The sequence below is a fragment of the Tiliqua scincoides genome, chromosome 2, assembly GCF_035046505.1.
Source record: "Tiliqua scincoides isolate rTilSci1 chromosome 2, rTilSci1.hap2, whole genome shotgun sequence".
Lineage (NCBI taxonomy): Eukaryota > Metazoa > Chordata > Lepidosauria > Squamata > Scincidae > Tiliqua > Tiliqua scincoides.
In genome coordinates this window covers 106,790,936-106,916,161 of record NC_089822.1, presented here as the reverse complement: position 1 = coordinate 106,916,161, position 125,226 = coordinate 106,790,936, and the positions used below count along the sequence as shown (strand labels likewise).

General features: G+C 44.1%; 2 protein-coding genes and 1 long non-coding RNA gene across 5 annotated transcripts; 2 read left to right on the top strand and 1 right to left on the bottom strand.

Moving 5' to 3' along the window:
- Positions 1-9,975: 9,975 nt before the first annotated feature.
- VANGL1 (VANGL planar cell polarity protein 1) lies at positions 9,976-53,605 on the top strand. 2 transcript variants are annotated; one of them, XM_066616959.1, is made up of 8 exons: positions 9,988-10,058; positions 13,720-13,843; positions 18,534-19,141; positions 34,541-34,674; positions 35,561-35,566; positions 37,882-38,014; positions 43,440-43,674; positions 45,523-53,605. In XM_066616959.1, the coding sequence occupies exons 1-8, from the start codon at positions 9,988-9,990 to the stop codon at positions 45,781-45,783; spliced, it is 1,572 nt and encodes a 523-aa protein (XP_066473056.1). In that variant the 3' UTR covers positions 45,784-53,605. The 2 variants fall into 2 exon arrangements, with proteins under 2 accessions (XP_066473055.1, XP_066473056.1); XM_066616958.1 differs by lacking the exon at positions 35,561-35,566 and having other exon boundaries at positions 9,976-10,058; positions 13,717-13,843.
- A 3,510-nt stretch (positions 53,606-57,115) lies between these two features.
- LOC136642113 (calsequestrin-2) lies at positions 57,116-95,846 on the bottom strand. The gene is made up of 11 exons (XM_066618346.1): positions 95,390-95,846; positions 81,549-81,633; positions 76,816-76,916; positions 73,439-73,550; positions 71,848-71,921; positions 70,391-70,521; positions 69,412-69,457; positions 64,349-64,403; positions 61,702-61,802; positions 59,420-59,494; positions 57,116-57,513 (listed from the first exon to the last, which is right to left on the bottom strand). The coding sequence occupies exons 1-11, from the start codon at positions 95,633-95,635 to the stop codon at positions 57,358-57,360; spliced, it is 1,182 nt and encodes a 393-aa protein (XP_066474443.1). The 5' UTR covers positions 95,636-95,846; the 3' UTR covers positions 57,116-57,357.
- A 143-nt stretch (positions 95,847-95,989) lies between these two features.
- LOC136642114 (uncharacterized) lies at positions 95,990-104,941 on the top strand. Of its 2 annotated transcripts, XR_010793963.1 has the most exons (4): positions 95,997-96,077; positions 96,167-96,338; positions 97,934-98,068; positions 104,372-104,941. It is a non-coding gene; the product is annotated as an uncharacterized lncRNA (long non-coding RNA). The 2 variants fall into 2 exon arrangements; XR_010793962.1 differs by having other exon boundaries at positions 95,990-96,338.
- The last annotated feature ends 20,285 nt before the right edge of the window (positions 104,942-125,226 follow it).

The following is a 125,226-nucleotide window of genomic DNA, read 5'->3' as shown; positions in this document are numbered from 1 at the left end:
AAAAGTACAGCATAAGACTCTGTAAGAGCATAAGCTCTGTGGCCTCGTGTTGTCAGCACTTACAGCACACACATGAGAACTTTGGTGATGGGAACTATGGAGAAAAGGAGCTTGATGCACAAATGGAGCACTCTGCAGAGACAACTGGTTGTTCCTCACAACAGGTATGAAAAATTACTGTGTTAACACTTGTCTTCTCTGAAATTTTATTGCAGGGATTCCGCCCCAAGTGGCTCCACACGCAAACTTCTTGGGGATTCTTTCTGCCCCGGGAACCTCCACCTCACCACCCCAACACGAGAAGAAAGCACAACGAACCCCTTGCAGGTAAGCAAAGGGAGAGGGAATCCAGTGCCATAATGTTGTGGTGCTGCATATCTGTCTCATGCCCCCCCCATATGAGTGCAGCGCTTGGCTTTGAACTTACAATACTTCGGTTATTAGAGTGAGCTGTCAATCAACAGGGGGGAGTGAGTGAGAAACCCTTTTATACATCACTAATGACTCTGGTGTAGGTGTTTGTTACAGGTGCAAAGGCATTCCACACATTGCTCACAAATGTGATGGGGGGGTGATGGTGGATTTTGTTTCCCCAGTGTCCAAATACAGCAGTTTGAGTAATAGGCAAATGAGGAGATGTGGCACAGAAACACAGCCTTCAGGGATATCTTCTTGATCTCATGTAACTAATATGCAATTACTGCACTAAAATAAACATTTGGGACAAGACCTGAGTTGTACCACTTCTTATCTATAGGGATTTGCTGCAAGATCTGAACAAACCTTTGCCATTTTTGCTATTTGAGATCCTTCAACAGGAGATACCACCCACATGGACTTGGCATTGTATACATGTGCTCCACTATACAACTATTTATATACACCTCCCTCATGTTCTAAGGGTGAACATTCCGAATGCTGAAAAGAAGGTTTAAGACTGAGGCCTGGATCAAAGGAAGCCTTAGTAGTGTGAGGAGAACAGCAGAATAGAGCCTAAAGCAGCTGTTTTGTGCATGTTTTTGGTAAAAAAAAAAAAAGAGGAACATAGCAAGAGGAAGATTAGGGTTCAAAATAACTTACTGAGCAGTTGCAGCCTTGCCTAGGTATAACACATAATCTATAATGTGTAAAACCAGAATTGCTGCTTAGCAATATTGTCAGCAAAAAAACCCATACATGAACACACGATTTTAAAAGGAAAAAAAAAACTCTAGGTCCTCTGTGGCAAATTGTGAGTTGGGGGTTAACAGTTACAGGTGGTGGTGCTCTGAATTGTTTTTACTAGATCAGTGGTTCCCAAAATGTGGGTTGGGATTCACTGGTGGGTTGCAACCTGATTTTTGGTGGGTCACAAAACTGATAGCTGACAGGAAAATGTTTTGAGCCCTATGGAAACATTTAAGAAAGTGGGTCTTGGTGTTTGGGGACCACTGAACTAGATAGATCCATGGCTTTGGAGGGGGCGTGGAAGCAGCATCCTACTGTTCTGAGATGAGGATGGGTTTCAGGAGAGTTGTTGCTTTCAAGGCTCCCAACTTAGCAGGTTTGCTGCTTGGAAGGACAGCTAATGTACGGGATTTGCTCCCCATGCTCAAGCTATTGGAGACCAGGTGAGATCGGTCCACCACCTAGCAAATAGCTCAAGGAGTACTTAAGCTAGAAAGCCAAGCTGGGAAAGGATCAAATACACCTTTGTAAATAATTGAGGGGTAGAATTCCAGGTGCCTGAACATTCCTCTATAATCAGGTATGTCCTAATAATGTAGTAACACAGAGTCTTTTTTTTAAAAGAAGGGTTTTCCCTCTGAACAGCTAAAATAGATCAGCAGAAGTGATGGTAGTATTTGCTGTTGATTTACCAAACTGGGTGTTTTGATCTGTTGCGTGGGTTGTTTTGGGAGCTATGTGGATCCTATTATAGAGATTGGCTTACTCCCAGGAAAGCGGGGATAAGATTGCAGCATGAGAGTCCACTCTTATGCATGCTTACTCAGAAGTAAATCCCATTTTAGTCAATGGGGCTTACTCCCAGGAAAGTGTGGATAGGAAAGCCCAAGCATATGCATGCCTACTCGGAAGTAAGTCCCATTAGAGTCAATGGGACTTAAGTGTAGATAGGATTGCTGCCTGAGCCATAAGAACAGCCCTACTGGATCAGGCCATAGGCCCATCTAGTCCAGCTTCCTGTATCTCACAGGCCCACCAAATGCCCCAGGGAGCACACAAGACAGCAAGAGACCTGCATTCTGGTGTCCTCCCTTGCATCCAGCATTCTGACGTAGCCCATTTTTAAAATCAGGAGGTTGCACATACACATCATGGCTTGTACCCCATAATGGATTTTTCCTCCAGAAATTTGTCCAATCCCCTTTTAAAGGCATCCAGGCCAGACACCACCACCACCACATCCTGTGGCAAGGAGTCCCACAGATTAACCACACGCTGAGTGAAGAAATAAACCCAATCTTATGCACGCCTACTCAGAAGTAAGTCCCATGATAGTCAATGGGGCTTAATCCCAGGAAAGTGTGGATGGGATTGCAATTTCACTCCAGGGTTACTACGCATGGTCAGGACTGGCTGTACCGTTCTCGCCCACCTCGCAGCGCCCCAACCCTTAAAGTTCCCAGCAAGTCCTCTGCTGGACGTTTTCCTGGGACTGGGAGGAAAACCATCGCGGCAGGCCGAGGCGAGGCGGGGCGGGGCGGGGCGGCGCCGTCCTCCTCCTCCTGGGCGCAGGAAGCGGAAAGCGCTGCGGCAGCTGGAGTTGTAGCTGGAGCTGCCAGCGCTGAGCTGAAGCTGCGGGGACTCGCCTGCTGCGTGGCTGGGCTCCGTCCAGCGGGAGCTGCACGATGGGGCGATCGCGGCGGAGAGGTCAGTCGCCTGCTGCTTCCCGGGGCCGCCTTCCCCTCGCTCCCCTGCGGGCTCCCTTCTCGGAGCCCACTCGGGCGCGGCTTCCACCGCCTCCAGCCAGCCCTGCTCCCCTCTTTCGGCAGCACCGGGCTCCGTCCCGCCTCGCCTTGCAGCGGTGCTCCACGCTCTGCAGGCTGCCTGGCTGGCTCGGCTCGGCTCCGCTGCCGGGCTGCCTTCTCTTCCTCTCCGCACAGCTGAGCGGGCGGCTTGGAGGACGCAGCCCGCTGGTGGTCGAGCGAGGGAGGGGGGGCGCTTGGGCTGCAAAGGGAGGCCTGCTGGAGCTGCAGAGGTGGCTGCCCACCTGCCTGCATGGTCTACTCCTGGGGGCTTGAGGCTAGTGGTAGTGCAATGCGAAAGGGGGCGGCTGTGGGAGAAGGCAAAGGTATACCCCCCCCCCCATGCACAGTCTTCCATGTCTTGGGTTTAACAAGTTATCTTGAGTTCTACTGAAGCCCTTTGGCTACCTGGGCCCTGAGGTGTCCGTCTTTTCTCCTGCTTCCAGCTCCCACCACCAACACCACCTTCTCTTCTACCACCCTGCCCCCCCCCCAGTCTTCTATGTCTTCAGTTTAACAAGTTATCCTGCCTTATACTGAAGCCCTTGGGCCACCTGGGCCCTGAGGTGTGCTTCCAGCTGCCACCACTACCCACCAGCACCAACTCTTCTACAGGTCGGCCCCCCCCCCCTGAACATACAGTCTTCTATGTCTATATCTTGTGTTATACTTAAACTCTTTGGCTGCTTGGCCCTGAGATGCCCACCCTTTCTGCTGCTCCCAGCTGCTACCACCACCACCACCACCTCTTCCTCTACAAGTTGGCCTGCTCCTGCCTCTTGAAAATGGTGGGAGGGCAAGGAAGACTGGTCACTTTTTTGTTGCTTGCACCCTTGCCTTTCCAGGGTGCTGGCTCAAAGGCAGTAGTAGATGTAGTAGTAGTAGTAGTAGTAGATGAAGTGCTGCTGAACAGGGTGGGGATTGAAGAAGTCACCCCCCCCCCCAACTTGCCATCTGGCTTTTAGATGCTCCTGAGTCCCCTTGGCAGGGCAGCCATGCCTGTGCTGAATAGTTTTGGCCATGTGGCCTTGTGCCTCTGCTGCTTAAAATTTCTTTACTGCTTTTCTACCAGTGTGCTATGGATCCTTCTGACCCCATTGTGCCTTGGGGTTGCTTTTACTCCAGACCCAGCCCGGCAGCAAGGCATGGTGAAGCAGACTGCCTTAGGCAGTGGGTAGGTGCAGGTGGTACCATGTGCCTGTTAACCACTGTGGCCATCTCACATAGCCTCTTGCCCCCCTACCCGCTTCTCACTTGTGCTGTGCCACTCTTATTTCAGAAATAGAGTGGTAAGAGGTAAGATGAGCTAGAGGCCAGTGCCATTGCTGAAGTTTGTGGCAGTGCTGGGAAGGGAGAAGAAGATAGTAGTGGGCACAGCAGCCTTCTTCCCTGGTTAGAAAAATGTTTCTGTTGCCTCTGCCTCCTCTGTTTCTAAACGGAGGTGTAGTGGCTGTCTCTTCAGGAAGAGGACTGCTGCTAAAGAGATCGCCTGCGGAGGGGGGAGGAGGATGTAAGGGGGAAGAGGTCTTCCAAACCTGTGGCTACCAAGTGGTCAAGGAGGCCAACTTGGGATGAGAGGGAGGAGGGAGGAGGAGGTAGCAGTGATGGCCCTCTGGTAAGGAAGTTTCCACTGCTGTGACACTGCCACTGTGGCTGCCTCTGCTTCTAAACTGAAGAGAAAGTGGGTTGAGGGAGGAGAAAAAAGGTGATAGTGATGGTGGTGGGTGGGCCTGAGCATGTGTTGCAGCAGCAATAGGGGAGTGGCGTAATGTCCATAGCCCCTTAGACACCATTTTCTCCTGAGTCAAGCCTGTTTTTACACAAGATATGGCATCCCACAGGTCTGTTCTGGCCATGGGTGTAGTCACACTGTGCCTGGATCACCATCATCAGTATACCCTTCGTAACCGAAGAGGTATAGTAGGTATAATCCTGTGCTTCTTCACAAGTTGCCTTGTTTGCAGGGCACGCACAGTATTACTCCTAAAGTAATATTTTGGGACAGGGGGAGAAAATTAATCGGAACAGGCTTGTTACTTTTACCTGGAACTAGTCCAGCCTGGAGGCTGCTTGCAAACTGGGACAGAAATTCAGTATTGGCTATGCAGCATAGGCCGCCAGATTTAAAGTCACTGTTTAGCTTGTTGGGGGAGCCTCATATGGGAAATATGAGTCAACCTCGAGGCAAAATCAGAAGCCGGAATCCCTGAGGCAGTTCATGGCTGAACACAGTCACTTTCTGGCAACTCCTGCGACGCCGCTGGAACCAACCGTATTGGCCTCTGCCTTTCCATTGGATCATTTCAGCAACGAGGAGAGGGGGGATTTGCTGCATGGGTAACAGCCTATCCTCCATACCTACTTTACCCAGGCTTCGCGTACTGGAGAGGACACTGTCCCAGAGCCACCATTCAGAGCGCGATACCATAGTCTTCCGAGACTAAAGGATGCCATATGGGAAATACTTATTTTTATTTTTTACATTTTTATACCGCCCTTCCTCCAAAGAGCTCAGGGTGGTGTACACAGCTACTCCCCTCCTTCTTGTCCTCACAACAACCCTGTGAGGTAGGTGAGGCTGAGAGAAAGTGACTGACCCAAGGTCACCCAGGAAGCTTTGTGGCTGAGGGGGGGATTTGAATCTGGATTGTCCGGGTCTAAGTCCACCTCCCAAACCACTACACCACCCTGGCTCTCAAGCATAAATAATAATAATAGCATGAAAAGTACATGTGTGTGTAGCATTCCAGTGTGGCTGTACTTGAGAACTCTGTGGGCTCTGTACTGGTGGGCCTCAGAATTTAATGGTTTCTGAGTGCACTTGCATATGATCAGATTGCACGTAATAAGCCATTCTATTTATCTTTCCCTGTTCCTGGGAAAAGAGCCTGTTAGTTAATGGCAACCAGTAGTCCCATAAAGCATGAGAGTTCAGTGAAAATATATGTTAAAAAGTTGAGACAAGTTGAAAACACCTGCAACTATCATTCTGGTGCTATGTGCAAGTTATATTATTTACTCTTGGAAAATTTAGAATTTTAAGCTTTGAGATTCTAAGGGCAAACCAGTCACACTCCATTCTTTAGGAGAGCATATAATGCTTTAAAGACCTCTTATTAACTTGTGCTGATGGGATGCCTTTAAATGGGAGTGTGTTGTTTAAATGTGGGTTCCGTCTGCCCAAGAAAAATTGTTACACATCTGTTGTTTTGATCACTTAACCAATAGACCCAGCACAGCATTGCTGTGCTTATAAACTGGTCACATATATGCTATCAGTTGAGAGAGATTCAGGTTGTGATCTTATACATACCTACCTGAGAGTAGCCCCCTTGAAATTGGTCGGCCTTCCTCCTGAGTAGACAAACATAGGGTTGTGCTGCCAGATTGTTTTCTTCTCAATCCTTGAGCAGAATAAGCTCCTGAGTTGCTTTGTTAGAGCAGACACTCACGCAAAATGAGTCCCGTTAAAGAGTTGTGTATGTGACACAAACTGCCCCAAACTAGGGCAGTCTGGTTTTTGAGCAAGTCCTATTGTTTCTCAGTAGATGGCAGCAGTTGCACCTTAGCCAATCATTACACAGTCAAGTTGTTAGGGAATATTGTTAATAACTGGCATGGTGGATGTTGGTTTGGTTAGAATGCCTTGGTGTGTAGCAAAGAGGCAGGAATAAGGTTTATAGAAGCATGAGTGAACAAATGCTAGAATCTTACTGACATCTGCTAGAATCTTACAATGATGAAGTTTGTCATAATCCATGAGAGCTGTTGCTACAGTAAATCTGTTACTTAACTAGGCGCCACAAGACTCATGGGTTTAATAATAATTGCACAGAACGTGTCCTGACTGACACACCACTACCCCTTATATAGCAGATTTGTTAAGCTTCCAGTTCTGCCCTTCTTTATTCTTTAGAACTTGAACCAAGGTGGTGACAGCTGTTTGCCACTGTGTACCTGCCCCCCCCCCCATGGAAACCAACTTTATATGCCTTCACTGATGTTCTGGGCTTGCTGCCAATAGGTAGCATGCTTTTTCAAGTTGTGTCTGCTGCCACTTCGGTCTTGTCCTTCTTCTTCAGGTCTTTCTTGCCTTCCGTCTTCTTCATCAGGCTGTCAGCTGCCTTCCCGATCAGCCTTCCAGCATCTTTCCCCCCTGCTTTCAAGTCTCCCCTCCAATGCTCTGGTTAGAGTGGTGATTTCATAACGCCATCCCCTTGAGCGTGGCAGTGTGCCAGCGTTCTTCCTTCATACTTTAATTATGAGTGTTCATGGGCAACAAGACACAGTTGATTCAAAAGAGGTTGGCTTGTTTAGTTTATTCATCAACGCTGCCGCCTCCTCTGTTTCTGAATAAGGATGAGTTGGGGGAGATGATCAGCATACCTTCATTGTTGCCTAGTCCCATGATAGGTTAGAAAAAATGTGTCTACAGAAGCAAATCTTGAGAACAGGGAATGGTTTGGCGAGAAGTACTGTATATTCCTAGCCTGTGAAGGGTTGTCAATGCAGGCCAATGGGAGTAGGAAGAGAAGACCAAGGGCCCAATCCTATCCAACTTTCCAGCACCAATGCAGCCTCAAAAGTAAAGGAACAAGGTAAAGGTTCCTTTACCTTGAGGAGGCCTCAGTCACTGTCCCTGCACTTCAGAATGCAGTGCACATCCTGTGGGCATGGCTGCATCAGTGCTGGAAAGTTGGATAGGAATGGGGCCTAAGAGGGTTTGTGACAGTGACTTTATGCTGAGTAGAAGGAATGAAAAAGGGTTCTAGAAGGGCACGAGGGAGAGAATTCTTGGCATAATGGGATTCTAGTAACGGGAACTTAGCACACATGATCTGTGTTTGGTTAACGAAGGAAGACCCAGACAGAAGGGAAAGCCAGTGAGGAATGTGTTAAAATAGATCACCAGGCTGAGAAAGAGGCAAGGATGTTTTAATAGTAGGTACCAAAAGGAAGGGTGTTGCAGAATCAGTTGAAATGGGTAACACCTTGGATGTAGGAAGGAGACAAAGGTAGATCCCCAGGCTGTGAAATTGAGGGGAAGGTGTGAGGGGGCAGTGAGGGGGAAGGTGTGAGGGGGCAGTCAATAGAAAGCAGAGGAGCTCTGCGTTTCCCATATTTGCTTGTGAGGACATATTGGCTAAGTAATTAACTGATGGAGAATGATTCAGAAGGTGAGAGGGCAAGGATAGAAATCTGAGATCCCTTCTTTGCCAGGAAAAGAGAAAGTGAAATTCATTCCACTCCTTTGCAGATATAATCTTCCTGTGGGTTTTGTACTAATTTTTCTGCTTTCCAAGCAGGAAATATGTGGCATTCCTAGCAGACTAATGGGCAGCTTGGTTTACAGGCTGTTTTCTGGCTGCCCTTGGACATGGCAACGAGAGTGTCCTACCATATTGTGTACAGGAGGAGAAGCGCAGGTGTGAAGAGGATCACAGGTTTCTTAACAGAGAGCTTGAGGCAAGCCTGTACTGTACTTCACAGTCAAAGGAAAAAAGTATCTTTGAAAAGAGCGATGTGTTTGCTGGTGTGTGCGATCTTCATATTGGGATGCTCCCAATACTATATATAGAAACATAGAGGTGCTAGCAACCACAGCCTCTGGCCTGGAGGCTCTCTCCCCAGTGGCTTAGTAACGGGGTTTGGAGGTATGGTCTGCCCCAGGTACCAAACATAAGAGGGTGCCAGGAGGGTGCAAAGGTCATTCCTGTCCAAGCTGCACCAACCTCACACATGCTGCAGTGGGCAGAAGAGCTAGTGGCGTTTGCCAATGTGAACCTTCCCTCCAGAAGCGAAAGCTTAGCAACCTGTGTGCACCCTCCCTCTCAGCACCGAAAGCGTCTCCTCCCTCCTGCAACCCAGAAGTGCCGTGATGATGTCATCACATCATCGCCAAACACCCAGGCTGCCAAGCTCTGCACTAGGTGACACCACCCCAGCGACCTCGCTGCCTCTCCCTTAATCTTAAAAGAGAGATCATTGTCATTCAGTGGTGAAAAAGGACATTCTGTTCATGCTCCAAGTTGTTCTTTTGTGTATTTCTTTGTTAGTTTCAGGGCTGAAACTTGGCAATGAAAGCATATTTCAGAGCCAGGCTCTGTCGTAAACTAAGCCCCATTTCACTTGCAGGGGCTTCAGTGCCTGTTTCTGTGTTGTGCTTGGTCCTGACCAATGTGCTAATAACAAGTCCTTCACCCTGTTGTTCTCGGGACGCTAAATGTGCCCTGTCCCAACTTGCATGCAGCTTTGTCGCCCACAGCATTGCTGTTTCCCTTTGTGCCTCTTTTTTACAGAGCTGAGTCTCCATAAAGTTGCTCCAGTCACCTTTTAAACTCTGGAATTCCATGCATGTTAAGTGTGCCCTGTTTTGTAGCCTTTACTGCTTTATTTACTAAACTTGGATCCTGGCCTTCTGACATTCAAGATGGTATACAAAATCAAAATGGTGAATCCAGAATTTAAAAAGCCAAAACACACACACAAAATAGAAATGTAAAAGCTTTGGTGTGGTATAATCATACATTAATTTAAGTGCAGCAGGACTAGGTGTGCTTTTTAACGTTTGGATGGGTCAATTCCAAATGCTAAAGGCCAAGCTGGAAACCGTGGCAGGTACAGCTTTTCTAAACTTTGAATGTAAGCTGCACCTGCTAAAGTTCCTTCATTTGCAAAATGATACATCTGCTGCCTTCCTTTGGGCACCCTAAGTACAGAGTGTGTTTGAATAGTAGTTACAAATGCAGGCTGAGAGTTGCCCCAGGGAATATGCCAATTGTTTGTGTTTAATAGAACAAGTCTCATTATGAGTTTCTCTTTGCCTAGGTTTATGTTGAAGATTAAGGGAGCTGCCCTTGCCTCCTTAGGACTGGAGGCCAAAATAACTATTCTCTTGGATTTGTGGATGGTCGATAATCTGAGCATACCCACCAGAGCTCTTCCTCTGAGGACTTAGTGGCTCTCTAGGGCGCAAGACGCGTGCCTCTCCCTGCTGTGGCCTGGCTTCTCTTCTGCCATGGATACTGAGTCAACCTACTCTGGATATTCCCACTACTCAGGTCACTCCAAAAAAGCCCCAAGACAAGGGTATGGACACTCTCGTTCACAGCTTTGTTCTAGAAGCTGACCTCTTCAAAAAACCCCTGCTTCCTTCAGTTATGCGGTTAATCTTCTGTGCTGCTTTAGACTGGGCTTGGTGAATACAGTGGAACTGGAAAGGGAGCTATGGGAGAGGGCATCAAAAACTTTCTTTGGGGTGAATCAGTGGGATGTTGTCATTTCACTACAGATATGTTTTGCTTAACGACAGAGTTACTTTCTCCGAACCCTGTTGTTAAGCGATTCCATTGTTATGCAAAAAATGCATAAAAATCTACCTTTGTGGTGGTGGTGTTGTCATTAGGCAGGCCCATAGTCCTCTTCTGGGTCATGGGCCTCAGAATGGCCCACAGAAGCCACTGGAAGCTAATCACTTTTCCAAAGCAAACCAGAAGTAGCTTTCTGAAAACTGGAAGTAGCTTCCAGAGGCTTCTGAGGCCCAGTGCAACCTGAAAGAGCCCTCTGGGCCCTTCTAATGACAACCCCATCAACACAAAGGTAACTTTGTATGCATTTTAAGTTACTGTACTGTAAGTTACCATATAGTAAACCAAAGATGGACTGTTGTATAGGCAGTCTGTCATTGGAAGTCACTAAGCAACTCTCCTGTACTCTGCAGTGCTCTGAACCCTTATAGCCAGAACCTTGTCACGTCCCCTGCCTTCTTCCATTATAATTTTCTGCAGTGGCCAGAAACTTATCAGGCATATCTGCATTTAAAGTAACAAAGATTAACCAATTGCGATTTCTTTTGACACGTCAAAGCATTCCCACTGGACAAACATTATTGTCTCGGTTGAATAGGCTAGTCTCCAGGATGCAACATCCTCTGGCCCGTGGAGTGGTGGCCAGAATTGTGGTTCATCATTTCAGACATCACACCAAACTGTAGGTAGTACAAACTCACTTCAAACCACAGTTTGCGATGATGGTTTACTGACTTTGCAAAATGGTTCATCAACTCAAAAACCACGCTGAACCATAGTTGAGCTTTTTTGCCTGTGGTTTGTTGCAGTAGTAATTATTGCAATACACTTGTTTCGACTCCCCTGATTTTTAATACTAAGTTTCATTGGTTTTAAAAGTGGGTCATGTATGTAAACAGACATGGTAGTAACTCCTTAAAATGTCCCTCTCTTTGTAGTGTGACTCTTCCCTTTCAATCTGTCATCTTTTGTAGTGTAATTTAACATGTTTGTCATGTTTTGCTGATTTGCAAAGATAAAATTCAGATTGAAAAAAGAGGGCGATCGTTTGTAGCTGTCAAAAATATGCAGGGCTAACATGGGATGCTTGTGTCCTCTTGCTTGGAATCTTCCCATTCAGTGGTCTTGTTGAAGTTATGCAATTTCCTTTCCCAAAACTTCCACATAATTGGAACCAGGTTAATTAGACTCATCCAGGCAACCTGGCATGCAAACAGCATAAACTACTTTCCTCTACAAAATTTGGCCTGATTTGGGATTTTTCTTCTGGCAGGAAATGGAAGTGCCCACCTGCCTTTTTAGTCGCTCTCCCCCCCCTGCTTACCCTACCATCCCACACCTAAGAACAACTTTCTTAACTTATGCCTGCAGTCTTGTATTGAGGAGAAAGGGGAAGTAAGAGTTCTGTCCCGTCCTCCCCCCCATCTATACAGCAACCCCACAGCCTGACTGAGGACTTGTTCTTCTCATGGAAGAGAGAGCTCCACTCTTTCTAACCCCCCAGGATCAAGCTGCAGTTTCTTCTGCAGGATGAAGAGAAGACAACGTTTTAGATTATAATGTATTGTGCTGCCTAAAATATGCTGAAAAATGAAGCCATGTTGGGTGTGTGTACCACTCTATGACCCCTCAGAAAGGGAAGACCTAGTACAACATTAATTCCCCCCCCCCCCAGCCTAGACAGGGAATGGCATTATCCAGGTGGAAGTAGAAAACATGCACTGTGTTTCCCTGGCTACCCTGCACTACAGTTCACTGGTTTGGGGGAATTCTAAAAGCATCATTATTGCCAGGCAGGTGGGCCAAAGGGAGGGCATGTTGCTGGACATTGGTATGAATGGAGCTGTCATGCAATTGCAAGGAGGATGTTTGCTTTTAACAATTAGACATTTTTGGACATTTTGAATTAGGAATGCAGGAGATGACATTTTTAGAAGGCTTTGCCTTTTTTCTTAGCCATTGTGTACGTACATACTTGGATGTAGGTGTGGCCAGACCTCTGGAATCTGTTTTCCTTAGTGCAGAACAATTACCTGCTTTTTCCAAGGCATGTGGTTTTCGAGACCTTTTTTTAAATGGTTGAATGCTACTGAGCAACCTGCAGCTTGTATCCTGGGCCAACCACAGGGCTATCTTCTCATCATGGGATCCCTTCAGGAGTGTCCCCATAAGTGAGAATATATTTAACTCCTTGTACAGTAGCTCTAGGTAACACTGTCTAGCCAGAAACACTGACTTAACCAAGTGAAAGTGAAACTGTCAGGTAGCAGTTTTTTCTCCAGGCAGTTCTAACAAATTAAACACACAACTTATCCTGCTTAATTGTGATCTGTTGCCACAACATACTTAATAATTAGAGGTGGAAGAAAATGGTGATAACAAAATAAAACATACTGCCACTTTCTGTACTTTTCATGTTTGTAAAAAAGCAAACAAAAAACCCAAATTATGGAAAAAAAACTGTTTTATTTAGTTTTTATTTACTATTTAATGGGGAGTGCATGGGTAATGACTGTGGCTGCATCTGCTGACACTATGCAACCTATATTATCTACCTAGTACACTTTTAAAGCAGTTATAATTTAGAATTATAATTCTAAATTTTGAATAAAAACACCACTTTCTGCACTTCTAACTCTTGGAAAACACCAAAATCTGCAAAAAAAACACAAACCAAAACGTTTTCTCCCCTCTTTATTAATAATGTCAAGCCAGGAGCTATAACCTATGCTGAGACAAACACATTGAGAACTTTGTCTGAAGTGGCTTATTCTTTTAGTATTGCTTTTTTCAGTGTAGTATTACTTCCTAACTGTACCGATATGTGAAATGTTTTGAGCCTTGAACAGGAGAGCCAGACTCTGCTCGAGGGTTTAGGGCTTGGCAGCAAGTAGCATAAGGCCAGTGGCAGTCAGACCTGGGTAGACACAAGGTCCTAGATATGCTGCTGAGACCAGAGAACTCCAAATTGACAATCGGAATTGACAAGCTGCTTCTTCTGTTCTTGGTCCGTATGCTCCTTCCCACAGCACTCCTAAGCTAGTCATCTGTTAATCAGATTCCAAAATATTTGGAGCACGTGTCATATGGGGTCCAAGGCAGTAGTAGTTGGAAGTGATGAGATATGCCGGGGTAGTATTGGGTGATGAATGAAACAGGATCTCCTCTGAGAAGGTTCATCAGAACTGAGGAACGTGTCACATCCTCAGTAATCCTCTTAAACATCCGCCTGAGGAATTGGATTACTTTGTGGCCTCTTCCCCTCTCTCACCGTATTTGAGATGGCTTTGCATGCCAGGCCTGACTTAGGTTTGGCCTGGGCTGAAAAGATTTGCCAACTCTTCCTGTGTCATTTGCTACTCAGGCTTGTTAGGGGTGACTTTTGTTGAAGAGCAGAACTATAAGCTTATGAAACGTCTCCCCCTTCTTTTGTGGAATAGGAGCCGGGATAGACACAAATCTCCAAGGAGCAAAGATGGTGGTCGGTCAGAGAAATCTGTCACTATTCAAACGCCACCTGCAGAGCCGTTATTGGGGAACGATTCTTCTCGGACAGAGGAAGCTCAGGTAAGGAGTGAGGAAGGTGAGCAGATCAGACTGCAAGTGCAGAGTTTTGCTTTGGTGAATGAGGGTTTTGGCACACTACAATGGTGTCTGTTGCTTAAAATAAGTTTTTTGTGGTGATCATGTTTCACATGTGGCAACCTGATGCTGTAATTTCAGTGTCAGGTGTAGTGAGGTGCTTTACTGATATGCCTCCTGACATGCTTCTAATCTGACTCTCTTTATGGCAATGGTAGTTGCAGTATTTTGTTGAAGGCATTAGAAGCTTACCAGCTGTTTGCTCCTACCTCAGTAAAGGTCATAGGCTTGAAATATTTAAATATGCTCAAATGGTTCACACGGACATCCTGGTGTCCGGTTGTAACTGGAGTGGTGTTTGACACAGAATGCCACACTATAAATGGCAGGTATGTCAAAAATACCTTTGACTGGACTGACGACTTCTTGCTGTAATGAAAGCTGAAGCTCACTAACTGCATGCCAAGATAATACAATTTGAGCCATCACACTAGAGACCTCAGAGCAGATTCACACATGCATACTTTTCCCCTACCTTGCTACTTCCAGGTCTGCCTGGTGTGTCTTGTTATTTGAATCAAACAGATGACTGACTTCTCTACCATTTCTGGTAAACATGGTTGTAAAATACCACAACTACCTACCAGGCACATTGTCCAAGTATCCACATATTGGGACCCAAGAGGCAGCACAAGTTAGTGACTAAAGAGTTGGATTTGCATTTGAGATGCTGTCGTTTATGTCTTGTTTCTACCATGAACTCATTTTTGTAGCCTTTGGCAAGCTGTTCTTTCTCAGCCTCAGTTTACAGTCTATAAGGTCAGACAAATAGTGTGTGTCTGCAAGATAAAGGGCTATGAAAATGTTTAGTAGTATGCAAAATTCATGTGACGCCTGCCTGATGCCAATGTGATGCCTAGCTAGAGATGGTCGCAAAACCCCTCTAATCTGAAACTGTATTTGAAGAGGCTGGAGAAGGAAAGGAAGCAATGGCGGTGCTATTGAAATGGAAAATCGTTGGCTTCTGACTTAGATGAGAATGGACAAATCTACCAGTTCCTTGAAACCTTAATGTAGGTTAACTAATAATCAGCAATCTCATTTGCAAAATGGCATTTTCAAGTCAATTCCATATTTTAAAAAACTGACCATTTAAATAACTATTTTCAAATATGTCAACACAACCAAAGCAAAAAGGCTTATACTCTCATAACCATAGCAAAATTTGCCACATTACATTTTCACTTACCACTATGATTCCAGTATTGAATAAAGTATTCAGTTATTTGCAGATATGTCTGTGATGTCTACCCATTTTCCTATAAATGCCTATACATAATTAATTGGTTCATCAGCATTGTTGTCCTGTGTTTTGCCCCATTCACTCTATTGCTGTTGGGGTTTGTATGGCCCTTTGAGGACGAAATTTGTGCTGCACTCTCCATATTCAGGTCAGTTCCATACTTGCCAAATTAACTATCTGGTCACAGAAATTAGTTTTGCTCAAGTACAGCACAACCTACTCGTATCTCTGGTAGGCTCTCTTTTTGAGGCACTGCAGACATGACTGTACAGAAAATATTTTCTGGCATGTTTGTGTAACAATTGCTCATGTGTGTCTGCTGGGAAGTGGTGATTTAGCAGTGGTATTCAAAGGCATATACTATGCACAGTAGTCATAGGTGATAATCTACACATGGGATTGTCTAGAAGTGTTTTATTACATCCCTTGATTTCAGCACAAATAGAGTAATTGAATTCCATTTGAGAAGCTTTGGGCTGAATCCAAGATGAGGCAGTAATTTTTAACCAGATTTGCCACTGGTCTGATAAAATCTTACAAATTAACTTGGACACCTATCAGTGTCCACAGAACTATTGTTTTTATGGGACTGTTTGCCAATTGTGTGTGAATGTAAAGTCTTCACTCATCACACTATTGATGACTAATATAGAACTCTTAGTGGACACTATTCTTTTCAATCTTATCTTGTTTGTTCCATCAAGATGTGTGAGATAAGTGACTCACGGATAGGGCACAGATAGTGAATGATCCCTGTTCTACCCAGTGAATTCCTTATTGCAGATTTACCAACTGAACTGAATTGATTTTAAAATAGTCATATTTCTTTGCTGATTTTCAGTTGTTGTAGTTGTAAACTGTTCATAATTTGTATGCCTTTGCCATTGGGCTAAATGTGTTTTTACCTGACCAGTTTCTTCTCTATGTTCCCCCCCCCCCCCATAGCTTTTTTCCCTAGTTTGTCAGTGGCCAGTCAGGTTAATTACTGGTAATCTGCAAGTATAGAAGCTTGAATTGTTCATTAAATAGCAGTCCCAACCTTTCTCAAGGTAAATCAGCAGGGCTGTTACCTGCCTACCAGATAACTCCTGTCTACAAGTTTGTTGATAACAAATAAATCTTAAGGCTAATGAGGCATCATATACTCCTTGAAAGCTTTTGACCCATTTTCCCTAGTGGTCATGTGATAGGATAAGATAGTGTTTATATGCATTGTGTCTCAGGGCCTAATCTAAGGCCCAATAGTCTAAGGCAGCAATTTTTAGTCTTTTATGTCTCATGGCACAATGACAAGGCGCTAAAATTTTCAGGGCATGCCATCAGTTTTTTTGATAATTGACAAGGCACACCATTCTAGTGCTCACATCACCTACTGATGGATTACCCTCCTCCAAATTTCCATGCACACCTGTGCCCATTCGCTGCACACTGGTTGAAAATTGCTGGGCCTTGCTCATGCCAGGTCTGGGAGCTCATGTAAACTGCACGGAATTAAATGGTGGGGGAAAGGCAGAATATGTACGTAAAAGGTAACAGTGGCACATGAATAAAAAGAGAACAGGAATAAACTATGATTTCACAGTGGTGGATAGTAAAACAGCAGTTGCTAACAAGATCTGTATTCGTAAGGGTAAAATACATGCTAGTTAACATATTTATTAAAAATATGGAATATTTTTGGAATAAAAATTTATGGAATAGTTGAGCAGTGAAGGAGCCAAGATTGCAGATGACACTATTCTGAATAGTGAAATGCCAAATGGATAGTGAAATGCTCTCAAAGAATCTCTACTGCAGCCACTTTCAAGCACTGTGCCATGCACACAGATGTGCCATGATTGGTCCTCAGGTGTGCCATGGGAGTTTAGGGGAGGGTCATTTATTAGTAGAGCCATTGGGGGATGTGAGCCCCTCACCAACAACATGGTGTGCCTTGTCAATGGTCAAAAAACTGATGGTGCCTCGACAATTTAAGCACCTTGAGATGCCATGAGATGGAAAAGGTTGAAAATCACTGCTCTACTGGGTGAAGAGACAAAAGAAAGTTGGGCAAGAATCAATGTAAGTGCAATGTAAATCTCAACCCAGTACATATTCAAGTGGTGTCCAGGTTTGTTGACATTATGTTGTGCTTTAAGGTGCAAGGTAGGGACTAGGTCCCAGGACAATTGAGTAATGGTCCCAGAAGTGAACCTTGTACCCAGAAATATAAAATGTGTTCTTCACAGGATAATGCGGAGAATAAACCTCTCCAGCTTCCTGAGCTCCCAGCAGGGGTGCTTTAGAGTTTAGCTAAGAAAGCTGGGAAGTTCCATGTTTAGCTGAGAATTCTGGGATACTAAGGAAAGGCAGGTGTCCTTTGCCTCAGGCCATCCTACTCAGTGTGGGGAGCCCTCTTTGTTAGCTGCACGGTTGGCTGTGGTCCCTGTCAGTCATATGGACTCAAGTATCCACAGGATGGGGGGACTGAAACAAATAAGTGCTCTAACCCAGTGATCCTCAGACTGTGGGTCCAGGGCCCAGCAATGGATCGGGACCCTGTTTTTGGTGGTTTGCAGAATTGACAGGGCATCAAGGCTTGGACAAGTGAACCAGGCAACATCTAAACCAGGCAACATCTAAACCAGGCAACATCTTCTAGGGCAGGGGTGTAAAACCCATTTCATACAGTGGTCTGAATAGCATTCATGGCCTTGGCTGAGGGTCAGAAGTGATGTCATTAAGCAGGTGATGATGAGAAATAAGCATGTTTTTCTCACTTAAGAACTCATTAGCTGCAAATAACAGCAGAGAAAATACACAAATCTTGATCATATTTTCAAGATATGGGAGAGTCCAATTGTCACATGGGTCGCCCTTTCAGCAGCAGCACCTCTGCTGCAGCAGCACTTTGCAGCTCAGTAGCTGGGAGCTGCTCTGCCACCTTGCAGAAGTGGTGCTGCTGAAAGGGTGACCTGGGCTCTCGCAGTGCCTTGGCAGCTTCTCCATTGTGTCTGCCTCCATATCATTCCTCACCTTCTGAGACCTCCTTCTATCTCTCCTTCTCAGCAGAAGTGGCACCTCTAAAGGGATGGTGCATCCCTTTCAGCAGTGACGCCTCAGCACCAATCTTTCAGCAGTGCCACTTCTGCCTGTGCATCACGTTGTAGCTCAGCAGCTGATGGTGATGCTGGGAGACTCCATTATCATTGGGGCCAAATGAAGAGCTGCTGGGGGCCGTATCCAGCCCACATGCCTTGTGTTTGACAACCCTACTGTAGGGCCTCTAAAAAGTTTGAGAACCACTGATCTGACCTACAAAATAGGGGCCATTCAAAGATGCCTGGACTATCAAGAGCCAGTACAACTGAGTGTTCTTTTTCTCCCTTCCAGGATGATAACTGGGGTGAGACCACAACTGCCATCACGGGTACCTCCGAACATAGTGTATCCCAGGAGGACATTGTCAGGATCAGCAAGGACCTGGATGACAGTGTTGGCACGAACTGCAAACGCTACTTTGTCTTCACAGTGGCAACTGTCCTGGGACTCCTCATCTTCCTTACTCCAATTGCCTTTATTTTGCTCCCTCAAATCCTCTGGAGAAGTGAGTTGGCGCCATGCGGCACAGTCTGCGAAGGACTCTTCATCTCTGTGGCTTTCAAACTCCTGATCCTCTTGATTGGGACTTGGGCGCTCTTCTTCCGCCAGCCCAAGGCTGACCTTCCAAGAGTGTTTGTGTTCCGCACCCTTATTTTGGTCCTGGTGCTTCTGCTGGTGTTTTCCTACTGGCTCTTTTATGGTGTTCGCATTTTGGAGTCCAAAGACCTCAATTACCAGGGGATTGTACAGTTTGCAGTGTCGTTGGTGGATGCACTACTCTTTGTTCACTATCTGGCTATTGTAGTGCTGGAGCTGAGGCAGCTGCAACCGATGTTTACGGTCAAGGTGGTTCGATCAACAGATGGAGAATCGCGCTATTATAGCTTGGGACACTTGAGGTAGGCCAAAGGCTCAAAGTGCTTAGGGAAACTGGTGGGGGGGCATGTGCAGCAACATCCTCATGATCTACTTTTTTTCCCTGCATTTAAAGAAGCATTAAAGCTAACTTCAGGCTAAGCCCACCTTCTTCTCCCCTGCCCCTGAAAAGGCAAACACAAGCCTGTGTTCCTTGCAGTCTTCTATTCTTCTAGCACAATCCTCATGGAAAGCAATATCTTTAGAATTTGCAGCTTCCTGGAGCAAATGTTCTGATACAAGCTTTTCCTCTCTCGTATTCACATTTTGGTGCCTGTATCCTGCCAGCTGCTGAGCATTTGCAAAAAGGGGGACTGAAGCAGGAGAGTGCCTTCAGTCCCATAAAGCAGGAGTCCATGCAGAGGGAGACATGGAAGGCATGTTCCCTACCACCATCTATGATGCATTTAAGAATACATGCATGCTTACTGAAACCTATTGCCAGTTTAACCTACCCTACCTTCCTACACAGTTGCTAAACATACTGGCCAATGTGTCAAGTGCTGATTCAGTGGTTTGGTTTTTCTCCTATCTTCCATTCAGTCTGGTTCTCCACTTTTTTTTTTTTTGCAAAGAACAGCAAGAATTAAAAGGTACAGTGAGACTCAAACACATGCTGCGCTATAGCATATGAGCAAATGCTGCTGTTGGAAATGGAGGATAAAAAAATCAGAAAGGTAATCCACGTAGTTTGAGTTAGAGGCAGAGTATTATGGAATGGAATTCCATGGACTTGATCTTTAGAGCATTAAGTTCTTCATTTTAACACCTGAACATAAATATGTGTAACATAGCTTCTTTGAGGCATAAATGAAAGGAAGGGTATACTTTTCTAAAAGAAATCATTAATAAAATAGTAAAGGTACACTCAAAAGTGAATTGGGAGAGACTGTAACTCCCTGTTTGATGACAAATTCTTGTTTCTCTTCATAGTTGGATTGTTGTGCCTTGCTACTATCCTTCTTGAAACTTCAGAAAGGTGGTCTTTGACAAACCCACACCAATTATGCATGGAAAAAAAACCTGTATTTTTCTCTTCTGCATGCTCTTCCCCACCCTGCAACCCTGCTAGTCTAGACATCTTGAGAAAATGATGGGTTTGAGAGATGCATAGTAATTATTGTTCTATAAACATGGGTGAAACAGAGTCTCGGGTATCTTCTTGATCTTGAAATACCTTGATTTGAGAGAATCTTGGGTGGTGTCACCATCTGTCAGATTACTCCTTAGGGGCACAAGATTGCTGAGAATGTGAAGCCAAGCTGGCTTCAGGTCTGGTTGTCCACTCTGTCTTAAAGTGGTCAGATTTGGGTTGGGCATTTGTCTGGTCAAATTGTGTCAAACAACGTTAAGTATTTTTAGTATTGGGCCAGTCTGACTGACCCTTTTAAATACATGGGGGAAGGGAAGAGCATGGGGGGGGGCACATCTCGTCACCACCTTAAAGTGTGCTGCCATACCATTACCTAATTGCACATCAGGGTGATTCATCCAACCCCCTCTCCAGCCCAAGCACACAGCTGAAATAGTATTTTAAAATACAGTAAGACTTCTCAACAGCGTTTCGTCATAATGTCAATGAGAAAAAAAAATTGATTCCAAGCCTGGGACACTGTCAATGTGGAGTTTGCATGTTCTCCCCGTGTCTGCATGGGTTTTCTCTGGTTTCCTCCCACATCTCGAAGATTGGGTTAATTAGTGTGTCTAAATTGGGCAAATACTGTAATTATCTTACTTGTTTTCATTATGCGTAATCTTTGTTAAATGTACGTATATACTGTATAGCTGTCATCTACTTCGATGTTAGAAGTGTTTGGGGTCTTGATTTAGAAGTTTGATGTTTTTGGGCCTAGAAATATGCCATAGGAACTTCTCTCTTGTTAACATATATCAATTAGCCTATGATAAAATTAGTTTCGTTATATGTTTCGCTTAAAGTCGCAGTTTCCAAGGACCTATTAACGATATTAAATGAGGACTTGCTATAATATTTGAACTACATGCTGAGGAACAGTTTGGACAGATCTCTCGTTCCTCTTGTAATTGTTTCTTCTGGTTTGGAGTATCATCTGAACCAAACTTCCTATGTATTTAAGATATGTCTGTCCTACCTTTCCACCATTTCCTTGAATGTGTTGATTTATTACAACAACAAAGATCCTTCAATCAACACGTTTGGTATTTGTGCTAGCAGCCAAAACAAATTAGTTAACTTTTATTGTGAAATGAATTTCTAAATGTCATAACAATGTTGGGCAAGCCTTCTGTAAATGCAAATGATCCACTGAAGAGTTTTCATTCTAGAATACCAGGGTCGGCCCACATAATCTTATCAATCTTTCCAGAACTGATGTAGCCACAGTGCAGCCCCAAGGTAAAGGAACATTTGTTCCCTTATCTTGAGGAGGCCTTTGTGACTGCCCCCCACCGCAGAATACCGAGCATGCCCTGTTGGCACAGCTGCATTGCTTCTAGAAAGTTGGATAAGATTGGGTCCCAACACATTTTTTTAAACATAATTGCCACTGATGACTACTTGTGTTCCTTTCTACTTGGGGAAGCCTGCTGCTGTTGCAAGTGGCACTATGACAAGCTTTACTGTGTTACTTATTTGCCTCTGAGGGCCACAGGGTTCCAGGGACAAGGGTGAGGCTGCTTGCCCTGCAAACAAATGACACCATGATGATATAAAAGAAATCTGCCACCTACACAACAGAATTCTTGACTTTGTGAAATATTTGGCATTTGACTGTGGTCAAACAACTGGTGGTCTTTTGACAATATTTGACCTGTCAGTCGACTAGTGCGCCAGCCCTACTTCCGATATATTAAACTGTTTTTATTTGGGAACATTTGAAAACCTATAAGTAGTATTCATTCTGTAACCTGCCCTGTCATAAAGGCTCGGAGTAGGTAACAGTAATCCACGTAGTGAAACACAGACCAAAGGGGACAAATGGCTCCATCTCCCAGCAACTTACAATCAAAAGCATATAGGGAGACAGAGGAGGAGGAATAGTGGGAAGCGGGCACAAATAAGTGCGTTTGTATATGTTTTCAGTTTGTTTTTCACCATGTTGGGGGGCATATGGTGTAACTATTGCAGATTGTCTTATTACTGAGGTTTGTGATACTGTCATTCCGAATTGAAGCAGCCATTAACAATGCACCTAGAAATGAGACTATCACAAACATCAGTAAAGGATTTTAAAATTATTTAAAAGAAATACAGGCGTGTGCTGCTTTAACAACTGTTCACTTAGCAATGGCCTGCCTATATAGCAATGGTCAAAGCACAATAAAGATGCTCTTATTGAGGCAATCACATCTCCCATAGCCTGCAGCAGAGAGGCTCTTAATGGAAAGAAGAGGCAGTCTGTCTCCAGTGGCCTGTGCAGCCAGCTAGTGTCTGTTTACACAACAAAGGCACTAGTTTGAACTGAACGTTCACTTAATGACCTAATCGCATAACAGTGGGGATCCCCGCTGTGAAGTGGCGCACACCTGTAGTCTTGATTATAAGCTTGAGTTCAACTGGACATTGACATGGTCTAATTTTTTTTTACTAAAATAAGAAATTTTTGAAACTAAGAAATGAAAGGTCGTGGAGGTTAAGGGATAATACAAACAAACCCTCACTAGCTCATTGTGCTTTTCTGTAAATTTGCTTGTATCTGTTGACAGCCATCTTTATTATGGTCTCAAGACCAGCATAATAGTAATCAGTACAGACCGTCATGCACATCCTATACATCTTAAAAGTCTAAACATGTTGTTGCATCTGTTGGATTACAGGTTGTGTGCAGGATGCTCCTTCAGCATTTACAATTGCTTGGATCAGTTCCAGCTGTTGTTGTACCGCAAAAGGACAGTTTGGAGCGCTCCAGAAATGTTCGGTTACTTATAAGCATATCAAAAGAGGTTGCCGCTAAGCAACCATTTTTCCATTCTGCACATGCAGCATTTAATCTTTCCTTGTTGAAAATCCATATTGGATATTTAAATGTCTCCTTAATTGTGGTAAGTCAGCTATTGAACAGACGTAGTTTTTGGCTGAAAGTAATGCAGTTATAACAGCATTTTGTCATTCCTCTCCCCTGCCCCCATTTCATACAGAAGCAACTGTGTATGCATGCAGGCATTTAGATTTGTTTACAGAAGTCAGAAGCCTTCACTGTGCTTCTGGCTGTATCTCTTCTCACTTCTTGTCTGTCTCCTTCCCTTTCTACACTCTGCGGACCACTTAAAGGTCTAATCCAGTGGTATTCAAACTGGAGCGTCACGATGCCCCAGCCTGTGGGTCCTGGCCTCTGCTCCCTTAAGGGGCGGGGCAGCCAGGAGACAGGGGGAAGGCAGCGGTGTGATCCGCAGGATCGCACTGCTCGGGGGCTGTGGGGGCTTGGATGCACTTGCCCAAGCCTCCTGCAGCCTCCTGGGGGTGTGGGGAACCCTGCGCAACCTTTGGCAGGGCTCCCCAGGTCAGGAAAAGTGAAAGCGGAGCGATTGCACCCTGCTCCGCAAAACCGGAAGCGGAGCATGATTTCTCTGCTTTCCCTTCTGATGGGGCTGCAGGGACTAGGGTGCACCCACCAGTCCCTGCAGCAGTCGTCCCTGTGTGCAGGGAGGCCTGCGCGAGCGCCTGCAGGGCTCCCCAGGTCAGGGAAAGGGAGAGTGGGGCGATTGCGCTCCGCTTTTACTTTTACGGAGGCAGAGCAGAGTGCCCCGCGCACAGGGATGGCTGCTGCAGGGACTGGTGAGTGCATCCCAGTCCCTGCAGCCCCCTTAGCGATGCGATCCTGGGGATCGCGTTGCTGCCTGCCCCTGCTGCTCCCCCTGCCCCCGCAAAGACTTACTGCGGGTTTCAAACTCCCAGAGAGTTTGAAAACCGCAGGTCTAATCCTATCCAACTTTCCAACTCTGTTGTAGCCACAATGTAGCTCCATGATAAGGGAACATATATTGCCATACCTTGAGAAGTCCCCAGTGGCTGCCCCTCCACCACAGAATGCAGCGCGCACCCCATTGGCACAACTGTACCAGCACTGGAAAATTGGATAGGTTTGGGCCCTGAGTCCCCTTTCTCTCCTTTTCCCACTCTCATCACTATGCCTTCTGTCATGCTTCTCCTTATGCCGGAAATGGGCTCTACCTCTTTTTTTTTTTCAGTCCAAGTCGTGCTTCAAGACTAGAAGCTAGTTTCAGCCTACTCCCACACAACGTTCTGCTTCTCTGCACTCTCCTAACTGACCTGTTGCATTTCTTCTTCCCAGTCTTTACTGGGTCCACAGTAAACCCCTCGGGCAAGACCTGTGCCATGACTGTGGATTGTGTAATGCCCTGTTGTCACTGAATAAATGTAGAGTAGCAAGGGGTGTGATCTTAAAGCCCTGCCTCTTAATACAGAGTCTGGTCACTGCAATAGTGCTGAGGGTTGCTTTCTACATCTGCCACTGGGAGACAAGAACACTTCCCAAATACCCTCGTAACCAAAATCACTATGCAGTTGCTGATGGAGATGTCAGAAGGGAGACCTGCTTGCACTCCTGCAGTGGAAGTGCAACCTTGTTCAAAATATTCCACCCATGGAGGATGACAATCCAAGGAGCAGGTTCTGCCAGGCTGGGGCGGGTGGAGATTCATTCTGCTGCTCTCTTCTTCCAGATGAGAGCTATTGCAAGGCCCTCTGCCGCTGCTTAGGACTTGGGAGCTGTTGGGTGCTGTCCAGTCCAGCAGCAGGCCAGGCTGGGAGACATGCTTGATGCATGGCAGTTGTGGACCATTTCCTATCAGAATTCTACAAGGGCTGCCAAAATTGAATTTTGCAAATGTTTTTGCAATTGCAGGTTGCAAAGCTATGGTTTCAAGAGTTTGTGAGATGTAACAATGGTTGTGCAGGTTTGACTTTGTATTGCAAATGTGGCTTGGGAATTGTGGCGCCTTCCCAGTTTTTTGCATTCATGGTTTTCTCATTGAGATGATGGCATCTATTTGTTGTCAACTGGTGTGGGAGATGTGATCATGGAAACAACATTCTTGGAATCTTTGGGTGTATGAGTGTGTGTGTCAGAGAGAGAGAGAAACTTCCCTTCAACCTCTGGAGCAAAGGCTGACTACTTTTTTTCCCTTTTGTTTGAGAGAGTTGTAAGTATTTATTGGCCTTCCTTTCAGGGCACTCCTCCCACTTGGGTCAACAGTTAATCATGATGATCTTTTGTTCTTCTGCGGAGGTAAATTCTATGGGTTGTCTTCAAAATGCAATACAAAGAAAGCAGTACTTTTTACTTTCTGGATTTTTTTTTCTTAAGTCGTGATGGTAAAGCTAAAGGAAAGCTCACAGCTTAGTAACAAAATGTTTGGTATGTGGCAAGACATGAATTTGACTCCTAGTGATCTGGCCCAATTTGGGGTCTAATATGGCTGTGGGGGCCACTGTGAACTGACTCTCACAGTTCGTATGTTTTATAGTCCTGCATAGACTTCCAAGGACTGAATACCATACACCTCTCATTGGGTATAAAATTCTGTACATCTGCATTGCAAACTTATCCTCGGTATAAAGGATTCAGGACCCATTTTGAAGTACTGTGTGTATTTGAAAGAGAGAACATGCTGTTGCATGCACATACCCTTAAGTCTTGATAAGAGGAACTTCTCTTATTTACTTTGACTTGCTTAAGAAAGTGCAGCATGAGTGTCTTTTCTTCTGGGATAAAGGTGTTCAGGAGGACTGTGGTGGGAACAGAGTTTAAATAAAAACAAAAAACTTCCTCTCATGCTGTGGTCCTCAGCTAGATATCTCCCCTCCTTCCCTTCCACATCACTGCTATTTAGAGGGGGAAATGAGCATGGAAAGGTCAACCTTTTAGTTTGTCATAAGATGTAGTTTGGCCATCTTGAAGAGAGAACACCAGTGATATATGTTCATATAGAAAAGCAATAAGGGAAAATTTTACTTTCTAAGAAATGGTCACAAATCTGAGTATAAGCTGGCTCAGTGGGGGTAACAATCCCAACTGCTATAAGTGCCAAATAATGTATACCAAGTTCTCAAACTGCCAAAAAGCTATTTATGGAGGACCACCCAGGCTCCCTTGCAGAATAGGCGCAATTGTGGTCTGTTGTCCCGAAGACACTTGTGTTCTGGCTTCAACAGTCTTTGCAAGGATTGTCTCTGAGTTGCAACTCTTAGACTTTCGGGTGTTCCTGTGATTTGGCACCAGTTCATTACAGTTGGTGTCCTGGAGTTCAAGTCATGTCTGATTTCATTCAAATATAATTTTATCTCTCTACTATAAAAACTATTTATTTGAGGAATTAAGTTTGTCACTGGTGCTTGCAAAGCCATATTTAACCATCCCACAAAGTGCCCAATGTTTTAATACATTGTGAAAAGAGAGCTTTTATTGCTGGGATGAGTTTATTCAACCGTGTTCAGGATCTAAAAATATCAGAATGTGACTTTTCATTCTCTTAGAAAGATAAGTAGTTGGTAAGCTTTTGAGGATTTTCATCCTCCCCCCTCCCCCCAAGTAGGTGTGTTCTTGTTCTTTTCTAGTGCATCAATAGAACTGTAACTATTTTGACTTTTATGTTGTAGTTTTCCTTAGATTTCGCCTTTGTGTTAAAGACTGAGTGTAATGCCTAAACATATATTACTTGGAAAACTAATACATGTAATGAGTAAGAACCCGAGCTGCAAATCAGAAAGTCCCTGGTTTGAATTTTGCCTCTGCTATGAACGTAGTAGGTGGTCTCAAGTAAGCCACTTAACTCTCAACCTGCTGCCTCTCCCATGTGCAAGATGATAAAACTAACCTACCTTCTAGGGTAGTTCTAGGCTTTCAGACAGGGCTGCAAAAATTACAGGGTCCTAGGAATTCTGAAAGATTCTTCTTTGAGCATGTGCAAACCATATGCTTGATGCTGTTTAAGTTTTGAAATATTTTTGTGTTACTGCTGACAGAATCATTTGAGATCTGTCAGCCAGTGATCAAGAGATCAAATGGTACCACCTACACAGAATTAGAACAGGAACCAGCACAAAACTATGCCTCCTTGTTCAACCCTACAAGGTGGTTCAGAAGGATACTATGATCAATGGCATTAAAACCCATTGACAAATTCAGCACATGGGACACACGTTCCCCCTGTCCAGCTCCTGGTGTAGGTCATCAACCAAGGAATATATCTAAAAGCCACACTAAAGTGGGTCAAGATCATCCATGGGTTGAGATCAGGGGTTCCCCAAACTTACCAGCAATGCAGTGCCTTCCCTTGGCTGGTGCCGGTCACGGAACCTCAAAGTAAGTGCTGATGTCATTGGCAATTCTGGTTTCTGCTACTTCAGATGACACTAAAATCCGCATTAAACAGGTTGGGTTGAGGAGGGAGGGAACCCAGCAATGCAACGCGCAGCCCAAATAGTTTAGCTGGCATGCATCCCACAACACCCCTGGGGACTTATCACATTGCCCCAGAGTGACATGATGCACAATTTGAGAACCTCTGATCACAATCATCCAAGACAATTGGAATTTGGCTGCCACCGCTTTCTCAAGTACCTTGTCCATGAAGGGAAACTCAAAAAAGGCCACTAGAGCAGTAGTTCTCACTCCTTTAGCACCAGGACCCACTTTCTAGAATGAAAATCTCTCAGGACTCGCCAAAAGTGATGACATGACCGGAAGTGACATCATCAAGCAGGAAAATTTTTAACAATCCTAGGCTGCAATCCTACCCACGCTTACTCAGGAGTAAGCTTAGGAGTAAGTAAGTAAGGAGTAAGCTTACTAAGGAGTAGGCACATTGACTATCATTGTTAAAAGCTTCTTCATAGCAGCCTGTTAAGCATACAGATCTGTGACATTTCCCCAAATGCAGTCACTTATTAGGGTAACATCAAGTCTAATACATTAAAAATAAAATATTGAAATTAATGGGAACCCACCTGAAATTGGCTCACAACTCACCTAATGGGTCCCGACCCACAGTTTGAGAAACACTGCACTAGAGGAATCAGGGGAAGGCTTTTTTCAAAACTGGTCTTACTGTAGTTGTTTTTAGTACTATTCTCTCCAAATAGAGAGATTCACTATTTTCTCCTTCAATGTGTAAGGAATACATCTTGTTGGCATCCTTCAGTCTCGGAAGACCATGGTGTCACGCTCTGAATGGTGTTTCTGGAACAGAGTGTCCTCTCCAGTGCGCGAAGCCTGGGTAAAGTAGGTATGGAGGATAGGCTGTTACCCATGCAGCAAATCCCCCCTCTCCACGTCGCTGAAATGGTCCAATGGAAAGGCAGAGGCCTATACGGTTGGTTCCAGCAACGTCGCAGGAGTTGCCAGAATGTGACTGTGTTCAGCCATGAACTGCCTCAGGGACTCCGGCTCCTGATTTTGCCTCGAGGTTGACTCCTGAAGCCTTTTCCATAACTGGATGTAGCCACAAGGCAGTGGAGTTTTGGGATCAGAGTTTTCCTTCTCTCAGATGAGCTGCCTTCCCAGGCTGACGAGTCCCATCTACCCGGTGGCTGTTTAGTCGCCTCTTAGGACAAGTACAGCCAAACCGAGGGCCTATTCTTATCCCCAGCCCCCAGGGGAAATACATAAGGAAACATATTCATGACTATTGTTTATGGCTCTCCTCAATGATACAGTAATCTTACTACAGAGTTTCATATGGAGCTGAAAGGAACTCCCTTATGCAACATCCTTAGAATGTCATATGTACTACAAATGGAGGTGGGAAGGATACTGCTGGTTCAATTTAACAATTTCTCTTCAAGTTCTTGTAATTTGCAGCATATGTTAGCTACAGAATCTGCTTTTTGGTTAAACATTTAATTTGAATTGGCTGTTAACTTTTCACCTTAGTGCTGCTTCTGTTTGTTCTTCCTTGAGCTGGAAACTAAATAAAGACGGCTTTTGTTTTCCACACTGGCAGTTGGTGGTTTGAATCAGGCGTTTGAAATAATGACCAACTTTGTACAAAGATAGGAAGACCACTGGCTGCACTAACAGTGCACTTTCTGTAGTAACTTGGTGTGCTGGCCTTACAAACAGCCCAAGGTCAGAGCAGGTTCTGTAACCAAACACTTTCCTAAGATCAGGGAATTGGGGCTGGGCTTGTAATTATGCTGAAATGGATAATAAGACTTAACTGTGAAATTTTTGATTCCAAAAGAAAATTTGAGCAACAGAAGCTTCCAGAGGGGCCATCAGTTTAGTCTGTGATCCAGCACCACAAAAAGGTCTTGTAGGTCACCTTAAAAGGCTGGCAAAATTAATGAACAGTTGTTTCTTGCTTCTGAACGGATGTTCTCAAAAGGATTACAGTATTAGCACCTGTTTTGTTGTTCTCTTTGTTGTAAACATTACAGTTTCAACACGCCTTTACAGCAGTCATGAGCTTGATTTAGAGGCAAGCTGCCTCTGATTGCCAGATGCAGGGGAGGTCACCAGGACGCAGGTTGTGCCTGTTGTCTTGTGTGCTCGCTGGGACATTTGGTGGACCACTGTGAGATACATGAAGCTGGACTAGATGAGCCTTTGGCCTGATCCAGCAGGGCTCTTCTTATGTTCTTGTGTTCATACTTCCCTTGAAAAATGCAACCTGTTTTTTCCCTTGTGATTTCCTTTGACTTTTAAGCCCCTCAGAATGAATACATATGCGTTTTCTTGATTTAGTGTGACTTGGTGACCAGCACTGCTGATACTCTGGCATGGATTGCTGTCTGTCTTGAAGTTTTAAATAAAGATTTAAGCAAACAAAGCAGTGGCTGCTAAGCTTTTCTCTCCCTGCCATGATGTTGCTTCCAAATAGCCACTGCCTCTACTGTCCAAAGATTTGATTCTCTCAATCTCAGTGCTTTCTGAATTCACTGTGAATGTATTACAGGTGGTGCCTTGGTATCCAAGGGGGATCCATTCCCGGATGCCTCTGGATACCAAAATCCAGATAACCAAATATGTGGACTGCGTTACCTAGATCCTCTGATTGCGACCGGAGCTACGCTCCAATTTTTGGCCTTTCAGAGGCCTTAGAAGTGCCTCTGAACGTGATTGGAGGACAGCAGGTGGGGAGATCTGTGGGTTCGGGACCCACAGTGAGGTAAAACCGTAGGTCTCAAATCCACGGATAAAGAGGCCCCACCTGTACTTTGTATAAATGACACTTGGTTATGCTCACCTCCTGTGTTTTTATGGCAACAGAAGAAAAGTAAGGGGAGTGGCGGTTAATGAAATGAAGAACAAATTACGTATCTTACTGAGGGTTGTTTTGAAACTTTGCATCACTCTAGGCACCCGATTGTCTTGGTATAGCTGCAAGTGCTGCAGCTGCCGCCTAGTCTGCCCCTTCATGCTCTGACATGACCTTTTTGCTGATTTCACCACAGAAGAAGCCAGAGTTTCATCCATAGTAGGAAAACGCTGATGCATAGCGTAAACACAAAAGAAGCAAGTTGTTGCAATGTCGGCAGGAGAGTTTGTGACTGCTGCTAACTTGTCCTTTAAAATAATCAAGATCTTGGCTTTTTTTTTTACACATGGTGCTATAATTTAGCCAGCTTGGCCTCCTGTGAATGGGGTTACATGACAAGTGGCCTTATACTTTAAGAGCTTTGATTGTTCCTTAATGGTGGGGGGAGCCTTTTTGAAGGAAGGCTTGGAATCTCTCTCCAGCCCTCAGAAAGCAAGAGGTAGCTAGAGGGAGGAACTAAGAAATGGTTTAGAGCAGTGTTTCTCAAACTGTGGGTCACAAACCATTTTCATGTGGGTCCCCATTCATTTTAATATTTTATTTTTAATGCATTAAACTTAATGCTACCGTGGTATGTGACTGCATCTGGGGAAATGTTACAGTTCTGTACTTTTAACAGGCCACTATGTGTATGCTTTTAACAATGGTAGTCAATGGGACTTACTCCTGTGTAAGTCCCAGTAGGATTAGGATTGCAGCCTAGGATTGTTAAAAATTGTCCTGCTTGATGATGCCACTTTTGGTCATGACATCACTTCCAGTGGGCCCTGACAGATTCTCATTCTAAAAAGTGGGTCCTGGTGCTGAACGCTTGAGAACCACTGGTTTAGAGTCATTGTAGAGCCACTCTAAGTCTTCAAGACTCTTTGTTCCAAAGAAAACTAAACCTTTAGCTTAACTAAACCCTGTAACCAAACCCAGAGAAATGAAACTCTCAGACACTGGGGAGCATGTAAGAGATGGCTGGAGTCCCTATATTGCTGTTCCTTGGTTTTTACTAGAGCTTTAAAGACATTCGGTCTATCTAACCATGGTCAATTACCTTGAGCGAACTAGAAAAATGTTTAATTGCGCTCAATTTCTTGCCCTCCACCACAATTTGGTGTGTCCCCTTCTCCTCTCACTTTCCTCTCACCCCCACCCTGCAAAAATGTTGGTGAGCATCATACATGTTAATAATTAACTCTTGGCTTTTTAGTGGCACTGGAAATTTGTCAGCTTGAAATGCCTGCCTTGCTCTGACTCATAGTAGGGTGAACTAAGGAAAAATAAACTGGAGTTCTGGGTGCTTTTTAAAATTCGGTAAGAAATATTAAGCGAGGCTCATTGCCATGTGCTCTTTGCAGTAGAAATCAGTCTGCTAACTAAGAGAGGAACATGTGTTGTCAATTCTCTGGGACCAATAGCACAGGAATGACACACAAAATATCTGGTTGCCTGCCAAATAACTCTGAGGGACGCGTTGTGCCCAGTTTTCCAGCGACTTCATTTACTGTCAATCTTCAAAAGGGGTTTAGCTATTTCATTGTCTCATTGTCATTTCCATTCTTTGTTCCAACTTGGTAAAGTTTGCTTGAATAGATGATGGCCTCTGTGGGAAAGGCAGGGCGTGTTCACGCGCTGGTGTTGGGCTGATGGTGGTTCCCATTACTTTATGACTTGTAACATGCAGCTGGCATGGCTGAGCTACAAAGGGTGGTGTTTCTTCTTGATGTGGGCAGGAACGTTTAGCAATGTAGCCTCAGGGATCTGAAGCATGTGCTCATTCTGCAAGTTATGGTGACCTTTTTGGGTTTGTGTGTATGTGTATGGATGGCATCTATGTGATTAAGACCTGCTCTTCCTTGCATGGAAAGCTGTCTCTTCTTTTAGTGTGCAGAGAAACTAAGTCCAGAAAAGGGCTGGATAAGACAAGCTGGCAGGAGACCTGTGGTTTTGTGCCTGTTAGCATAAAAGCAGCCACAGGAGAGGGCCCCTCCCGGAATGGAGGTACTGGGAGAGAGGAAGCCATCTCTTTTCCTGACCAAAATTGTCTCTTTCCCTGGAGCTGCTGGGAGAGCTGAGCATACATGATACTTGTATGTTTTCTCCAAAAGGTCAAATAGAAGCTTTACTTTGGGGGTAATGCAAGGGCACGGCCACTCCAGAACCTCCTACATATGTACCAACTGCTGCCTCCCTTCTCCCAAACCTGGTAGTGCAACAAGCTCTGCTTTGCTTACTCCTTGGTTTAAACAAGTAATGGGAGGGAAGCAGAAGAGAATGTATGGAACAAAGGAGTCTGTGACTCTCCTGACCTCTATGCTTTGTTTTCTTTTCTGCCCCTCTCTTCTTTTTCCAGTCCAGGTGAGGGGGGAGAACGGTAGCAGTGCACACAAGTGGGTGGACAGAGGTGCATGCCCTCCCCCCGAATTGTCCCAAGACATCCTGATGCCAATGGCAGCATGCCAAATACCACCGCTTTACGCAGTGATGTGCTGACCTCTGCTCCTCCTACTCTCCAGTGCTCTAGCTCAGCACTCTCCTTCCTTCCACCTTTCTTCTTCCTTTCTGTCCCCCTCTTCCTTTTCCTATCCAATGAGTGAAAGGAGGAAGAAGAGGAGCATTGGAGGCAAGTAACAAAACAGAAATGAGTGCCTCCCTGTGCCAATTTGCTGCTTTAGGCAACAGCTTCAGGGGCCCTGATGCTCCTCCTAGTCTCTTGCTCAGTTGACCCCATGAATGGGCTGGCTCCAAGCAGTGTGGAAGTTTGTTTTTAAAGGCACTACAGTCCTGACTGAATTCTTCCTACCACACCCATAGAGCTGGATTTATAAAAGGGGAGGGGAAGAGGGGGGAAAGAGGAAGAAGATTGTGGGATCTCCCACCATTATTTTTTCTAGGTTGATCTTTCTATCCTGGATTAAGCATTCAACCAATCTTCCCTGAATGTCATATTACTAGGGGGTATGTGATGATAAACAATAGCAGAAATGGGCTAGACACTGAGTAGAGTGTGCTTGTGTCTGTGTTTTTAAAGCAGCATCCTCTGATTTCAGCCTATTCAAGCAAAGGTTCAGAGTATGAACACTGTATAAACATAAGGCAGAAGCGGCCACAATTTTTGATGCCAATTGAACTAGAAGGGACAAAAGCAAGCTAAACATAACCACATTTAAACTTGACCATTTTTGCTGCTTGAATCAACATTCTGGAATAAACTTGAGCTACGGAACATCCTCTCTGGCAGTGATGATATCTTTATTTGAAATGTATGGCTAGAGGGGGAGAAAATTGTTTTATTTTTTTGCAGATTTTTGTGTTTTCCAAGTGGAGGTCTGTGTTTTTTATTCAAAATTTACATTAAAGCTATTACTTATAATTAAAATTGCTATAATTTTATTATAAATTATCATCGCTATCACCTAGGTAGGTGGTAAGGTGGTATAATGTCAGTAGATGCAACCACAGTCATTACCCATGCACCCTCTCCCCATTAAATAATAAATAAATACCAAATAAAATGCTTTTTTCATTTTATTTGTTTTTTTTTTCATTGTTTTGTTTTTGTTTTACAAAAATGAAAAGTACAGATAGTGGTTTTATGTGGTTTTCATTTTATCACTGTTTTCGCCCACCTCTTCATAAAGCCCTTTTCCCTAATTGCAAGAAGCTGCATGTTTGGTAACTGGGTGAAAAGTGGTTGAAATCTTTGAGGAGGTTTAGGAGGCTTATGAAAAGCCGGGCAGGTGTGTTCCCTTCCTCAAACGGTTACTCAGTGCCTAACAGCAGTGGAATTCCAAGACAAAGAGTTTGACACTTGTCAGGAGTCCGCTCAATGCGTCTCTGAATCCATGAATGTTTGGTGAGAAATGGCAGGGACCCAATATCATTTCTTCAGGCAGAATAAAGACATTCAGAGCTGTGTGTGTGTGTGTGTGTGTTCTGGCATTGCAGTGCATGCGCCTTTCAAGATCTATAGCTCCAGTGTCACAAGAGAGAATGGGTTTGAGGTCAAACATGGTATACAGTCCTTGCCAGAGAACAAAGACTCTAAAAACTATTCCCAAATACTGGGTTGTCTTACTTTGTTTTCATTAAGTGTATCTTTAAATCAACAACATTTTTCCCATTTCTTTTTTCAGTATCCAGCGAGCTGCACTAGTTGTCTTGGAGAATTATTATAGAGACTTTACTGTCTACAACCCAACGTTGCTGTCGGCTTCTAAGGCACGTGCAGCAAAGCACATGGCGGGCCTCAAAGTCTACAATGTGGATGGTAGGTCAAGGGAGGGGACATTGATGGGGTTGTTTGCAAGATTTTTGGAATCTTACTTATTCCCCTACTCTACTTTTTTTTTTTTGCGAACAGCAAAATCAGGCCTCAGCCTCTTTCCTTTCCTGGAGGGTCTTTCTGTGAGGAGCTTGCAGTCAGAGCTAAATTGTCAACCCCTTTCTTGTCTAAGGAGCTTACAATAGATGTTACATGTCTGGGAGAGATTCAGCAAGTATCATTTTTCTTATTACTGTAACTTAGGGCCAAATCCTATCCAACTTTCCAGTGCAAATGCAGCCATGCCTTGTGTGTGCTGCGTTCTACTGTGGGGGTACAGTCACAGAGGTCTCCTCAAGGTAAGCGATTGTTTGTTCCCTTACCTATAGGCTGCATTGTGGCTGGACCAGTGCTGGAAAATTGGATAGGACTGGGCTCTTAATGACAGGTAAATATCAACTGTTAAAATACTGTGTGACAGAGAAATTTTTGTCACCAAAATAGACTAACTCTACTTCTGATCTTTATTTATTATTACAGTGTTTATATATTGCCTTTCTCATATACTCAAGGCAGTTTACTTAGGTAAGCTGATCCTAAACCCCATTTTTCAAATAGCAAGTGTTATTCTAGAGAGAACCCTCCAATTCTCCAGATGTTTCCCTTCATAGTGCAGTCACTGTACCATCTGCAGCTCCAGCCTTCCAAGCTTCAACAGGCAGTTGCAAATGAAGCTTCATACTGGCTTTCATGATTTCTTGTCCTCTGACTCCCATTTCATGTCCTCTGACTCATGTTTCCCATTTCTTGTCCTCTGACTCCTCCGCACTTCTCCACATTCGTCTGAACGTCAACTTTGTCAGCTGCATTTCAGACTCCCATCCAAGGCCAGAACAGAGTTGATCCTGCTTAGCTTCTTCAGGAAAGGCAGCAGCTCAGCCTACAGACCAGATCACTCCACCTGCCCATATTTTTCCCTTCCTCCCTCACATCCCCACTAGGAGCTTGCACATCTCCCCTTTCCCATAGTTCTACTAAAAGATCTCATGACAGGATAGTCATGTTTGGTGTTCATCTATTTGCCCTACTCTCCCATAAAGCTGGTTGGATCTAATTTTAACATCAAAAGGGGGCACACAGTTGAGGGGGACAGCAGTGTCTTCTAGCTGACCTCCCCATACTCAGTTGCTTCAGGCAATTTTTTTCTTCTCTTTCTGGTGTGAATTTTTGTGTGTGTACAAAATTAGTGCAGATTATTCATTCTGGAGAAACACTTTTCTACATGTGCCCCTTTGTGAAGAAAATATGGCCATGAATGTAGAATATACCTAAAACCTGTTGGGCTCAGATCAGATTTCAAGATTTTCACATGTGTAAAGATCCAGTGTGGTTTCTTTTAAACACACCATGGCAGACTGTAACTATGTCTGAATCGGAAAGCTTTCTTAAAAGAATCAAAGGACTAGTTCAGACATGATGATTTTTCTTCATAAAAGACGACCCACAAAACAAGTGTTACATTGGAACGTGGCATTTGTGTGGTTTTTGCATTCTGCATCTATATGTCCACCATTGGGGAAAAAGATTGCTGCGCTGATCTCAGCTCCTGGGGGACCATAGCTCATTGGAGGAGCACATGCTTTCCATGGTTCTGGGTTCTGGGTTCTATTCCTGTATTTCAGGTAGCAGAGCCACCACCAGGTGGCAGGGAACCGCACTAGACCAAGGCAGCTTCATTTGTGGTGTTCCTCTAGTAGGAACCGTCTTGCATTAAGTGCTTATTTCTGTCTAAAAATGATCTTGTTCCGATTTACAAGTTTGTTTTGTTGTTTGCCAGTGCTTTATTTTTGTCTGTCGTCTCATGTCTCTTGATGTTCTTATTTTCTGTCTTGTCTTTTTTTTCCTTTGAATCTCCCTCCCTGTTTCCCCCCCCATCTCCTTTCACGCTCCCTCTTTGTCTCGTTGCTGACTTGCTATGTGTTCCAGCTGCCCTTGTGGCCAAACTGAAAATGTATTTAGCCGATGGTAAGTAATGTCTTTGGCCGTGTGCATGTATGTGTGTCCTCTGTGTGTGCTTGCTTAGCATTGTTTTGTGTCATTATTTATAATTCTGTAGAATTATTTAAGTGTGCTTTAGTCATTTCGGGTTTGCATCCAGGCTTCATCCCTGTCATGAATATGTACAGTTCAGGCCTAGTAGCATTGCAAGGCCTGAACCAAGCTAAAACAGTAACACAGAAGTGGCTTGCATTTCCTAACTGCTAGGATTTACAACTAAATGGAGGGTGATTATGTAGCACCTAGGCAGCCAGAAAGATGCTCATCAAGGATGGAATGCAGCTGCAGATCTCCAGGGGGGAGGGAAGAGCTGAGAGGGCGAGCTTCCAGCCCCACTTCTGGAGGACAGGGGCTTTTGTTCCTTGTCTCTGGGTGAGAGAGCTGGTGGGTGCACATCCTGCCCGCAGGACCATGTGGCCATAGGTAACTGGCCTGAGGATCTACAAAAGAAGCTGATCCAGGTGAGGGTTAGAGAATAATAGAGTTAGCAAGTTAGCTTTGTTGTCTTATGCTGATATGTTCCTAGAAGTTTCTATACCTCTAGCATTTGCTGCCTTTGTAACCTTTTTGTAACCCTGTGTATTTAATAAAGTAGAAAATCTTTTTACCATGTTGATTCATTGTCTGTTGGGGACAAAGGTTCAGAATCCTGCCTAGCCGTTCAGCAAGCTACCAAAAATCCTCATTGTGGACTAGAAACTTGAGGACTGAGACTTTAAGTAAAGAAAGTGCTCAGTGCCTACAAGGGATATAGTTAAGCCTAGAGGGTCTCGGTTTCCCTGGACTGAGGCACTGGCTCTTACAGGGTGGTGGCAGTACTACCAAACAGGGATCTTTGAGGGCTCTAGGGTTCAGAACCAACAACTCTGAGCACCCAAAACCCTGGGAGTGAGACCCAAGTGTACGACAATCCCCTGTGCTGCTTTGAGCTGACCAGGAAAACTGGCCCTTCACCTCACAACCACATTCCAAGGGAGTTTGTGTGGAGGAAGGGGGCTATGCTCCTTTTTGGAATTGGGGGTGTACAGAACATAGATCTAGGGCACTGTGCCTTTTTGGCAAGTTTGCTGGCACCTATGAATTCAGCTCTGTTTAAAAATAGTAAAAGCATATTTTTTCTTCTCCCTGAATCTGGTGTTCCGCTTCTCCTTGAAGGGCCAGATAACAATGCTGCTGGGCAGTCCAGGGCCATGATCGCTGCTGCAGCTCATCGCAGAGATTCCAGTCACAACGAACTCTATTATGAAGAAGCAGACCATGAGCGGAAGGTTAGAAAACGACGAGCAAGGTACATCCTTTTTGTGGGCCAGCTGCAACAAGGGACAATACATAGTTACATAGTTGGCAACCTTCAGTCTCAAAAGACTATGATATCGTGCTCTGAATGGTGGGACAATATTCTTCCTGAAAGAATATTCCTGGGAATATTCAGGGAAAGAATCCCTGAAACAAGGGACAATATTCTTCCTGAAACCCTCATGTGCTACCCATCCCCCGCCCCAGTCCAGATTTTCCTCTGTAATCAATTTCTCTCTGTACTTCCATAGCAGAGGTGGCCAAAACCCAGCTCATGAGCCACATACACCTCTTTGGCATAAAACGTGTGACTTGCGGAAATATGTTGGCTGAGCTACTTTTTGCATTACAGTTAATATAAAAGGTAAATTTAAAAAGCTTTGTAATTATTTACTGGTACAAATTGAGAGTCCAGTTTATCCCCACATACCCAGTTTATACCCATTTACCAGGTTTATCCAGTTTATACTGGATTAAAATGTAAGTTTAATGTCCATGATGAACAAATATGTTTAAGAATTTAAATATTGCGGATCTCGAACATCTGAAGTTTTTGTACGTAGCTCTTCCGTTTAAAGAAGTTTGGCCTCCCCTGCCTTACAGTGTCCATTTAAATGGGGAAGGGGAAGGGAGAGACTGAACGAAAGGAAGAAGCAAAAGCCATCAGTGGTTCAGAGAGGCAGCTGCGACCAGAGTAGAGCTCATGGCTCAGTTCAGACGGCTAACCTGGCAAATGATGGCACTTACTTGAACTCCCCTGGCCTGGACAGAAAGTTTTCCTGGCAGGCTGAACTCACAGCTGCCGCAGCATGTTTCCATGTTGTGTCTGAAGAACGGATGTATGGTGAAAGATGAGGCTAGAAGGGCAGGATAGAGTTAGACATGGGAGGAGAATCTTTCCCTAGTTGTAGTGGAGGAAGTGGGGCATGTGGTTCCCTTGCCTTGGACTGACCCTGCAATTGAAGTAGGGCAATTGACCCTGCAACTGACCCTCTCGGTCCCATGCTGGTTTTGCTTTGCTATGAGACACTTACCTCAGTTCTGTGATGTCAGCTGTAGTTGCAAAAGGAGACCATTTAACAGAAAGCTTGCTGCAACTTCCCTGTTGCTCAAGAAGATCAGAACTAGAATAGCTGGGATTCAAGGGGTCATCTGAACACTACTTAATCAATGTCATTTCCCTTCGCTCACAGTCCATAACACAGCCTGGGGAAACTGGTCGGCACCTTAAGCAGTCTGAGTGGACTGAATACTGGGAGGGGAGCAGTTCATAAGCATGGTCCTAAGTCTCCAGAAAGTTTCTCAAGGGGGACCTGTTTGACAGCATCAGTTGCCAGTACAGTTAGGGAGAGGTTGCAGCTTGGTGAGAAAACAGTACACATAAGGTCCCGAGTTCCGTTCCCAGCAGATTAAGTAACAAGAACTGGGAATGGTCCTCCACCTCACTCACTACTCCACACGTAGTTCCATGCAGGCAGAAAAAGCAGGACGGGTATTAAGGCCGTGAGGGGCTGTGTTTGGCTTGATGGGTTGCAGAGAGTGAACTGCAAATCAAGAAGTCCTTGGTTTACATCTCACCTCTGCTCTGCTCCCAGTCTTAGCTCCCCAGTTGCAATATGAGGTGATAATTCTTGTCTTTACAGGGTGATTGTAAGACTTGCATCAGGATAATGCTTGTGAAGTACTTTGCACATCCAGTAAGCATGGTCATACCAGCTGGTTAATGGCAGTGCTGGCCTTGATGTTCTTCATACTAGTGACAACCACTTACCAGTGTCTCTGTAGTGTAGTCCATGCTCACTTGGTTGCTCACAATACAGGACAGAATAGTGGCACTGTAGCACATCACAGTATAGCCCCACATATCTGGAGATCAGTTTCATCTATAGAGACTTGGTAATTAAAATAATGCTGTTTTCAAAACTGGCTTGTTAAGAGACTGAGTGCCCAATCCTATTCAACTTTCCAGCACCAGTGCAGCCATACCAACAGGGCATGTGCACATCCTGTGGGGGTAGTCACGGTGGTCTCTTCAGGGTAAGGGAACATCATTACTAGAAAGTTGGACAGGATTGGACCCTGAAGGTTTGTGCAAACCAGACACATCATGCTGAAAGTTACAGAAAGATGCATGTCTTTGGGGGGAAGAAGAGGAAAAGCTTGGAAATTCTTGAGTAAGGGGGCATTGGAGGAGATTGATCAGCTGAAAGGGTTTTGTTCCAGCACTGAGGCATGGGAGGACAGAGTTTGGGTGGATCTGACATTTCTGTGCCACTGTCTCATAGTCCTGCCTGCAGGCTGTTCTGGAATTGACTCATTTGTTTTTTTGGAAAGATACAATCATCAACCAGCAGGATTAGAAAGCTTTCAGTAGAGGTTTTTTAGTCCAGCTCTGATTTATCTCTGTGCTTTGTAGTATTTGTTCAGCCAGAGAGGCGTTGACATTCCCTGAAGAAGGAACAAAGCTGTAATCAACTCTTTTGCCAGCCTGAAAGCATCCATAAAGAAATATTGTAGATAAGCTTTACTCAGAGACACAAAACAGAACCAAACCCTCGTACTTTCAGTTCAGGCCTTGACTAATGTGAACTGGGTCTAAATGTGCTCATTTGGAGGGCCTTGTTCACACTGGAGGCTTTCTGCATGGCAAAAGGGAAAGGGCTTGCACTGTTCTTCTACCATACTATTTCAGTACTGTATGCCCTTTCTCTGGACCTATATTGGTCCAGCTTACCCGGAGTGTTGCTGTTCGAATCTGGCAGATGGGTGAGCGAGATGGTAAGAAATCTGTTTTACAGAGCCAGTTTACTTGAGTTAGCCTTTTCACATCCACATGGATGGCCTATATTGGTTATATAAACTGCTGGCATCCTATGTTAATCTCCTCCTCTCATGGTCATGGATTTTTTTTCTGCCCAGCCACATATTAAACGTGTATTTCCTATAAAGAGGTTTCTTTCAAAAGAACTTGAATTTAGTCCATAACACTGCTTTGATATGTATACTCTGCAATTTGGAGAAGTAACCAGATAAATCCAGGCCTGAACTGGATTTCCTGGAGAATTGCTTCTATTTTTATCTGCTGTGGGTGGAGTGGGCCTTCCTGTCACCTGTGACTGTTCTACAGGCTGTGTATACTCTCAGGCTGGTGAAAGATTTACTACTGGCTTTGTTCCTCTGCAAGGAATTTAAGATTGGAATTTTTAATGACCTGAGGGCCAAACTAGACATGGTGTTGTCACTCTCTTGCTTAACTAAGCAAATAACATGGGGGGCGGGGTTGATTTAGTCCAAGAAAATGGTGCAAGGGGAGAGGATTCAAACCCCCCCCCCATCATGCCAACAACTCACACGAATCAACCCAGTTGCTTTGCTTTCAAAATTAGTTAAGTGAGTGGTTCATTCATGGAACTCCAGTGTCTTTTCTGGTTTGGTTCTAACTTCATAGCTCTGTCATGGAATGTGATTTTTTGTTTAATATTAATCAACAAAGTTGTTAACATAGCAAAAGGAATAGGAATACGGTTCTCTGTTCCAAAGGGGCACACAATCTTAAAAAGCAGTGTGAGAGAAACACCAGCAAACCTAGGATTGCTATCAACGATTTAGGAGTAGCCTGTTTAGGATTAACTTGGAGTTTCCAAGAATCAGCATCAGTCTCCAGATGACTACTGAAAGCAGTCCTGGAAATTTTATCAGGGACTTCAGGAATTTTCAGCAAGTAGATAATGTTGGGGAGGGGGGAGATCTGCAGCATTCACTTCAGAGCTGGCAACCCTACAGCCAACAGCTGTGGGAGAGACACTATACTGGGATGAATAGGGATAATTTCTTTCCCGCTTGCTAAATATGAGAGCCACTACTTTAAAAGGTACTTCTTAGACTAGCTCTGCTCTCGTCATCGGTCTCTGTTTGCTTGTTGCAGTAACTCGCAAGCCTTTTCTTGCATTTGCAAGGCAGTGGCCTGAGTTTGTTTGCTCAGGTGCACAAGACCTGCTCAGTCGGTAAAGGTAGCTGAATGTAGCCACTTGAGAAAACCTGCCTGGAGCACAAGTAAAAGGTGCCCCACTCCAGCGACAGCTCCCTCCAATAGAATTGATGGCTATAGAGACCACAGAGCTCAAGCTATTCTGTTTCAGAAGTACATCTCTGATCACTTTCAGGGAACATGCCCTGCCAGTACAGAGTAGAGCCATAGACTCGCCTGCCAACGACAAGAAGAAGCCTTCCCCCTCTAAATCGTCCAGAGTGGCTCTGCAAGAACAAAAATGGCACCCCCACAGCTATGGCAGCAGGGATGCTGTATACTGTGGGGCAGAAGTGGGAGAGGGAGCCTGCAGGGTGCAGCCGGTGATTTAAAACCTCAGCTACAGCCAGTAATGAGGTGAATGAGGTTGTGTTAGTAGAACCATAGGTTCCAAGTCATGAGAAGTAGTGGTTCCACTGTACTCCACAATGGTCATCCCTCATCTATAATACTGTGTCCAGTTCTGGGTACCACACTTTGAGGAGGATTCAGCCAAACTGGAGCAGGTTCGAAGAAAGGATGATCAGGGGTCTAGAAAACAAGTCCTGTGTGGAAAGGTTGAATAAACTCAGTATTTTTAACCTGGAGAAAACTGAGGGGGTCATGATGGAATTCTTCAAATACCTGAAGTGCTGTCACATGGAAGAGGGCAAATATTTGTTCTCTGTCAGAGAGAACCAGGACAGAAATCACCCATCCTGCAGCATAAGTTATTTAGATCTAGAGCAGGACTGGATCTAATGAGCTTATATTGCAAGAGGGGAGATTTCAGTTACAAATCCGGAAGAAATTATCAACAGTAAGAGTGGTTCAACAATGGAGCTGAGGGAAGGGGTTGATTCTCCCTTGCTGGAGGTCTTCAGGCAGAGGCTTGACAGTCACCTTTTGGAGATGCTCTAGAGAGGATTTTCCTGCTTCAAGCAAGGGGTTGGACTAGATGTCCTTGAAGACTTCCTGCCACCTCTGATTTTCTAGTGCAGTGGTTCTCAACCTGTGGGTCCGTGGCCCGCCAGTGGGTCATAACCCAATTTTTGTGGTCCATTGAACTGACAGGGCAGATTAGGCTATGTGCATCAAGGGTTAAACAATCTGCTCCTTGTGGGGAGCACTGCTGCCCAATCACCATTATAGCCACAGGGTCACTGGTAAAGTGAGCGACTGGTAAAGTGAAACTTTTTTATGTGGGTCTCAATGCCAAAAAGTTTGGGAACTACTACTATAGTGGATATAAGCAGTGCATTTTAAATGCTATTCAAATATTCTGAATGAGGCTGACCATCAGTATTTTAAAAGTGCTACTATGGATGGGACCCCCTTCTGTTAATGCTTCATACAGAGGTTTGAACTTTCCATCTGAACACAATGCCTCTTCCGCTTCCGTGCTGTGCAGGCTTGTAGTAGCAGTTGAAGAATCGTTCACCCACATTAAGCGCCTACAGGCAGAGGAGCAGCAAAAAGCTCCAGGGGAAGTGATGGATCCACGTGAAGCCGCTCAGGCCATTTTCCCATCCATGGCAAGAGCCCTTCAGAAGTACCTCCACACAACACGGCAGCAGCACTACCACACCATGGAGAGCATCCTGCAGCATCTGGCCTTCTGCATCAGCAACAACATGACTCCAAAGGTATGGTAGGAACCGTATGCCACAAAAAGCTGCAGAATTCCATCTGCCTGAGAATCTTGGCTTTTGTTTACTGGCAAAGTCAAGCCAGTTTCTAGCCCTTACTTAATGGTTGCAAAGAGATGCTTAAATGTCCTTCATTGCAATGCCTGGTAAATATCAGAAGCCCTGTGTGTGTGCGCGCCTGATAAGATAGTCATCGTGGGTAGGGGGCATGTTACTACCCCTGAAACTCTTTGACCCTCCCCGTGGCTAGCAAAACTGAATAACTTATGCAAAATAGTGAAGATTACAGCCATTTCCCCCCCCTCTTTCCCACTTGTTTTATGTGCAGAATTCTGCATTTCTAAACATAATTTTTGTGTTTAATTGTAAGAGTTTTGAGATGTGGACACACAACAGTGTGTGTGCTTACACACATGCCCTCTCATTGGGGTGCGTATGGAGGAGTGGGAACAGAAGTTTATAAGTATAAGTATTGGCAGCCTTCAGTCTCGAAAGACTATGGTATCGCACTCTGAAAGGTGGTTCTGGCACAGCGTCTAGTGTGGCTGAAAAGTAAATAAAATATTGGTGTGTAATTTCCCCCTCCCAACTGACTGAGCTCCCTGCTTCCTTTCCCACCCACATTCCTGAGCATGAAGCATACCCTCAGGTATGTTTCTAGAGAATTGGGAGGGACCTCAAGGGGCAGCAACCATGTGCACAGTGTTCTCTTATTACCAAAAGAGTTGGGAAGGAAAATTTATTATTCTTTAAAGGCACAGGAAGACCAGCCCCTACTGTAACCTTCAGAGAGAAAATATAGCCATATATAATGATAATGGGGATAACAGGACTAGGTAACAGTTCAGTATAGAGAACTGTTCTCTATGCTGAGAACCCCTCTCCTTCAAAGAAGAGACTCAGCACCAATACGGCTGCAATGCAGCCCTAAGGTAAGGGAAGGAAAGCACCTTCAAAGGGATTAGACGCTTGGCCTAAGTTTCAGCAAAGCAGTGTCATATCGTCTGTTTGATGTATGAAGTTCCTGATGAAACAGTCTGTAATACAAAATTGGCATCAGGTGGACTTGGCAGGCAAGGCTGCTGGTGGTGGTGGTGACTGGCAGTGCAGTTTATATTGTCCATGATTATAATGTCAGGGTATGGCATACACAGAAAGTAATAAAGGAAAAATATGATTCTTAACACTTGCGCCCTTTCCCCCAATCTTTGTTTCCTTTACAACGCTCAACATCTGCCTTGAGCCTTTTCAGGGGTTTGAGTGTGCATGTATACATGAATTAGCTCTGCTCTGCATACCAGCTTGAGAATGTGGAACAAGCTTGGCATCAAGCATGTTGGCAAATTCCCTGCCCCACCCCAGGGTTTGTATCAAATAAAAATATAAATGGTATCGAGCAAGCACTTGAAAGTGAAACTTGTTCTTCCTGGTATGTGAGGTGAAGGGCTTAGCTACCAAAACACTGAATGGAAAGCTGCCTTTGTACCCACTTAGAGTTCTGCCCAAGCAAAGTTGATGGGGCCCTTTGGCAGAAAGAGGGCTGAAGATGGCCAGGGAGAGATGAGCTGCTGACCTGGCGTAGAAAAGATGACCTTGATCAAGTCTGCACTGCTTCCAGAGCAGTTCGTCTCACTAAGATGCTTTGATAAACTGCCCTGAAATACTAAGATTTCTGTTGTTCGTGGTGAACAGCAAAAGAAAACTGGATGAAATTACCAGCAACAAGAGATACCTGTACTCATACAATTGTAATTTTTTTAGTCCAACACAATTCTAACTTGCAGATGGAATGCCCTGGCTGACACCAAAACTCTTACTTTCTTGGTCTGTCTTTCTTTTCTCTAGGCCTTCTTGGAGCGTTACCTCAACCCAGGGCCAACCTTGGAGTACAATCCGAATCGCTGGTTCTCCAAGCATTGGACACTCGTTAGTGAGGAAGCAGTTACAAAAGGATTAAGGGATGGTAGTGTGTTCGTCCTCAAGTGCTTGGACTTCAGCCTTGTCATTAATGTGAAGAAAGTTCCCTTCATCAAGCTCTCAGAGGAGTTCGTGGACCCCAAATTTCACAAGTTTGCCCTTCGCTTACAGTCTGAAACATCGGTCTAGGAAGGGGACACAGATGTACGTGTGTGGATGAGGGGAGCGTATCTTCAGGCTTTTGGGTGTTTGGGGTTTTTTCTTCCCTTTTGATACTGATTGAAATTGACAGGTGACAGACCAGGAATATTCTTACTGTCTGCACTTTATTTGGAAAGAGAATGGGGGTGCTTTCTTCTAGAATCTCCGAAGATCTGCTCATGAATTGAGTAAGCACATTTGACAGGATTGAAATAGCAATTTGAGTTTGTGCACATTGGAGACTTCTGTGAGCTAGTGAGATGTTCTGCTTCTGCGTGCCACCCTGTTCTTAGATTAAATGGTGTATAGGTGCTGCTCTGCTCTTTCCAGCTTGCTTCTGTATTCCCTGGCAATTTTTTTAATTTTTTGTGGAAACACATTCCTTTGTTTCGAGTGGGTCAGCCATCTGTGTGACTTGACTGAGATATTGCACCAAGCCCTAGTACACAAGCAAACTTGGTTAAGAGCTGCTTATCTTTACAGCTGCTTTGGTTTTGATCCCAAGTACTTGGCATAATAGGTTCACTTCTCCATCTTCTGGAGGTAGTGCAGTGGCTGTTACCATGGCTTATCATTTAGGACGTTATACCAAAGCATAGTTATGTTTGCTTTATGTGCAGGGGAAGTTTGCAGTTTAATCTGTTGGACAATATCTGTTGGGAGGTGAGAAGGCAATTCTGCTTCAGAAGTTTATGTAAGGAAAAATGCATCTACGTACAATGTGGGCTCTTGGCATCCATGGGGGATTTGTTCCAGGACCCCCTGCGGATACCAAAATCCACCTATACCCGAATCCATGGATAATTAAATCCATGAAGGTTTGCACCGTAATGCATTCCTGGCCTTCTGGAGGTTGACTGCAGTCTCCCAGCCGCCTCAGAAGCCTTCGTGGCCACATCTGGGAGGTCCTCTTGAGACTCTCCAGCCACAAGCTGGGCATCAGTGGATGCTCAAATCTGTGGATGATGAGCCCACAAATAAGGAGGGCCTGCTGTATTTCCACCTTAACAGAGGTTGTGTGTGTTCAGGTCTCCGGTTAGTCCTTTCAGCAATCTCTATATTTGATCTGTTTGAAGAGTTACTAATTGTACCTTTTGGAAATATTAAGAGGTTTCACATCTTTCTTTGAGAGTGATCCCAGCCCCAGCAGCTTTTTCCTTCTCCCCCTTCTTTACTGTCACTCCTGCTTCTTCCACTCTGCCTTTTGAAAAGGCAAAGGGCAGGGAGTAGAACAAAGAAATATGGAGATGTTGAGTGTTTCACCACAGCTCTTTAACAAACGTGGAACTTCAAAAACATTAAATTTCAGTCCTAGGGAAAAAATGTGTTCATAGACTTTAAAGAAATAATAATTTTTAAAAAAACATATGTACAACACAACTCATTAAAAAAATCAGTGAGAAGAAAACAATAAGTTTTGTGGCCAGTAATAACAATATATTATTGGCTTTTGTTGACACATCAGGAGTCAGGCCAAATTAAAAATTTTTCCTTGTCTACTAAAAAAAAGTATATTACAATTTTTTTTCTTAATTTTGGGATCATCTCAAACACCCTCTGGACCCCCTTTACAAACCTTCTGGGGCTGAAGGCCCTCCAGGTTAAGAATCTCTGTTGTACAACCATTTGCTTGCTCTATGAGCTTAAGCATCTCTCTTTTTGGAGGAGGGGGCAGTGTGTGTGAAAACTATTTTTGTAAACCTACTGATTTTGCTTTTTCTCTCTGTTGCAGAATAGCTGGGAAGATATGAACTTTAAAAGTCTGACCAATTTTATTATGAAGAAGGGGGTCATGAATATGGGGGTGGGTTCTTCCTGCTTGAAAGGGTTCATATGTTTCCCCCTAGAGAAGAAGAAATTAAACACTTTCTGGCCTTTTTTTCCAGCCTTTTTTCCTATAGGAAAAAGGAGTTTTGACTTTAGAGCAAGGGAATACTTTCAGTGTTAAATAGTATTTGTGACCAAACTGTATTGAGCCTTCTGTTTCCTGAAGGCCTTGCCCTTTGGTTGCCATTGACAGCCAGCCAGTACTTGTGGTTGCCACTGATCACTTCCCCTCCCCTCATTCTTGTCATGCACAGCCATGCCACTTGGATGTAGTGAGAAAATCTCCCTTGTTGTTTCCAGGTGTCTCCAAAGCCTGGCACAAGTGAGAGACTGCCCCCCTTTCCCCTGAGTTCTGCATGTGCCAGAGGACTCTTTGCTCAGAAGGGCAAATTCTGTCTTTCCAGAGATTCTTCCAGCCCCTGGTTTCTCTGTGGTATATGGAAAGCTCTGCGAAGGGGAGAAGTTTCTCATTTCACATTGAGCAGTGGGAGCCAGCAGGAACTAGAAAAGACTTATGGGCGGTGCCGGCCACCTGGCTACAGCATTTCTGGGCTATTGGTTGGTTGCTGCTTGGTTTTTTTTACATGGAATTGTTTGCTGTCCAACATATTGGTTTCAAAGTTCTGCTTGCAGCTGTTCTTGATAAAGAATTCCTTTTAAGGAAAAAAACAACTCCACAAAACTATTCTAATTTCAACAAATGGTACCAACCAGTATAGCCCAACAAGCATATAATACACACACTATTAAGATATGTATGCATAATAAGAACTAATAGTACTTGCCGTATGTTTTACTCAGGTTTCGCGTGTTCCAGTAACTAACAAATGAGACCAAATTCTGCTTGAATACTTGCTCTCGCATGGCGAGAGTGTATTTTTCTATCCTGCACTTATACCTAACACTTATCAATTTCATTAAAACCATCTGCCATTCTTCTTTCAGCTAATTCTCCAAACTGGGAAGCAACCTGTTGTTCAGCATTTTGCCAGGACTTTAGGTGGCAGCAACAAATCACCAGCAAAAGCATTTTTGTTTTGCACCGTGCCTTCTAAAGAACTGATTTTTTATTTTTAAAGAACCGTACAATTTTATAAACACATGGCAGTATTACAGCATGTTTCCTATCATGTTTATATGATGTTTAGCTTTCATATGCCTCTGAAAGTAGTTGACATTGGTAGTTTTCTATTTCAAGCCATGCCGTGTGTAGAATCTGGCAAGGTATAGTACCAACATGTTGCAAAAATCCCTGTGATGTGTTCAGTTGATACTTAGGGTCCATTCTACACATGTAATTCTGATAGCTTTTAGTGAGACATCCATGTGATATTTCTGTAGGCTTTCAGGGGGCTTTTTCCTGCTAGGAATGTGTTTTTATCCTCCAGGTGGTGTTTTAAAAGACTATTTTTTAATCAAACTGCTGGAATATTTGGAATCACATCTCAATTGTATTTAGCTTCGTGGCAGGTTCATCCCTGGAGCTGAATTTCCAAGATGAGTTTCTTCTGCCCTTCTTATAGTCACTTAGGATAAAAGAGCTTAAGTGAAAAGTAATCCCACCCTAGACACAGCCATGGAGCGGGATTAGAAGAAAGAAACTGACTTGCGCCCCATGCCAACAAGCTCACACTCTTAAGCAAGAGCGTAGTCCTTACTTAAACATGGCACCACAGGTGCTTACAGAGTCCAAGTTTGGAGTCTCATGCCATAAATGCTCGCTTCATGATGTGGCCTTGTTAAGAGCTGAAGGGCTGTGGCTTTTGCTATTGTGCTTCTCCCCGCCCCTTCCAGTTCAGCATTACAGTATATGATGAAGCCAAGGTGTTTAGACTTACACAGCATGGGAGGGTATGCCAGGGAGAGATCATTCTCATGACTGATTCTTTCCCTTTGCTTCATCTAAGTACCCTGAGTTTTTATTTAATGAGCATATTTGGTCCGTCTCAAACTGAAACATACCTGATAGTTGACTCTTTTAAAAAAATCACTTTTTTAAAAGAAGAAAGCAGCTCTATTTGGTGCCTTCATTGTTACATATCCACTTTGGAGAAACTGCTGTAGTCGTGCAACCACTCTCTAAGAAGAAATTTCTTTCCAATGTTTTGCCTGGAAGCATCTAGATTGTAAGGAATGCTGGGTGAGCCCTGATGATATCCACATTTTGGCGCCATTTATTTTGAGGCCAAATCCATCCCTGGAGTGTATTTCAAGCACCAGTGACCTTTTCCTTCTCTTTTCCTTTCCCAATTCCCTGAAATCTGGAGGTTATTTGCTCAGGAAATGTTCCCTTCCTTCGTATTTTATGTATATTTGTGTGTTGAATGCCTGTGAAACTGTATAAAAAGTTATAAAAGAACCAAATAGAAACAATGGAGGCTGTTTTGGCCTTTGGGAAGTTGTTGCTTCCAATTACCTTCATCTCCCAATTTAAAATGCTGTAATAGATCTTGACTTTTCTCTTGAACAAAATTCCCACCAAGTATGTGTGTCATTGAAAGGCTCTGGCCTGTTGCAATACCTTAGATGCTTAAAACCCAAATGAGAGAGAGAGAGAGAGAGAGAGAGAGGACCTCTCCCCCTTTGTCTGGTATGTTTACATTTGCATTCCCTTGAGAATGCAAAGTTGGCAGAATGGTTAGAGTTGGGGCTCCCATGGTGTGTCTTTCTCCATTAGTCACAGGTTTTTCTTTGTGACTGTAGAGGAGTCACTTCTGTTTCTCTGGCTGGTTGGTTTTCCTAGTTGCCTCCTATTTCTTGTTTGATTCTGCCTATTCTATGAGGGCATTGTAAAGTTGTAATTGATCCTTCTAAAACTGTTCTCAGGTCAACATAGTGGCCTGAAAAGTGCCTACAGACACATGTGCCGTACAAACAGTAACTCTAAAACAGTAACACTGAAGGTTGTTTTTAGGGAAATAAAGCAGCAGATTTTCGTTCAGTGTTGGGGAAATGTTTTGGACCAATTCACTCTGGGCTAATTTCTTAGTTTACCCATGAAGGGCTTTTGTGCGATGGAATGCCAAACCAGTAACATCTGTACCCAGGAACCAGTATGTCCAAAGGCTAAGCAGCATTAGCTTGGGGAGTAACCATGCAATCCACCAATCAAATGGTTGCAGTTGTTATGGAAGTAGCATGGGGCCTAACTATCCAAGCGTAGTTAGAACATAAGAACAGCCCCGCTGGATCAGGCCATAGGCCCATGTAGTCCAGCTTCCTGTATCTCACAGCAGCCCACCAAATGTCCCAGGGAGCACACCAGATAACAAGAGACCTCATCCTGGTGCCCTCCCTTGCATCTGGCTTTCTGACATAGCCCATTTCTAAAATCAGGAGGTTGCGCATACACATCATGGCTTGTACCCCGTAATGGATTTTTCCTCCAGAAACTTGTCCAATCCCTTTTTAAAGGCATCCAGGCCAGATGCCGTCACCACATCCTGTGGCAAGGAGTTCCACAGACCAACCACACGCTGAGTAAAGAAATATTTCCTTTTGTCTGTCCTAACCCGCCCAACACTCAATTTTAGTGAATGTCCCCTGGTTCTGGTATAGTTCCCACACTATGACAGTAATGTAGAGATCTGCCCTTGTTTACTTGCACTGTGGAGTTTTAGGTGCCTTCTTACCTAATGTCAACTAGTCAGTTTGCAGGCAATGACCTCACGTTGTCCATGGTATTGGCTCGGCCAAAAAAAGATTAAACCAATATTTCTTTAATCACCAGCACAGTTTAAAAAGCTTTACAAATGGGAGTGGCGATTTTTACATTCAAAGCACTGTTCAGGAGTTAAATTGTTGAAAACTTGCTTGGGCTGGCTTTACTGTTCTAAAATTGGGTGGTCCTACCTGCTGGTGTTTTTCTTCAGCTCTTTGTTTACCTGCATTGGTGATTTCTAGGACCACTTTGTTGACCAGTGGTGTGTGGGGAAGGAGAGGTGGGGGGAAGGACATGTGGTGGAATCCATGTGTATCCATGGGAGGGGAGTGTGACTACAGCTCTGTGTGTTTTCCTCTGTATGGTCGTGCGGTTGAGTCAGTAGCCATGCAAAAAATGTTTCATCCTTGTATAAATTAATGTAATTGGCCTCACCCTGCCTCTTTAAAACTGACACTTTGCCGTAATTGTATTTGGGTGCAGAATTGTAGTGTAGCAGTAAACCCCTGCACTGTATTGGGGAAAAACTGGGAGTTTTTTTTACATACAAGAGATTTGCCTGATCAGACTGGAGAGAGAGAAGATTTTGTTCCATATGCTGCTGAAGGCTCTTTTGCACATGTTACAGTTTCCTGTACAGTTTGTGCTGTACTGCATGTACATGAGAGTGCACCCACTTCTACTTCACTACAGAGGGCAGGAGGTCTGGTCTAGAGGGTAGAGCCTCCGTCTGCCTGAAGATAACATCCACAAGGTCGCCAGTTCGAGGCCACCGGCACCGTGCGACCTTGGAGCAGCTGACAAGCTGAAGCCAAGCAATTCCATCTGCTCTGAGCGTGGGAGGATGGAGGCCAGAATGTGAAGCCAGATCGGAATGAAACACCTTGAATGTAGTAGTTCTTGAAAGAAAGAACCTTCTTTGAAATTGTAAAAATCCCTATTTAAATAGGGATTTAGATAAAGCCTGCCTATGTAAACCGCCTTGAATAAAGTCTTGAATAAAGACCAAGAAAGGCGGTATATAAATACCTGTTATTATTATTATTATTATTACAGAGCACAAAACTGTGCTGGAAAAACTGATCAGTTGTGACTTCCCAACACATGTGCTCAATGCATGTAGTAATAATAATCCCTTCTATATTTAGAAGAGATAAGAATTGGGACTTGGACACACATCCCAATACTGTATGTGTCTCACAGCTGGGTCATCTTTGCATGTAGACAGCACCTGTGTGAATGGGTGCCTTCACATGGGGTGCCATATATGCCAACTCTGAAATAGCAGTGTGTGAATAGCAGCACTGTAAACAACAGAAGTGACTCCAGCTATGGAAATCTGTGTAGCAGCCATGTGGAGATTCTTATAAACGCAAAATAGCATGTCCATGTGAGCTTGACCTGCGTACCTGAGATGATCAGGAGGCCACTGTGTTCCTGTCATAAGACACTGTAACCACTGATACTACATAGACCCCTTTCCTTTCACATAAGTTAGGGTGATGAAATTCACACCCCACATCTTCACCTCTTTTAGGATCATTGTTTATCAGGCACATGGGAATGAAGACTTTGGGACTGAGGAGGAGTTAACCCCACTTGTCCATCATTGGTGGCATAAATAATGATCACTGATTCGATCACTTTCATGTTATTTCAGGTGATCAAGAGCCGAGGGGGGTTCCATGTCAATAATGCCATGCCCTGAGCATATCAACTGTATTCATAAGAACAGCTAACATTAAATTACAGGCAGATACACGGGGCCTTCATTTAAAGTGTGCCAAAACATTGACTCTGGTTGTTGTGACCAAGACACACACATGGAGGGTGCTGTCTAACCTTATGGGCAGACTATGCCGCACTTGGCGATTGTGCTGTGCCATTTGCATAGACCTAACTGTGAAGTATTTTTACTCTCATTGGTGCCTGTTAACGTTATTTAATCCAGCATTATTGCATATTGGGGGTGGGTATTTCGTGCTGAACACTTTTCTCTTTGGTCACTGTGCACTGTTCAGCCTGTCAATTCTTTCTGCTCAAACTGTATTTACGATAATCTTTTTAGTCTTTTTTTTTTTCTAATGGACAGCTTCTCTGCACTCGTAACTTTAATGTCATATACAGTGTGGAATAATGTTATTGTTCTGATTGTAGATTGAAGTCGAGTTAAGTGGATTCCTGTTTGTCTGTAACATTGACTGCACTGTGTTGTCGAGCACCATCAAGTATTTGGAATGAAGCTAGGTTCTTACCTTTAATAGCTGGTGTTTTTTGAATTGGAACACTGAGACCATTTTACACTTTGCATATTTTGTACAGTTAACTTGAAATAAAATGAAATGTTTGAGTGTGGTGTTGGCATTTTTAAATGATATTAAGAAAGCACCGGAAAAGAACCATTTCAGAACCGATTCAAAAGAATTCAGAAAACAATACACACATTCATGGATTTTCAGGCTCAAAATCTGGAGCAAATATGGCATATAAACAGTTTTAAAGTAGAAACTACACATGAACTGAAGAACAGCCCTGCTGGTTCAGGCCATAGGCCCATCTAGTCCAGCTTCCTGTATCCCACCAAATGCCCCAGGGAGCGCACAAGACAACAAGAGACCTGCATCCTGGTACCCTCCCTTGCATCTGGCATTTGGACAGCCCATTTCTAAAATCAGGAGGTTGCACATACCCATACTTGTAACCCATGATGGACTTTTCCTACAGCAATTTGTCCAATCTCCTTTTAATGTCATCTAGGCCAGATGCCATCACCATATCCTGTGGCAACTGAGGTCTATATATTATGTGAGAAAGGCCCTTTTCACTTAAACTTCTGTGAGCATATTGCTCAGACCTGTCGTCTTGACTGCAGGAACAAAACAGCCACTAGCATGTGGTTGTAGTTGTTTTGGAACATGTAGGTAATTTAAGATACAGCATTTAGTTCCTGTCCCTGATTGGAGGAAGTGTCCATGTGAAACAGTGTCTGATCTAATTCAGTTTATAGTGATGTCAAGGAACAATGGGAGGACAATTGTGAGCTGGAGTTCTATTAGGCCCTCTAGTGATGAGCACAGGAAATTGCAACAAATGAATTATGGTTGGAGTAGCTGTATATGGAATCCTGGACTTCTTCACTTCTCCCTCCCTCCTTGGACACACAGTGCCCTAAGTCTCACTTCGGTGATCCTGCTCAGCATGTTCATGAAGATGGACAGAACAGAAGGAAGCATAAACATGCTGTCCTGGGAAAAGTCTTGCACAAGCAGGGGAGGGTAGCTTCTGGGGTGTGGCAATCAGGACACTACCATGTGTCTCATTTCTCATTAGAAATGTTGCCTGATAAGCCCCTTTGCCCTCCAGCTGGCGTCTCCCCATCTTCAATTTGCTCCTCTTCAGTTGGGTGGGTTCCTTTGCTGATATGAGGGAAATTGACACTTCCCCCTTCCTTTCTTTCGTGACTGGCCCATCTCTGGCAGCATCTGGCCCAAGTATGCTGCTTTCCTCTCAAGAAGCCTGTGTCCCCATTCATGTCCCCATTCATTTCAATATTTTATTTTTAATATATTAGACTTGATGCTACTGTATATGGGGAAATGTTACAGCCTGTACTTTTAACAAGCTACTATGTGTATTAATATAGTACTGGTATACCGCTTTTCTGGTCATGGGATTACTCCTCTGACTTTATTCGAGGTGGTTCACATAGGCAGGCTATCTAAACCCTTGAGGAGATTTTTACAATAACAAAGTTTCTGTCTTTCAAGAACTGCACAACATTTCAGATGGTTCTTTCATGGTCTGGTTCATGGTCTGAACCATTTCAGATGGTTCTTCTGGCCCCCAGTTGCCTCCCACACTGGCTGATAAGCAGCTCCTTCATCTCTCAGTTGAAGGGCAATCAAGACGCTTCTTCACTCATACCAAAGACCAGGTGGAATAACTCAGCGCAGCTTGTGAGCTGCTTCAAGGTCTCACCATTCACGGAGCTGCTGGTGGCCTCAAACTGGCAACCTTCAGATGTTATCTTCAGGCTAATGGAGGCTCTACCCTCTAGACCAGACCGCCTGCCTTTTAACAATGATAGTATTCTTTTAACTGATAGTAAATGGGACTTAATCTTGTGTAAGTGTGGGTAGGATTGCAGCCTAGGTTTGTTAAAAATTTTCCTGCTTGATGATGTCACTTCCTGTCATAACATCGCTTCTAGTGGGTCCTGACACATTCTTATTCTAAAAAGTGGGTCCCGGTGCTAAATGTGTGAGAACCACTGGAGTACACTATAACTCTACACTGACTCTTCCATAATTTCCCAGAGGCAGAATAGGTACTGCTAGCTTTTGACTCCAGCCATTGAGAAGCAGCTCCCCATCAAAGAAAAATGTCAAAATCCAAAGGGGCCAACGAAGAAGAAAATGGAACCTGCCACAGTTCAGCACAGAGTAGTTGCCAGGGTAATGTCCCACTGCTGAACCACCACAAAACAGAGGGCAAGATGGGGCACCGCACCTAGCTCTGATTTTCAACCAGTGTGCTGCTGCACACTGGTGTGCCATGAATGATCCATAGGTGTGCTGGGAGAGTTTAGGGGTCAGGTAATCTATTAGTAGGGGGTCATTGGAAATGTGAGACCCCCCCCCCCCCGGCAGCACAGTGTACCTTTGTCAATTGTCAAAAACCTGATGGTGTGTCCTGAAAATGTTAGCATCTTGTCAGTGTGCCATGAGATGAAAAAGGATGAAAATCACTGCTATTAGCAACTGGCTTCCCACTCCTTGCTTTCTGCTTCCCCCTTTTTTTGAGGTAGGGGGAGTGGGAATGGGTTAGAATCTAGGGCAAAAAGTAGTTCACAGGCACCACCCAAAGCCCAGACAGAAGGAGAACATTTTTGGTAAAGCTGTTCTCAAGCTGAAAGTTCAAAAAATGGGGGGGGGGGGGCCTTGAAAACAATTAGTCGTGGAACGTGGGTGATCAAGTAGATGGAGCAATCCGCTTCCTTCCAAGAGAACCAAGACAAGGCAGGGAGACTGAAAAAGTAAGTTTATTCAAAGGCTGGAAAAAAAAACTTGAGGGGAAAATGCAAGGGATAAAAACAACGCACTGATCAATTGGCAAAAAAAAAGACAAGGAGGTGGGCAAGGTGAAGGTTGGCCAAGTCACTAGAAGGCAAGCAGAAAATAAAGGAAAACTTGATGTGAGTAACCAGGCATGAACCCTCCCCTACTACCTGGTCCTATTCCAGGATCTTGGTCTTGGCATGCACAGTTCTAGCAAGGCAAGGGAGTAAGCCCCATCCTTAAGCATCAGGTGCTTCTGATGCCAGATTAGGGAAATGGGCAAAGGCATGTATGACCCCAATTTTTATAACCTGTGGGCATTAAACAGGTTTCACTTGTGGAATCTGGATATGAGAGATGACCCAGGTTCCTGAATTTTTTGCTCTTGGAAATCAGATGGGCTTCATGGTTCAGAAGCTGAATGTCAAGTTGGAAAAGAGGTTGCTCCGCATGGGACCAAGACAGATGTGCATTTAGACTTGGATCCCATCCTATCTCCAATATATCTTATTATGTTTATGAAAATATTCCAAAATCTGGAAAAAAAATCCAAAATCTGAAATACTTCTGGTCCCAAGCACTTCAGATGACGGATTCTTAACCTGCATGGTGTAAAAGTCCATCCTGATCCTTGTATGTCCTCTTGGAAGGTGGTTGGAGCTCCAGCACCTTGTAAAATACCATTTGGCTCACGGATGCCTTTATGATCATTCCACATGGTTTCTATTATTATCAACAAACTGACCTAAAGAGAAAGGTTTTCAGAGAGCCGAGATGCTAAGCATTCACCAATTATTTTTTATTGATTTCAGTACGCCTTATGCCTGGTGAATACCTTTTGGAAGCCAGAAAGCAAGTATTTTGGAAAAGGGTACAAAGGAAATGAAATTATGTCATGAGTCTCCAATGAGCCTTAGAATTAGCCTTCAGAGGTTCTAATAAGTCAATGTCTTCCCTTTAGGGGAGGGACACTGTGAGAAGTATAGATATCATGTCCAATTTTCAGACAGTTACGTCCTAGTCATCGTCATCGTCGTCATCGTCATCGTCGTCGTCATCGTCATCATCTTCAGTGTTTATCTTTCCAGAAAGGACATCTTCTATCCAATCTTCCAATTCCTCAGCTGTGGGAAAATCATCATCATCTCTGATGTCCAGCCAGACACTGTCAGCCTGAAAGAAAAGCAAACACAGAGAGGAGCCAAACATGAATGGTAGGAGCCCCATTCATTTAAGCCTGATTCCCCTATCATGTATAAGGGGAAGACTTGGATGGAGGGGACAGGAATGATTTTAGAGCAAAAGGGATGTGTAAACCTATGATGCTAGTTAGGGTGGGACCCACATGCCTTATTGACAGGTTATACCTGTTTACAGAGGCGTCATTAAACAAGATACAGCAGTCTCATTTTAACAGAAGTCTTGCACATGAAGGACAACTTGCACCCATCTTCTACCCAATTTTCATCTACCATGGCAGGGGAGTTAGGCTGGCACACATACACACTTTCTAAGACATGGGGGGGGGGAATGTGCCATGGGGGGTAGCCTTGCAGAACTTTTGCCCCCACAAAAACTGTAGCCACTACTGGAGCCAGCACGCCTTGTGAGGGACTGCACACTTTTAAGGCAGATCTCATTTCTAAATCTTTAGATTTAGTTTTCCCCACCTTTGCCCACAGTGCTCTCACTTGAGACGTAAAATAGCTTTTCCATGAAAACCCACAATTGCTCTTTTAACCGTTCTATTAAACAAAATGAAACATTTCTCCAGTGACTTTCTGGAACTCACAGGGAAAGTTCAGGAGCTTTCTGCCTTGTCATCATGCCCCCCTTTTCCTTCAATTCTCCCCTTCTGCCAGGAACTGGGAACCTCCTATGAGTGGTAAATTCCACCCCTTGTGCTTGAGGCCAAGGCTGTATTTGTGGGCTGGGCTCTGAGGTGCTGACAGCAATAAAGTACTTTTTGGAGACACCTGCTGAACAGGTATAGCAAGGGTGGTATGTATATCTTGCTCCAGGCAGCCAGATCCATTGTGCCTTCTTCCCGTTTCTCCCCTATGGCGGTTCAACTCAATGAGAGAAGTTTGTTTGAAGTGGTAAATATGCAGGTGCTTGAACATAATGATGGATTTCCATCCTCAAAGGGCAACTACTGAGGACTGAAGGTTTAGTGCTGATATTCTTTGTGTGAAGTTTGGGGGAGATGAAGGTCTCCTTGAAAGTCTCAAAATGGACAAAAAAACAACAACATTGCAACAAAATTAATAAGGTCCAAATCCTAACCCACTTTCCAGCACTAGCACAGCTGTGCCATTGGGACATGTGCTGCATCCTGCAGTTGGGTGTCGCTCAAGGAGGCCTCCTCAATGTAAGGGAATTTTGTTCCCTTACTTTAGAGCTGCACTGCCCTTATGTCAGTGCTGAAAAGTGGGTTAGGATTGTGCCCTAAGAGGCACAAGATTGTTCTAATCACTATCCCAAGATTGTGTCCTATAACTAGAATGGCAGAGGTTTATTTTCTTGAGGTAGGGGACGCACTACTGAGCAGCCATATCTGTCACTTGCAAGAAGGAAATGGTTCTGCAAGATGGCATCTGAAAACAGGGGTAGACATATCTACATGTTGCAGTAATGAAGCTCAGGTGTAGTGCTTAGACATACAATATCTAAAAGTTCTTATCTCTTTACAGGCTTTATGGGACAAAGGACAGAAGCTGCATTTGGGAATCAAGAGAGGGATGAACCATTTCTCCCCTCCCTGTTCACTACTGAACTTAATATCAAACATTCTAAGCTAGATCAGGACTAGTGCCACAGCAGAGGTTAAGGGGCAAGACATTCCCACAACTGAAATGATTTTCTGTACACAGCCACAGTTCCATCTTCAAAGCTACATAGAACACAGCATGGGCAGTAATTTCTGCCCAAAAAGTCCAATCTATGCTGCTTCAGATGGGATACTTGAAGAAGGGCAAGTGACAGAAGCAAGTCAAAGCAATGCAATTTCTGGACATTAGCTAGGCTAGAGATCAATTTATCCTTTCGTTCAACGGTTAGTGAACTTGCGGATACGCACATCTGTGACATTGACCACTCCAATCTGTGGTTTGAATAGGTCAATCTTGAACGTCTTTTCCCAATATGTGATGAGCTGTGGAAGGAAAAGAAAAGATTGTTCATGCATGAAGGTATTTCTTTATTTGCAGAATTTATATCCCGCCTTTCCACTCCAGAAAAGAGCACTCAAGGCGGCTGTATTTCCCATTAATACAACATTCCAAGTAGAGGTGTAAGTATCCAGGTGCCTAGGAGCCACTGAGAACTTCAAGACAGAACTGAAACGGGCAATTGAGGATGCTGAAAACAAGAGGGAAATGCATGGGGTTCCCCTTCCCATTCTTGTAGGACTTAAGACGGCTGCTTCCTCTTTTCTATGGAATTTTTTATTTGTGTTTCCTCCCATTTCTCCCTTGAGTCTTCCTTGAAAGCAGGGCTTCACCCAAGCACAGTTCCAGAATGCAAGTGCTCAACTCTGAGAGGTGGTAATAGGAGTGGCAACAGGAAGAGTGCCAAATGGCCTGAGCATCATGCACCAAAGTCAGAGGCAGAGTCAAAGTCAGAGGTAACTTCCAGGTTAGTTTAAACCAGTGGTTCCCAATCTTTAGGAGACTGTGGACTGCAGAGGCAAAAACTGTAATTGTCATGGACCACATGCAATCCCACACCCTTGCACACACACAAAAAATACATTTAAATTTGTGATACAAGCAGCCCTCATTATCCACAGGGATTTAATTCCCAGAACCTCTGCAGAAAAGGAAAACTGCAGGTATTCAAAACCTGCAATTTTCGCCCCTCACCCCCAAACCCCACAGGAGCTGAGCTCCGGTCACTCTCCAGAGACTCTTCTGAAACCCAAAGAAGCTGCAAACAGACATGCACAGCCTCTGTGGGCTTCCGAAGAGCATCCAGAGGTGAAAGAAGCACATCTCCCCTCACCTCCAGAGACTTCTGGTTTGGGCCGCATCAGGGGTTTGGGGACCCGCAGATAAAGAAATCCGCAGGTACCAAAGCCGCGGACAAAACAGGCTGTCAAATTAGAAAAGGTTTATTAGAGATTTATTATTTATAGAGAAGATTTGTGGTTTGCTGTTTTCGCTGCTAGCTGTAGGTGGTCTGTTCTCTGCCCTCTCCATGGGGGACTGCTTGCTCAGAGAGACACTGGAAATGATCAAAAGCGATTTTTTTTCCCAGAGACCTCGCGGACCACTTCTCAGGGTCTCGCAGACCACCTGTGGTCCCTGGACCATGGGTTGGGAACCAGTGGTAGTTTTTAGTTAAGCACTGTCTGTATGGAAGGCAGGTGCAGGAGGAATAGCAAAAGACACCAATCAGAACAAGATCCCTCCTCTCACAACTCAGGTCTTTGTCTCTCCTTCCTCTATACTGGCTCCTCTGCAAACATTTTCCTACTCCTGATTCTAAATTTCCTAGAAGGGAACAAAGTTAGCGACACAGTGGGAGCCCTGCCATAGTCCTGCAGCATTTCTAGCTAGACTAGGCAGCTGCCCTTCTGCTCCCCTCTGCTGGTTGTCTGAAGTAAATTAAGCACTTCTTGGACCCAAAGCTTCCCGGACAGGTTGTGAATCTAAGTGGAAGGAAAGCTGGAACAGAGAGGCTGATTCCCCCTTCCCCCTCTGATCCCCTTTAGGCTCAAAACCATCTTTCAAGCATCCACAACAGGAGACTAGCCATCAGAGCTGTCATTAAGGCACAGCCTGAGGGGCACCCACTCCAGACACTCTCACAAGGGGAGTGCAAGAGTGCCCCCAAACTCTGACTTAGTTATGGAGGAAGTGCTTGCTGCAGTGCTTCCCATGCCCCGCTCAAGAAGCAATAGTGTGTGCCCAGTGGCCACGGTGCCCTCCCCCTTCTTCGGGGAGAACCCAGAAGTGACTGCCCATGTACTGCTTGCAGCACAAAGGCAGTTACCTCCAAGCTCTCCCTGGAAGAGGGGGTGTGAGCCGCTTCGTGTGCCAACCCCCTTCTCTGGGAAGAAACTGGAAATGATGTCACAACATCATGTGACATCACTGCCCTGGGGTGTCAGGGCATGACATTGTGCCAGAGCAGGACGTTACACCTCTGATAGCTATGTCTGCCCAGGCTAGTTCGGATTTTTAAAAAATTGCAGGGGGAAGTATCACAGAATTGCACATCGACCATATTTGGATCCTGAAGCTGCTGGGAGGAATACATGAGAAGGGTAATTTTGATCTTTATACAATTGACTTTGCATACAGAAAGGTGCTGTAGAAACTCTGGTTCATAAACGACAACCATCCTGCAGGTACTCACCAGAGGAAAGTCGTCTGGATCGATCCACACAATGCTCAGATCAGGATTGTCAGTGTTGTCTCTGGCAACTTGCTTCACAATCTCCAGGAATTCAAAGCCATCTGAAATGATACACTAAGATAAATTCCTCTCATGTATATACACCAGGAGAAAAATGCTCTTTTTTCACAGTCGTTGAGGTGAAAAGTACAACTGCCACATATGAATCGTGTTCGTGCCACATATGAACCACATCTGACAGTGTTCCAGTGGTTAAAGTATCACTGTCAGGACAAAACAACTGGTCACTTCCAAGGTCCTTGATAATTTTCAGGACTTCAGAGAGTGATGCAGTATTATTAGGTAGAGAGGTTTCCAAATTTGGGGGGGGGGTGTGTTGTTATATTCCAGGATCTGCTCCCACTAGTCAATCCGCTCTAGGTATTGACTTGCAGGGTTGGTGTCAGGGGTCAGTGTAATTGGGCCTATAATTGGGCCAAGGGCCCAGAACACTCAGGACCACCTTGTGGCAAATGCCCTGTGTCCCGTCCCCCCCACACACACACCTTTGCCTATTTTCCCTTATTTTCAGACACTCCTAACCCCTCAGGAGCTCCTGTGCAGGGTCAGCAGTCTCAGAGGTTCTGGAAAGTCCTCCTATAGCATTCTTCCTTTGTTTAGAAATTCTCCAGCCATGTGCAGGATGTTGTCTGGGATAGCTAGTCTGCCTGCTAATAAGGCTGCCTTGTCCAGTGGGCAGCTAACCTTTCAGTCCAAGTAAACAGGGCGGATGGAGAAACCAGGTGGGTTCCACTCGTCCAGTCAGGTTACTTGATGACATCATCATCAAACATAGTTTTTTAAGCCTAAGCACAGGAAACTTGGATGTGCTTTTCCACCAGTCAGCTGTGAGAACTCTAGTGCTAGGACACCACAGGGACCCACTTACTGTACAGTAATTCAAGGGCTGAGAAATCCAAGGACAATGTAAGCAGCGAGTGGTAAGAATTGTAAAATTGGCTAGATGTGTTAAGGAATTTTCTTTTGCATTTGTTGTCTTTTTTAAAAAATTCAGGCCAGCTTGCAACCTTCCCCATGATGCATTTGTTGTCTTTTTTTTTTAAATTCAGGCCAGCTTGCAACCTTCCCCATGATGCATTGGGTGGATGACTTGTGGATTTTGAGCTTGAGTAACATCCCAGCTCCATCTGCTGGGTGTTAAGGGTTAACTGTATCCATTTGCTCATGCTCTGCCCTGTGTCAATCTTGCAGAGTCAGGCATTTTCCATCAGCCTGCTTGTACTTTTTCTACTCCCCTGCTTAATTCCTGTTTAATTCTGTTTTATTCATTTATATTATTCATTTATCCAGTGGTATTCAAACTGGGATGTCGCGACGCCCCAGCCTGTGGGTCCCTGCCTCTGCTCCCTTAAGGGGCGGGGGGCAGCCAGGAGACAGGGAGAAGGCAGCGGCGCAATCCGCAGGATCGCGCCGCTCAGGGGGGCTGCAGGGGCTTGGGTGCACTTGCCCAAGCCTCCAGCAGCCTCCCAGGGGTGCGGGGAGCCCTGTGCAACCTTTGGCAGCGCTCCCCAGGTCAGGAAAAGTGAAAGCGGAGCTATCACGCCCCACTCCGCAAAACTGGAAGCGGAGCACGACTGCTCCGCTTTCCCTTCTGACGGGGCTGCAGGGACTGGGGTGCACCCTCCGGTCCCTGCAGCAGCTGTCCCTGTATGCAGGGGGCCCTGCACAAGCGCTTGCAGGGCACCCCAGGTCAGAGAAAGAGAGAGTGGGGCGATTGCACTCCACTTCCGCTTTTGCGGAGGCAGAGCAGATCACTCCACTCTCCCTTTCCCTGACCTGGGGAGGCCTGCAGGTGCTCGCACAGGGCTCCCTGAACACAGGGATGGCTGCTGCAAGGACTGGAGGGTGCACCCCAGTCCCTGCAGCCCCCTGAGTGATGCAATCCTGGGAATTGCATTGCTGCCTTCCCCCTGCCCCTGCTGCCTCCCCCCCGCCCCCGCAAAGACTTACTGCGGGTTTCAAACTCCCGGAGAGTTTGAAAACCGCAGCATTTATCCATTCTGTTTAATTTCTTTTTGGGACATTAAATAAACTAGCTACATTTTGACTCTTTGCTTGTCTAGTCCATGTTCAAGTGTAACTCAATGAGTTGTCACATCGCTCTGAAGATACTACTGTGGGTTTGGTTTTCAATAAGAACCCCTGGGGTTTAGTGCTCTCTGGTAAGGTTCCCCCCCCCCATGGCTCCACTCTGCCTGGCCTCTGTAGCCTGAGACAGTTGCAGTAGTTAAAAGCTATCAATGGTCTCTCCCATTCAGTTGCTGACCCAGTAAGGATAAATTGGGGAGCAGGACAGAATGCATCTGCGCTAACCACTAGATGCTACTCCACTTGGTCAGCCTGCCTTCTTCCAGGTCCTTTTCTCTGACACCCATGCTAATCCCTGAGACCCCTCTGTGCGTATAGCATTAATGCTGTAGTGGTAGAGCCATTTTCTCAGTGCCCATGGAAAGCAGTGTGCTAAGGGACTGGGTTTGGTACCGGTTCTGTTTACTTGCATATGGGAAATGATAAACTGTACTTCCCTCTTAGTTTTGAGAACTCGGAAGAGCCTGTGTGGATGGAAATGGATAAAAAGGTCTCCCACCTGGGTCCTCTTCTTCAGCAAATGCCACAATGTGGATCCCATCCAGGTCATCTTCCTGAGGGCAAGAAAAATGTTAATGATCAGTTCTAAGATCTGAAGGAGAGGAGCTGGAACTAGAGAGGCACAGCTGCAGGAGGTAAAATGATCAAGAGGTATATGGGATTTGAGGTGTTTCTGTAGATCAAGGGTCTCCAAACCCCAGCCCAGGGGCCAGATGTGGCCCATGGAGAGCCTCTATCCAGCCCGCAATCAGCCTCTGATCACCTGAGAGCCTCTGGCCCAGCTGACCAACACAACCAGAGTTGTGCTTGTGGGGCAGGGGAATGGGGGTCCATTTAAGTGTATGCTTTATTTCTTGGGTTGTGTTGGTACTTGGAGAAATCCTGGTCATTCTGTGGCTTAAAGAATGGATATTGTTGCAAAACAAAAAATTGTTGAAGTTAGAAGGATATGATTTAAGATTTGGTTGGCATGGATATCTTTGGTATGATAAGCTGAAAGTGAATATGGAATTCAAGAATCATTATGTTAGACATGCACTGTGGAAGATATGGAATCGTTATAAGAAAAGGTTTTACAACAAAATTCCACTCTTAGCTTCACCACAAGAAGCACATTTTGGTTTGGGAACAGTACCAGGAGATAAATGGTTATTGTATAAGAATTTATTGAAATGTAATCAAGGTCAATGTATTTTGAAGTCTAGAGAGGAATTGATTGTAGAGGGTTTTGACTGCCAATGGTTTATGTATTTACAATTATTAGAAAGATTTAAAATTGATAAAAAATTATATGGTTTTGAAGAAGGAGAGACAATATTGGAGAAACAATTAAGATCAGATGAGCAGGTAATATCTAAAATATATAAATTGCTTTTGAAGTTTGAAACAGAAGATGAACAGGTTAAAGAATGCATGATCCAGTGGGCAAAAAATGTGAGCTATGAACTTTCAATGGACAGATGGGAGAAATTATGGATAAAACAGACAAAATTTACTTTGAATGTTAACATTAACGAAAATATATATAAGATGATTTATCGTTGGTATGTGACACCAAGTAAATTAGCCAAAATGTATGAAACTATGTCCAATAGTTGTTGGAAATGTAAGAAACAAGAGGGAACATTTTACCACATGTGGTGGACGTGTTCAAAAGTTAAAAAATATTGGTCACAAATTCATGCACAGATACAGTTGATCTTAAAAACAAATATACAATTGAAGCCAGAAGTATTTTTATTAGGTATGACAGATGAGTATGTGGAAAGAAAAAATGAAGTTTTATTTTTGTATATGATAAGCACTGCCAGAATACTTTATGCTCAAAATTGGAAGACTATGAATATACCTTCGGTGGAGGAATGGTGGATAAGACTTATGGATTATGCGGAGATGGATAAATGAACAATTTTGCTTAGGGAGAATTCAACAGAAAACTTTTTGAAGAATTGGAGTCCAGTTATTGATTTTTTGAATCAGAGAGAGGATGGGGATTTGAGGTATTTTGGATTTGAAGATTGATTTTGAAGTATTAGTGGTATAGATTAATATTTGTTAATGTTTGGACTGTATGTATTTGGATTATAAGTATGGGAATGTTTTGGCTTCGCTCGTGCTGCTTTATTAGAATTTTGTTTATGTATGTATTTGTTTTTTTATTTTATGTTTATTATAGTTAAATAAATAAAAATGATACCAAAAAAAGGAGAGAAAAAAAGAGAGAGAGAAATCCTGGACATTTGAGCCCATTCATTTATTCCTTCATCTAAGGTACATCTCTAATGTATTTATTTAAATTTTATATTTAATTTTTTTTTCCGGCCCTCAACGCTGTGCCAGATATTTGATGCAGCCCTCTGGCCAAAAAGTTTGGAGACCCGTTGTAGATTAAGGGAAAATGAATACATGCAATCCCCATATCCACAGATTGGATTACACAAGACAACACACATTTTGTTTCCTTAAACATTACACCAATTCCTGGGTATATTTGGAGATACAGTATAGCCTCATTAGTGAATGGTTCAAGCAGCTAGACCTGGACGATCCAGGTTCAAATCCCCCCTTAGCCACGAAGCTTCCTGGGTGACCTTGGGCCAGTCACTTTCTCTCAGCCTCACCTACCTCACAGGGTTGTTGTGAGGACCAAAGTTGGGAAGGAACTATGTACACCACCCTGAGCTCTTTGGAGGAAGGGCGGTATAAAAATGTGAAAAATAAAAAAAATAAAAAATGATAGGACAAAACAGATGCCATTTTTGGAATCGGCACCCCAAATTCATATCAAACCACCATAAAGTTTGGGAAAAACTTTTCTGACCCTCAATTTTGTAGGCCTGTGTTATCAGTGGATCTGGGGCTCCCATTAGCGTTATGTAAATGCTGACCCCGGCAAAAATATTCTTCCTTTAGGGTCATTATAAGCATAAAAACTAATAGCAATGCGCAGGCTGCCTCTTGGCACCCTGAACACTTGAAAAGAGTCACTAGATCAAGGTTAACAGGAAGCTGTTAACTTCTGCTTCCTGTTAACCTCAATTTAGTCTTTTCAAGTGTTCAGGCTGCCAGGAGGCAGCCTGCGTATTGCTGTCTTCTTGCATGCTTTATAGCAACCCTGTAAAGGAAGAATATTTTCACTGGGGTCAGCATTTAAATAACACTAATGGGCATGCAGGGGATGCAGAGACAGGGTTCCCCATATCTACAGTTTCAATATCTGGGGGGGTCCCTGAAACGGATTCCCCGCAGATACAGGGGCACACCTGTATAAACAGGATCAGCTTATAGAGTTTAGAGGCCACTGTGAATATAAGAACCAATGGAAGGACACAAAATAGCAAGGTACACTGTGTATGAAGGTGAGAGTTAACTGGTTTGCACCATTTATACATTTTTTTACATATAGGTCTTACTGATATAAGTTTGGGCACAATCTTAACCAGGTCTACTCAGAAGTAAGTCCACTTTTGTTCAATGGGCCTTACTTTCGGGAAAGTGTGGTTAGATGCTGTGGAAGAACTCCTTGCCACAGGATGTGGTGATGGCGTCTGGCCTGGACGCCTTTAAAAGGGAATTGGACAAGTTTCTGGAGGAAAAATCCATTATGGGTTACAAGCCATGATGTGTGTGCGCAACCTCCTGATTTTGGAGGTGGGCTATGTCAGAATGCCAGATGCAAGGGAGGGCACCAGGATGAGGTCTCTTGTTATCTGGTGTGCTCCCTGGGGCATTTGGTGGGCCGCTGTGAGATACAGGAAGCTGGACTAGATGGGCCTATGGCCGGATCCAGTGGGGCTGTTTTTATGTTCTTATGATTGCAGCCTTTATCATTTTTGGGGTGTGTGATGAATACCCTGTCTCTTCCCCCATTTTTGGCCTATTTTTCCCTTATTTTTGGACACTACTACCATTCGCAAGACAAGGAAGGTTCTTTCTAAGGTATTAGATTATTGTATAGTTAGAAAGCCTCCAGGCTGAGAATTCAAAGAAATAAGAATGAAGGGGACTGTGAAGGCATAGAAGGAGAAGGAAGGGGATCTGTCAGGGGTTTTGTCTATAAAGCCAAATAAAAAAACAGGAAGACTTGAGAGAGCTTGATATTAAAAAAAAATCTGGGGATGGTTTTCTTCTTAAAAGCCACAAGGGTGGCAGTGAGGCCTTGGCTACTGGGCACAGTGAAAATGATATTGGCAAAGGCCATATTAGTTGGCAGCTTGGCTGTTATTGTGCACCTGCTATGAATGTCATCTTGGAATTATACCATGGAAAACCCTCATGTTCCTGGTCTCCCACCAATCCCAGCTTTCAATTTCAATTGGTATTAATGCAAGAGAAAAAAAAAATTCCATCTAAATGCTAATTTCTTTCCCCTCTGAGCCCACAAGTGACAGAACCCCCATAAAATGAAGAGCTAAAAGATTAAGTGGAAAACATCATTTAGGAAAAAAAAATTGCAAGAATGAGGGTTTTGCTGGCTTCTACAGGAGAATCAGATTTTCACAGGGACGTTTGGAGAAGATTTACTACTGAAATCAGAGCAAAAATAGTTCACTGTAGTGTGTGGCTTGGTTTGTTTTTTTCCTCAAGACAATTTCCAGCTGACTTAGCACATACACAATACCCAAGTCGATAACTCATTAAACAAGTGGCCAACACTTTGCTGTGGAAGAATCCTGGGCTTAATTTTCTCAGGATCTTCTAAGGTATTGTTAACACTACCAGAAAACACATGCTGCCATTCCACTTAGGAAAGGAACACATAGGCCCGCTTTGCTCTTTGTGAGTTGAAACTGCATTATAGAGAGTTGGAATCCATTGGCCCAGGATCATCTATTCTGACAGCATCTCTGGTCCTTTCCAACCCTGCTACCCGAGTTCCTTTTAAGTGGAGATGCCAAAGCTTGAACCCAGGCCCTTGTGCATGCAAGGCATGTGCTTGACCACTCCAGGCTCTCCCCTAATTGCCCAGTACACAACTGTCCTCGTTCCCTATCCTTCTATCCCCGACACACACACTTACTCCCTTCCTCATGGTCTAGTCTTCAATAAATGTAATAAAAACCTGTGATCTGAAGTCAGGTATTGAGAGCTGCATATAGACACACATCTCTGAAGTGATCTGTCCTCTGTAGATCTGCACTTACCCCTGTTTGAATAGTCATACCAACTTTCAAACTGAATCAAGATAAGGACCAACTGGGTCTTTCTGATTTGTACCCTTGTTTACAAGCCATGGTTCAGCTACAGCTCCCAGGTTTTTATAGCATGCAGAACTGTGGCTTAACAACCTAGGGTTCCTTTATGCTTGAGGTGAGGAGGAAAGGGGGGTGGGAGATTGTGCATGGTCTCAGTCCTCTTTTGCCTCACATTCCTGATGCAACAAACCACTGTTTGTGGGATAATCAGAACCAGGTCAAGGAAACTTTAGCCACATGCATATAAGCCTACACAAATCTTGCCTTTGTTGATTGTGTGGAAATCCTCTTTTGAGCTCTGTAGCTAGCCCAGACCCTTTCTCATTAGAACACTTCCTGAAGAAATTACCTTTCCTGCCGCACTTACCCAAGTCTCAAACATGTCTTCTGGGCGCAATTTGCGTAGTGTGGCTCTGAAAAAGAGAAAAGTGAAACTCTGTTTTATAGAGTCTTTATTCAGTATACTTGTAATTGTAAGCATTTGTAAAGTCAACACATCCTCAAGAGACTTGACCTTGGTCATCCTGGTACACCAGTTTCCACTCCTGATCCACCTACTGGCCGTTCTCTTTCAAACTCAGAGGGTCTAATTTCCAGCTGTGAACAGCAGTAACTCAAAAGGGGTGATTGGCTCCTTTCAGGGCCAGGCTCAATATATGATGTAATGTTTTATTTCTATCCACTTCCTACACAGGCTGAAAAGGGTAGCTTCAATGGAGCCAGCATGTGATGGAAGCTTTATGTAACCCATAGACCAGTGGTTTTAGAACTCTCATAGAGAGTTTGCACTGCTGTAAGTTCTTGTGGGGGCAGGGGGGAGGCAGCAACGCAATCCCCAGGATTGCATTGCTCAGGGGGGCTGCAGGGACTGGGATGCACTCACCAGTCCCTGCAGCAGCCATCCTGGGGTGAGGGGAATCCCGTGCAAGCATTTGCAGGGTTCCCCAGCCTGCAGAAAGTGAAAGTGAAGCGATCACGCTCCACTTCTGCAAAACTGGAAGTGGAGCGCGATCGCTCCGCTTTCACTTCTGATGAGCCAGGGAGCCCTACAGACGCTCGCGCAGGACTCCCCTCACCCCAGGATGGCCTGCTGCAGGGACTGGTGAGTGCATCCCAGTCCCTGCAGTCCCGTTAGCGAAGCAATCCTGGGGATTGTGTTGCTGCCTCCTCACTGCCCCCGCCCCTTAAGGAGAAAGAGGCCAGGGCCTTCAGGCTGGGGCGTCGCAACGCTCCAGTTTGAAAACCACTGCCATAGCCCAATCCTATGGGCTCTGACCAGCCATGGAACACAGCATTCTGCATGAAAAGTTCCTTTCAGTGGCACGCTCAGTAGCCATTCTCTGTACCTTTTGTGTTCATTTACAAACTCAACCAGCTCCTCTTCTGTATATGGCTTGTCAGGGACGTGGACCGGATCATCCATAAATGGCTCATAGAAATCAACCTCATTGAGCTTCAGACCCAATTTCTTCGCAACCTATAAGAAGCCAAAGTTATCATACTGGTGAATTACAGAATATTCTGTTGCTGAAAAACACAAAGCCCTACCCCAAATACTTTCTAGCACTGAAAGAAACATTGAAAATATAGACATGTTGAAAATTAAATACAAGGTTGTAGTACTGCTTACTTTCACAAAAACAACAAAATGCCTTTCTTTAATTTGCTGCCTGTGCTTACGCAGCAGATTGTCTACACCAGCAAAGCTGCTTTGAAAATGAGTAAAGCAAAACTGAAGCTGGAGACCAAGCAGCCATGTTTGTTTCAAAAACAGTGTTGTCTTTCATGCTGCAAAACAGATTCACAAAAAACCATTTCTTATGAATAAAGAAATACAGCGCAACTCAAACCAAGCAGTTACATCTTCTACATGACAACTTATGGAAGACTTTACCTAAACGTATTCAGTTTAAGAAACATTACAGCAAACAGGTCCTCTCCTCCTCCCCCTACTGAATTTTCATCCCTGTTCAAACACAGGAAGGCCATTGAATGGAAGGTCCAGGGCCTGTCAATTCACTTGGTGACTGACAATAGCTGAATTTGCCAGTGACAGGACCATTGCATCCTGGACAACTGTGTCCCGGTCAAATGTGTCCCAGTATTGGTCTTTTGCATCCCTTCTTTTTTTATCTCAGACATTTGTGTCCTATTTTTATTTTTAAAATGCATAGGTAGTGTTAGGTTTAGGGTTGGGATAAGAGGATATGGATGTTTAACATGGGGTTTGTTGTCTACTTGTAGTTTGCTTGTTGCCCAGTTATAGTGGGAAGTAAATAACCAGGAAAGAAGATAAAACCAGACATGAATGTCCAGGGACACAAGTGACCAGGAAGCATTTGACCAGGACACAATTGTCCAGGATGCAAATAACCTAGTACTGAATTTGCCATTTGTCAGCTGCAGACTTGGACTGTACTCCTCCATTGTAATGTTTGAAGGGAGGCTCTATGTCCGTAAGCATGCAACAGAGTGAATATGATCTAACAAACCCTGACCAATGGCTGCTCCTCAGAATCTTTCTGCTGTCTGTCCCCCTGAGTGTTTACTGGTATGCATTTTCTCTTACAGCACTTACTGGAGAATGGGCAAAGCTGCTTTTGCCACACCACAAAGTCTGGTGGCATTCTCAAGCTCCTCAAGATGAATGATGCTGAGGGTGGTTTAAAGGCTAATTAGCTGTGCAGTTCTTTCAAGGAACAGAGGCACATCTACCCAAGTTACACACAATGTCCACTAGGCTATTTTAGCCCTCATTTGCTGCAGCTCTTAGGACACAGTTCCAGATATTCCAGGTACTTACCCCTTTGTCGAAGGTGGCAAAGAACTTGACATAGGGCTGGAAATGTTCAGCTGCTTCCTCAAATGCTTTGTAATCTGAGGAGAAAGAGACAACTTCATGTGTGGTCTGCTTAAATGAAGTTCCACACAAGCAGGGTTGTCACCTTCTGAAAAGTGAATCAAAACAATGCCACCCCTCCAGAAACAAAACAAGCAACAAATCTGAAGACTCTGTCATGGCTATCTTTGCAGCTGAGTTTTGACACCTTGCTGAATTCTGCCAGCACAAGTCAATTCTTTTCTCATAGAAATTGGAAATGAAGCTAAGATAATCATTTTTATCCTAACACCCTGATCCGTAAGTACATATACACAAAGCAATTTGTTTGGATGAGCAACTGCACAACTTCCTAAAAGGCAGACTTGTACATTGGATCTTTTTAAAAATAAAATCTCACTGAAAATCACCAGATCATCTCTGAGCAATCCATATAGATTTCCCATTCCAGTAACACAGTTCATTATATAATATTGGTCAAGAATATTGCCCAAGTCACCCTGGAAGTCAAATGTGTTAATCATGTCCTTTAAATTATGTCCTCCCAGCCCACAGCCTGGGATAACTCTGGTGGGCCACTGTTTGATACAGGAAACTGAACTAGATGGGTCCTTGGCCTGATCCAGCACCTTATAACAGTGCAAGGGAACCTGCAACTTTTCTTCAAACCATCTGTTGTTCAAACTATCTCTAGACTGCTGTTACAGAGAAATCTGAGTTTCTGCCTATTTTGATGCCACAGAGATTATGGCAGAGCAATGGTTTTCCAATTGTACAGCAGGCTCGTCTTGAGAGGTGAGAAAACCTGAAGACGGTGCATGTGAGAAGAAGTTGAGAATTTCTATTAAAGGATAGGATCTGAAAAGAGGTGGTTTTCCCTTACTAGCCAAGACTTGCCTAAACGGCAGGTCTCACAGATGGTCACACTAGACATGAACATAAATGCCTTACTTCCACTTCTGTGTTTTTGTTTTTCCTGAGGAAACAGCTTATGGAAGGGAACAACAGAACAGCCTAAAACCACTGCAAGAGGGGGAGGGGTATTTTAGTACTTTGTCCCTGCTGCAGTTCCACTCCCTGTCAGTGCATACTATTTTTAATGGGAAAAAAGTTTCAGTGGAAAGCAATGGACACTTTTTCGCATTAAAAATCGTGTGTGGGCAGGGAAAGCATCCAATCTGACCTTGAGTCATATCAGATTTGCTTTTTTCTCATGAAAGCAACTTGCTCTTCTGATTTTATCACGGGGTCAGAGATGTCCTAGTCTATTCCCCCCTTCATCCGTCCAGACTTATGACTCCACTAACTAAACCAGTGATTTTCAACAGGTGTGCTGCGGCACAGTGATCTGCCACAAATGGTCTGCATGTGTGCCACAGAAGTTTTGGGGAGGGTCATATATTAGTAAAGCCATTTGGGGAGGTGAGCCCCCAGCCAGAAGCTGGGTGTGCCTTGTCAATTTTCAAAAAAACCAGTGGTATGCTTTGACAATTTTAGTGCGTTTTCAGTGTGCAGTAAGATGAAAAAAGATTGAAAATAGCTAAACTAAATGTACGTTCTGAGTCTTCTCCTTTGAAGTAGCCAATGAGTTTTATCTCCTCTTCAATGTGGTCAAAGGCCTCAAGTTCCAGCTTGCTGTTGATGATCTCCACTGGGTCTTCCATCAGCTGCCATGAAAAAGTTATTATTATTATTATTATTATTATTATTATTATTATTATTATTATTATTATTATTATTTATATACTGCTTTTCCACTAAAAGTTCACAAAGCAGTTTAGACAAAAAATCAAATAACTGATGGCTCCCTGTTCCAAAAGGGCTCACAATCTAAAAAGATGCAAAAGAACACCAGCAGGAAGCCACTAGAAAAGACACTGCTGGGGTGAGGGCCAGTTTACTCTTCCCCTGCTAAAAAGAGGAGCACCCGCTTGAAAAAGTGTCTCTTATCCAGTTAGCAGAGGTAAATTTAGTCAAGGACAACAACTTCTTAACGATACAGGCAGTGTGGCTATATGAAACAATGCGACTCACCAAAAAATGGGTGATAGTTGCATATATCATTTGGCACAGTCAACGGGAAGCTCTTCCTATCCCGACTGTCACAGAAGTTTAGGCTTCCTACCCCTATTTTCTCACTCAGAAACCATGGCGTAAGGCAAAAAACCAAAAAAATGGATTGGAAACCACTGTAAATTTACAACAAACAGATTTGCAGAAATATTATAGGACGGGTAAACTTGCATCATGCACACACAAAAAAAACACCAGTATTTCCCAAACAAATATTTCAAGCTTTTGGAACTTAAGTGTACCACAAAGGAAGGAAACAAAAGTGCATGTTCTGAGATGGGGAATTGATTTGCTCTGCTCCATTTGCAAGCCATAGCTGTAAGTTGCCATCTTTGAGCTTCTCTTAAACCTCAGCTTCAGCTTTCATGAATTTCTCTGTCCTTGTGGTTTATTGTTTTCCCTGGTGAGAGGGCTCCTCTTTACTATCAGAACATATATCTTTGCACAGTCTGAAAAAAAAAACATAAACCAGCAGCAGCTAACAGTCACTGTCCCCCTCCCTTGTTATGTTATGTAACAACATCAAATGTAAAAAGGAGATCCCTATTTCCAGCAGTGACCAGCCAGAAATGGGAGGGGGGATATCAGCAGCAGCCGCCTATCCTATGGTTTGCACCCCAGCAACAAATATTCAGAGGGCCTACTGCCATTTCTGGGTATTTCCCTATCATGACGTACCTCTCCGCTGTTCCACTGTTGGAACTCTGTTCTGCTGACGCAAAGCACTCCAGCCAGCAACCCAGTCTGGCATAGGATTGGGCTGCCTGCTGATAAAGGGCTAGATGGACCAATGGTCTGACTTAATACAGCACAACTTGTGAGTGTGTCCACAAAAATAATGGGAAGGAATGGGACAGGGAGAAAGCAGTGGCTGGTTGTAATTGGGGACCATGTGCACTTTGTGTGTCTTATATCCCTCATGATAATATGCACTGCTTGGAGACATGCTGTGCATTTTTCTTATGCCTGCATATGTGAGTCTACACTGGTAAACAAAGGTAATCATCCCCAGCAGTTTCAGGATCATAACTACCTAATCACTGCATGCAATGTGATAACATTTTCTGGGACTTTGCAGGCCTAAAAATGCCTCCACACATAAGCAGAGCAAATGTGCCTCACTTCTGAATAACCAAGCAGGGTGTCCTTCATCACACTGCAGGGATTTCTGCCAAAACGCAGGCTGGCATCGCTGTACTGCTGCTCTGACTAAACAGAGGAATACATTCTTTTACCAGTCTTTAACTATTCCAACTATAAACAGAAGAGTTGTAAAACAGTAAATACCTTCCAGTTAGTACAAAACTGGAACACGTTAAGATTATGTGTTTGAAAAACACAAAAAGTTGTACCAGCAAAACAATACTATTATCAGGATGAAAGTTCACAGTGTGGTATGTGAACTTTGAGTTACACAAATTCTTTCCTCAGAATGGATGCGACTAAAACGTGGAAAATAAATGTTTCTAGAAGAGGGGGGCATATCATTTAGCCCAGTATACAGGCTCTTTCAGTCTTAAGATGGCAGTAGAAAAAGGTCTCAGAGACCAACAGATAACTGTTAAAAATATATCTCGACAGCTTTTTCTTAAGGCTCCAAAAGTTGTTTATACACGATATTAGTAAATAACTTCAGAATAAAATAAAACGTTGCCATATTCAATTGTGCACTGTTTTCATTGTCATGTAACTATAACATACATATTTAGAGGCTCAAACAGATCTTTTGTGTTTCCTGAACACAACTAACACCACCTTTTCTCCTCCTTTATTTCCAACTCATACTTACTGCTGGGATGGCAAGAAAGAAATATTTTTTCTTTCTTTTTTTGAAAGAGAAAAATGAATGGATGGCTTGCAGTGCTCATCTCTCCTGTTATTCAGAAGAAAAGGCGGGATAGAAATGGCCTAAATACAATCTCATTTTCAGTGTTTGCTTGGGGGAAGGAAACAAACAGAGCATTTCCCAGGAAACCTGGACTGGTCTATTGCTAGCAAAGGAAAAGCTGAAGCTACATTGTAGTAGGCCAATGTATTTATGGGGAGTCCAGATCTTATAAGATTTTCAGGATCCAATGAGGAGCAACAAATTACAAGCACTATTTGTCTGAACAAATGGAGCAGGAGGTGTGGCCCAGTGATTGAGCTGTCGCACTACAGGAAGAGCTAAGCAGGAACAAATCTGTAGTGCCTTTGGAGGGGAGACTGGAAGCCAAGCTGACAAAGTTGCTATAACTCATTGTGAGAGGACAGAATCACTGATGAACCACCTGCGATGAAAGAGTGGGGGAATCTGGTCAGTTGGCAAGAATAGGTAAGAGCTTGAGAACCTGCGTGGGCTTGATTTACATTTGCCTGTGGGAGCTTGATGACAGAAGAGATAACCATACTGTGAAGGAAAACCTCTGGTGAACTGAAGGTTCTGTGTGTTCCTTTCACAGAAATAATATTGTAAAAACCCCATTGAAAAATGATGGTTTAGGATCCAGCTGCCTATGTAAACCACATTGAATGCTGTGTAAAAACAGAGAAAGGCAGTAAACAACAAACAAGGAGCTACTGGCCTAGACTCTCTTCCAGAATAATACAGAGTTTAGAATTCTTTTACTTGGAAAGGTCTCAGGAATAATTCTAGACTGTCTGCTGACCCATGTGGAGTATTGGAGGTCCAGCATTTCCATGCATCAAAAAATGTTTTTGATAATATTGAAAATTATAGGAAGGAGAAGCACCTGCACCCAGCCTTGTGCAGACGCCCATGGCAGCTTCATACATTCATGTACACAGCAGAGGATGGGGTCCATTTGTTGGACAATGTAATGAATTTATAAACCCAGTTCTGGCGTTGAATGCACCTACATCAAAGAAGAATTCAACCAGGACATCTGCTGCCATTTCTCCATCATACTCAATGATGTGGTCCTCCTTAAAGACATAGAGGCTTCCTTCTTCATCCAAACCTGTGGAAAGGATACAAAGATCACACCTGAACGCACTGTAATCCAGACCAGTTAGGCTGTCTAGGATGTAGTGGTATATCCTCTCAAAGCATTGTGAGATGATATACCACTAAATGACTGGCAGATGAGCTTCACGTGCTGAAAGCCATTGTCACATGCTCATGTCCCACTTCCTCAAATGGAGCAAAGAGTTCCAGGGGGTGCAGCATTATCTGAGTGCTTTTTGGAGGAGAGATCACTGGAGGTTTAGCATGTCTTTGTAATATTTGCTTTATGTGAAAATATATAGGATTGAGCATCTCTTTAAGTGAACACTACAGGTAGCTTCATGTTCAAGAAAGCATTGTTTTGAGCCATACCTAGCCTGCTAGGTTCTTGATTCATCCTTAGGCGATGCTCAGCCCTACTCCATTTGGCACCTGAGCAGAACCTTGCCACCCTTTCTCCCACCTGCAAGCTCGCTCTCGCGCTCTCTCTCTCTCTCTCTCTCTCTCTCTCTCTCTCTCTCTCTCTCTCAATCTGGCATGCAAAGCACACCAGATTTCATCCTCTCTTTATTTGGCCGGGCAAGTGCACCAGAACTGAGGCCCCCCCCCATTTCTTCTTCCTCCTTCACCCCCCCCCCCAGTGTGCAAAGCATACCACAGTCTTCTCCCCAGCAGTGCTCATCTTCCCAGTAGCTCTCCCCACCCTGACCTTCCTCTCTGTAGCTTCCCCCCTCATTCATTCTCCTCCCCGCCTTCTTCCCTACCTGCACCTACCACTCTGCTGTTTGAAAAGAGCAGCAGGGCAAAACAGGAAGAAGAAAGCAGGGGGGAGTCATAGAGGAATGTACATGAAGAGAAAGCAGCAGCAGAAATAGTGGCAGTTGCTGCTGCTGCTGAATAACAGTGGGGGCTGTGGAGGCACAGAGCTGCAGAGGTGGTAAATGGGCACAGGGCAATGTCTGCCCCATCTGCCACCCAAGCCACCTGAGCCTTCAGAGCTCATTGGCAGGCAGGCCCTGTCCTCAGAGATCACATACACACGGCTTGCATAAAATGAATCACATCTCCAAATCCCCCAAATCTTCTTAATCCCAGTTTACATCGTCCTGGCATCTTTAGTATATTAAGAAAATGAGCTGCAGATCAGGACTTCCCTGATATAAACCTTGCTTCTGTCATGAACTCACGAGGTGGCCTTCGAGACAAGCCGCTCCCTCTCCGCCTTAGCCTGCCCCCCACTGCCATATGGGGAGAATAATATTCATGTACCTTACAGATTGCTTTAAAAGATTACGTCAAGGTAAGAGAATATGCGTGAAGCACTTTGATCATGCAAAAGCACCATACAAATGCTAAATATTGTCATTAATGCTAATATTTTGATGGAGAAGGTCTATGATGTCTAAACAACACATCCAGTTAAAGTCATATTAAACAAGTGTCACAGTCTGGTTTGGCTTTTACTGTTTACACACATAGGCACATTGTTGCCTTATGTATTCCTGCCTGAGTTAAAGGAACAGCTGTTTTATCCATGACTGTATTACATCAGATTTACTTTCAATTGCTGTGCATTCTTGGAAAGATGACATCTCGGAACACAATGACCTGAAGAGACTCAAAACAACGCGAAAGGAGAACTTGGCTTGATAAGGAATAGCTGGGACTAAGATATCTTTTAATATTGGGGTGTTGAGATAGAAGATATGGACGAAGTGAGGGCCAACTGGGTAAGGGAATGAGCACAAGGGTAGTCAGAGAAGTTACTTCCCAATACTAGGAAAAAAAATGTGATTCCTCAACTGACATCAAAAGGGGCTATAAAAACAGCAAGCTAGATCCAAGCCACAGAGAGGTCTTTCAGTAGCGACAAGGAATAAGGTCATGGGCGCGCTTGCAAGTTTCTTGGCTGTACATGCATACCTGCTTCAAGATGGGCTGACCACTTGGCTTGTGCGCAAGGGAATAAGTATGACTAAGGTCCAAATCCTAACCAACTTTCCCACACTGACATACCAATGGAGGCATGGGATGCATCCTGCAGTTGGGTGGTACTCATGAAGCCCTCCTCAAAGTAAGGGCATGTTTGTTCCCTTACCTCAGAGTTGCATTGCCCTTACCTTGGTGCCGGAAAGTTGGTTAGGACTGTGCCTTAAGGGAAATTGATACAATTAATGCTGACTACTAGCCTCATGTTATTTTAAATGACAAGGACAGAAAAACAGATTTCATAGTTTCACTTAAATCCATACCTATTGCTGCACAATAGTTTAATAAAGGACCCAAGCCTCTCCAAGGTAAGGGGAAGTTTGTTCCCTTGGGGCTGCTCTGTGGCTGCATCAGCACTGCAAGTTGGATAGGTTTGGGCCAAAATCAATTCACTGCCGCTTAAAGTGTGGTTTCTGCTCTCCTTCTCTAAAAAAGACCCCTTTAACACCGGATCTGCTAAAATCCAGCCACTTGAAAGTCTACATCCAGCCACCAAACTTTAGACTGAGCCAATTGTTGATGTTTCTTCAGCATCTTTTTAAAATAGTTCCCCTTTGGGAACAGGGAAACATTTATTGATTTATTTTGCTATGCAAATTGCTTTGTGAACAACTTTTTCTTGAAAAGTGGTATGTAAAATATTTTTATTAATTAATAAAAAAATAATAATAATTAACTACACATACCACCAAACTTTGGGAAAATGCTGAAAACTGGCCTTTAGCTCAGGCTGATCAGGGAGTTCCAGAGCTGGGAGGCAGACAAAAAGCTTGCTTATGTGCAGCCTTTGTTGTCCAAACGGGTTGTGTGGACAGAACAGTCAAGAAAAGGTGCTCACTTATATGTGAGATCAAAATGGGGGGATGGTAGACACTAACACATGTAGGGTCCAAGCCATTTAGAGCTGCAGGGCACAATCCTAACCAGGTCTACTCAGAAGTACCGTAAGTCCTATTTTGTTCAATGGGGCTTATTCTCAGGAAAGTGTGGTTAGGATTGCAGCCTCTGGGACCAGAACCAGAATGGTGCCAGGAAATTCTAGGACGTCAGTACAGTTTCAGGTGCCAAACTACACATTACAAGAAATGTGTAATATAGCCCAACGTATGTGTGTTTTAATTCAAGAGGTGAGGGGGGACAAAACCATGGTAGGGGGCTTTCACCCTTTGCCCCCACTGAAGTTCAGATTCTGATCATGCCCCCTCCTGCCTGTGTAGTATTTTTTTAATTGCTGAAGAAGCTTCAGTCCAGTGGAACATGTAGGTTGGTCCAAACCCACCTCCACCTGAAGTCAGGCTGTTGTCTTCAAGACAAATTGCCAAATTATCTTCAAGACTAGTCAAACAGTCCTTAGTTCCAGTCCACTGCCTTTCTTCCAGCAGTGATTGCCCAACCAATGGAGGGTGCTAAGGGGATGAACAAGTGCCAGGCACTTATGGAATGCTCCATCAGAGCCACTTGGCTTACATTCAGACACTGACAATCCTCTGTATATGAGAGTGTATTTCCTGATCTTTCTATCTGGTAGCTAGGTATTTAGTTGAATCAGATGTGGCTCACTGCATAGCACTTTTCACACATTACCACAAACATGCATGGGGATTGCACCATCCCTGTCTCCACATGCATTTTGCATAAACTGCACATTAGGCTGTGCGTATCAAATTGTACACGCACAGGATCTGTCCGTGCAATTGGGGCCTGCTTATTGAAGAAGTTATGCTAAACATATACAGGGAGTGGGGTGGGGACAGCAGGTATGATATCCCTTCTACCTTGATTGTAGAAGGGATTAATTAATTATTGATTAATCAAACCTTGATTGTAATCTGGGAAAATCCTCGTGCCTTTGTGAAGGCTGCTATTTTCTGATCACTCTGCAATCCATAAAATGCAAATCTCATGCCAGAAGCAGAGCTTGTCCTCCAAAGTTTACATTTTCCTCTTGCATGCTGCGGCTTTTCTAAACCAGGCTTTCACCCTTTCATTTCACTCGTTGGAAGAAGTAGCAATTCTTCACTGAAACTGGAAATCTTAAAAGGATTACCCTGTGTGGATGCTGTGATCTCAATAGGAACGCTGATGCTGTCAACAGCAATATTGGGGCACTTGACACCTTAGTTCATGTGCTTAGTACAGCCAGGATGGTGTATGGTTCCAGAGTCAGACCTGGTAGATCTAGGTTCAAATCACCACTCAGCCATAAAGCTTCCTGGGTACCTTGGGCTAATCACATTCTCTCAGCCTAACCTACCTCACAGGGTTGTTGTGAGGACAAAAGGAGGGGAGAAACTATGCACACCACCCTGAGCTCCTTGGGTGGTATAAAAATGTGAAAAAATAAATAAATACTGTTGTTTACAGCATCAGTATACCTACTAGGATCCCAGCATCCACTCAAGCTGTTCGGTGTCCCTTTATGGTTTCCCTTTATGGTTTATATCATTGGTTTCTTTGGCCAGTTTTGGTGGAGCTGACATCCCTACAGTATGTGATCAAGGCAATCGATACGGACAAAAATGGCACAACACTGGCTGTTCTATGAATAGCCATTTAGCTTTGGCTGCCAGAATTATGATGCTGGAATCTCCCCCACTCCAGTCCAGCCCCGCCATGCATTCTCCACCATAGGGATTGTAAATAGCTGGAAACTTACCCAGCTTTTTGGCAAGCTTTGCATCTTTCTTGGAATCCACTAATCCAAAGCCGACGCCTTTCTCCTCTAGGACCTGTGCAGTGAGCTGAAAGAAAACCCAGGCAGAGATGTCAGTTGATTCTGTCTTGCTTTTCACTTTCCAGTGTAGATATACTGTGCGTGGCCTAACCAACCTTCGGTCAAAGTGGGTGATTGCCTGATCTTTTTAACCTCTCCTCCAATTAAAGTATTCCTTGTTTCTAACAATTTCACTTGTTTGGACCTGTCCCTGTCCTGGGTAGGATTGGGTTAGTAATCTGTATCCAAAGCTGAAAGGCTACACATGGTTTCATGGGAGTAAGTCCTTGCCAGACTGGTTACTTTAACCCTTGCCAGAAGGGCCAAAAGGCACTTATGCCAAGAGGTACCTCTTATATTTAGCAGGGGGAGACTGGCTGTCCCTCTTCACACAGAACAATGTCTTTCCTAGTGGCTGTTCCACTTCTGTATCTTTTTAGACTGTGAATTCTTTTGAGACAAGGAACCATTTCGTCATTTTATTTTCTCTGTAAACCGTTTTGTAAATTTTTTCTGTTGAACTTTTTTGGGTGTTCTTTTTTGTTAAATATTATCAAATAATAATTCTGAGTAGATCCACATAGTCTGTCTGTTGGCAACCTTCAGTCTCGAAAGACTACGGTATCGTGCTCTGAATGGTGGTTCTGGCACAACGTCTAGTGTGGCTGAAAAGGCCAAAAAGATCCACATAGGATCCACATAGATCCACATAGGATTGTGCTACAAGTAACATAGAAGGAAGAGCAAGCTATATATATTATCTGTTCCATCCTTAAGATAAGGGTATCTTAAAATAAATCATTTTTTCAGACACTTACAGTAGTATCCCTTCAATAATTTATATTCACAAAGTGAAACCTATATGTTCATATCGATGCCTTTCATAATAATTCCATAAGAGAATATGACCCAGGTGTATATTTGTTAGTCGCTTGTAGCCACTGAGCTCTCTCAGGGCTCAGACTGCAGGGCGACCGTCCGGAAGATGCAGGCACCAGGCACCTCTTTGCAAAGAAGCGTAACGTTCCTACAACGAGAGAGACAACCCCTCCTGCTCGCAACAAACACATGCCCTGAATAACAGCGAGAAAATGTGAGCATAAGAAACACAGAGTTTGAAGCGAGCTGCTGTCTTGGCACAGGCCAGGACATCTTCCAGGATCAGTAGCTACAAAACGGAGCTGGCTTGCCCACTTAGCTTGCTTTCAGCTCTTCATTGTGTGACACACCTAATCCCAGAGCGAAAGGCTACACATTCATGCCAAGCAGAGGAAGAGGAAAGGCAAGGCCTGCTGGGTCTGTTTGCCTTCCAGCCACCCACCAGAAAGGGTCTATTTGTCTTCCAGCCACTCCCATCACAGCAGCATCTGGTTTCAAAATGCAAACTGTTCTGCTTGTGCGGAAAAGTACTTAGCATAATAGAGGATGCCATTTCACTTTGAGGAATCTCTTCCTGGATCGAGAGAACTATATCAGAATTACGTGGCTGCAGATGTCTCGCAGCTACTGTCCCCGCTCAAGTACACAGACCCAGTACTGGGGCCAGGTTGCTGGGGGCCTTGCTGTAGGAATGCAAGAAGGGGACAGCAACTTGCAGCACCCACCCCCGTGCCTCCACCTGCGAACGGCCTGATGGTGCATTTGGCATGACCACCGCTGCCAGCATTCAGGGTTCCATAATCATCCTGGCGAAGACCCAACCTCTGAGGCAATCCCTGTACACACACCCAGTAGACATATCTACGTCATACGATATAGGCTGACTATCCCTTATCCAAAAATCCGAAATTTGAAATACTCCAGAATCCAAAACTTTTTGAGCACCGACATGGTGGAGAATTCCACACCTGACTTTATGTGGCGGATCACAGTCAAAACACAGGCACACGCAACAGTTTATTCAGTGTCCCCATGGGGGAAAAATTGCCTTCAGGCTATGTGTATAAGATGTGTATGAAACATAAATGAAATTTGTGTTTAGACTTGGGTGATACGGGAGGCCAAGCGAGACTATGAGGAACGCATGGCCAGCAACATTAAGGGGAATAATAAAAGCTTCTTCAAATATGTTAGAAGCAGGAAACCCGCCAGAGAAGCGGTTGGCCCTCTGGATGGTGAGGGAGGGAAAGGGGAGATAAAAGGAGACTTAGAGATGGCAGAGAAATTAAATGAGTTCTTTGCATCTGTCTTCACAGCAGAAGACCTCGGGCAGATACCGCTGCCCGAACGGCCCCTCCTAACCGAGGAGTTAAGTCAGATAGAGGTTAAAAGAGAAGATGTTTCAGACCTCATTGATAAATTAAAGTTCAATAAGTCACTGGGCCCTGATGGCATCCACCCAAGAGTTATTAAGGAATTGAAGAATGAAGTTGCAGATCTCTTGACTAAGGTATGCAACTTGTCCCTCAAAACGGCCACGGTGCCAGAAGATTGGAGGATAGCAAATGTCACGCCTATCTTTAAAAAGGGAAAGAGGGGAGACCCGGGAAACTATAGGCCGGTCAGCCTAACATCCATACCGGGTAAGATGGTGGAATGCCTCATCAAAGATAGGATCTCAAAACACATAGACGAACAGGCCTTGCTGAGGGAGAGTCAGCATGGCTTCTGTAAGGGTAAGTCTTGCCTCACGAACCTTATAGAATTCTTTGAAAAGGTCAACAGGCATGTGGATGTGGGAGAACCCGTGGACATTATATATCTGGACTTTCAGAAGGCGTTTGACACGGTCCCTCACCAAAGGCTACTGAAAAAACTCCACAGTCAGGGAATTAGAGGACAGGTCCTCTCATGGATTAAGAACTGGTTGGAGGCCAGGAAGCAGAGAGTGGGTGTCAATGGGCAATTTTCACAATGGAGAGAGGTGAAAAGCGGTGTGCCCCAAGGATCTGTCCTGGGACCGGTGCTTTTCAACCTCTTCATAAATGACCTGGAGACAGGGTTGAGCAGTGAGGTGGCTATGTTTGCAGACGACACCAAACTTTTCCGAGTGGTGAAGACCAGAAGTGATTGTGAGGAGCTCCAGAAAGATCTCCAGACTGGCAGAATGGGCAGCAAAATGGCAGATGCACTTCAATATCAGTAAGTGTAAAGTCATGCACATTGGGGCAAAAAATCAAAACTTTAGATATAGGCTGATGGGTTCTGAGCTGTCTGTGACAGATCAGGAGAGAGATCTTGGGGTGGTGGTGGACAGGTCGATGAAAGTGTCGACCCAATGTGCGGCAGCAGTAAAGAAGGCCAATTCTATGCTTGGGATCATTAGAAAAGGTATTGAGAACAAAACGGCTAATATTATAATGCCGTTGTACAAATCGATGGTAAGGCCACATCTGGAGTATTGTGTCCAGTTCTGGTCGCCACATCTCAAAAAGGACATATTGGAAATGGAAAAGGTGCAAAAGAGAGCGACTAAGATGATTACGGGGCTGGGGCACTTTCCTTATGAGGAAAGGCTACGGCGTTTGGGCCTCTTCAGCCTAGAAAAGAGACGCCTGAGGGGGGACGTGATTGAGACATACAAAATTATGCAGGGGATGGACAGAGTGGATAGGGAGATACTCTTTACAATCTCACATAATACCAGAACCAGGGGACATCCGCTAAAATTGAATGTTGGACGGGTTAGGACAGACAAAAGAAAATATTTCTTTACTCAGCGTGTGGTCGGTCTGTGGAACTCCTTGCCACAGGATGTGGTGCTGGCGTCTAGCCTAGACGCCTTTAAAAGGGGATTGGACAAGTTTCTGGAGGAAAAATCCATTATGGGGTACAAGCCATGATGTGTATGCGCAACCTCCTGATTTTAGAAATGGGTTATGTCAGAATGCCAGATGCAAGGGAGGGCACCAGGATGAGGTATCTTGTTATCTGGTGTGCTCCCTGGGGCATTTGGTGGGCCGCTGTGAGATACAGGAAGCTGGACTAGATGGGCCTATGGCCTGATCCAGTGGGGCTGTTTTTATGTTCTTATGTTCTTATCTCATCATGTATACATAAATATTCCAAAATAATTTTAAAAAATCTGAAATCTGAAACACTTCTGGTTCAATGCATTTTAGATAAGGGATACTGAAACTGTACCACCTTTATAAAGTTGAATTGCTGTCACGGATCCACTCCCAATAAATCTGGATAATTGTTGTTTGGTAAGTATATGGTTATAAGAATACTTGGCTAGCTAGGTCCCCAGGGTTGAAATACCGTGTTTTCCCGAAAATAAGACAGTCTTATATTTTTTTGGCTCAAAAAAACACACTAGGTCTTATTTTCAGGGTAGGTCTTATTTTTTTCAGAAGTCAGTCCCTTTATAGTTAATGGGACTGACTCCCTGGAAGGTGTTTAGAGAGTGTCCCCTCAACGCCCAGGAGGATACCTGCCTGCCAGTCTACTCAGAAGTCAGTCCCTTTATAGTTAATGGTAAATAAAGGTAGTCATCCCCTGCAGAGCAGCAGGAACTCTTAAAAATGACTTTAACACTATGTAGACTTTACTGCTGAATTTCCTTCTCTGCAGTTAGTCAAAAACAGACAGTATGCTCCTTTTCAGAATCCTCTCTGCTCCATCTGTCCAATTTAAGTCTTGGAATGGACACCCAGTCATTCTCCAACCCAGGGCTCTACAAATATAGTAATAGCCTAGATCAAGGAAGGCTCAATCACACACATAACTGTTCCATTTGATATTGAGGCCCACCCACACTACACCAGATCTCTGTCTCTGGGCTTGTTGAACACAATCACTCCACTCCCATCAATGTGCAGCATGCTTTAAATCTTTGCTATAAATAGCCTGCAGCTGAGAGTGCTGGGAAAGGCCCAGGAGGCAGACGGAGATAACAAATGCCAGCCACAAAGCTGGTTTCTTCTTTGGGGTGGGGGTTCTGTTATGTGCCCTCCCCATAACAGTGGTCTAGGTCTTTGTTGAAATGTTAGATGACGGGAAAGAATTGTTAGATAATGACAGACAGCTTTGTACACGGTAACTGGGTGGCCTAGAAAATGACACAGCCTCAGTTTTAACACATACTGTACAATGGACTCTCGCCAAAAGAGTTAATCCATTAGTCATTATATAATGCTTTCTGAAATGAAGATGGCTAATTATGTCAGGGAAGCAGAACATATGAACGGCTAACACCGGCTGCAATCTTGTATCCACTTTCCTGAGAGTAAGCCCCACTTACTTCTGAGTAAACTTGCCTAAAATTGCACTGACAGTTGTCTTAGGACACTTGGACATACAATAGCCACACTGTGTTCTGTATTTTGGGAATGGGAAGAACTCCATACCATGCCTACAAATATAATTTCAGAACTCACCTCTGCCTTTTTTTCCAGTTGCACATTCAAAGGTCAAGTACCACTTGGACTCGTTAAGTACATTGTGGGAAATGACTGAAGCGCTTGATCTTGTATATGGGCTAGGGTACATCTGCCACCCATATGAAAAATTACAGATGCTGCAATTAGCATGTATCAGCATCAGGAAGCTGATACATTTGTGTGGCCATTGCACAATATTTTCCAGTATGGGCTTTAATTAGAATAAGTAGTTTGAAAATCACCCCCAAGACGTGTGGAAAAAAGGAAGGACAGGTACAGGATTTGTTGTCATATTTTGCTTTCTGAGAATCTCAGCTCTTAATTTCCAGAACATATATAGCAAGCCTCTAGACCAGTGGTTCCCCAACTTTTTAGCACCGGGACCCACTTTTTAAAATGACGCTCTGTTGGGACCCACCTAGGTTTACCAGACTTACAGCCCAACCTATGCATGTCTACTCAGAAGTAAGTGCCATTACAGTCAATGGGGCTAACTCCCAGGAAAGTGTGAATAGGATTGGGCTGTTAGGCTGCAATCCTAACCACAGTTTCCTGAGAGTAAGCCCCAATGAACAAAATAGGACTTGGTAAGTAGACCTGGTTAGACCTATTCACACTTTCCAGGTAGTAAGCCCAATTTACTATAATGGGACTTACATCTGGGTAGACATGCATCAGATCGGGCTCTTAATTACTTATTTATAATAACCAGAAAAAGACCCTCAAACACTTGTCTCCCTATATTTACACAAGCTTGCAAACTGCAGTCGCTGAGCTCTTTGAGGGATAATTAGCAGCTACAGTACTTGGTTTTTGAATTGCCTCGGGGCTTGAGGCAATTAGTTATCTGATCTTTCCATCATCCTTTGGCGACACACCAAAAATCAGGTTGCAACCTACCAGTGGGTCCCGACCCACAGTTTGGGAACCACTGCACTAGTCCTTACGATTCCTGAGAAAAGCTTCCAAGGGAGCAACATAAACCTGGGACACAATGGCCGTTTGGTTTCCTTTTATATGTCACATGGCGTCTTTGACTTTCTGCAAAACAATGAAAATATGATGGCATTGATATGTTTTATACTCCTCCCATCTGGCCCTTGATACATTACCTTTCTTCTACCTAAGCAGTTTCCATCTGAGCCATCTAATCTCTAAAAGTTCAGTGACCCCTTTAGATATTATTGTTTTTACTTTTCCTTAACTTTGGTGATTTTTCTTTTTAAATTGATTTTTAATGCTTTCTGTATTGTGAGTACAACTACTATTAACTGTTATTCTGTGGTTTTTTCAAGTTATTTTATCCATCTATCTAATCTTTTATTCTGCCTTATACTTATTGGTCTTCTCTCACAGCTGCATCCATCCCTGTACCTCTGGCAGTTTTGGACCTAAATAAAATCTTGCCAATGCAAGGTTTTGTAACTTGATAACATGCATAATTTTTCCTAATGAAAGAAGTTGCATTTTTTCCTTGCTTGTAGAATTTTAGGGGCTGTTTAGTGCCACCATTCAGATTCAACCCTTTATTGTAATATTGACAGAATTACATTACCCTACCTTTTTAGAGTGGCTAAGCTCTCTTTTCCAAGTTCTGTTACAGCCCAGTCCTGAGTTGCCTGGCACGCAGGGCTGCTGTGGGATCCTAAGTGTGATGGGCAGCTGTTGCCAGCTTCTTGGGCAGGGGTCTCCAAACCCCGGTCTGGGGGCCAGAAGCGGCCCGTGGCAAGCCTTTATCCGGCCCGCAGTCAGCCTCTTCTCCCTTGAAAGCCTCTGGCCCACTCAACTGAACATGACCTGAGCTGTGTTCTGGTTGTGTCTGGAGGGTGTTCTGAGGGCCAGAGAAGTTGAATGAATGAACCCGTCCATTCATTTATTCACTCATCTAAATTCCATCTCTAATTTATTTATCTAAATTTTATATCTAAATTTTTTTTCTGGCCCTCAACACCACGCCAGATATTAGATGTGGCCCTCTGGCCAAAATGTTTGGAGACCCCTGTTCTTGGGGGAAGGGGACATTCATCTCCTTCCCCCAAGTAAGGAAAGTAACTCCTCAAGGAAAAGAAAGTAGCCCCTTAAGTAAAGTAGCCGGTACAGCATAAGGGAGACTCATGTTGGGCCACAAGGCCCAAGGCAGGGCTTTATATTCAGCAGAGCTGAGCTCCGCCTGTCATGCCTCCCTCCTGTCCTGCTTCCTCCCCCACCACACCTTCTTCCCGACTTCCCCCCACATCCCCACTTACCTCTCCACCACCCGGTACTTGCCCAGAACTCTGGGCAGTAGTTGCCCATCCTCTGCCTGGCGCTGGCTCAGCATCAGCGCTGGCCAGGCAGTATGTGTCGCAGGTGTACCTTACGGCATGTTTGTGACACTGCGCACCAGCAGTGAGCCAGTGTGCCGGTTTCAGGATCGGGCCCTTAATGTGCCAACCACCACAACAGAGGATAACATAATGTGTAGGATAGGTAATGTGTACTGTAATGTGTTTCTGATTATCTTGCCTCCTGTCTTATCTTGTGTTTGTGCTCGTCTTGTAGATTTCGGTTAACAGGCAGCTGGCAAAATCATGTCCAACTTGATGTTACACTGGAGACAGGTGTACAGTCTTCCAAAGTCTTTATTTAATTTTAACTGAGAAGCAGCCACACTATGCTACTGGCTGATTGGCAGGGTGATGATCAAAGGAATGCTTAAAGGGATCCTCTCTGCAAATATTGATCAAAATCATCCGCCCCCCATGAGGAAAAAAGAAGTGGAAATTCCCCATATCTTCCTCCCAAGGGTGCAAAATCAGCTGGGAGAGGCAATTGTGAGTGGGAAAATGGCAGGAAAGGAAAACTTTAAGCTGTCCTTCCCTCCACTATCCTTCCAGTTTCCAAGGCTGCCTTTCCCTTGAAAAGTGTTGTCTTGTCTCTCCTCTCCTGGCCAAAGTTATAGCAAATATGAGTATGTCAATCTCACAGATAAGTAAAGGGTAGGTCTTTCACCCAAAAAATGAAATTTCTATGACCCCAGGATAAGTCAGGGGATAAAGCTTATGGGAAATTCTTATGGAACACACTTAGGAGTGTGTGAAATTCTTTGAAAACGACTTACCAAGAATTGTCCTGAAGCAGTAGCAAAAAGCCAAAAAGAAAAAAAGAAGCCATTTGAGCTTCTTTCCAAACAAGAAGGGAGATGAAGATGCTTACGGCAGTTGTGGGCTTTCTGAGGAGTACTGTACAGTGCTGCAGTTTGATAGCAGCAGCCCTCATACAAATTACAATTTCCATAAGCGCCTTAACGTCTCTTTCTGTTTGGAGATGAGGCTTAAATGGCCCCTTTTTTTGTTTGCTTTCTGTTGCTGCCTCAGAACAATTAGTGGCAACTAAAATTGCTCTTTTTTTCCTACCCCACATGTCCTGCTTCTCAGTCCAGTCCCACCCCCACCTCACCAGGCAGCTGCTCCTAGAAGCTGCATTCACTGCATTGACCCATGTATAAGTCAACCTATGTTTTCAGGATCAATTTTTGACTTATACATGAGTATATATGGAAAGCTGCATTTCTGTGCAGAGGAAGATATTGAGAGTGGGCAGAGCTAGCAGGGTCAAGAAATGCATCAAGGGTCTAAGAAAAATTAAATTAAATTTTTTTAGAAAATTGTGTACATTCTCAGTCTTTTAGCCAACTTTCCAGCACTGGCATAGTGATGCCAACGGGGCATGTGCTGAATCCTGCAGTTGGGGGGCAGTCCCAGAGGCCTCCTCAAGGTAAGGCAATGTTTGTTCCCTTACCTCAGAGTTGCATTGCCCTTACTTTAGTGCTGGAAAGTTGGTTAGGATTGCACCTTCAGTTTTGCATCTCAGAACTAGCCAACAGAAGACAACAAAACATGAAATTTAAGTGGAAACAATCTGTGTGCATGATGCTTCCTAATGCTCTTGCAAAGTTCTTTTAAACAATTTTTTGTGATTTGGTAGAGCTACTTTTGTGGAGCCTTTTTATGCGTACAGTGATGCCTGCCCACCCAACATTATAACAGGCCAACAGTTAATTCAAGGAGACTGAAATGCTCTCTCAGTCAACCAAGGTGCTTTCTTGCTAAGAACCTCAAGAAAATATTTTCAGTCCACAGCTCTATCCCTCTACTGATGTGAATCTATCCCTCAGGATAGATTGTAAACTTCATGGGGAGAAACTGGACTACAGGAAGAGGAGGAGGGGGAAGGCCAGCTGTTTGATGAGGAACTGATGCTTTGCATGATATGCTGAGGTGGCCTCTGCTATTGCTTTCTGCCTGGTTTTCAAATGAAACAGATACCTCTTTTGTACATGTCTTCTGAATACTAATTTTCCCCAGAACTAAGGCTCCCAGGATTCCCTTGGAAGAGAGGACTGTTAAACCAATTTAAGTCTGCTATGTAGCCATGCCCAATATGATGCCCTTTCTTTCTAGCTAGTTGGCATCCTTCAGTCTCGGAAGACTATGGTATGGTGGTTCTGGAACAGAGTGTCCTCCCCAGTGCGCGAAGTTTGGGTAAAGTAGATATGGAGGATAGACTGTTTCCCATGCAGCAAATCCCCCCTCTCCACGTCGCTGATATGGTCCAATGGAAAGGCAGAGGGCAATAAGGTTGGATCCAGCGGCGTCGCAGGAGTTGCCAGAACGTGACTGTGTTCAGCCAGGAACTCCGGCTCCGAATTTTGCCTCGAGGTTGACTCCTGAAGCCTTTTCCATAACTGGATGTAGCCACAAGGCAGTGGCTTTCTTTCTACAGTACTTTGAAAAGTACTTCATTGAACAAACTAGTTCAGCTCTGCATGCTGTGGTGCAGGTGGTGAGTGGGGAGTGACCAGACAGCCTGGAAGGGTTAATTCAAAATCTTTTTTACTTACCTCCCTGTAGGCTGCCTGGCCTCCAATGGGTCTCCTCGGAACTAAGCCAGTATACACACCAGCTGACTAGTGATTGACCAGCTGACTAGCGATCTTTCTATTGTCTGTCCGATTGACTATATCTCTAATGCAAAGAGTTGCAGCCGCATCTGCCTCTTGTCTGTACAGATGAGATTTGTAGTATGAACCTGTGCATTTTTACTCAAAAATAAATGCCACTGAACTCAATGGAACTAATGCCCAAGTCAGTATGCATAGGATTGCAACACCAGGTGGATCCATTCTCCAGTCCACATGCAAATGGAATCCTTCTGATTTCTGGCTCTCTTAATATTTTCGTAATGGGGTGCAGAAACAAGACCTTAGGAAGGGCTCCAGAGTTCAGCAAGGTCTCCTTATTAGTTCACAGGGCTGGAGATGCTTGTTGGCTTAAGGTCGCTAAAATTAGGAATCCTCAGCCCAGTTAAAAATATGATCCAGCCCATCTATATGAAACCTTTTGTGAAGCCTCCAAAGAGCCAATCGATGTGCAGGTCAGCCCACCATTGTGTGTCCCGGATGCCTGCAGGCAGCATTCCTGGAGCATGAGCTGAGATCTCTCCCTCCTGCTGGTGGAGAGGTAACCCCAGAAGGGACTCTCTGGGAGAGACTTGGCAGTCATGTGCACCTTCCTGATAATAGAAAAAAGCAAAATATGTGGAGTCGGTTTTCTCCCAGCTCTTGATTTGGGCACCTTACAGAAAGTGTCTTGACTCATCACAGACCACTAAAGGAATCTCATCTCAGATAGCTAGCAATACTTTGAGACACGTAAACGTCTTATAGTGTCACGTAAACCCCAGCAGTGTCTGTTCTAGTGGCTGACTGCTGGCGTTCTTTTGCATCTTTTAGTTTGTGAGCCCTTTTGGGACAGGGAGCCATTAGTTATTTGATTTTTCTCTGTAAACCGCTTTGTGAACTTTTCGTTGAAAAGCGGTATATAAATACTGTTAATACACAATCCTATCCATATCGATTCAGAAGTAAGCCCCACTGAATTCAATAAAACTTACTCCAAAGTAAACACAGACAGAATTGCAGCCTTAGAGTCAAAGTACACATTACAGTACATGGAGTGTATAACATAGGGTTTTACTTTTGTCTTTTTAAAATAGCAGCTGCAGGGGCATGAACCAGAGCGGAGCTGTGGCAGGGTGTAGGGGGCCTTTAAGACTTGCCCCACTGTGGCTCTGATCCCAATCAAGTCTCCTCCACCATATGCTCTACACACATGCTCTCTCTGTCTCTCTCTCTATTCACACACACACTCAGAGAGAGAATATGTGTGTGTATGTGTACATGTATATATATCTGCACAGAGAGAGAGAGAGAGAGAGAGAGAGAGAGAGAGACCCCTTCCAGTGAAAACCAGTAGCTCTCTGGCTGCTATTAAACAAAACAAAAAAACCTAAAATCAAACCTTCCTTTCCATGTTATGTAGTGTGTGGAACATGTGTTTTGACCCCAATTATTTCTCTAGTTTGGAAATTATTTTAAAATCTTTATGTCCCATCTTTCCATAAAGGCAGCTAACAAACAGGCATGCCAACTTAAAAGATATGAAAAACAGATTTTAAGGGAGAGAAATGACACATGGGGCTTGTGGAGGGTTGGGATGGGTGCACTGGCTTCTCACATGCTCTTCTCCCTAGGTAAGGCTGCTTTTCAGGTACTGATGATTTACAGGTACAGTATATACTGTAGATTGAGGCTCACCTGGCTAGTAGTTTTCTCATAGTCTGACTGCATCATTCACTATCCAAGAGGTTACATTTAGATCTAGTATAGTCCCCCAAATGGTGATGACAGGAAGAGGTACTTTTTCCTCTTTTGACCATACCTGCTTTTCTTGTTTTTGGGACATCAGCATCTATTATTGTGTTCCCTCCAAGAGACTATTGTGAGGTACAGGAAGGTGGGAATGCAACAGCTTGGAGTGGCTTCTCTATGCTTCCTTATCTGAGAGTGCAAGTAGCTGTGGGAATATTGTCTCCAGCTAGGACTCTGTCACCTGTCTTTTGGCCTATGGTTTTATATAGCTGTTGTTATGCAAGGACCTATGGCCTTTCCCCCTTGGGTAAAACCAAGCATGCCCCTACATTCACATTTGAGAGGCCTGCTTGCCACCAGAATGACATCTCTGCCACTAAAACAACCAGAGGGGGCTGATCCGGATTGGGATCACAGCACTTAGGAAGAAGGAAGTTAACCCTTCTCCCACATGAGACTTTCCCAACAAAAATCATCCTCCCTAGGCTAAAGGCGCTTGCTTAAACTGTGTGGCAAATAACCACTTCAGGGGTAAACAGCCACCTGAAGCATTGATTTGAGTAGGAAAATCTGCACAAAGGGAAATGGCTGACCTCCCCTTCCATGTGTACCATGGTCTCAATCAGGATCAGGCCACATAGCTCTTTGTAATGAGAAAAAAGTCACTTCCAGTGCTTCTGAAAAGTTCATGAATGGTGTTCATAGCACCTAAGAGATAGCACTGGGAATCAGGACTCCCCTGGTTTACATCTCATCTCTGCCATAAACTCCCTAATGCCCTTAGCCAAGCCCACCCTTCTCAACCTCCCCAACTGCAATATGGAGATCATATTACTTACTTCCCTTACAGGTTGTTTTAAGGGCATCAGGATAATATGGGTGAAGTGCCATCTGAAAGTCCTATAAAAATGTTAAGTATTGTAGTGTATGGTATGTCCTGTTTGACCCTGAGCTTGGCTTTTACTGAGGACTCAGGATGCCAAAGATGTTTTTCCCGCTCCAAAATCTCCTCTAGATATTTCCCTTCCAACTACAATGCCTTTGTATTCAGTTGCAAACAGTATTTCATTTTGCTCATTAGTACGAGAACCCTTTCATCACAGAGTTAATCTTTTTGACTCAGAAGAGATGTTTACAATAAAAAAATGAATGGCAGGCTGCAAAGAGATCTCTAGGCATCCCTGCTTCAACCAAGAAAAAGGAATCTGGTCCTGGCACAGACTATATTGGCTTTTAAGTAATGGAAGCTTTCTTCAGCTTTGTTTAATAAAGGATTTCTGTTAGCACTGGTGGGACAGAAGATTGGTTTCCAGGTAGTCAATGGAAGAACTACTTTGATTAAAAAAATAAATAAAAAGTGTTCAGGAAAATTAGTTCTGAGTTCCTTTTGGAGTTGCTAGTCCCTATGAATGTTCTGAGAACTGAGCAAGCTTAGATACCTGGTCTACTGAATCTCCCTGATGTTTTTCATTTTGGGTTATAAAGGGGGAAAAAATTGAGTGGTTAAGTCCAGAGGCAGGGGGCCTTCTTCTGAAAACATGTATCAATTCCGGGAAGGATGATTGCCAAGAAACTTTTAGACCAGAGAGGTTCAGATTTGTATGTAAATCTGCATACATACTTTTCTCAAATGCTCATTTTGAAGAAACCTGTTTGTTTCTTTGATTGACTGATTATCATTTCCTCCCAGTGCATCCCAAGTGCACCATGCCCCTGCAGAGCTGACCACGGCAGGACTATAGATGCATGCAATGTGCAGCTGCACTTACCTCCAGAACCATCTCAGTCATCTGGAAGCGCCTCTGAGAGGTTTTGTCGGAGGCCACAGGCTCATGGAGCAGCACGGCAAGCATGTCGTACTTCTTCAGGGCCTGCTTGTAGTTCTTCTCACTCAGGTCGGTCACTCGATCTTTCCCATCGTAGGTCGGAAAGTCCAGTCCTTCTTCTGCCCTGCAGCAGGTAAGCACTGCAAACCCTGCCAGAAGCCAGAAAGCTGCTTTCACTGGGAAGCCCATATTGCTTCTTTAATTAGGGTAAGAAGGAGGGATTCCAATAGAAAGGGCTGCAGAAATTCAGCTCTCTGGGTGCCAGTTTGCTCCCCTCGGCTTTCCGATAGAGCCAGTAGATCAACTGAGGCCACTGGGAAGCAGCCCGAGCAAACAAGCAATCCTTGTTGGAAGACAAAGGCAAAAAGACAGACAGGAGAAGCTGGGAGACCAAACCCTGGATACCTTACATAGCTTGGCCCGGCTCTGGTGTCATTAAGAACTCCATTTTTAGGAAGCAGTTGTTTCAAGCTATAAATAGACCCTGCGATGAATTAAAAAGGACAGTTATGACACGATTGAGGGACTTTGCTGGCACTCAGCATCATCTCGTAGAGAGAAAGGGAGCAGCGGAGGGTGGGGAGTGAAGGAACACACAACAAGGACTCCGTTATAAAGAAAACAGGCATCTGTGAGAGTTTTAGAGCCTTGCAAGCAACTACTTGGACTTTGGGACTTAATCTTTCCTTAACATATTTTGCTTCGTTGTTGCTTTTACAGCTCAGAGATTTCTCAACCCTAGAGAGTTGCTTCAGAGAGATGTTTTCTGATCGTCATTCTCATTCAACCCATGGAAGGGAATCAAAACCCCAAATTAGAATCATCTACTGCATGGGGGATTTGCTCTTTCTTGTGAGGCATTCAGCAAAATCCAATGCATGTCTACTCAGAAGTAAGTTCCATTGTGTTCAATGGGGCTTACTTCTAGGAAAGTGTGATTGCAGCCTTAAGGTTGCTTTTAGTGCAGTTATGGGCCAAACAGTATCTATCTATCTATCTATCTATCTATCTATCTATCTATCTATCTATCTATCTATCTATCTATCTATCTATCTATCTATCTATCTATCTATCTATCTATCAGTGGGCTTTCGAGTGGCTCACAGTTTACAAAATACAATCTATTTTTTGCTAAGTAACGTGTAAAAATGCAATCTGTATTTAGTAAAAAAAATATGTGTTTGCATTCTGTGGAGCATAGGCAGTGAAGTCTGGCTATTCCATTTTCTGTCTGGCTTAAGATACAAACAAGATATGGCTGACAGACTTACAGCCCAATTCTGTCCCCTGGCAACCCAGAGCATGCAGTGCCATTCATGGAGCACGCACTGCTTGCTATAGTGGGGGGGGGGGGCAACTGGCCTGAGAAAGGTTAGTAAAAATCTTTAGTTTCCTCCCCATAAGCTGCCTAACCTCTAATGAGTCTTTTCAAACCTACGCCAGCTATTTAGCTAGGTTAAGTCCAAGGAGAGTCAGGAGACATCGGGCCAGGAAAAGGAGAGTAGGATCTTGACATGCACTGCTGCTGCAATATCCCTCCTTGCTCTCCCTGCTGAGTTGCTAGTGGCCAGGGCCTAGGAGAGGGGGGTAATTTGTACCTGGACCCAGGATCCAAAGGGGGGGCCCAGGAGCCAAAGGAGGGGGCCCAGAAATTTCCTGGGATCTGACATTTTCCTATCTACTCAGACATGTTGGGGACACTACCATGACTGGGGATATTGGGGACACTACTGATGCCACATGGGTGGGTAGATCTGGGCTCCAAAGACTATTCAAGCTGTCTCTACCCTCCCCTCACCCTGTTTTTCCCCTCCCTGTCCCTATTCTGCTCTCCCATCACCACCCTCCTCTGCTCTGCTTCACCCCTCCCCCTTTGCAAAGAAACGCTGTACCCCCTGATAAAATTCTCTCAAAGGCCCTGCAGTGGGCTACTGTTACCCGCGTGTGGCCTCCAGCAGTTTGCCCTAATAGCCACAGCCAGTAGAACGATGGACCGACTTTTGCACCATTGTTCCAGGATTTACACTGATGGATTGCGAGATCAGTCAGCGTAAACCCTAGATAGGATTGGGTTGTTAGTGTCTGATTTCTCCAAATTCCATATGACTTAGAAGGTAGGATTCCAAGTGCACTGAACCCTATCTCTTTTTAAAATATAAAACCAATGCTTTACCCATTTTTCTGCAAGCAGAGGGAAGCCGACAGTTCCCCACTCCATCCACGTCTATTTTTGGCATATCAGTGCACCCCCACTGTTTTGTAGAAGGTTGGTAGCAGTCTTTCTGAGTCTTTGTAGGTCTTCTGATGTCACTTCTATTGGAATCTTGGTGCAACACTGCCTGCAGGACTCTGGAGGGCAGTGTATTCTCCAGATGCCTGAGACCCTTTTCCTTGTCTTCTGTGGTACCTATAGGAAATGCATCCTTTATCTAACTTCCCTTCTCTCTCTCTCTCTCTCTCTCTCTCTCTGTTTTCCTGGCCATTGAGGGAGCAACATCCAGGCTCTATCAGCTCAGCCGTTGTTGAAGAGCATCACCTTACTTCCATACAGAGAACAGTGCTCTCTGGTCCCCAAGTTGTAGAAATTTCTGATTCCTCAGATGATGCACATGATTGTATACTGTGAGTAAAGTCTTTCCTTTTGAAACCTTAACTGCCTCTGCTCCTGTGTGTTTGTTGGTAGCAGCAAAGTAGCTGGGTGGTGGAATTTCCTATCGGGAAAAGCGTTCTTCCACTGATTGCTCTGTTATAAAATCATAGAATCATAGAGTTGGAAGGTATCTACAAGGTCATCTACTTCAACAAAGAGATATTTTTATGTCATACAAGAATCTTAACAACATGATGGGTTTGGTCCAACAGAATGGATTCAATTCATCTGCTGCCATTTCTTCTTTTCCATGTGTCAATCTTCTAGACCAGCCATTTTCAACCACTGTGCCGTGGCACACTGGTGTGCCGCGAGTGGTCCACAGGTGCGCCCCAGGAATTTGGGGGAAGGTCATTTATTAATAGGGCCTATGGGAGATGTGAGTCCCCACTGGCAGCATGGTGTACCTTGTCAAGTGTCAAAAACCTGGTGGAGTGCCTTAACCATTTTAGTGCCTTGTCAGTGTGCCATGAGATGAAAAAGGTTGAAAATCACTGTTTTAGACAGTACACAGAACTCACTATCTCACTCCTAGAAATGAAACCTGGTGGATATGCTCAAAATGGCTGTTTCTTATTTGAGAGTACATTCCCTCCTTCGTCCTTGGCCTCGAGGCAGTTCAGGGTAAAAAGAAGTAAGTCATTTGTCCTCACATTTCATGACTAATTCCACGGACTCAGGATGATTTAATTTGATAAAGAAAAAGAAAAACAAAAACAAGGAAGAAGGTGTAATTGCTTCTGCCTGTCACTAGATAGAGATATTGCACAAAACATCTCTAGTTAACCACTCCAGCTACTGAACGTTTTTAATTTTTATCAGGGACTGTTTCTTCAGCTAAAGAAGGTTTTTGCATGTCCAGGGCAATCCATCCTCAGAAGAGAATCCAATCCATGTTTTAGGTGCCTGCATAGTGAACTGGTAATATTTTGATTGCTTCATCAGATACCCCAAATCAACTTTGCAACATGGCCAGGTGTAATGCACATAGATTTCTCATAACAAGATGATGTTATTTGAGAATAGTTTATGCAAATAGTTTATGCAAATGAAAAGTTAAGGCTGAAATGCTATACTCACTTAGTTGGGAGTAAGTCCAAGTGAACTCAAATAGATTTATTACTGAGTAAATGTGCATATGGCTGTGCTCTAAGGAAACTTAATTCAAAATAATAAGTATCTACCTTTTTTCAATGTGGTACAATTTTTTTCACATTCTGGCAAGTGGTCAAAGCTCATCACTTGTGTTGCTATAAATGGACAGCCATTGGAATTCAGAAGGCCACTAATAACACAGGACAACACACATTTTGCTTCCTTAAACATTAAACCAATTCCTGGGTATATTTGGGGTGCCGGTTCCAAAAATGGCATCTGTTTTGCCCTATCATGTCTAGTTTTTGGAGACATGGCATCTTTAGTGAATGGTTCAAGCAGCTTCCTCATGAGGAAGCCTACACCATGGCTTCCTCATGAGGAAGCTGCTTGAACCATTCACTAATGAGGCTATACTATATCTCCAAAACTAGACATGATAGGGCAAAACGGATGCCATTTTTGGAATCGGCACCCCAAGTTCATATCAAACCACCATAAAGTTTGGGAGAAACTTTTCTGACACTCAATTTTGTAGGCCTGTGTAATTAGAGCACTGCGTTAGTTTTTCCAGTCATCAGAACTGGAGGCCAAGTATGAGTTCAAGCAGTGGGTATGGATTCTGAGAACTAGTGCAATGGCTAAGCGACTGAGCTGTGAAACAGAACACCTTCAATGTGCACTTGTGCCATAAACTCACTAGACGATCATTGCCAAGACATACTTTCTGCCTACCCCCAGGCTTCCTACCCCCAGTCTGCAATACCATGATGATAATAATGCTCTATCATTGTACAGTTTGTTGTGGGAATTATTCAGCTGTTGTATGTGAAATACCAAGAACATTCATACTAAATGCTTATTATAGTCATCAGTGACCTGAAAAATTAAAATGAGGTTTCTTTTTGCAAGAAATTTCTGGCTTTCTAAATGATACTTTTGGAAACTTGTTGGAAAATGATTAACAGCCTAATCCTATACTCCCCCCCCACACACACACACCAATGCAGCTGTGCCAAAATGACTCATGCTGCATTCTTTGGGTGGGGCGGGGGAGTCATAGATGTCTCCTCTGGAGGTAAATCTCCAGAGTGCAGAGGGGGGTTTACTGGGATTTTGCGCCATTGAAATCAGGCTGTGTGATGGGTCTGGGAAGGAAGTTTAGGCTTTGGCAGCTGGGTTAGGATTTGGTGGCCACCGCTCCCAGCCCCTGTTGCCATTCATTATACCCTTCATCTACCCCATTTCACCTCCCCTGTTGCCTTACCCTGGATTGGTGGGCTAGTCCAGCACCATCACTGCAAGCAAGGCCACTGTAGCCTTCCCACCAGCACCACAAGGCTTTGCACACTGCCAGAGGCCCTTTTGCAATTGCCATAAGGCAAATGTGCTTTATGGTATGTTTACAGCACCCAGCGCTGGTGCTGGAGCTCAGTGCCGGCACTCGAAGAAGATAGGATTGGGCCCTGAATTCCCCCTTTCTGCCTGTCGTTCCCATCACTTGCATAGGACATACCAAAATCTCAAACAGCTAGATTTCCTAGTATCTTTTGTCTCTGTTACCCGCTGGTTTTCTCTCTCCAGTGGAATTTGCCTCTGGGGTGCACTAACTGTAGCCGCTCAGTCCCACCCATGAAGACCTTCACAGGGTATATATAGAGCAACAAATTCTATAAGGGATTTTTGCCTCAACCATGTCTTCTGCTGGTGGCTGACCTCCTTCTGGCACACAAACTTCCAGTTTTTCCTCCTGAACTTTCTCTTCCACTGATGCACACGGGATAGAGAAGTGTAGAAGCAGAATCTTTTCACTGTCAGGTGTTAGCTTGTATGTTTCCTGGGCACTCCCTCTAAGCATAGCTTATGTTCTCCAACTCTTGCATGTTCTTATCCCACCTTGAGACTTTTCTGGCAGCTTTACACTCTGCTCGCTGCTGGCAGCTCCTGGACAAATGAGCTCCGCTCGCTTTCTGCTACGGACTGCAAAAAAATGTTACAGTCAAAAGCCCTTCTGCCGATTACCTGCCTCGTGCATCTTTTCAGGCACTTCTGACTTGGTGCTCTGCAGTCAGACTTTTGAGGTGGTCTTGGCCCCCTGAAAAAATTGAACCAGCGGAGATCACATCTCCAGATATTGCATCAGTTATATCTGCAAGTTCTCCATGCTGGGTTTGGAATGTTGATCTTCTTGTTCTAAGCATTCTGTGTTGGTTTTGAGGTAGAGGTGTCACTAGGAGGCTACAGGCCGCACCAGGTGGGACGACGACACACCACCACTGGGCAAAATGTTTAAAATCTTGGTATTTTTTAGTAATACCATCATGTTATATATCGTTCAATGTGTAGTTTCATATAGAATGCAATGAAACAAACCATGTCGAAATATCTCTGTTCTATCAAAAGTTATAGCTAAAAACCAACAGGGCAGGGCAATGGTGCATCACCACGCCCACTGCCCAGGGCACTGCCCCACCCATTGCATGGGAGAAGGCCCATCATGGGAGTGATGCACTGGCCTCCCTCACCTCCCTGCTGATGCAATCCCTAGTTTGCTTTGAGGTCTTCCTTCTGCTGTAAGCCCTCTTTTTGTTTGTGTCTCAGTGTTATTTGCTCTTGGAGCGCTGAAATACCTTTCTCCATTCTGGCTCAGTACACCGGCTCACAGGTTCGCTCCAAGGAAACCCTTGCCTGCTTTTAGCACCAAAGTTCCATCTCCACCCCTCATTCCCCCAAGCAGTGCAAGAAGGCTCAAGGTTGTCTCACTGCCTGGGTTCTTTCTTCAAGGTGCCCTGGCTCCAATTGGCTCTCTCCAAGTCTCTTCTGGAACCTGCCAGCACCTACTGGTGAAGGCAATAGGCCTAGCAACTAGTATTTAGAGATGGGCTCCCTGTGGCTTGAGGTCCATCATGTCTTGTAGCCATTGAGAGATTTCTTCTCCAGGAATGCAGACACGTAGACCAGTGCCATCACCACATTTGGAAGCAGTGAATTCCACTGATTCATTATTTGCTGCGTGAACAAATACTGTCTTTTGTCTGTGCTGAATCTCTTGTGTATTGATTTCATTGTATGAAATGAACAAAAACGAGTCCTAATATGAGAAAAGAAGAAAGTGGCCTTACCACTTACCACCATCTTGATCCACGTACTCTGAACCATGCATTCTCTCTAACGCTTGCAGGATTTGTGTTAGTGGAGGCATCAAGCCACAATGGAAAGCTCCCACTGTCACTAGCCCCTAAAATACATGTGACCCAGGAGCAGCAAGACTGACCTCCTGATATAATTTTATTTCACTGTGTTGGGCCTTTTGTATTAAGGTTGTGGTACTAGAGTGCAGGGTTAACCCTTTCTCCTTGATGTTTCCTTGAAACCTCCCCCCCAACACACACACACTTCACGAAGCTGATATTAATCATGGAGGGATTAAAAAGAAAAGTCAGGCACTTGTATTGATTGGACCTCCTTTTTTCCTCTCCATGACTAATAGCACCTTTTGGGGTGGGATGCGGGGGGGGGCGGAGGCATGATTTTAGTCAGAGAAATGGCAGAGAAAGGAAAGTAAGGTAAGGCCATTCAAGGCTTACAATTATTTAAAACCATAAAAGCTGTGGAAAACAATAAATAAAACAATAACAAGAATAAAAGATAGTAACCCCCCCCCCCCATCTTTGTCCAGTGTGACAGTCCCATTCCAAGTCAGGGGCCTCACAGTGGCTTTTAGTGAAGGAAAATGATATCGGGAGATCTGATCACAAATCTCCTAGATTATGATGTGTGTTTTGGCCATTGCAGCAGACCACAGACTTAGCGCTGCAGAATCTACTCACCCCTTTCTTCTCGCCCAGGAGCTTTCTAGCTTTGCACAGGCACCATTTCCTCTTGATGCTTTCTCCTGATTACCAGCTGAGCCCAATTCATAGCCTGTGTGGTCCTTCAGGGACACTGAACATCACTGCTGCTGGGGCTTTAAAAACCACGCAGATTAAGAGGAAGCCTCTTTAAGAGGAGTGCCTTCTTGGAATACACTGCCTCAACAAGTTTGGGGGACGGGACAGACTAATGCCCCGTATACATGGTATACTTCCAGCATGGCAATAACTACACTGAAAGAAAAAGTTGTACACAATCACATGTAAAGTGTACTGCAATTGCTCATTTTGCCTTGTGTACACTGCGTTATACCTATCCATTACCAAATCTGCCTATTATAGCAAAAAGACACATTGTTTATGTAGTATCATCTATGTACATATTGCTGTACAAAGAATGAGGACCCTTGTCCTGAGAGAGTCTAGAATAAGTTAGACCAGTGTTTCTCAAACCTTTTAGAGGCCCTAGAGCAGGAGTGTCAAACATAAGGCCCGAGGCCAGATGTGGCTCTCGGAAGCTCTTTATCAGGTCTCCGTTACAATTTGTCTGTCCTAGAGCCACGCTTTCTGCAGTGTTGCTTCTGCTGAGCTGTGAAGTGATACCTTCAGATAGCAGAAGCAGCACTACTGAAAAGGTGGCCAAACTCTCCCATATCTTGAAAACATGAACAAGATTTGCACTTTTTCTCTTCTGTCATTTGCTGCTAATGAGTTCCTGCATATTTCTGGCCACCATCTGCTAAATGACATCACTGCTAAATGACATCTGGGGCATTTGGTGGGCCGCTGTGAGATACAGGAAGCTGGACTAGATGGGCCTATGGCCTGATCCAGTGGGGCTGTTCTTATGTTCTTATGTTCACTTCCTGTTTAATGATGTCCAGCCCATAGTGCCATGAAAGCTATTTGGCCCACTATATGAAGCAGGTTTGACACCCCTGCCCTAGAGGCTGCTGCCTGATTTATAAACGCCAAGGGGTTTGGCTATAATGGTGACTGGGCAGCAGTGGCCCTCCCCAGGAGCAGCTTGTTTAACCCTTGATGCACACAGCCTAATCTGCCCTGTCAGTTTCGTAACAAAAATTGGGTCATGACCCACTGGTGAGTCCCAGACGCACAATTTGAGAACCACTGGTAGACAATGGTATGGGAGGGTGAGAATGGGGGAAGGGATACTGAAAGGTAAAACTACACCCTCTTAGTTTTTGTATGAAGGCTAGTGCTCGTTTTACTGTATTTCTTAGTTGAATGCTGTGGTATACAATGATGGTGGAAAGTTGGCAGTCAATATTTATATTAAATCAACAGATTGAAATTCAGTATTGCATGATGATGATAGGTGCCATCTGCTACATGGAAAAACGAAGTTACCCACGAGACACTTCTTATGGCTGGAGAGGAACCACAGTTCAGAAGATCGTTTTAGGACGCAACAGAACATTTTCAAAATTATTACAAAAAAGAAGGTATCTTTATGATGTGATTCGACTCCAGCATACACAAAATGTTAAGAACGAGCTGCTATGGCCAATTGTTCTTCATAATGTCACCAGAGCATTTAAATGTTTTCAACAATCTTTACAATTAAAGGCATTTATGAACTCGCAGGATGGAAAAATTTTCAGCTTTACAAATCACAGTAGCAATCATGTGGTTAATGTTTTTATGATCTAGTTTGTTGGGAGGGGTAACAAGGGACCCGTTTAAACTAGGATTAAAGAACAGGCAGGAGCAAAAACTAAACCCCACACTGAAGGGTTTGAATGTATTTAGTTTTTTTTTTCCTGCATTGGAAAAAGTAAAATCATGCAGACTTGGAAATTAAATTATTATAACAAGATGCTATATGGATACCTATTCTACATACCCATGAAACTGCAAAACCGATGAGTTCCACATCAAATGTTTTCAATAAATAAATCAATAAATTCCAAGCTCTTGTGGTCTGAATGACAAATTAGACTTGGGTTGTTACTTATTAGTTGTCTCTGTGTTTCTTTTATATGCATCTCACACACACGCACATGTACACACAGACACACAAATAGATACACACACACCTCTTTTGCAGGCATGCATCTCTCACACACACATACAAACACACACCCTTTGCAGTTGTAACTTTTAAATAACCCTCCTCCCATGTCTGATGGCTTAAGGTGCAATCCTAACCAACTTTCTAGGAGCGATGTAAGGGCAATACGGCTCCAAGGTAAGGGAACAAACATTCTCTTACCTTGAGGAGGCCTCCATGACTGCCTTCCAACAGCAGGATGCAGCACATGCCCTTTTAGCATAGCTATGTCAGTGCTGGAACTTTGGTTAGGGTTTGGGGGTTAGGATTTGAAAATCTGCATTTCAAATCTCAGACAGTGAGAGACCAGTGGAAAGTACCACATCTGATCATAATAATTGAATCCCAGTGCTGTGATTATAGAACTTTAAAAAAACATAATGACATTTGTGATTAACAAAAACATTGAAATGGGCTATTCAAATGCGTCCTTGCAAAGGTGTTACAGAAAGGGTATTCTTCTGTTTGATGGTTTCAGTTAGTCCATTATCCTTCTGTTATCATGTAGACAAATGTTGTAGCCATTATCCAAGAAGGCTGAAGTATGTATTATATTTCCTATATCACTGTATGATGTAAAATACATCCTAACTAGGATGGGCACTTGAATCCTGAAGACTTGACTCAAGTTGAGAAAGCACACATTTTCTGGGTCAACTCTGAGTTATATGTGCCACTGACCGGAGCCTTGACTTGCAAGTTGGGGCTCTGATTCAGAAAAGAGTCATGACTCATATAGACGTGAGTCACAAAGACTCACGGTTTTTGTGCCCATGATTCAGTTTTGTGTCTCTGTGTGCTTGCTTACTATTCTTTTGCCGCTTCTGTATTGCCTCAAGAGACCCGGTGGGCAATCTGGAAGCTGGCATTCGCACTGGTGTGAGCAGCAGATGAGATAGATAGGTTGGCTCCAGGAGATAGGGGCTGGGGGGAGGGAAGGAAGGAAGGAGGGAGGATTAACGAAGCTGGGGGAGTAACCAGAAGAAGGCAGGGCAGCCAGTACACAGGGGAGGGAATGGGCTCACTTGCCCATCTTGGAAGGAATGAGCAATTGACTGGCCAAATGGATGGCCTAACTTTTTACTTTGGACAATGGAGGTGAGAAGGAGCAGCCCAGTGGATTGGGGGGGAGGGGGTTCTTGTGATAGCCCAGGGAGGGGGCAAAAGAGGCAGGAAAACCGTGGGGAGATGTTTCCTAGTGAAAGAAGAGGAGGAAGAAAGCCCCATTGACCACAATGGGACTTCTGAGTTGAGCTGCAAAGGATTGGAATCCCTTGTTCTAGCGCAGATTAGGATTGAGCTGCCCATTATTTATATACCTAGTACTGTATTTCCTTTGAATGAATTATTGCCTTATAAAGAAATTGGCAAGATTGAGGGCCATCGTATTCCCCATTACTTAGGGCACAATCCTAACCAGGTCTACTCAGAAGTAAGTCCTATTGTGTTCAATGAGACTTACTCCCAGGAAAGTGAGGTTAGGATTGCAGCCTTATTCTTTTAATCTGGAAATAAAATGGTTTTCTGAACTTAACCTCTTTTTTTTGTAGACCACCTAAAGTGCAAACCAAATCTAATAAGAAATGTGTTATGGAAAGCATTTGGATGGAATGCTAAGATGTTTTCATTTGAGACATTGTGAGGAATATTACTGTACAGAGAAGCAACATTCAAAGAGATCATAACAATCTTCAAAAATCCATTTTTTCTATATTCTTGGTTATCGAAGCAAGTAATATCTTGTGCAAGTGGCACAAAAGACTTTACTTGCTAATCACTGGCTGGAAAGTTCAGCCAAATCCACCAGGGCCGCAGTGCCAGTCTCCAGAGTGCTTTCCTGGCAATGCCCATCATGAATGTGCAGGAAGGCACTACACAGCAGCTGAGCAGAGGCAGGCTCTGACTCAGAGACCAGCATTAGTGGGCACTAGATCTTTGTGCAGGTCAGCGATGCACCAGGCACTGATGGTGGTATGTTCACTGCTGAGCAGTGCAGAGGCATTCTGGGGCAGGGGGAAGGTGGGTGGAGGGCAGGAAGTGTCACAGGGTTAAGAGGCAAAAAGGGGAGGGTGGTGATAGGGGCAAGGGTGGGCGGACCAGGCCCAGTACAGGAAGGGGGGACAGCAGCGGAGGCTGCTGCTAGATCCTATGCCCCCTCCTGGGCCCAATCTGCCAGCATAGGGCTGCACCTGCCTACACCAGTGATTTTGCTGGTGCAGGACTGAATAAGCCCATAGCAGCAAAGTCCTAACCCTAATCCTTCAGGAATGTGTTCATGCTTAGTTAGTCTTTAAGAGGACAGGGCAACAAACATTTTGCTTCCTTAAACATTACACCAATTCCTGGGTATATTTGGGGTGCCGATTCCAAAAATGGCATCTGTTTTGCCCTGCCACGTCTAGTTTTGGAGACACGGCATAGCCTCTTTAGTGAATGGTTCAAGCAGCTTCCTCATGAGGAAGCCGACACCATGGCTTCCTCATGAGGAAGCTGCTTGAACCATTCACTATAATGTGAATGAGGCTATACTAGATCTCCAAAACTAGACGTGATAGGGCAAAACAGATGCCATTTTTGGAATCAGCATCCCAAATTCATATCAAACCAGCATAAAGTTTGGGAAAAACCTTTCTGACCCTCAATTCTGTAGGCCTGTATAGTCAGACAGACTGAGGAGAACCTTACAATTTGGAATGAATAGTGCTTTTCAGCAGCTTTTGTACATTTTAACCATGCTGATCTTCCATCTAAATTATGCCACCTTGTCATCCTTGAGAAATCGTCAATATTTCCAAGAAGGCATCCGGGATATTCACTGGGGAAAAATTAATTATTGATTATATCAATTTAATTTAGTTTGACAAAATAATTTACGGCTGTAAGTGTAGGTTCTGGGACACAAGTTCATTTCTGCAGCCTAACAACATGTGGAGTCACTCATTAAACAAAAATGAAATATAGCTGGTAAGGTGTCTGATGAAATATGCTTCAGTGAAAGGATGAAAACATCATTAAGAAGTTTATTTTGAAAAGACTGTAGGTGTTGGCAAATACAATTGGTGGTAGAGTTGCCACCTTGGGTCCTCTCAGGGGGAGTGAGGCAAGGTAGAAATATGATAAACAAACAAAAAATAAATAAAATACGAAACAAAAGACAATTACTATGAAACAAAAGAAGCAAAGGTTTCATGGTTGTAGTTACAGAAGCAATGTCTATAGGTCTAGATATAGTTAGTGTGTTTCTAGACTTCTTAATTCACCTCATCACTAAGAGCATAATTATTTGGTTTTTCAGCAAGTATTTGGGCTGGAACAGCTGCAAAAAATGGTTCCAGGAAACCAAGATTCACCACCATTACATCTTCTGATGGATCCCAACTGTGCAGGCACAACTCACCACCTTCAAAACCTCATTGGCTGCCCATTCAGTCCAGGTGGTGCTAAAAAAAAAAGGGATGAGGGACTGTGTCAATCCTCTCTTCTCTACCGAAAAGAAGTAGTAACAGATCAGGAGAGAGATCTCGGGGAGGTGGTGGACAGGTCGATGAAAGTGTCAACTCAATGTGCGACTGCAGTAAAGAAGGCCAATTCTATGCTTGGGATCATTAGAAAAGGTATTGAGAACAAAACGGCTAATATTATAATGCCGTTGTACAAATCGATGGTAAGGCCACATCTGGAGTATTGTGTCCAGTTCTGGTCGCCGCATCTCAAAAAGGACATGATGGAAAAAGTGCAAAAGAGAGCGACTAAGATGATTACGGGGCTGGGGCACCTTCCTTATGAGGAAAGGCTACGGTGTTTGGGCCTCTTCAGCCTAGAAAAGAGGCGCCTGAGGGGGGACATGATTGAGACATACAGAATTATGCAGGCAATGGACAGAGTGGATAGAGAGATGCTCTTTACACTCTCACATAACACCAGAACCAGGGACATCCACTAAAATTGAGTGTTGGGAGAGTTAGAACAGACAAAATAAAATATCTCTTTACTCAGCGTGTGGTTGGTCTGTGGAACTCCTTGCCACAGGATGTAGTGATGGCATCTGGCCTGGATGCCTTTAAAAGGGGATTGGACAAGTTTCTGGAGGAAAAATCCATTACGGGTTACAAGCCATGATGTGTACGTGCAACCTCCTGATTTTAGAAATGGGTTATGTCAGAATGCCAGATGCAAGGGAGGGCACCAGGATGAGGTCTCTTGTTATCTGGTGTGCTCCCTGGGGCATTTGGTGGGCCGCTGTGAGATACAGGAAGCTGGACTAGATGGGCCTATGGCCTGATCCAATGGGGCTGTTCTTATGTCCTTATGTTCTTATCAGAGGACTGAGGTTCATGTTGCTCTCCAAATGCATGATTCGGTGTGTGCCTATTTGACATTTTCACAAAAAGCAAGAGAAGAATTAAAATTGGCATGGTACACATGTTGTCTCCCGGTTTTACCTCACACATGTACATGTACATCATGTTTTGCACACATAATTATCATACCTGACTTCAGACATTCTGCTCTTTACTTTTATTTCAAAGTATGCAAAGTGCAGTAAATTCCACAATGGGATCTGACATACTGACCAGATTCATCAGTGGGATCTGCTATTAATCTTTCCAGTGTCAGAGAATTTCAGACCTTTCTTCAGCACATTGACAACCGTTGATTTTTCAGCACACCGCATGAATGCAGGGGAATCATAATCTAGGACAGCATGGATTAAGAAAAGGTACACATGATGGCCCCATTCTTCAATATCAGTACCCGCTCTTACTGCAGTTCCATCAAGATAGTGAATAACTTGTACCACAGAGAGCTTTACATAGCAGGGACAGGAAAGCATCACTACCATCACAGAAAACTTCTTCCTTATTATTATTAATTATTTTTATTATTGACAAATAAAATATCATAACCCAATAAATTAATAACCCAGCATTTTCAAGATACTGTACATAGAGTAAAATGACAGCCTAGTCCCAGCTTGCCCACTCACATAGAATACTGTAGATGGCACAAAAGGAAAGAGGGATGGGAAAGAAGAGGAAACAAGTGAATTGAGGTACCAATCCTTGTACCAAGTTACAAAATTGCTGTGATAGTGACCAGACAGAATGATCACTAAGGAGACAGTTCTGGGGGAGCAGGAGTCAAATGGCAGTTCATCCCAGCCAGGCCCATGGAGTTTGCTGTCCTATGGTTACGGCCAGGTAGGATGACCATCATATGAAATTTGCTGGAAAATTATTCAGGGCTGGATCTAGTTTTGAAGGACCCCTTGGCAAGTTGATCTCTGGTCGGTTACGTTCAGTGTGGGTGGGCTTTAGCACATGGCGGTGGATAAGAGTTTCATTCTCACAGGCTGGCACTAGCAACAGTGTTCTATCCAGCCTCTGCTTAAAGACCTTCAGCAAAAGTCTACCACTTTCCAAGACAGACTGTTCAGCTGCCAAAGAGTTCTTACCATCACAAAGTTCTTCTTAGTGGGATTCCAGTACTCTGGTTTCCTGAGTGCCAGAGTTCCTGAGTGCTGTTGGGACTCAACCTGTGGCTCACTTCAGTTCTACCCCTGGCAAAAGACTTCCATTCTGTTGCTGGACTCCCTCTGTTGGGACTCAAGCCCTTTTGCTAGGGAGCTTTTTCTACACCTCTGCCCTCTTCCATAACAGCTTTTTGCCCCTTCTGTAGTTAAAAGGTGTTTCCTGGCAATGTGTGTTTGTGTGAATGGCATAAGGGACTGGAACCCTGGATGCTGGGATTCCTCGCTGCTCTCTGTTTTTGTCCTTTGCAATCTTTATCACAGTACCTCCTCCTTGTATGGCAGCTCTGTGTGTGTGTGTGTGTGTGTGTGTGTGTGTGTGTGTGTGTGTGCATGAGCTTTTTATCTTTATATAGTGGTTGATTAATAAGAAACGCACTCTGATTAAGTGAAAAGTCATCCCAGGAAAAGCCTAGAAACGGAGCCAAGGGGATGAGCTACTTGTCTGGGGGACCTATGGAGGAGGTCTAAAAAGCATTTTAGAATACTGTTCTGCTATTATTTTCCTTCAGTTGTTATATCGTAACATTGCAATCCAATGTCCTAATGGTTATAGCTGCACTGATGTCCAAATGCTACTCAGAATGGAATTTCCAAGGTATACAATTCAGTTGCACATCTTCTACTATTATATTTTTATTGTTTTAATTTATCTTGTTAGCTGCTTGTTGTAGAAAGGGAAGACAAACAGCTTTTACATAAAATAATAAATCAAACTGAGATCTTTTTTGTCACATGGGAGAAATTGTATTGGTAAGAAGCTGTCACAATAAAAGATACAATCCAATAAGAGACATGATGTTGCAAGGAAATATGCTTTCTCTCCAGCTTTAGAGGGACAATTTTGTGGAGTAAGAAAGTGACGGAGATCACATTAAGCCCTAGTCATGAAGCCACTGAAGAAGATGAAAAGTTGATATGTATCTTTTTATAGGAACAGTGCCTAAACTTTTTGAAGACACACATTCATTGAAAAGAATGTATGGATATTACCATTTGAAGCTTTAAACAATGTTCTTTTTAAAAATACAAAGTTAAGTGTGATATAGCAGATGAACCACTGACATCTTGTAAGAAGTGTGCAATTTGTATATACAGTAGTATATATATGCTGATCCTCTGTGGATAGCTCTGTGGATAAACTACCATGTACACTGAGGACACTATACTTTATTATTATTATTTTATTGTTATTCACCAATGGTGTCACAGCCTGCTCACAAGGAGGAACAAATGTTCCTTACAGCACTTTTGCGACACTTCTGGGCCTGCGTGAGGGACTTGCAGTGGCTGAAGACAACGGTAGAATTGTGCTCTAAGTCCAATTCTATTCAATGGGGCTTACTCCCAGATAAGTTTGCTTAGGATTGCAGCCCAAGTAAAATAATATAACAATCAATTCTAGAAATAATGAGAGGTTCTTACCAGCCAAGATGGTAACTGTAAAAGGATCAAATATTGTGAAGAAAAAATGGGCATGTTCTACTAAGAAATCTGAGGGACAAAAGGATGAGAACTGTCAAAACTAACTCCTAGACTGCAAACTTGGTGTGTAAAATGAATTATAAAATCACCCAAATACAGTGGAATAGAAGCAGCAGGTTTCGGAAGAAAAACAATCAATTTCGCTGTCTGCATATTGACTTTCAATTTATGGCTGGACCTCCACGAGGAAATAGTTGCAGAAACAGAACAGGGAAATGGAATAGGTAAATGCAACTAAATACCATATGCGTAAAAATGATATTGTAATTTAAATGAAGAAATAAGGGAACAAAAATGAAGAATATTTAAAAAAAATAGGATATAACCTTAAGGAACGACAACTACAGAAGACAAAAAGGGAATGGGGAAAAAGTTATTAAGATAAGACTGAAAACAAGGAAGAACAGAACCAGGAAGGCCTAAAGAATGAAAGGACAACAAATGCATAGCATGTTCCATGGTACTGAATAGACACAGATCCTGAAGAAGATCTCTTGTACATGCCACCAGGTTAAGGCAATGGCGGCACAACAGTGAACTTTCTCTGTAGTGGCGCTACAGATATGGAACTCCCTGTCAGGGGATTTAGAGTCCAACCCCAAAGGATCATTGCAATGGTGCTGAACTCCAGTGTTAGCACCGGATGTCATAAATGTGCCATAAAGGCCGCTCTGCAGATCTTCAGAGCTAAGATTGTGTCCCAACTATTATATGGAGTTTCCATATGGGTTATGGCAGCCAATAGTACCCTGGACCGAGTTGCGGCTGTTTTTTTTTAGGAGGATTCTCAGAGTCCCAAACTCCATCAGGTTAGCAACACTGGCTCTTGAGTTAGGAGTTCACCTTCCTTCAACTACTGCATGGGCTGTAACGTTTAAATTCTGGCTCCACTTCCATCTGTCACTTCCATCAGATTCCCTTCTTAATGACCTGCTAAGAGACCCTTTTTTGTCCAGCTGGTTTCTAAAAATTGACTCTAAATTGAATTCCCTAGATCTTTCTTTGGAATCTTTAGCGGATCTTGATGTCAACAGTGCTTACAAGCTTATTCGATCTAGGCTCTGGGAAGCTGAATTTGCCTCTCTTTCCGCTGATCTTAATCCAGTATGTTCTCTTTTTTTTTATCACTGTCCCTTACCAGGTCAGTCATCTAAATATTTTGTTATCCTAATAAATCCCTCCCTTCGAAGGGCTTTTATGCTTGCGCCTTTCAACATTTTCTCTTCTTTGTATCACCTTGGTAGATTTTCCCATATTTCTCGGAACCTCAGATTATGCACCTTTTGTCATCTCGAACCAGACACACTTGAGCATATTCTGATCAATGCACTGTACACTCCAAAAGCTGTATTTGGAGCCCTTTTTGTGTCATTCTGCCTGTCCATTTATTGATCCCCTTTTTGTTCTGCTTCGTGATAATCAAGTAAATATTACTATAGCAGTTGCTAGTTTTTTATCCCAAATTATTAAAACTTTCCCCCCTTCCTAAAAATTGTCTTTTACTTTTTCTTTTTCCTCCTTTATTTTTGGATTATTTCCCTCCTCCTCCTCCCTGCCTCATTATGTTTACCCTTTTAGTAATTGTAATAATTTTTGTGTTGTTTTACTTTGTTTATTTGTTATATGCCAATAAAGGCTGTGATGATGATGATGATAAATGTGCCATAAAGCACGTTTATGGCACCCAGAGTGTGATAAGCACAGGCCCAGCACCAGTCAATGCTGAGTTCAATGCCGGACAGATGCTGCCCAGAGCAAGGGAAGAATTCTGGGTGGCAATAAAGTTTTTTGGGGTGGGGGAGGCATTCCAGGGTGGGGAAGGTTGGGGTGGGGAGAGGAACCAGGGCGGGAGGTTCTGCTGTATCCTATCCTTCATGTCAGGCTACAAAGCCTGACACAGAAGCTCTCAAGCCTGTGCCAGCAAAACAGCCAGTGCAGACTTGAAAAGCCGCACTGTGGGACTTGGGGCTTTCCTTTGGGGAAAGGAATGAAAGTCCCCTAAAGAGACCTCTGGTGGCCCCAGCAGTGCTGTTGGATACAGCAGTAGTCATTTTGGTGCTACTGCACCCGGCAGAGCTGCCAGGGATAGGATTGGGCTGTTAAGAACTATCCTTACCCTGACAGCTTTTTGGCAAGGTCTAAAAACATTTTTATTTAGCTTTTAATTGATGGTTTTAGAGTTGGGCCTCCAGTTCCTGTTTATTGTATATTATTTGCTGCTCTTTTTGCTTTTTCACAAATGCTATTTATTGTTTCCAGCCTGGGTATATATGCTAATTTGATTCTGTAGACCCCTGACTATTTTTATATATTGTATGTTTAAACTACTTTCTATGGACATGCTGCTTTGGGCATTTACCTTGGCAAGGGAAATTTAAGGGATAACCTTAAATACATATTATTAGTATTGATTTTCGAACAGTCAGAGGTATTATCGACTGGTTTGTTCTATCCAGACATCGTGTCCTGCCCAAGGACTTGAGATGCCTGACTTAGGTATTTTTATGTTATAAATATCATCACAACATCCAACGTGTAAGCTGTAGCCAGTAAAGCTGCTTTTTGTAGTTGGTAGATGGTAATTTCTGTGGCCCCTCTATTGTTAGGTGCTCTCCAAGGTGTTTTGGAATTGCACTGAGGGTGCCAATCACCATTGGGATTACTCAGGTCTTCTTCTGCCACAACCTTTCAATTTCTATGTGTCAATCTCTGTATTTTGTTATTTTTTCAGTTCATTTTTTTAAAATTATGAATATCCATAATTTTATTATTTTGTTATTATAAAAATACTATTATTTATTAAGGATATTTATGTAATACTTTTCAATAAAAAAAAAATTCACAAAATGATTTACAGAGAAAATCAAATAATTAAATGGCCCCCTACCCCAAAAGGGCTCATAAATCTAAAAAAATGCAGAAGAAATATCAGCTAACAGCCCCTGGAAAAGATGGGGTAAATAAAGACAGTTACTTTCCCATGCTAACTGTAAGAGGAGCACCACTTGAAAAAGTAACTCCAGGGGCAAATAAAACAAAACAACAAAATCTTTGGTAAGCACAGTTCCTGTAGGGTGAAGAAGGTGGGAAAAACAGAATGAAAAGGATTGTGAACATTGTGAGAAGAAAGATAAGACATGGGAGAACTATAATGCTGCAAAACTTTAAATTGGATAAAAGGATAATCTGTAAGAGAAAATAAAAAAAATTAAGCAGCAAGCAGAACTTAGGATCTAACATACATTGAGCAGAGAGTTTTAGAGAATCAGAATGAAGAACATTAGCATCATAAAGAACATCAAAACTAGCCAGAAAAACTTGAACTGAATAATCATGAAGAAAATCATGATAACTAAAGTCACTAAGAATAAGAGTGAGAAGCTGAGAGAAAAAAGCAGAAAGGAATAATGAATAAGAGTTGGGAAGCAAAATCAAGGCTGGCCAATCCATGAAGTTAGCTGAAGCAGTGGCCTCACGTAGCGGATTGCCAGAGGGTGTCCACCTCTCTTCCCCACCCAATAGGAGGAGCAGAGGCTGGTGGGGGCAACATTTGGAACACTGCCTCAGGTGTTAGAAGGTCTTGGGTCTTGACAACTACCCAGAGATGAAAAAGTGACATGATGCAAATGGCATGAACTTTAAATTTTTAGATGGTGTTTAAAGACCTGCTGGTTTTTCTGTGCTTTCAGGACTGCTGAACATTGAAATGGAAGGGCTCTCAGCATTGGAGGTTTTGTGCAATCTCCTTACAGTGTGCAAGAATGCAGCATGACTGTTATTGATCTGTTATTATTTCGAGGCAAGCTATTTCTATAGTTATTGATAACATTTACATCCCACCTTTCCCCTCCCACATGTATGATTTTATGGAGATCCACCCAAAGCAAAAAGTGGCCTACCAGTTTTAAAATAATAAGTAGACTTCAAAACTTGTAATGAAACTACAGGAAGAAGAGGAATGAGTAAGAGGAAAGATACAGATGACAGTGAACTGGAATGTGACCTGGAGTGTATAGTGAAGCATTGGTGACTCTCATAACAAGTTCTTCAGTTTGAGGTGACATTTTAATGCACAACCAAACCAGTTATCAGAAGCCTTGCCAGTGCTGTGGTTCAGGGAAGGTCCATGCTGCAAACAAGGCAGGTGATTTTCCCCCATCCTTTCACATGTGAGCACCCACATTGAATCAAACATGAAGAAGTGGTCACTATTAGAAGAGATTCTTCATCTCCAGATACTCCCTCTGTCATTTCTGATTTTTTTCCTATCCTTCTAATGCAGCTTGGACTATTCAAAAGACCCTACAAGAAATCCTTGGTGCTCACAGGTTTGTAAGACTGAAGCACGGCTGTCACCCAGCCAAGGCAAAATCAATTCGGAGCTCTTGTGCATGGGACATGTTTTGTTTTTGGGACTTGATGGATGCATAAAGTGAAAGAAATTAATGGTTATTATTTGACAGGAAAATAGAGGAGCCCTCTTAGGTAAATGTCTCCGGTTTGTGCATCTTCTGTCTTTCTTTTCTACACGGGTACATATGGTCTCAATTGGTGTGGAGTGAAAGCAGCCCTGTTTTCTGGGTCCCCTGTGCTCAGGTCTGTGTTTGTGTACTGGGAGAGTTAATGAGAAGAGACTGCTATTCTTTCCCTCTGTTCTCCAATCCCATCTGTTCAAACAAAAGGCTGAAAGGGAGAGAGAGCTGAGACCCTGCTGGTCAAGAGGGGAGGGATAATAACACATATCCTTGGGCTACATTTCAGCACATGCAACCCTTTCATGCTGTATGACGGCTTTTATTCGGCAATAGAAAGAACCACCTCGCTACAGATGATTTTTTTTTTTAAATTAAAAAAGGCATCAGACCTGGATGACACATCATTCCTTTCCTTCCTTGCAGTATGGAGGGAAAGAGAGAGAGGAAGCATTTGCAGGATCATATAAGAAACGACATCACAACCACAAACACACAAACCTAAAGTAAAAACCAAGATCAGCTTAAACTCAGGTTATCCTGCTCAACTGGTTTACGGCTTATGACATTGCTGTGGCTGTTAGACCATCAGTACACGTGACAATTCACTGAAAACATCAGCAAAAAACCACAGGTCCCTGCCCCAAGTCTTTACAATCTAAATATCAACAGAAGAAGAGACAGCAAAGAGAGGGAGGATACGGTAAAGGTGACAGCTGAAGGGATTCATTCATTGGTATGGCTGTCATTCAAACTGTGAGACTGCCAGACTCATGCCAGGACTGAGGGCCCTGGCTAGGAGGACCCTTTTAATGTTACATCTGTTTTTGCCCTTAATGTTTTGGCTAGGCCACTAAACTGTCAGCACTGATGCTTGAAAGACAACAAGATGCAGCAGGTTAGGATTATCAAATGTATCAGGAAGGCAAAGTACAGTTGATAGTTTCTCAAGAAAATGTATGATAATATGATCAGATGAGGAATCTTCAACTACCTTCTCAGGATTTGCCCATCTGTGAGGCCAACTGAAGCTGTTGCCTTAGGCAGCAGATTGGGAGGGAGCATGCTAATCTCTGTCCACTTACCTGCCTCCATTGCTCCTCTTTCTCCTTCCATTCCTTGAATACTGCCTCAGGCAACAGGAGGTCTTGGGCCAACCCTGCACATTCATCCTTTACTTATAAACTGTTTGGTCAAACTACCTTCAGGGTATAATATTGTCCAGCAACACATCCTTCTTACACCAAGAAAGGAAGCTAAAACAATCAAGGTTGCTTCATACATTTTTTTCCTATGTGAAGTTGACCCCTGTGTGATACAACTAAAGTGAGTGGTATTGGGACGGTTTTTCACAGTCTATATGCAGGAAAAAGCTCAGAACTCAGATTTCAGATGTAAATAATGCAAATAAGTTGCAGTTAAACCGAACAGTGCCAACCAGTTAAACTCCAACCAATCCAACAAAGTCGGTCAAACCAAAGATCCAAGCAGGGGTGGCACCAGAGGTCAACCAGGTCGGCACTGGCCAATGGTCCATGCCCACCAGAGGACTCAGGCAGAGCCCTGGATCTTCAGCATTGATGCAGTGATAGGGCACAATGAGCCATGAGAAGGTGGCTGAGGGGCACCATGGGGGGGGGGGCTAATGCAAGGCTTTGGGTCCTGACAAGAAAACAACCACACAGAGATCGTAGGCAGTTACTTCTTCCTACATGCTCAGTGATCTCAGTGCATCCTAAAACCAATGGGGCAGGTTCGTGCAATATAGATTTTGTCCACAACTGAAGATACTCATAGCCCAATCCCATCCAATGCTGGTATAGCAGTGCTGGTGGGCCCACACTGTATCCAGTGTGGAATTGATAAGGGATAAGGGAACATCTGATCACTGGCGCAGAACCAAGTAGCCCCGCGTGGGGAAGGAGTTAGGATATGGCAGTAGTGTAGCTAGAGGGAGGTCACAGCACTAAGTTTTGCAGGCACCTGAACTTTTGCAGGTGCAAGTGGCCTCTTCCCCTTCCCTTCGGAACCATTCTGGGCAGCAAGAGCAAAACAGAGGAGACATGTCTGCTTTGCTCTAGCTGCCTGGAGTGGCTCCAAAAGGGAGTGGGAGGGGCAGCTTGCATGGTGCATTCAGTCACCTGCAAAACTTAGCGCTGTGACCGCATATTCTTGCTACACTGCTGGAATATGGCAGAGACCTCCTCCACCTCCACACCCCCTCCTGCCCTCCCACCTGAACCACTCCTTCCCACCCGCCCCCACCCTGAAACAGCCCCTCCACCCTCCATTCCGCCCTCCCACTGCCCCACCACCGCCCATGGGATGGCACAGACCTTCCTGCCAGCGCAACTTACTCTTCAGGCATCAAAAAGCGCTTTACAGTGCTTTTACCACACCCAACACCAGCACAGATGCGAATGCACTGGCACTTGTTGAGCAAAGGTTTGGGCTGCCCTTTCTACTTGGCCTGAGAAATGTAACATGAGAACCATGCATAGTAGCTAGTATAGACTCCTATTCCATCTACCCGCCCCACCCCTTTGGTCTGCCATCCACCAAGCCACTTCAGTTGGCTCTCTGATCCACGATGGGCAGAGAATCAGGGCACGCCCTCCTCTTCCTCCAGAACCATCACTACAACTGCACGTGCACGTGCAAGTGCATTGCAAGTGCACATGGTGGTGGAACATCAGGAAGCAGAAGCAGCAGCAGGCCTATTCTGTTTGCTTCCACTAGCAATCAGAAAAAAGTTCATTCAGCTCCATCTCTGCAGCCCCACCCAGCAAGATCAGGTGGGCAAAAAGGAAAAGGAAGCTTCCCCATGCCTCATTCCTCTTACCTACAGGTCTATATTCAACCTCTGCTTGCTCTGTCCAGTCCTGCTGCAACAAACTGGTTGAGGGGAGTATGCTGGGAGCACTCACAACATGCTCTGCCCATCATAAGAACATAAGAATAGCCCCACTGGATCAGGCCATAGGCCCATCTAGTCCAGCTTCCTGTATCTCACAGCGGCCCACCAAATGCCCCAGGGAGCACACCAGATACAAGAGACCTCATTCTGGTGCCCTCCCTTGCATCTGGCATTCTGACATAGCCCATTTCTAAAATCAGGAGGTTGCACGTTCACATCATGGCTTGTAACCCGTAATGGATTTTTCCTCCAGAAACTTGTCCAATCCCCTTTTAAAGGCATCCAGGCCAGATGCCATCACCACATCCTGTGGCAAGGAGTTCCACAGACCAACCACATGCTGAATAAAGAAATATTTTATTTTGTCTGGTCTAACCCTCCCAACACTCAATTTTAGTGGATGTCTCCTGGTTCTGGTGTTATGTGTAAAGAGCATCTCTCTATCCACTCTGTCCATCCCATTCATAATTTTGTATGTCTCAATCACGTCCCCCCTCAGGCGCCTCTTTTCTAGGCTGAAGAGGCCCAAACGCCGTAGCCTTTCCTCATAAGGAAGGTGCCCCAGCCCCGTAATCATCTTAGTCGCTCTCTTTTGCACCTTTTCCATTTCCACTCTGTCTTTTTTGAGATGCGGCGACCAGAACTGGACAAAATACTCCGGGTGTGGCCTTGCCATCGATTTGTACAACGGCATTATAATATTAGCCGTTTTGTTCTCAAAACCTTTTCTAATGATCCCAAGCATAGAACTGGCCTTCTTTACTGCCGCCGCACATTGAGTTGACACTTTCATCGATTTGTCCACCACCACCCCAAGATCTCTCTCCTGATCTGTCACAGGCAGCTCAGAACCCATCAGCCTATATCGAAAGTTTTGATTTTTTGCCCCAATGTGCATGACTTTACACTTACTGACATTGAAGCGCATCTGCCATTTTGCTGCCCATTCTGCCAGTCTGGAGACATCCTGCTGGAGCTCCTCACAATCACATCCTATTTCAAACAAGACTGCCAGCAGCAAGAGGGAGTTTGTGGGGACTTTGTAGGTAACAGGAAGGGCAGGAAACTGAATTGCCCAACTCTGTCTTGTCTCCAACTTGCCCACTTAGATGCTTTTCTAAGCAGCCAGGCAAGTGAGAAGGAGAGTGAGGAGAAAGCAGTGGCGGTGGTGGTGGGGCAGGCATGTGTGCGCAAGAGGTTTTGGCCTGAGAAATGTAACCTGAGAACCACGCATAGCAGCTTGTATAGACTGCCCCAATGTGTCTGCCCCAATTCAGGCAGTGGATCCACCAGGGGTGCTCCTGCACCTAATCACTATAAAATAATCCATATGTAAACAGCAACTGTCAGAAGTTCTTCACACACACACACAGAAAGTTTTAGCTGCCTCTCTTGAGGTAAGCAAACCTTCTTGGACAACAGGTCATGGAAAACAGGTTTGCCAATGGCCACTCACCATGATAGCTGTGAGTAGATCAGTGTGGGGGCACTGTTAAGTCCCTACCATGTGCCGCCCTCACACCACCCCTTCTCCTTCCCATTTTGGCATCTTCTTTGGAAGGGTTGCCCCAGCATTAGTGTCATAATTATGATGGTGTATATATATGTACTTTCTTGCTGCACATATGCACTTTCTTCCTGTTGTGTATTTTACATAATAATAACAACTATATACTTCAGTGTTTCTCAGACTGTGGGTTGGGACCCACTAGGTGGGTTGCAAGCCAATTTCAGGGGGGTCCCCATTCATTTCAGTATTTTATTTTTAATATATTAGACTTGAAGCTCCCATTGTATGTGACTGCATTTGGGGAAATGTTACATACCTTTACTTTTAACAAGCTGCTATGTATATGCTTTTAACAACGATAGTAAATGGGACCAGTTTTAAGAGACACTTGGCCAACAGACTGAGGCAAAGAGGCAAAGAAGGAAGGCCCATAGCCAGGGAGACAGACCAGGGACAGACTGCACTTGCTCCCGTTGTGGAAGGGATTGTCACTCCCGAATCGGCCTTTTCAGCCACACTAGCCACACTGTTCCAGAACCACCTTTCAGAGCGCGATACCATAATCTTTTGAGACTGAAGGTTGCCAACATGCAAATGGGACTTACTCCTGGGTAAGTGTGGGTAGGATTGCAGCCTAGGATTGTTAAAAATTTTCCTGCTTGATGATGTCACTTCCGGTCATGACCACTTCCTGTGGGTTCTGACAGATTCACATTCTAAATAGTGGGTCCTGGAGCTAAATGTGGGAGAACCACTGAACTTACTTGCTGTTGTTCCACCATCCATCATTGGTGGAGGGGCTTCTGCACTGCCCAGCTGTGATTGCACCAGCATATATGGTGTTATGCTGGTGTTTCTTGTGGATAGAATTGGGTTTTTAGAAATGCATCATAAAGTGGGTGCATGTTCATCATTTCAGATTCATGTCATTAATGATACATTAAAAAGATGTGAAGGAAGATGTAGATCTCTACTATGCAGATTCAGAACTCTTTGCTATCCATCCATTCCCTCCTAACCCAACACTTTCACATAGCTACTATCAGCCTCATGCCAAAACACTTGCATGAACATGAGACTAGCTTTCTGTTACAAGGGAGGTGGGGATATAAATGGCACTGAGAATCCACTGTAACAGGGAAGCACTGTGGGGAAGGGCCTCTTGGCAGTTAAAGAAGGCATAATGGATTCTGGGAGGAAATGGTGCCTGTGCCATTAGTTTAATGCCTGCTAATGTCATATTTACTTTAAATGAAATCACCGAACTCAGGGGATGCTAAAAATTTAAATAAAAAGATAGAAAAAGTACTTCCTGACATACAATAGGGGAACATTAGGCTGAAATGGTTCCTAGCAGTTTCAAGTTCTCTGTTCAATCTGGAGGTGCATTTGCAAACAAAACGGGGCACTGGAATGTGAACGGTTATACACCCCTAAATAGCTTTTCAAGTGCCCACTCAGATGCCTAGAAAAACCACCAAGAAATGAATTAGTACAGGCAACCCAGATGCTGATCTCTGATCCAAAATCTCTGCTTGACAACACAATTAGAACAGCAAGGAACTGGGATGTGAACAGCTCTGCACCCCACATAATTGGTTTTGGACCAACTCAACTTTTATATCAATGACAGCAGTTGATCTAGAACATCCTTTATAAGGTACCACAGCAGTGGACCCAACCTCATGTTTCACTGGTGCATAGCCCTCTCAAGTGCAATGGCCCCACAAACAAAAGAAGGTGAACATTTATAGAGTAAAATGATTCATTAGCATAAATAACATCACACATGTGCACTGACACACACTAATCTCTACAGCAGTTGTGGAACTATCTTCAAATGGGGTGGGGGGAGAGAATATGGTGATGAATGAACATTTAAATGAATAAATGTTCATTTGGCATTTTAACAGCCCAATCCTAACCCTCACATATGCCACCAAGCCTGAGGGAAAGGGGGCAGGGAGCAAAATCCTGGGGCCCGGGCTTCCAGGGGACATAGGCCATGACAAAGCAAGCTATGCAGTACTGACAAATTTAGGAAGAGGGCCCCAATCAGGCATCTTGGCCTGGGCCCAATGCCAGGTCTCAGCAGCCCTGTACGCCACCAGAGTGGCATAAGCAGCTTTATGGCTGTCATAAACAGCACTAGTGAGCACAGCATTTTGGGGGCTGTCTTGCAATGCCCCCGTTCTCTTGATAAAGTATCTTTGATTCTCTTGCCCTGCCTCCCTCCCTTCCAACTAGCTATGACTACAGTCTAGCCTCTGGGTTTGCTTTCCAAAGCCACTCTGCTTTCTGCACCCCACTTTCCACCAAGGAGATCACGTGGTCTTGGCACCTAGCCCTGCCATTTCTGCAATGCTTTTGACCTGAGTAAGCCGAGGTAAATGCCTGCAGAAAAAATGCAAGATGCAAGGTGTTTCCATATACCTGAAATAGGTGTTGCTAATGAACAACCATCTAGTAGGAAAGGAGTAGCAGTAGTTCTTTGCAGAACTGCCCATGATCTCCCCTTCTCTGTGTAGCCTGCTGAATAAAATCACTTGATGGGATGGACAGGGTTGGCTTCCCACCCCATGATCTCCCCTTCCCTGTTTGGACAGGGGCATAATTTCAATGCTTGCCATTTTCCCTAGAAAATATAATAATGACCTGTATTCTACACAGGTTGGGAAGCTGCTGGAGGTCACTTTGGGGTAAAGGGAGGTGTAATCCCTTGGGGTAATCCCCCTTACCCCATGTAACATCCCAGCCTGCCCTATGGGGCTACTTGGATATGTGCCAGCTATTTTGCAGGTCCAAATCGAAGCAGCCTGTGTAGGGCTCCGAAGTCTCGGAGTGGGGGTTAAGATATGGTGTGTGTTGCTGCCACCAATCCCACCACCTCCTGGGCCCAATCTTCCCCTTTCCACCCTCCCCCTGCCCATAAACACCCCCTCTCCACTCCCAGAAATCCCTCCCATCCTCTGAGCTGCCCAACACAATCCTACCTGCTCCAGCCAGCACGAGGATCAGGATCTGGCCCGACTGAGCCAGCGTAGGCCTCCATGCTAGTGCTGCCAGCTCTTGAATCAGTACAAACATGCCTTATAGCACATTTCCAACACTCAGGAGCCAGCACAGGGGCCTGCACTGGCTCAGATTAATGTTCGGTTGGGCTGTTAGTCCTCTATAATTTTCCTTTTTTCCCTTTTATTGTGTGAGTGTTGTGTATGCATATAAACTTTTTCCTTCCTTTCCCAGCTTTCCTTGTCTTTCTCCATCTTCCCACTCCAACTTCCCAATACTGTACCAGCATGAGTCTCTTTTCTCTTGTAACACTGTCCTTCCCTGTTCTTCTTCCATCTGCATAGGAACTGCAAATGTTGAGGGCCTAGTCATATGAATGGCTAAATAACACTGCATTATTTCTTATTCATGGCAGCTGTATTATCACTCCCACAATTCAGTTCTTGTTGTTACACTTTCACCTTCTCTTCCCTCCTGCTTCTTTAGAACCATTATAGCAGTGGTTCCTAACCTGGGGTACATGTACCCCCAGGGGTACTTGCCACAATCTTTAGGGGTACTTGAAAAAGAATTGAATAATGGTGAAAAAGTCAGGTCTGTATTAGAATGCCTTGCAGGGCTAATATGAAGGGTACAATTTATGGAAAAGAGCTGCCAAGGGGTATGCAAGTGAAAAAAATGTTGGGAACCACTGCATTAGAGCCATGCCATTGGCCATTACACGTGCTTCCTGCACATGCAAAAGATTTCCCCCCCGTGTGCATGTTTTACATGTGTTCTGAAAAGCACACCTTCTAACACTGGGCTTGGGAAAAAATATTTATTGGGATTAAAATACTGTTGATTAAAGGAACTCATCGCTTTAAAATCTTAGGCAGATAGTTTTAGGCAGTGAATTGTGATATCTTTTTTTTTTTTAATTGTGCCTATTTTAGAGGATTTGTCTCCCCAGTTGTTTTTCAACCCTCTGAACTGTCAAATAAAGTCATTGGGAGTGGACGCTAGACAACATGGATTTATGCTCAAGATCTATGGAGCTGTTCTTGCAGAAAGATGTGTTTGAAAAGAGCTTTCCTTTGGCATTCAAGGTCTACGAGGATGTTCCATTAAGAGCAGAAAGGATTTCTCCCATAGGGTCAGGTTTACCGTTTAACCAATAGATG

Bases quoted from the DNA above. Each gene is read 5' to 3' on its own strand.
- VANGL1 (XM_066616959.1), top strand. From the start codon at position 9,988: ATGGATACTGAGTCAACCTACTCTGGATATTCCCACTACTCAGGTCAC. The intron at 10,059-13,719 runs GTATGGACACTC...GTGGAATAGGAG, and splicing joins AAAAAAGCCCCAAGACAAGG to CCGGGATAGACACAAATCTC. The intron at 38,015-43,439 runs GTACATCCTTTT...CGTGCTGTGCAG, and splicing joins GTTAGAAAACGACGAGCAAG to GCTTGTAGTAGCAGTTGAAG.
- LOC136642113 (XM_066618346.1), bottom strand. From the start codon at position 95,635: ATGGGCTTCCCAGTGAAAGCAGCTTTCTGGCTTCTGGCAGGGTTTGCA. The intron at 71,922-73,438 runs GTACATTTAGTT...CTTTCTCCTCAG, and splicing joins CAAAGGAGAAGACTCAGAAC to ATTACAAAGCATTTGAGGAA. The intron at 69,458-70,390 runs GTACAGAGAATG...TCTCTTTTTCAG, and splicing joins TTTGTAAATGAACACAAAAG to AGCCACACTACGCAAATTGC.